The 116,732-nt window shown below is 49.6% G+C and overlaps 3 protein-coding genes across 3 annotated transcripts; all 3 read right to left on the minus strand.

Annotated features, from left to right (window-relative positions):
• Window positions 1–16,320: 16,320 nt before the first annotated feature.
• Window positions 16,321–23,397, minus strand: Gatd3 (glutamine amidotransferase class 1 domain containing 3). The gene is made up of 7 exons (XM_051153349.1): window positions 23,263–23,397; window positions 23,037–23,089; window positions 22,052–22,165; window positions 20,668–20,787; window positions 18,091–18,183; window positions 17,081–17,237; window positions 16,321–16,449 (listed from the first exon to the last, which is right to left on the minus strand). Exons 1-7 carry the CDS (start codon window positions 23,395–23,397, stop codon window positions 16,321–16,323), a joined length of 801 nt encoding a protein of 266 aa, XP_051009306.1.
• A 2,065-nt stretch (window positions 23,398–25,462) lies between these two features.
• On the minus strand, window positions 25,463–38,948 carry Pwp2 (PWP2 small subunit processome component). The gene is made up of 21 exons (XM_051153351.1): window positions 38,886–38,948; window positions 37,918–38,030; window positions 36,820–36,914; window positions 36,502–36,601; window positions 36,243–36,386; window positions 35,400–35,535; window positions 34,935–35,164; window positions 34,073–34,216; window positions 33,659–33,729; window positions 33,000–33,136; window positions 32,467–32,615; window positions 32,084–32,231; window positions 31,671–31,821; window positions 30,796–30,976; window positions 30,097–30,244; window positions 29,259–29,367; window positions 28,633–28,698; window positions 27,557–27,775; window positions 27,292–27,442; window positions 27,102–27,176; window positions 25,463–25,642 (listed from the first exon to the last, which is right to left on the minus strand). Exons 1-21 carry the CDS (start codon window positions 38,901–38,903, stop codon window positions 25,468–25,470), a joined length of 2,760 nt encoding a protein of 919 aa, XP_051009308.1. The 5' UTR covers window positions 38,904–38,948; the 3' UTR covers window positions 25,463–25,467.
• A 2,961-nt stretch (window positions 38,949–41,909) lies between these two features.
• On the minus strand, window positions 41,910–97,526 carry Trappc10 (trafficking protein particle complex subunit 10). The gene is made up of 23 exons (XM_051153352.1): window positions 97,388–97,526; window positions 83,306–83,387; window positions 79,808–79,943; window positions 72,025–72,221; window positions 70,770–70,965; window positions 68,155–68,266; window positions 65,144–65,391; window positions 61,569–61,715; window positions 60,896–61,010; window positions 60,455–60,531; window positions 59,431–59,522; window positions 57,501–57,641; window positions 57,073–57,185; window positions 55,377–55,891; window positions 54,433–54,574; window positions 53,155–53,313; window positions 52,330–52,559; window positions 50,880–50,980; window positions 49,553–49,679; window positions 48,556–48,726; window positions 47,545–47,722; window positions 43,103–43,297; window positions 41,910–42,449 (listed from the first exon to the last, which is right to left on the minus strand). Exons 1-23 carry the CDS (start codon window positions 97,452–97,454, stop codon window positions 42,211–42,213), a joined length of 3,780 nt encoding a protein of 1,259 aa, XP_051009309.1. The 5' UTR covers window positions 97,455–97,526; the 3' UTR covers window positions 41,910–42,210.
• Window positions 97,527–116,732: the final 19,206 nt, after the last annotated feature.

Consider the following 116,732-nt stretch of genomic DNA (forward strand, 5'->3'; position numbering starts at 1 on the left):
TCAGAGACAGAGGAGGGTATGTACCAAATGACAAGGAACCTGCAGGATGTGCTTGTCGGCTGGTATCTGAGTCTCACAAAGCAGTGAGGGAGGGAGGGAATGTGACTTGAGGATATTGGGGGAAGAGGGGTGAGGGGGCCCATTTAGTTAATGTATGTCTATGTTATGGAGTGTGCCACCAGTAGGCCCCAAGAGCTTGGAGTCTGGTAGCCTAGGACCTGCATATGGAGTCAGCTATATCCAGAGAGAGGAGAGGACGTGGCTGCAGATGGGTGTGACCTGAGCAGTCTCTCATCTGGGTTCTTCTTTGGTGTTTTTCGAGACAGGGTTTCCCTGTGTAGCCTTGGCTGTCCTGGACTCATTTTTGTAGACCAGGCTGGTCTCGAACTCACAGCGATCCACCTGTCTCTGGCTCCCTGAATGCTGGGATTAGAGGCATGTACCACCACGCCTGGCTTTTCATCTGGGTTCTAATTGCCTCAGATGCCTAGGGAAGGTCCTGGGAGTTTGGGAGCTGGCATTTCTGGCCTTGCCTTCAGTTTGGTGGTGTTTGATCTTGGCAGGTCATGGAAGCCTTAAGAGGAACCAATCTGTCCTGGGGCTAAGGCCAGGCCTGGGATAGGAGGCTCAGACTCCTTCCTTTCTGAGTCAGGTTCCCACCTGGGCAGATGATCTCGGAGTCGCTGACCAGGGAGGATGCCTAAGCTGCAGCTCCAGCACAGAAGTGCACTGTGGGCCCTGCTCACAGCCACTACATGATGAACGAACGGCTCAGTGGCTTTCAGGCTCCTTCCCTGGGAGAGCCAATGTGACTGCAACTGCAAAGGCCGGATGGCTGTATTTCGCTGGACACAAGAGACACCGCCTGCTTAGCACCATGCACCAGGCAGAAGTAATATGGTACCACTGAGGTTGGTGAGACGGCTCAGACGGTAAGATGCTTGCTGTGTAAATGCAAGGATCCGAGTGGGGCGTGGTGGCACACGCCTTTAATCCCAGCACTCCGGAGCAGAGGCAGAGGCAGGCAGATCACTGTGAGTTCGAGACCGGCCTGGTCTACAAAGTGAGTCCAAGATGGCCAAGGCTAACACAGAGAGACCTTGTCTCGAAAACAAAAAAACGAAACACAAACAAACAAAACCCCAGCAAATGCAAGGATCCAAGTTTGAATCCCCAGCACCTATGTAAAGGTTGGATGTGGTGTTGTGCCCCTGTAATCTCAGTACCAGGGAGGTGGAGAAAGTGGGGAGAGCCATAGACTCGGGGCTGGCTGGTTAACCAGTCTAGCCTAGTGGGTGAGTACCTAGTTCAGAGACCCTGTCTCAAAAAATAAGGTGGATGGGTTGGGGAGATGGCTCAGCGGTTAAGAGTACTAACTGTTCTTTTAGAGGACCCAGGTTCAGTTTGCAGCATGCATTTGGCAGCTCAGCTCACAACTGTCTGTAACTCCAGTTCTTGGGTATCAACACCCTCATACATACATACTTGCAGGCAAAATACCAATGCATAGCACTTTTTATTTTTTTTTATTTTTTGGGAGACAGGGTTTCTCTATGTTATCTTGGCCGTTCCTGGACTTGCTTTGTAGACCAGGCTGGCCTTGAACTCACAGCAGTCTGCCTGCCTCTGCTTCCCGGGTGCTTGGATTAAAGGCATGCACCACCACTGCCCAGCTTGGTGTTTTGTTTTGTTTTGTTTTGTTTTGTTTGTTTAAGATTTATTTAGTACAGCTGGGCATGGTGGCACACACCTTTAATCCCAGCATTTGGGAGGCAGAGGCAGGTGGATCTCTGTGAGTTCGAGGCCAGCTTGGTCTACAAAGTGAGTCCAGGACAGCCAAGGCTACACAGAGAAACCCTGTGTGTGTGTGGGGGGGGGGGATTTATTACTATGTATGCAGCGCTCTGCCTGCATGTACACCTGCAGTCCAGAAGAGGGCATCGGATCACATCATAGATGGTTGTGAGCCAAAATGTGGTGGCTGGGAATTGAATTTAGGACCTCTGGAAGAGCAGTCAAGGGCTCTTAACCTCTGAGCCATCTCTCCATTCCCTTGCCCCCACCCCCATTTGTTGTTTTTCGATTAATTCTGACATTGAGCAAAGACGGAGACGTGTCCTTTGATATTTCTGGAATAGCCATTCCCTATGTGGGGATCTGGTCCAGGTGCTCTGTTCACTAGCTGTCAAGTCTCTCTCTCTCTCTCTCTCTCTCTCTCTCTCTCTCTCTCTCTCTCTCTCTCTCTCTCTCTCTCTCTCTCTCTCTCTCTCTCGGGTGACTCATTTGATGAAGAACTAGTCTTTTGCTCTTGTCACCAATTAAAAGAGCCCCTGGCTGGGAATCCCCTGAACAGATCAACTTCCTCTCCAGACAGTGTGGTGACTGTCTCCCTGTCACCTGCTCTGTGGTCAGGTAGCATCTGCCCTGTGCTGGCCCTCCATAGGAACTTCTTGATCAGCTGCTGGGTCTCTGGGAGGCTCTGCTCCGCACAGCTCTCTATTCAAGTGTCCAAGCAAAGCCACCTAATGCTGGTCTTCCCACAGGTGACCACTCTGCTACCCTAGAGCAGAGGCTACTACTGGGGTACTGACTTCCCTTCCCAGGAGCTCTTCGTTTTTCTTGTCCTTGACCCCTAACGCTGTCACCAGCATCCAGCAGGCCACGCTGAGGCCACCAGGAGTTCCTTAGGCAGTGTCACTTTCTGCCGGACTGTGCGTAGGATGAAGATGGGGGTCCTGCCCATCTTGCTAATTTACCTCAGATCCCCTATGGCAGCAGTCTAGCCAAGCTTCCTTGTCCTTTCCTTCCTGTTTCCTGCGCGCTGCCCATATTTCCCGTGATTCTAATCATACATCGGGAATCCCTCCTCTCTCTTGTCTTCTGGAGAGCTGGTGCTGAACAGCGGGCGGTCCCAGCACCTTGCCTGGGGTCAAGGGTCATATGGGAGAATCCTCATAGCTACCTGTGGACGTCACAGAGGTGGCTTATGCTCAAGGGACAGGGATGCCCTTACGAAGAACCAAGCCTTTCCTGAACATGCCCATATCCCTGGTTTCTTAACTGTCCTATATAGAAGAGTCAGCTGGAGCAGGCCAAGCTGTACAGCTGTGTGTAGAGCTGGACGCGAGGCCTGGGCACCCTGACTGTAAGGGGGGGGTAGGGTGGGCAATGAGTGCAATGGCTGAATCTTTATTGTGGTAGCATAGAAAATTAATTCAGAGCCCTAATCGAGACAAATCAACAGTTTTTCATGTCCTTTTTTTTTTTTTTGTTCAAACAGATCCAGTAGCATCTCCCAGACACTGTCTGGAGTCCTGGGGGCACCCATGGGGGCCAGAACACAGACTTTTCTGAGACAGATTTTTGGAACTTCCTTTTTGGGGCCATGTCAGAAACACCAAAAGATGCTTAATATAAAAGATTTGAGAACTTCTGCTATTTGGCTCAAACCAGGAAGTTCAGGGATGCATGACACAAGACAGAAAGCATTAGCAGAACATTTAAAAAGCGCTGAAAAGATACTGTGGTGTGAAGGCAGTTCCATGAATTCCCTTCCTTGGCTGGGATGCTAATGCCTTTCTCTTTCAGAGCCAGGAGCTACGGGCATACGTGGGTGCACAGGTCTCTAAGGAAGCTGCAAGCAGAGTTAATGAGTGAGGGGGCCAATGGCCCCCCGCTGTGTGGTGGTTTCCTTCAGGAAGTGCTGGCCTTGTCACAGAGCTGGGGCTTGGCCCAAGTCATCTGTGGAGTGTTGTTACGTCATCTGGCAAATCCACAGATAGGCAGGTCCACATGATCCAGGGGCTTCTGAGAAACTAAGACCGAGGACACGACCCAGCACCAAGGGCACACTTTTCAAAGTGTCTGCCCTTTGAAGCATCCGGAAGCATGGGGATGCAAAGCTTGCCTGTGAGGCTCCAGGAACTGACAGTAGGTACAGATGGGAACTCCACCAAGGTCTCTCCCCTGAGCCATTATGCCTTTGACATGCAGCCTACTCGTGCCTCAGTGTCCTCCTGTGAATGGCTCATCTGGTTCCACACAGAATTCTTGTTAGAAGCTTCATGTCAAACCTCTACAGGCAGATGTGACTAAAGTGAGGCTATTTGGCCGCGTGGTGGTGTGGTGGCGGTGCACGCCTGTCATCCCAGCACTCAGGAGGCAGAGGCAGGCGGACGGCTGAGTTCGAGGTCAGCCTGGTCTACAGAGTGAGCTCAGGACAGCCAGGGTTAAACAGAGAAACCCTGTTTCAAAAAAAAAACAAAAAAAAAAAAAACCCAAAATATAAAGTAGTAGTGGTGGTGGTGGTGCTATTAGTAGTCAAAATAAAATTAGGTTATTTAGGACTAGGGTCTTCTGAGAGGAAAAGTGTAGATAAGGAGCAGGCTATGAGGAAGCAGAGATGATGAGGAGATAGAGATGATGATGAAACACAGACGGTGAGAGAGACACCATGGAGCAGAGGCCACGCAGACATAGAGTTCATAATGAGAGAGATCATGAGACAGAAGGCACGAGGAGACAGAGCATGAGGTGATGGAGACCATCAGACGATAGGGACCAGAGCTCACAGACAACGCGAGATGATAGATCTCGTGAGCTAAGGATCCTGCGGAGATGGAGGCCACAGTCAAGACAGTGCTGCTCCACACTAGCGGATACCCAAGATGCCCTGCAGTCACTGGGAAGACCACCTGGGATGGGTTCTCCATGGAGCCGTTGCGAGCAGCCAACCCTCTGACATTTCATTTAGGAGACTCAGTCCAAAATATTTTACTACCTTATCGTGCCAACATGCTCACTTCTTGCAGTGACTCATCTCTGAGTGACTAAACGAACTAAAATACATCTGCTGCCTGTGAGCAACGTGGGATGGGGTAGATTCCAGAGAGGATGAGAGAACGTGAGCTAAGTCTTAAGAGTAACCAAGAAGCCAAGAATGGGAGAAGCTAGGAGCTGGCCCCAGAGGGTCCCAAATGGGGACCCTGTATTCCCCACTCAGTCCTCCATAACTTCATGTGACACGCCCACATCACTTGCAGTAGGGGCCAACGTTGGGCTTCGAAGCTGGCAACTTGAAGACAGACGGGGTGCATCATTTCTACAGTACTGCTTCTGTGAGATTTCACTTGACCCTCAGAAATCGAGAAGTGGGTTCTGTGGCTGACACACAGTCCCCAGGCTCCACTTTCCCCAAGCAACCCCTACATACGTCCAGATGACAGTTCACGTGAGTCAGACCTAGCCCCTTCCACATGAAAACAAGTCTGAGGAGAGCCACTGCTGTGTGGTGGCTTCTCCGTGGACATACGCCACCTGAGGCAGACAACAGCACTCAGGATGGTGCTGAGATTTGCCATCGCCTGCAAAGGGCTGCTCACACTGGCTTCACCTCATGCCAGGAGGGGCCTGAGGAGCAGAAGCCCCACCCCCACCTCCCATAGACCCAGGGCACAGGACAGGAGGTCTTCAACTCAACACAAACAACAGCTGTTAACTCCCTGCCAACCTCAGGCTCTCTTGCCTGGTGGCAGTGAGAGGTTTGTTACAGCCGTCTACTTGTTACCAGGACAGCATCAAATACATGCTAAGCTCAGAGGTGACGCTCTCTTCACTCTTGTCTCCACTCTGCTGTCCTCGTAGGAGCCACACAGCCTCTTCAAGGTTTCAGCCTTGTAGCCCTGGCTTTCTTTCCTTCTTTCTTTCTTTTTTTTTTTTTTTTTTTTTTTTTTTTTTGGTTTTTTGAGACAGGGTTTCTCTGTGTAGCCTTGTCTGTCCTGGACTCACTTTGTAGACCAGGCTGGCTTCGAACTCACAGGGATCCACCTGCCTCTGCCTCCCAAGTGCTGGGATTAAAGGTGTGCGCCACCACCGCCCGGCGCCCTGGCTTTCTTATAGCTGCACTTTATTCTAAGCACATGATGCTTCATAGCACTGAGCAACAGACAAATGGCTCCTGGGATAGGAGACAGCCTCACCATCACCTGCCACACCCCATCCTGGGCCCACCTAAGATCACCCAAACATTCTCCTTGCATCCTGAAAGCCAGTCACCCATGTTTCCATGACTCTAGTACCTGTGATATGGTACCAGGTACCATGCCTACTGGCCTTGGATAGTAAGATGTCTTTCTTCTTCTTCTTCTTCTTCTTCTTCTTCTTCTTCTTCTTCTTCTTCTTCTTCTTCTTCTTCTTCTTGTTCTTGTTCTTCTTGTTCTTGTTCTTGTTCTTGTTCTTCTTCTTCTTCTTCTTCTTCTTCTTCTCCTCCTCCTCCTCCTCCTCCTCCTCCTCCTCCTTCTCCTTCTCCTTCTCCTCCTTCCAAGACAGGGTTTCTCTGCGTAGGCCTGGCTGTACTAGAAATCACTCTATAGACCAGGTTGGGTTTAAACTCATGAAGATCTGACTGCCTCTGCCTCCCTAGTCCTGGGACTAAAGGTGTGTGTCACCACTGCCCCGGCTCCAGTGTGTCTTAATATGTTTTCTATTGCTGTGATAAACGTCATGACCCAAACCCAGTCATGACCCTAGTAAGGTAGGGTTATATTTTCAAACACAGCTCATCACTGAGGGAAGAAGCTGGGGCAGGAACTGAAGTGGAGACCACAGAGGAATGCTGCTTACTGAACTGCTCCCGGGCTCCTGCTCAGCTACCTCCTACATAGGCCAGAACCACCTGCTTGGTACTACCCACAAGGGCTGGGTCTTCCTATATCAATTAGCAACCAAGAAAACACCCCACAGACAGGCCTAGAGGTCAAGCTGATGGAAAATTCCTCACCTGAGCCTTGTGTGTCCTGTTGACAACCAAGATTAGCCACCCCACCTTGGTTCGCCCAAAGACAGTGCTCAAATGGTGCGTACTTTCAGGCGCTCATCCAATACTCATGGCCGGGTCATCTCCTGTCCCCTTCAATATCACAGGTCACAGTGGCAATCACCAAGGACACGACCTTCCTTGGCTGCTGTGTTCTGGGAAGCTAATTCTGCTTGCAGAGCCGGAGACCTTTCCGATCATAGCCGAAGCCCCCTACCACAGCTCCCAGGGCACTAGGAGGGCTGGTCTGCTCTGACTGGGAAAGTGTTCCTGGGAGGCAAGGCCTTCAGAGGGCCTTCCCCAGCAGCTGTGACCCTCTTCTGTCTTGCTTTCCCCCACGCACACAGCAGGACACAGAGGGTCCCCCCCGGCCCTCCCCAACACCCCCCCCCCCCGCCTGCTTCGCTAACCAAGAGACTGTGGTCTGGGTCCTGGGTCTTGCAATGAACATGCCACCCAGCAGCTCTCTCAAACATCTCCCAACCTCATGCTGCAGCCCACCCGGACTCCCTTCCCTGCTCACATACCGTGGGGTCCTGTGGTTCCTCAGGCCAGCTCAAGGTCCTGCACAGGGCACCAGTCAATGAAGTGTCCCCTACCCTATAACCCATCTCTAACCAGGAGCCCCCTTGGTGGCTCCTGTGGAATTCTCTCCCCTTCCCCACCCCCCATCTCCCGGCCCCTCCTCTGACCCTCCCTCCTCCAAATTCTCAGCACCTGTGGCTGAGAGGGATGCAGTCAGTGGCAGCTGCCGGAAGTATGCCCAGGCTCACCTGGGTACCTTAAGTTCCCAGAGCTCTGCCCAGCCCGAAGCCTCTGTTCAGAATCTCACCCTCCCATTCTTTTTCCTCCCGCCACCATTTTGGCTGGGCAAGTGTCTGGGGACTGGCATGGGGCACCTGACATGGGGCAGCTGGAACAAGCACAGAGCTGTCTGGTCAGCCGCAGCAGCTGCTCACTCATTGCACAGATGAAGCTCTGGTCCAGGCTGAGTGTCACGTGCTCTGCTGGGACCCAAGGCACAGAGCTGGGATCAGTGAAGGAAACCCGTGGGTTTCCTGTCCAGGTCGCCTCCTAGTGTATAATGTACTCCTCCTACACTTGATGGCTTCAAGCAGCTACGCTCCCTTCGCTCCCGATTTTACATGTCAGCATGGTGCCAACTTTCCCCAGCTACCAAGGCTCTGCAGTCAATAGTACACACCAGCCTATGGTCATAGTGCCTTGTCTCTATAGCAACCAGCAGCTCACAGAGGGCAGAAAGAGAATGAAGGGGATTTAAGACAGGGCTGGGACTGCCTAGGGGGATTCAGGCTCTGCATCACCTTACAGACCCTCCCTTGATCCCCTTCTTCTCTTCCTCCCCAGGCCTAGTGACCCCAGAAGAGCAGCATAGGCCCAGGAGGGATCCTTGGGAGACAGCAGAGCCCAAAAGGGGGCCTTCCACTCCGTAGCCCAGAGGCAGCTCCAGGCGGCAGCTCCAGGCGGCAAAGACCAGGGCCATCTGGGAACTGCCAGAGCTGGCCAGGGCTGAGTTCAGTTAAGAGCGGTCTCAGTCTCAGGAAAGAAGGCCCACAGTGAGACTCTCGGTGCGCCAGGAGCCGAAGCCACAACACAGCTCTCAGAATCAGACCACGCACCAGATGATAATCAGCTGGGGTCCTCAACATCCTGCCAGGGACGCAATGGCAGGGAACACATCAAGTGTGGGGTTGGAAGCACAGGCCTAGACTCCTGCAGGCAGCAGAGTCAACCCTCCTCAACACCAGGAATAAGTACAACTGGACGAACAACAACTGAGCGCTTCATACGCTCACTGTAGCCCACATGCCCCCTCCTCCTGTAGCTATGTTAGGTACTTCAGAGAGAGCTAACACCACAGCAAGAACGTATCAAGGATAAAATGCCCTCCTTAACAATGAAGGGTTAGGGTTAAGTCAGTTCCGCAAAGGCACAGCAATCCTTAGCATGCTAGAAGGATGGACATGTGTGTGACAGTGCCAAGACACAAAGCGAAGCTGACAGAGCTACGTTGGAGAAGCAGATACACCCACGATCACAGTCAAGACTTCAGCACCTCTCCAGCGGAAAGGAAGTCAGTAACGGCCGTGCTGAAGTCAGCGATCCCATCGGCCATAAGGGACAGCTCTGGGGACTGTGCCCAGTGGCAGCAGAACACGCGCTTTTCTCCAGCTCTCAAGGAACATCCATCAGTACAGACCACACTCTGGGCCACAAACATCCCCAGCTTAAAGGAATAGAAAACACACATGATACATCCTCAGTTGACCACAATGGAACCAAATCCCAGAGCTGGAAAATCCCCCAAACACTTACAGATTAAACAACACACTTATAAATAACGCATAGGTCAAAGAATCTGGAGAATTTTTAAAACATTTTGAACTAAATGAAAATGAAAATAGAACTTAATGACAATTGTGGGATGCAGGGCAAACTGTGGCTGGGGGAAAATGTCTGCCTTGGAGTGTGCAGATCAGAGAAGACAGAACCTAAGCCGATGCCTCATAACACCAGATAAAGAAGAGTACATTAATGGCAGGTGCGGTGGCACACGCCTCTAATCCCAGCACTTGGGAGGCAGAAGCAGGTGGATCTCTGTGAGTTCGAGGCCAGCATGTTCTACAAAGCGAGTCCGGGATAGCCAGGGCTCTGTGTAACATAGAAACCCTGTCTCGAAAAACAAAACAAAGCAAAATTAAATCTAAAGTAAGAAAGAAAGAAAGGAAGGAAGGATGGAAGGAAGGAAGAAAACTAAAAATGGAATCAATAAAGCCTAAAGCTGGCTCTCTGAAAAGATCAGTGCACTAGTTTAGTTTCTAGACAAGCTAACAGCAATGTGGACTAGGAGAGGGGTCACAATGGGTTGTGAATACCATACCCACAAATTGCATAAATTAAGTAATATGGACCATCCTCTTGAAAAACACAACCTGCCAAAAACTCACACAGAAGAGACAGTCTACAAAGTTTCCATGCATCTATCTGTGTCGTCTGTCTATCTGTCTGTCTGTCTATCTATCTATCTATCTATCTTCCTACCAACCAACCATTCATCCTTCTATCCGTTTGTGTATATCTATTTACCTAGGTATCTATGTATCTGTCTATGAAATTGAAGTTAGTATCAACCTTCCGAACTGAAAGGCCCAGGCCCACAGGCCCAGAGTCTCACTAGACAGTTCAGCACATATAGAGGACATTATGCAATCTTCCACTATCTCTTTTGGAAGGCAAAAGCAGAAGGAATGTGCCCTAGCTCATTTGTGAGGCCCGCATTTCCCTAATACCAAAACCAGATGGACATTTGAGAAAAAGAAACTGCAGATCATCATCTCTCACGAAGCAGATGCCAAGATCCTCAGCAGTGTTGGCGAGCACAAGTCAACAGTGTACGAAAGGGTTCATACATCATGACCAAGTGAGACTGCCCAGCTGTAAAAAGCTGCTCCGAAGCCAGGAACCTGGGGTGTAGTATCCACATCAGAGGTTAAAGAAGAAAATTGCTGGACAGTGATGGTGCACGCTTTTAATCCCAGGTCTTTAATCAGCAGGCAGGTCTCTGTGGGTTCAAGGCCAGCTTGGTCTACAAAGTGATTCCAGGACAGCTTGGGTTACACACAGAAACCCTGTTTCACAAAAAAAAAAAAAAAAAAAAAAAAAAAAAAAAGAAAGAAATAGAAACTTTTATCTATGTGAGTACTAGAAAGGACTTTCCTCAGCTCAATAAAGACATCCAAAGAAGAACATAGACAATAATATCACTTATCACTTAACGATGAGAAACCAGGCAGAGATAGATACCCGTCTCCTCTTTTTCCTTCATTATCACACTGGAAACCCTAGCCAGTGCAATAAGACAAGAAAAGGAAAAGCAGACACAGTTTGGGAACTCTCTTTGCAGATGAAATGATTGTCTATGTAGAAAACCAACACACACACACACACACACTGCAATTATCTGGCTGGCTGGCCTAGGAAGCCAATAACATACAATGAGACTGTAGTGTATTTTAAAACTGCAAGCACTATACTGGGCAAAATCTAAACTACTACTAATTTACTAGTAAACTAAACTACTCTACTCTAATCCTATGGCCATATAGCCTATATAGCCTACATATATCCCAGTCACTTGCCAATCTGATCCTCCTTGGGTGGCTTCTCTCCCCAACAGTCCACTGTCCAGCAACCAGCTCTTCCAACCTGGGTTCGAAGCCCCGCCTCCCACTTCCTGTCCTTCTGCCCAGCTGATTGGCTAAACAACTCTTTATTGACAAGTACTACATCCACTTAAGGCATTCCTTCTCTCTGTCTCTCTCTCTCTCTCTCTCTCTCTCTCTCTCTCTCTCTCTCCTACCTTCCTCCCTCTCCTGGAACTAATTAGCCATATAGGAAAGTTGCAGAATACAAAGTGAATTGCTTTCCTACAGGCCAACAACAGCTGGAAGTTGAAAATTAAAATACAGTACACCGACTCTAGTACCTACAGTATGAAACAGGTATAAACATAACAAAATGTGTACAAGATCTGTGACAACAAAAACAAACAAACAAAAACCCGCCACCGCTGCCACCACCACCACCACAGACCTCTAGTGAAACTGATCAAGTTCTAAGGAAACTGAGTCATTCCATGCTCACGGACAGACTCGAAGGCTGCATTGACAAGGTGCAGCTTCTGCTGACTCATCTGTGGAATACCAACAGGTTATTCTACACTGAACCGGCTCTGTTCTGAAGTGTGGGCTGAAACCTCTGCGTGTTGCTGAAGAGTGAACCAGAAGTAGCCCCGGGACCTGCGAGGTCTAGTTGAACCGATGGTGTGCTGATTGCCATGGATGGAGGGCCTCCCCCCCTTTCCCCTCCCCTCGAGACAGGGTTTCTCTGTGTAGCCTTGGCTGTCCTGGACTTGCTTTGTAGACCAGGCTGGCCTCGAACTCACAGTGATCCACCTGTCTCTGCCTCCCGAGTGCTGGGATTAAAGGCATGCGCCACCACCACCTGGCTAGCACCAGGAGTACTTAAGAGACCCTGGGAAATATGGCCAGCTGACCTTAACCACTAGGCAGAGGCAATACAAGGAGGCAGAGAAAGACTTTCCCAGGGTAGTGTTTGTGGATATCTACGTTTTTTATCACTTTGTTTTGTTTGTTTCTGGAGAGAACACCATGACCAGAAGGTTCTTATGAGTTGATTTGGGCCCATCAGTCCGGAAGGGAACGCACGGCAGTTGGCAGCCGGAGCAGGACACTGGCTGGTCACTTTGCATCCACGCTCATGAGGCAGAGAAAACAGGAAGTGGGGTGAGGTTATAAGCCCTCAAAGCCCACCCCTAGGATGGACTTCCTCTGCAAGGTGGCATCTCCTAAATGTTCTATAACCTCCCCAAACAACAACAACTAGGGACCAAGTGTTCAAACACCCGAGGCTACGAGGAATGCATCTCATTCAAACACTACCTACGGGGCTGGAGAGGCTGCTCTTCCAGAGGGCAGGAGTTCAATTCCCAGCACCCACATGGCAGCTCACAACTGTCTGTAACTCCAGTTCCAGGGGATCTGACACCCTCACACAGACACACATGCAGGTAAAACACCACAAGCGAGCGTGAAATAGAAATAAACCACGACAAAATCCACCACATACATGCGAAACAAAACAAACAAAAAATAAGACTATAACACAGACCTTTCACACTTCATGACATTAGTTCAAATTGAACCACAAACCTAAAAGTAAAATGCAAAACTTGGAAAGCCCCTGTCCATCACCAAAGAGGAAAGCTAGATATATTTTTTGATTTTTTTTTTTTTTTTTTTTTTTTTTTTTTGAGACAGAGTCTTAAGGAGTCCAGACTGGCTTCAAATTCACTATCTTGCTAAGGACCTGAAATACCTGATCCTCCTGACTTCTGAGTGCTGGGATTTCAGGCATGCACTGGCACACCTGGTGTATACGATGCTCCAAATGTGACGTCAGGTGGGTGTGAGTGACGGACCCATAGTCAAGACAGGATGGTAATTGGTCCTGTACAGAGTACTCAGGAAGTCCTGAGAGAATGTGTATTGTCCCGGGCATGCCAAGCCTCAGCCCCACAGGAGTGGCAAAGCCTTTCTCAGGCGAAGCTCAACTCCCTCCTGTGAGTGTTAATGAATGATTGATTAGAAGGCACAAAAACTAGCAAAGGCCAGCTTCCTCCTCTCAGGTGGCTACAACTACCACAGGAGACTGACTGCCTCCCCCCACCCCCAAGAGCCTTCCTGGTGCTGTACGCAACAAACAAGGCTCCAGGCTGCTGGCTGCAGTAGATGCCCTCTATCAAAGTGTGTATACCCACACCAGACCCCAACTTTCCTGTCTGCCCTTTCTTCCTTCCTTTGCCACCCCTAGTCAGGGTTCCAGGGCCCAAGCTGCAAGGGTCCTGAAAGTGGCAGAGGGAGTGAGGAAGAGGTACAGCAGGTCGAGGCAGAGGGAGCCCCTGGGAATTCAGCACAGCACACCCTCTTTTTGAGACTCCGCTGGCTTGGATGGAGCCGGCTGTGAAGTAGATCTGGGAGGCAGGGCCTATGGGAGTTCGTGTGCGTGCGTGTGTGCGTGTGTCTGTGTGTGCGCGTGCTCCCGGATGGGTAAGTTGTTTCTGAAGATGGAAACGTGTAGGGCGTAGGCAGTGGCAGCTCAGCAGACCCTTCGCTTTGGTCAGTTCTGGGAACCCGCAGAAGGTTCCAAGGCTGGTCTGCTCTGCCCCCTGGTGGTGATACTTAAAACCACAGCCTAGCTGTCGGTGCTGTGTGGACTTGGGTTGGCATGTCTCTAGGGACAGGACTTGTTCCAAGAATCTGGCCCTCAGGGGCACATTCTCTCACTCACCCTGGCTTGCTTCCTTTCTTAGGTGGCCTCTGACCCATGCCCTGACCTATGTCCACTCACACCCTCGAGGCTATCTGTCAGCAAGCCCATACTAGCTCCATGAGGGCAGGGATCACGGTCTCTTTGTCACATGCAGAGTGACTGGCATACAGTGGGGATACAATCTAGGAGTCAACAGCTAACTTGCTGCAGGCCGCAGGCTTTCTAACCACTCGAAAATACAGGCCACCATGGTTCCACTGGCATCAGCTAAGCACACCTGTGAAGTTTGGATGGTCTAGGCCAGCACTCCAAGGATCTGGTTTCTACTGGAGAAGCAGTGCATGCTGGTCACATCTGTGGGAAGTCAGGAAGATGTGCATGCTGCGACTCTGAACTCGACAGCGCACCATGAACAGAAACTGTCCACAGGGACCCGGCCCATGTTGCTAATAGCACTGACCTTTTCCTTGGGGTGGGGGAGGGGGTGGATCTCACATGAGTCCACTTCCCTCTCTGTCACCTGTGGTGTGTGGCAGACACAGAAAGGACCAGATCCAGGCAGCAGGTCATTCCTAACCTTGGGTTCCACTTGTGGGCACTGTACATTCCTGCAGCATCCTAAGACCACCCAGGCCATATGGGAGGGCCGAAGTGGGTGCAGGTTCTGGGGGTACCATCACGCTGTGGGGTGCTCAGAGGCCATTGACACTTTTCTGCTCGGGTGGCACAGTGCAGCAAGCAGCTGCCGGAGTGAATGTGATGGGGGTGGACGCTTCCTCCTCAGAGGCAAACTGGAGCGCTGCCTGCCACCAGACCCCCAAGCAAAGCAAGGGCGGAGAACCCATGGGGGTTGCTTACCAAAGGATTTGTACGTACACAGTAAGCAGACTGTGTATCTCTAGTCAGAGAAAAGGCACAAGTGGGGCAGCAACATCAACAGGGACTCTGCCCAGAAGGCCATTGGGGAGAGGTGACTAGTGTCAGCAAACACATCAGGACCCACCACCCCACCAGCTGAGATTCCCAACCGTCCCAGTGTTGCCGAGCACGTTGTGGGGCGTGTACACGAATTGCTGGTGGGAGAATTACTGAGTGCACTCTGGGCACTGCTGGAGGTTACAGCCTACAGCTGGGTGTGGAGACCCATGAGGATGGCCGGCAGGTCTCACACCAGCAGCAGACACAGTACAGCCAGGTGGCCTGACTGGCTGATGATGGGAGGCTGTAGATGGAGAAGGCTGAGCTGTCAGAGCCAGCAGGGTAACACACATCACAGGGCAGGAGCTGTCTCGCTCTGGATGGCGCTGGGTGGATGGGACCAATGCGTGGGGGGGAGGAGGGGGAGTGGCAGAGGGGAAAGGGAGGGGGAGGAGGGGAGGAGGTGGGCAGGCTGTGCTGGCTCTCTAGTTTCACTGTGGAACTACAGTGAGGTTGCATACCTACACGAAGCTTTAATAGACCCACTTTCTGAGTACTGGGGGGGAGGCAGACCTAGACTTGGCCTCCCCACTTTAGTTAGGGGTAGGCTGTTCAGGTGCCCCAGAAAGGAACTATCTGACCAGGAGTCTGGGTACCATGGGTGCAGCCATAGGTCCTAGTAAGAGGCTTAGAGACCCAGACCAGCAAGACTCAGGGCCCTGAGGAATCAGTCTGAGAAGCAGCAAGAGCCATTCTCTCCATGGACTGTAAAATGGTTTCTCTGTTTTGTTGTGTGTGTGTGTGTGTGTGTGTGTGTGTGTGTGTACGTACACACACGCATATACTAGATGGCAGACATCCAGGTACGGAGGCTCCCCGCCTGGCCTAACCCTGTTTCTGCTCAGTATCTGATATAGTTGGAATAAAGGAGCAGCTGCTACCAAGGCCAAGAAGAGAAGGTTCTGGAAAAGATGAGGTGTACAGACCTCTGTCGGACCGGCCTGACAACTTTCCACAAGGGAACACCAGGGTACTGAGGTCACACAATCTCACAGCCTGGGACACCTTCCAAGTCCCCTGACAGCAGCTGGTACAGAGGCCACTACTGGTGATTTCCCCTCTTCCTAAAAACTCAGAGAACTGAGAATCCTTGCAACCCCAAGTTACAGGGCTCCATTCGCTAGTTTCAGAAGGCCCGAGACATGGCTGAAAGTAGTTTCCAGTGTGGAAAGCAGTTTATTCTGTGGCTACAGGTGCTGCCGGCTACAGAATCTCCCTGGCTTTAGTTAGCTAGCTGAGTTTACTCTGGATCAGAAAAAAGATCAGAGGATTTTTTTCTTTATCTCTGACCATCACACAGCTTATAACCTAAAACGTCTTCTTTTAAAGCGTAAGGACCCCCAAACCATCAGACCCAGGACTATAGAATGTAAATGCTTCAACCAAGCTTCTCAGACCTTCCAGTGGGACATACAGTCAGGCAAGCTGCCCCCATGAAGCTCCTGCTGTTACTTGAGGCCCATGGAGGGGCTCTGAGCTTCCTGCTGGTAGAAGGAGCTGGGGCACACTCAGGATGGACGGACGGAGGCAAAGCTCCTCGAGGCAGAAAGCATCGATGCTTCGAACAGAAAGGCAACTTCTGTGTCCTGGCTGGGTGGAGCCCATACAGGCTGAGCGCTCCACAGCAATGGAGGCCAAGTCTGGCCCAGGTGGCGTTATTTTCCTGTGAGTTCCAGCACTTTCTTCACCATGGCCCCAATCCCGTCATGGATGTGGTGGAGAGCGGTCTCACACATGAAGGCCGGGGTCGTGACCACCTTGTTTTTCTGGTCTACGTGAGCTTCGTGCGTAGACGTTAGGGAAAACTTAGCACCGGGCAGGACAGGTATCATATGGGAAAAGCCACACCCACCCTCAGTCTTGTAGGTCCTTGGCTGCTCTGTGACGTCACACTAATAAGATCGCACCTGCTGTACGGCTGCCACCCAATTAAGCAAGAGGAACTAGCTTCTGACTCACAGGAGGAAACAACTATGACCCGGGGTTGGAGCATACTGGTCCCACATGGGGGTGTAAGACTCACCCCAGCCAGCTCCAGCTGTGGAAACTGAGGGGGTCCCAAGCTAAGAGTCTTGTTCCCCTCTCTGGAGACCAGCAAGCAGGTCTTGCTGGCCCCAGAATCCTCCCTAGCCTTCACTCCTCATAGGCCACCTATCCTTGTGAGGACCAAGCATCCCAGCTATGTGGTCTGGGCCAAGCATCTCAATATGTATAGAAACACAGACCTTTCCACTAGCCTACCTGTGGCCTACCAAGCCAGCTGCACCACATGACATGGGCTGGCCCCGTCCTCTTGCCCAGGGGTCCCCTTGAAGTAAGACCAGCAGTTATAACTCCTACAGAGAGAGCTCTAGATGGTCGTATGAGTGGTAAACCCAGTGTGATACCACACTGACTGGCTGCCAGAAAGGATATGGTCACCCCCTTCACACAGTGCTTGGCACCCAGGGCTTTGATGGCTTCTGCAGTTCCAGCATAAGGCCACTTGCCGCCCTCCTCTTGCTCATGGCCCACGGTGACCTCGACACCTTTGATCACTTTGGCTGCGAGGACAGGAGCGATGCAGCATAAACTGAAAAGTCAAGAGAGCTGTGTTAGGGCAGGGTGCACACTGAGAGGGAGGATGAGGACAGTCGAGTCCCCAGACAGTGGGGCTTGGGATATGGGCCCCAGTTGTATGGCCCTGGGCAGTCAGTCAGGCCTTAGAACTTGAGCAGCCCTGGGTAAAGAGATGGCTAGGAAGGAAACCAAACTCTACACTGCCACCTGGCTGGCCACTGTCTAGGGCAGCGGCTCTCAAACCGTGGGTTGTGAGCCCTCTAGTGGTCAAATGATCCTTTCACAGGGTCACATATCAAATATTTATACCACGGCTCATTAACAGCAGCAAAATGACAGTTCATGTAGTAGTAACAAAATAACTTTATTTGTGGTCACAACATGATGAACTGTATTAAAGGTCACAGGATCAAAAGGTTGAGAACCACTGTTCCAGAGTGTCCAGTATGAGTCACCTCAGAGCGTAGAGAACAGCCCTGCATGACCCCTGACCTGGACCATCTCACCCTGAAAAGTGAGCTGCTCTGGCTGGGCATGGTGCCACAAGTAATAACCCCAGAAGTCAGGACACAGACGGATCTCTGTGAGTTCAAGGCCAGCCTAGTCTGTATAGCAAGTTCCAGGCCATAGTAAGAGTTAAAAACTATAACAGCAAGAGCTACCCTGACACACAGGAGGCAGGCAGCTGTGCCCAATGCTTCAGCTGAGCCGTGAGCTAGACTCACACGGCTGCCAATCCCACCTCCACGCATCCACCACACATGTTCCAGCAGCACTGGTGAAGCTGCCACACTACGAGCTGGCCGAGCCTGCCAGGAACTCCCACAAATCCCTGCCATCCTCTTGGACCCCAGAGCATCACCTACCCAATGGGCTTCCTGGCCCCATGGAATTCCTTCAGGACGCGTTCTACTTCCTTGTTAACCTTGCAGTCCTTCCCATCCACGGCGAACGTGCTCCTGCCATGAGAGGAGAGGCTTCCCTCAGTACTGTCCCCCACAACCCAAGTGGCCCACTGGACACCAGAGGAGTTGCCCACAGTGTGGCCACAGGCCAGGTGGACAGCCCGCTGTCACGCTGGATGTGTAATCTAGTTTGCTATTCAGGGTGGAAGGCAAGAGGTGGGTGGCCAGTCTGTGACTGCACTCTGCCATCAGAATCCAAGGGCAGCAAAACAGAAACAAAACCTTCGCACCCCAAAAATAGAGTTCTAGACAAAGAAACATATTAGCCTAAGAGTAGCAGCCCTTAGTCCATGGAAGGTGAATGAGATACCATGGACCGGTGTCTGCCTTTTCTTCCCAGGGGAGTGTGAAGGCCAAGGGCGGCGGAGCAGGTAGGAAGCTGCCTATCCTTAGAGACTGTACCCTGCCAGAGCCCAGCACTCTACACGTGTGTGAGTCCTTCCTGTCACAATGCAGCTTCTGGGTCTCCTGTGCTGTGGCCTGGGAGGTCTGGCACTGAGGGGTTCAGGTTTACCATCCGGTGTTAACGTTTGTCAGCCAATCTCACCAAATCCTTCCTTCCTTTAATATCTCTCTCTCTCTCTGTCTCACTGTTAAAAACAAGCAACAAGCAAACCTACAAGAAAGTTATCTGAGCCACCAGCACGACATGTAACAAGACTAACAGTGCCTTGGCCACCGCCACCATATGGAGTTTACACCACTGTTGAATGGTTCTCAACCCAGCTGCAAACCATAGACAAGTACATCAGGCAAAGCAAGAACACAGTGTTGGCAGCGATGAACTGCCCACACACTTGGGGCTTCTTTAGAAGACACACAAAGATGGCCACAGTGCCTGGTTGCACCTGGATTCCCGCTGTAAGCCTGACACTTTTCACACATCCCGACACGTGTGCACACATGAAGCCCATCACCTGTCATGCCACAGGCTAGTAAGCCAGCCACCCGCTACTTCATACATGCTAGGCCTCAGCCACCTACTGCCACACGTGCATGCTACATTCAGCAACAACCAACTAGCATGGCCATCTCATAGGTTCAACAGCAGCCTGTCAATGAGGGCCCACCATTCTTCTGTAAGGGGCAGAAAGAGTGAAGATGGTAGTTTCCCCAAAGGGCTAGTAGGCTTGGACGCAGGTACAGAGGCTCACAGACCCCTTAGGTGCCAAGGAGCCTCAACACCAAAAGCTTTACACGCTCCTGAGCCCACACCACTAAGTGACCAAGACAGCTGTGCTGGCAGACACGGCTTCTAGACAATCTTCCATTAGGCAGGGGCTGACAGGGAGAAGTGACAAGCATGCTGAGGGGTGGTGGCGCACGCCTTTAATCCCAGCACTTGGGAGGCAGAGGCAGGTGGATCGCTGTGAGTTCGAGGCCAGCCTGGTCTACAAAGTGAGTCTAGGACAGCCAAGGCTACACAGAGAAACCCTGTCTCAAAAAAAAAAAAAAAAAAAAAAAAAAGAAAAAAGAAAAAAGAAAGAAAGAAAAATGACAAGCATAACTCAGCCTTCCAAGAAACAGTGGCCTCAAGGAACAGGAAAATCCAGTGATACCATGCCCTGCTATGCTGTTGTAGGGATGGGCTGCATGGACCTCGGTGAGGGCTGCACTGCCAGACTCACTGGTTTCCGGACAGGGAGTGGGTAGGTTTTACCAAAGGGGCTGGCAGTGTGCAGAATCTGAGACTTGTAGGTCCCTAGAATCCTCTCACCAGCTGCAGGTGTTGCCTGGATATGCTACCTGGGCAGAATGTGGTCTCCACGTGTGTGCATGCTCAGAGGCTTCCCTGAATACTCGAGAAAGAAGCAACAGGAGGCATGAAAAGGACTCCAGCAGCTAAGAGATTGTGTCGCCTTGAGTTTATCTGCTACTTCCCACAGCAACGGCTCAAACAACAAAGAGCGAAGGGCCTTCCTCTGTCCTGTTGGCACGCGGTGTGAGAGGGTGTCTACTTACTGCTCTGTTGCTGGGAAGAGACACTATGAGCAAAGCAACTTGGATAAGGCGGCATTTTTATGGTTTCAGAGAGTTAGGCCATGGCACGAAGCATGGCAGCAGGCAGGCATGGCATTGGAACAGTAGCTGAAAGCTTGCAGCGGATCGGCAAGTTGAACGGAGGGAGGGAGAAGGGAGACAGACAGACAGACAGACAGATATACTGAGACTGATTGGACCTAGTGTAGACTTTTGAAACCTCAAGGTGACATATCTCCTCCAGCCAACACCATACCTCCAAATCCTTCCAAAACTGTTCCACCAAATAGGGACCAAGCATTCAAACAATTGAGCCGATGGGGCCATTCTCACTCATACCACCACAGAGGGGGAACAGCTCTGGGTGAGAACTGACACTTGCAAGGACAGGCAGAGTTTGCTGGGACCTGACTCTCATCACGGTAAGGTGCCCCCAGCCCACCCCTTATAAAAAAGCACGCATATGTGTGGTCTGGACCCCTACACTCAGACACGCACAGGTTTTTGGCAGCTCCAAAGCCTCCTGGGAAAATGGCGGCATCATGGTTGGCAGCACTGAGCTGGGCCAGGCTGGTGATCTTGCCTCGAGCAATCCTGGCTGACTCGGTCAAAACATTCCTGGAAAGAGCAGGAGACAAAGGATGAGTGTGCGAGCAGGGCCAGGCCCCAGGCGGCACTGGGGACTCATCCTGACCGTGGCTCACAGCCTGAAGTGAGCATGCGCACATGTGGAGACCGCATATTTCCCAGGCAGCACATCTGGGCAACACCTGGAGACAGTGAGAGGATTCTAGGCACCTACAAATACAATGAGCCTCGCAGACTGGCCTCAGGATCAACACCAGGCTACCAGGAATCATGGGCTAGCAGGAATTCGAGGCCCACTAAGTGGCCACAGCAGCAGAATCCAGTGCTCCACACCAGGGAGGGGAAGTCACTTTTCAAGATGCCCGAAGCCACCTGAACATCAGCCATAGATGCAATCTCATATAGACTTGTACAAGAGAGGGGAGGGGCAGATTCAAGGGCCAGCCCCCTCTTCCCCGCCCCCACCCCCCCAGACAGAGAAAGAAATGGTAGAGACCCCAACAGACAGTCCTTGACAGATGCAACTATAGTTCCTCTCCTTAACCCTTTCAGTCTCAGCTCCCAGGATGCAGCCTTTAGGGCCACCCTGCAACCGGGCCTCAGATAAAAGATGCAGTTGTGCTGGGCATGGGGTCATACGCCTTTGATCCCAGTACTTTGAAGGAAGAGGCAAGTGAATCTCTATGAGTTCAAGGCCAGCCTGCTCTACACAGTGAGTTCCAGGCCTGGTAGGACCCCAAAGATTCTGTCTCAAAAAACCAAAAACCTCAGGAAGTGGTGGTACACACCTTTTATCCCAGCCCTCAGGAGGCAGAGGCTGGTGGATCTCTGAGTTTGAGGTCAGCCTGGTCTACACAGTGAGTTCCAGGACAGCTAGGAACTCTGTTTGGAAAAAACAACAAAAAACAAACAAGGCCGCGCAGTGGTGGCATGCCTTTAATCCCAGCACTCAGGAGGCAGAGGCAGTTGGATTGCTGCGAGTATGAGGCCAGCCTGGTCTACAAAGCGAGTCCAGGACAGCCAAGGCTACACAGAGAGACCCTGTCTCAAAAAACCAAACAAACAAACAAACAGAAATGTAGCTTCAAGTAAACAAAGGGAGCATAGTATCACAGAAGTAACTAGCGAGAGCAGACCATGTCCAAAGAAAGGACAACAGTGCTACTGCCATTCCTTGGCAGTACAGTTCCAGAACAGCTGGATGGCAGCTGCTTGATTGCATAATCAGGAAGGGCTACACTACAGGAGCCGCCCATGGGAACAGGGACCCTGCAGGGTCCCTTCCCACCCCTACCTGCTCTCGCTCTCAGAAGGCTGCCCCTTGGTGTGGTCAATCACATGCATCTGAGTGACATCAGGAGCAAAGATCTGGACCTCAGCCCCGCCTCGGCTCAGGTGCACCAGGATCCTGTATGGAGAGAACCCACAAGGATGTCACTTCCAAATGCGTCCTCCAGACTCATGTCAAGGCAGCTGGACTTTCAGTAAGTGCTATGGGGGGAGGGGGAGATATTCCTAGTTTACAGGACGCCTTGCTGCTTTTAGGAAGCCACAGCTGGCTCCAACCTACCACTTACAGACCTCTGAGAGGTGATAGTGGAACCAGAGCTCATAGGCAAGTGTGTCAAGTGGTCCCTGCAATTCCTTTTATTGATGGGTGAGCAGCGGTGGCTGACTCTGCAGGCGATGCATTTTGGGTCTATTGATGGACCCAGGCTGCTCCCAGGAGCACTGCTTTCACCAAGGATGCAGATGGCATCTTTTTTTTTTTTTTTTTTTTTTTTTTTAAAGTAGATATTTATTTATTTATTATACAGTGTTCTGCCTGCATGTACGCTTGCGTGACAGAAGAGGGAACCAGATCTCATTATAGATGGTTGTGAGCCACTATGTGGTTGCTGGGAATTGAGCTCAGCACCTTTGGAAGAGCAGTCAGTGCTCTTACCCTCTGAGCCATCCCTCCAGCCTCCAGATGGTATCTTTTATGTCTTGGCTGTGCTGATTTTGGCTTTGAACTTCTCATAATGTGAACCCATTTTATTTGGTTACACTTATGCCATTTCTGCCTCTTGGGGGTGGGGGTGGGGTGGGGGAATCGAGACAGGGTTTCTTCTCTGTGTAGCCTTGGCTGGCCTAGCCTCGCTTTGTAGACAAGGCTAGCCTAGGATTCACAGAGCTCTGTCTCTGCTGGGACTACAGGTGTTCTCCAACGCGCCAGGCTGACCACTTTTGCCTTTTAAACCAACAGAGTGCTTACATTACAGACGTTGAGGACTTACGCTGAGGCCTCGTGGATCTCGGTCCCGTCATAGACTCCGCAGCCCGACAGCACCTGCAGGAAGAGAGGCGCTGACGAAGGCGAGAAGTACAATACGAAATTACCAAGGGGAAAAGGGAGTCTGAACCCCCGCAGGGGCCGACCTTGGGCGAACAGCTTGGTCGAGCCTAGAAGCGAGGAACGAGCTATGAGAGGGACTCGGCTTGGGAATCCGGCCCTGCACTCACCAATGCCACCCTGGCCCCGGGCCGCGGTGCGGAGCCGTGAAGGGCTGAGCGCTGGGAGGGAAGCCGGTGGCTTCCCGAAATCGGTAAGAGCGCAGAAGCCAGTCTCGGCGCCACCAGAGCCCTGACCGCGGCCATAGCGAAGGGCAGAGGTCGGTATCAGGAAAGCGGCGGCGTACAGAACCCCGTTGCTGTGTGTGCGCAGGCGATGTCCCTACTGGCCAATGGAAGAGCGCGCAGCCCGCCCGCTAGTGCGTGGGACCGCGCCTGCGCAGTGATCGGCGGAGTTTGGGAACCACGGCGGAACCAGCGGATAGGTGGGGCCCCAGTTCAGGACACGCCCCTCTGGCCCGCACCTGCCCAATGACTGGCCGAATGCGGGACACACCCCTTCCCAGTTTGAGAGGACCAGGGCAAGCATGCGCAGTAGTAGTTGCCAGGTTAGCGCTGCCCTACAGGCTTTCCATGGCTGGGCCTAACCTGCCTAGTTAGTGCTTGAAAGGGCTCTTCTAGGCGAAGGCCATCCCGACTGCCTACTGAAGCTCCAGCCTATGCAGTCACTAAAAATGCCAGTAAACTACGTGTAGTTCTCCCAAATACTGGGGTCCCAGCAAGCAACTCGCTCTCACAGGACAATTATAGCTGCACCTGCTCTGGGTTCCCCTGTAGCCTAACTGGCCAAGGTTTTGCCCCGCTTAACTTTTCACTTTTTAACACGATGTGGTGGCTGTCGTTACATTTGCTTACTGGGACAATAACCAGAAAGCTCACAAGGTTTTACTGCCTCTCCCTTGCCACTGTGAAAGCTGTCAAAGGTGTCCTGGCTTCTCTGAGCTCCTGATGCTGACCATGGCATTCCAGAAATCAGCTGCTGGGTGTTTCCATCTTAAGATGGCATTTAGGAGACACATGATGGGGAGAGGCCTGAGGTGCACCGTGTCGTCGTAGAAGGCAGGGAGCATAGGAGCGGGTATTGGGAGCCAGGGCACGATCCAGTTTCAGCTGACACCAGGAGTCAGTGCATACCTACTCACTGGAGTGTCCGGCAATTTGTGACTGGCTATCCACAGAGGTGGAAATGGGCATGGTGACTGTGAGCCCTGTTCCTGGTATAACTAAACATGTGAGAGATGGGTGATGGCTTAAGTGTGGCTCAGTACTACTTGCCTGCAATTCCCCCAGGCTGTCAGGTCTGCATTAAGCACCACATACAGACAAAATGGTAAGGCTTCGTAAAATTGTATTCGCCACTGCAGATTTGAACCACAATATGGCACCACAACAAGCGAGGGCCTGTCTGGGAGGCCAGGGTCCTGGTGACACCAGGCTAAGCTCTGTGTCTCTCCATATCTGTATTCAAGCCTGAGTGGATTCCAGGTGACAAGGACAATATCAGGTCATGGTGTTCCCTGAGTGTGATGATGCTGTGACAGCAATGGCTCTCAGTATGCCAGGTGTCACACAGATCCACTCCTGTAGCCTGGATGGACAGAAGCTGATGGGCAGTTATCAGCATGAAGAGTTGGTGCCTGTGGCCCACTTCACTGGTGAGTGACACCCTGGGCCTGGCCAACCACATGCACAGGAAGTATAGGTAAAGCACCATCTGGCATGGCGGGACTGTCCCCTCTCCACATAACTTGTACATATTGGCAAAGATCTGTACAAGCTTCCCTGGCCAGCCTTTCCGGATCAGCCCAGCACACGCTGCCTCTTGTCTACATGTGGATGACCGGGTCACAGGTCATCTGCTCTCATCTACTGGAAGACAATGTCTCACCCAGGACACATTACTAACATTAGAAACTCAAAGTTGAGAAGCAAAGTCCTCACATTAAAAAAAAAAAAAAAAGTTCATCTTTCAACTCCAAGTTCAGTCTTAGAAGTCCGTATTAAAAATATAAATAGCTGATAAGAAGTCTGCAAGTCCACACTTGTGAAACTGCCCATTTCTCAGAAAGTCTATGTGCAGGATCACCCACAGTGCCAGCAATCTGGGCCTATGGCACACATGTGCCCATTGTATCCATCCTGGTCCTGGACCCGGAAGGCTGGCTTGCTGCCTCATGGTGGCATATGCAGTCTCACAGGAAGAGTCCCCGCTGCAGGGTCTTGGGGCCTCTAGCATCTCCTCCTTCCTGGGCCCAGGGTCCCAGTGGTTCCTTCTTCAATCAGCCAGTCAGGCTGTGAGGTGCTGGGTCCTAAGTCCTACACCAGCATCTCCTCCTCTTCTCCGTCTGCAGCTCCCCCGAGTAGGTGCAGACTGTCCTCATCAGACGCGTCTGTGTCCTCCTCCTTGTCTGAAGGCTCCAGGGTGCGCTTCACGCCCCGCTGTTTGGAAACTGCCAGGACATACTGGATGTTGTAGCGGTTCCAGTCACAGCTGGGGACAGAGGACATTAGGTCAGCACAAGCATCCCCCCCCCCCCCCCCCCGGCCGCAATCAGCAAGACTGGATGCAACTGCTCCCAAAAATTATCTCCTTCTCTCTCAGGCTGACTCAGTTCCTGTTCCACCCAGTGTAGTGCAGCATCTGGACTGTTCTCCTCGCTGGCCCTTCCATACAGCCATCTACAGAGCCAGGGGGCTGAGTCTCCATATTCACAGGACAAAGGGGAAACCTCAGACCTTATCTCCCACAGCCGCGGGTGAAGGCACAACCCAGTAGACAGGAACAGATGCATCCTGTACCTCTACCATGGCTATCTATACATGGTTGCCTCACAGACCTACACAAAGCCAGTCATGCAGCGCCTTGGCCACCAAACCAGACCATAAGCAAGTCTCAGAGAAGGAGATGGAGAGCCAAAGCCAAAAGTTCTCTCTCTCTCAGTTTGTTTTTTGAGACAGGGTTTCTCTGAGTAGCCTTGGCTGTCCTGGACTTTGTAGACCAGGCTGGCCTTGAACTCAGTGATCTGCCTGCCTCTGCCTCCCTGACTGCTGGGATTACAGGCGCGCCTCCACACCCAGCAAGAGTGCTCTCTCGTGGAGATGCGGAGTGATGGATGCACCAGCCAGGGAAAAGCTAGGCAACATGCACCACCTAAGCAGCCCCACGCCTTAGCACAGCCATCTTCAACACCAGTCTGTCTTCCTGCAGCAGGGCAGGACTCTAGGGAAGAAAGGGCACGAGAAGGAAGGGCTTGCTCTAGACACGGAGAAGCTTTATAAAGATCATCAGGAGGACTATGGGGACCCCAGTGCCCAGGTGTCAGCCTCTCTCAGGGACCCTTTATGGAGAGACTAGCAGGAAAGGATGTTCTAAACCTGGCCAGGGCACGTGGTAACTGCTTTGTGATAGATCAGCTGGGAACATGTGATACACAGGCCACCAAAAACTACCTGGACGAGGAGGCTTAAGGATGCACATTGGGTCATTCCAGCTAGCGCTGTCCCAGGCACTGTAGTTATACTCTGCCATTGCTGCCACACCAGGGGAAGCCCTGAACACAGTGGCCAGATCCCAGAAATCTAGCCTACCTGACCCCAAGACCTGTGGCCACCTCTTACTGCCCACGGGAGCGACGTAGGAGTCCAAGCCACGCTGCCTGGTCCTATAACTGCCAAGTGTCCATGCGCAGGGCGAAGGGCTCTTACTATGCCCCAGGCATGTGCCACCTCCCCCTGTCCAACTGTGGCAAGAGTTCATGGTGTCCTCATTAGAGTCAGTCACACCCAGAGGTGACGATAACACCCAGATGAACTCGGTTCACCCAGCAGATGGCAGAACCTGCACCTCTGAGACTGGAATATTCTGTCCCCAAACCAGCCACCACGGCGAGCAACCATGACCAGAACCAGCCACATGAGCCCTACCCTGCCCACCAGCCCAAGGCACATACAGCTTGGAAATGTCATCCAGATGCCGCTGGAGGCCCTTCTGAAGAAACTGGACCACAGGCAGCAACTGTCCCGCCCTGGAAAAGGAGCCACCATGAGTGTGTGCACATATAGAGAAAGCTCTGTGGCTATGACCATGTGGCTGGGTTACTCAGCCCACAGGTTACGAGCAAGGGGGAACCCACTCTATACCTGGACTTCAGCCGCTGTCCATGTGACATAAGTAACTTCTGTGTCCACAGAAGATAGAATTCAAGGTGTCTAGATACTTCAAAGGAGGCAGCCAAGAACTCAAGCACTTTCTCCACATACAGCTCAGGAAGGGAAGCGCTGACAACGTCAACTGCAAGAAGAAAAAGAGGCACGCTCAGTTTGTACGGAAGCTACCAGGAAGAGCGGAGTGGAGACACCTGCAGCTCTCTGCATTAACAGACCGGGGCTGGTGCTCCTGGCTTACTTTCATTCTGTGGCACAGCCTCCAGGACCTCCTGTGCCAGTTTTCTCTCATTGAGCCGGAAGGCCATGAGGATGGCCCGGGTAAAGTCCCTCTGCCGTAGCGCCTCACGGATCCGCCCGGGGGTCACACTGGTGTCCAGCTCAAACGGGTCAAAGAGCATCTGGGCATCCAGGGAGAAGATGAGAAGCCCCTCTGTGCTGGTGGCCGCCCAACAGCGCCCTGTGGAGCAAGCAGCAAAACGGCTTCCTCAAAACTCGAAAGCCCATTTATCCCTCACTTCAGAGCAAGTATCAACAGGCTGCTGACAGATACTTTTCAGGGCTACGGCTGCCCCAACAGAACACAGACACTCATTTTCTCTGGCTATTTCAGGAGTCAGTGGGCTTTCCAGAACAGGGGAGGAGGGGCGGCATACATATAGCCTTGATGGCTGGCCATACAGTTTGTGCCACAGATGCTCAAGGTACCCACATCCAGGGTGCAGCCACACACTGGGCATAATAAACGGTACCTCTATCTCAGAAAAACCAAAGCTACAAAACTCTGTGACAGGACAGATGAGCTAGACCTGTGCCTCAGGCTGTGTTTTTTGGACAGCTGGTCTACCTCTCACAGTGGGAAGTGGGATGTAGGGGTGATCATCTCCAAATGTGTCTGGTACAGGATGACGACACAGCATACCTCACCCTGTCCTCTCCACTAGTGCTGCAGAGCGCTGGTTCAGGTCTAGGCAGACTCTTGAACACACTGAGGGATAGACGCAGGACAGGAAAGGCACTAGCAACAGCTGAGGTACTGAGAGTCGGCGTCCTAGGAAGGGCACCTCAACTCCCCCCCACCTCCCCACCCCCTAAGAGCAGGGCCCAGAGGCTGCAACTAAAGCTCAACATGGTGGATATGGAATGTCACAGCCTTACACCTCAAGAGCCAGGGCAAACATGTGGCCAGTCATTTCCTACTCACAGGCCAGCAATGCCCAGAGTCGCCAGCAGCTCTGCACTGCCCTTACCCCTGGGAACAAAGGCCCTGATGCCTATCAGCATCAGCACCGGCTAATGAGGGCTACCCAGGCTCACCAGTGGGAGAGAAGCGCAGAGAAGTCACCCTGATTTCAGGCTTGAAGTGTCTAGAACTCATATCACCTGGTGAGGAAAAACAATTGTACTTAGCTGACTGAGCACCCTGAGGCCAGCCCTCAGGTACACTGTGCTGCCCCAGGGTGGGCACAGGGACCCACAAAGAACAGTGTTCCCAGAGTTCAGGAGGAGAGCAGCCCTTCCAACCCCCTGCCAGGAGCTCGAGAACTCAGTCACAAGCACTGTGGCCTCATAGAGCTGGGCATCAGTGCAAAGGCCTGAAGTGTGAGCTCCGGGGCTCATCCGCTGCCTAGCTGACGGCTCTTCTGGCTCAGAGGTCTCTGCCCAGCCCAGGTAGGTCTGGCTGGTCCAGGCAAAAAACCTTCATAAATTTAGGCATGCCAGCCTTTGGAGTCATGTTTACTGGGGCGGTCCACCTGAGTCCTGGGCCGTCCCTAGCACTGAGCCTCTGGAGCAAACACATGTTCCTCCCATCTGAAGCAGCCCAGGCACTCCAGGTTCCAGCAAAATGTCATGATGCAGGAACAGCCAGACACCTCATTGCGAGGGAGCAGCAGTGCTGCCAACCAAAGTGGGTGGTGGGCAGAGCAGGGCCCTCTGCTCACCTTTCCTTACACCTGGCAAGGGAATCGCGACCCCATTCTCTTCCCCGGCGTCTTGATCAATGAGTGCCAAGTTGCCAAACTCTGTCATCTTTCTTCGGTTCAGGAATTCCTAGAACAGTAGAAGCTGCCATCACCTCGCTGTTGCCCACATCACCAACCGTGCCTTAACAAGGACCTGACATGTGGACCCTACCCGGAGAACCTTCCCTCAGAGCCTGCCACTCCTGTGGGGAAGAGGGCACTGTAAGGACCTACGTGTATTGGCAATGTAGAGCATGGAGCTGTCTCCCACAAAGAGTCCCCCCACACACAACACACACACACGCACGTGCGCGCACACACACACACACACACACACACACACACACACACACACACACACACGGCGCAGCTACAGGCATGCTCAGAGGTCGCACTCATTCCTGAGGCAAACTGAGCTTGAGGAGGGCTTAGGCCACAGACTGAAGACAAACACCTTAGGGGTAGTGAGGACACACAGCCTTGTAATACTGGGGCTCAACAGAGGGACAGGGAGAGGCAGAAAGTTGTGCCTGGCCAAAACCTGCCTTGTTCTCTTTGTTCCTTCCAGAGCTCTGAAGGAGCCATATATAAACCTGCCAATTATACCAAAAGCTCCTTCCTCCAAGCAACCTAAGCAGGGAATTATCAGTCCCAAAGGTGGGGAAGACGGTGGGCCCTGGGGGCGGGGCCTCTTCTGGATAGTCAAGCTAGTATGGTCTGCCTGCTTTGCCATAGCCACAGTCTATGGGCTGACATCTTGGCCCAGTCAAGGCCCGTGGAGCCAAAGCACCTTCTAAAGGCCCGCGCCACCGCTTACCTCCATGGCGTCCAGGGAGAGGTTGCAGGAAAGCTCAAACCTCTTCACCAGGATCTGCTCCCGGACGTGGTAAAGGCACACGAACTTGGACAAGCCCCCCGCCAGGATGTTCTGTCCGTCCGCAGAGTAACACAGGGTGGTGAAGGCCCTGGGTGGAAGACACGGACTCTGAAGCACCAAGGACTTTGACACGTGGGCTCAAAAGCCCCCGGGAGCAGGTAGGGACCACGGTGACACCCAGGGCCTGGCAGACACTTCTCATACTAGGGTTGCTCAAGGTTCTCAGCCAACCTCAGCAAAGCAGGCAGATGTGTGACCCCCAAAACTACACCTACCCATGCCTTTCCTCTCTTAGAGGGCACTACCTGAAAGGCCCACCCCTGCCAGCCCAGAATCAGTCCAGAACTACATAGTTCCAGTTGGGAAGCCCATGTGCTGTCAGCCTTAGCTTTTCTGTGGGGCCCGCCACACACCAGGTTGCTGGCACATGTTAAACTCAGCAAATTCACAGCACCTCCTCGTTGGGTACCATGCAGGCTTGTATGGACCTTAGAAAACCCTCTTTCCAATAGAGGCTCGGGTCCCATCTACCTCCCACTAGGGACCAGGCAGTCTCAGACACATTTAACAAACAGGCTGGCAGAGGGCTTTGAGCCCATGCTGTCTGCGCCCCACTCCTGCCGGGGAGCTGACACTCACTTGCCCTTCGCCGAATGTTTGGCTGTGATCTTGTCCAGTTCCCTCCTGCCTGTCTTGAGGTCGTGCCTGCCCTCAATGGAGCCCATCTGTACAGCATTCTCAGGGTCCCAGAAGGTGATCTGGCAATTCAACGTGGCCACAGCCAGCTCTGCACCATCAGGCCGAAAAGCTACAGCCAGGGCTAGAGAGAGACCATCATCAGGCCCAGGAGACTGGAGAACACCAAGGTGTACAGGGAGCAGCACCAACCCCGGAAGCAAGAGTGCTGTACAGCCCAGGCAGGAATAAACCAGCACCACTGGTGACGCACAGGGGCTTGGGGCTACCTAGACACAAAGGCCAGGTCGCAGGTGAGTCACAACAAAGATTATCCAGAGGCAGCACAAGGTGACAGCCTCAGGGCTGCAGTGTGCTTATCCTGCAGGTGACAGGAGCTAAGGCCAGATTTGGAGCAAGAGGGGCACACAGGTCTCCCTGCAGAACAGCCTGTTCCTGGCACTCTCATGGACTCAGCAGCTTAGCTCAAAGGCAGCTCTGGAAGGCAACAGGGAGCAATGACAGAAGCCTCAGGGCTCCCAGCCTGATGTGGCTGGACAGTGGACTAAATGACCAGTTCTCTCTGCTCAGGCCATGAACTTTGGGGGCTGCTGAGTTGCTGGGTCTTGGGGGTGGTGGTGGGGTGCGGTGGGGTGGGGTAGGAGTGGGGTGGGCGTGGGGTGTCTAGCACCATTCTCACCTCCAACTGAGCTCACTGTCTAACACACAAGGATCAAGGATCAAGGAGACACAGACACACAAGAGAAGACCAAGGCTGGACGGTGACAGAACAGCAGCTCTTGCCGTGGTTCCTGTCTGCACACCCCAGCACAGCTCACCATCAGAGGTCATAGCCAAGGTCTCTTTGGTTCTCCAACTGTCGAACATGTCCCACAAGCGCACGGTCTTATCCCAAGAGGCACTGGCCAGGATGGACTTCATTGGGTTAAAGCAAAGGCCACTGATGGGCCCCTCGTGGCCAGAGAGAACCTGGAGAGGCAGAGGGTCAGAGGCTCATGTGGGGAAGGCAGGAGCACCAACGCAGGCTGTAACCAGGGAGTGCGGGAAGCACCAGAGGCCAGGCTGAACCCTCCGTTAACTGCTGTTACACGGAGTTCTCAGTCTGCTCTGCACCGCGGGCCCACACTCCCAGCCACTGCACTGGGTTTCCAAGGTAGAAGGCAGGGATAGCCTTGCCCACCTACCACCTAGCACCTTACGGACGGGGCCTAGGGGGCCAGATTGCTCTTACATCAAGAAGTCTGCCTGTCTGCATGGACCACACAAAGATCTCAAAGGAGTCCTGCGCTCCTGCAGAGACGATTTCTCCACTTGAGTCAACAGCCACACAGGAGAACTGTGTGGGGCGTGGAGAAGTGAAGGTGCGGAAATTCCGGTACCTGAACAAGAGTAAGGTCAAGGTGGACTCAGCACACACCTGAACCTCTTTCTTCCCCCCTAAGACTGAGTTTCTCTGTGTAGCCCTGGCTAACCTCAAACTCAGAAGTCTGCCTGCCTCTGTTTCCCCGAGTACTGGCATTATAGGCCCACTATGATTGGCTCAAACACCGGCACCTCTTGGATGTTCTGTCTACACAGGAACTGGAGCCTTAGGACTTGGAGGTGGGAACTCACCTGTGAAGGTCAAATGCTCTCACAGTGCCATCCAAGGAGGAAGTGACAATAACATGGCCAGTGGTGGTGAACGTTACACCAGTGACCCCGCTGGAATGCTCCGTAAAAGTGACAAAGCAGAAGCCACTAAGGGTGTTCCACACCTTGACCTATAGTGGGAACACATGGAAGCCGTGAATACAGCCACCCCAGACCCTGTCCATGACGCCTTGCACACGTGTGTAGTGGCTAAACCAGGTAATGCCTGGAGAGACCACCTGCCCCCCACAGCTCCTGTCACCTCTGGGTGGAGATGGGGAGCGTGGGAGAGTGACAGTGGGAGTTTTAACCAAGGGTGAATGTGGCCTGAGGTAGACCCAGAGAGCGCTATAACTCTTGCAGAAACAGGAACACCTGGACCCTTTCCATTCAAAGTTCACTAAATGGCTGAAGTCCTTTAGGGGCCCATTGGGGCTGTTAACCTGAGAAATTGAGGCCAAACCTCCATCCACCTGGCCTACCCACAGCTCAGCCCAGGGACGCCAAGTGCCCACCTTGCCATCATCCCCACCGGTGACGATATACTGGCCATCGGGGGAGTAGGCCAGTGACACCATGCTGTTGAAATGCCCCTGTTGCTTGAGCACGTAGGATTCACTCTGCCATTCCCACACCAGCAGCTGGCCCAGGCCTGTGGGTACAGGAAATCATGGGACAGGGTGCCCCCAACATCTCCCGCAATGAGTCAGCCACGGCTAGACTCATCTTGAGCACTCACTAAAGCACAGGCCTAAGGCAGCCCAGGGCACGGGCAATGGCCCCAGCACCTGGAGCCCTGAAGGAGGCTGGACTGGGGCAGAGGCCATGTTCAGGGTTAGAGACAGGGATGTGGGGACCTGCTGCAGGCCAATCCCAAAGGGCCACTGGAGGCTGAAATGTATGGGGAGCTGAGCCTCAAAAGATCAGCTATCTGTGACCTCCAGTGAATCTCCTGCCACACACACCATCTAGAGGCCTGTGCTTCTGCTCAGAACGGGCTATGGGAAGCCCCTTTCCCCAGGGAAGCTGGCTTCTACTACAGAAGGCACAGTGTGGCCCTCTGGGGCTTCACGAGGTCACTGTGAGGGCTTCAGCAGGCTCTTTGTCCCAAGGCTAGACTTCAGGTCAGCTTTTGGATGGAAGCTCCCCTTCTAGGCTGGGCAGGGAGACCAACCTGAACAGCCAAAGGCGATCCAGTCCCCAGAGCTGTTGATGGCAACCGTCGCAACCCTCTGATCGGAGATGCTGAACAGACAAGAGCACAGGGAGGGCAGGGTGAACAGGGGCGGCCATCCCGCCCACCGCTGCACCCCTCTTCCCTCCTGTGAGAGCCCAGGTCCCTATACGCTGGCACCCGCCTGCAGTCCCTGGAGGGATCAAGCACTTTAACACTCCCTGTGTTCCTAAGATGAAGAATGGAATGAAAAGACCAAGGATAGAAAGAGGAGCCCCGTCCCTCCTACCGGGATGGACACCTATGGCTGACGTGTAGGGCACAGAGGTTGGCGGGAAGCTGGCCTACAGACACATTCGCCCTGGATGGACGTCACTGCACACACACAGAAGCACCCCAGTCAGCTAGACTCACCTCAGGGAGTGGATGAGGTTGAACTCCGGGAGCTCATGCAGATGGAAGATTCCAGAAGCAAAACCCGTGACCAAGAGATGGATCTTTTTATGATAAGCAGCGGCCGTCAGGTTGTTAAAGTCTCCTTCTTTATTCAGGAAGTACCTGGATTAACAGAGCACAGGGGAGAACACGGGGTGGGGTCTCCACTCTCACCCAGCTTGGGCCAGGGGCACACAGGGAGCAAGGTGCAGCTGCCAGGCCTACTGCTCCCTCCTAGCTTGCCTGCCTTCTGCAGTGGGTCCTATCTGCACATGAAGGTGGCCAAGCACACTCTATCCTGGCCTGTGTCCTGACTCTGTCTGCGACACCCTGAGGCTTCCCAGGGACTTTAAGTCCACCCAGATCTTCTCTTTCACCTCTGCCCGACAAAGTAGAGTTCTTTCCCATCCCTCACACTGTCCTCCTCCAGTCTAGCTGCCATAGTGGCCTCCCTCCTAGCTCCTGTCCTCTTCTACCCAGGACAGTGGCTCCCATCCAAAGCCGGGCATCTTCAAAACAGAGCTGACTGTGGGCACTATTCCTTTGCCCAGAGCCCCACCACACTGCCAGGGCCGCCCAACATGTCCCTCCACACCTCTCAAATGGAAACCTGGTGATATGCTCCCAGGGCCAAGGCGAGAGCCCAGCACACAGTGAGTGCCAAATAAGTGAAGACTGAAACAGTCCCAACAGGGCAGGCTGTGGTGAGGCATGGCTACTCACAGCTATTGCTTCTGCTCTCAGGGGTCCATGGCCAGCCTCTGTATACAAAAAAAGAGTCCCCAAGAGTCCCTAGTTCAGGAGGAGAATACACTCAGGACACTGAGCCTTGGGGACCTACTTGGCCAGTCGCGAGTACTTCACTTTCCCGACCCTCTCCTGCTCGGCTGGCATGGCCTTCCCGCGGATGGTGGTGTCTTGGCTCCCCTCTTCTTCATCCTCCTCTTCTTCTTCCTTGTCCCTCTGAAGGATGTCTGCTTTCCAGCCTCTAGGTGCCTTTAGCCTCAAGCCCTCAGGGGGTGTGTCACACTGCCACACACACAGGGCTCCATCTTGACTGAGCGAGTACAGCTGCAAGAGAAGCAAGCACCTGGGCTAGAAACGGGCCACTCACCTGATGCCCGGGCCCTTGTATCAGGTGCCCCTTCCAGTTTGGCATTTGGAGTCCAGCTCCACCAAGCCAGCCCCTCCCCCCCTACTCCCTGTGCAGTGGCCAGGGCTAGTCCTAAGAGACCTTCAAGCAGCCCAGAGGCGGCCTCACAGAGGCACAGACTGACAGGCTAAGAACTGTAGGCAAAGGACGTACATCCAGGCTGTTGGACTCAAAGAAGCAGGCCACAATGGCGTCCTTGTGTCCGCTGAGGGCATAGTAGATGAGGTTGTCCCAGCGCTCAGCTCCGAACACCCAGGTAGACATGTCTTTGCTTCCAACCACAAAGCACCTGGAACAGAGACACTTGCTTGGGGCTCATGACAGTGCTGCTACTGCTGTGGCCATCACAGCCTCCCTCTGAATGAACTGAGAGACCACTGAGGTCCTCGGGGGGTGGGGGTGGGGTGGGGGTGGAGCTTAGAGGACAAGTCAGCCTATGACTGTGGGTCTTTCTGGGTATGGGAGCTGACTCCTTCCATCCTCGCTGCGGCCTGAGACTCCAATGCAAGTCACTCTAGTAAAAATACACAGTCAGATGCATGGGACGGGCTCGCTGCTGAGTGAAGGCAGCATGCTATGGCAGGGCACTGACAATGCAGTTTCAGCTCTGTGCTTGCTGGACCGTGGCCAGGGTGCAGGAACAAGAGAGGTCCTATGACCGCCACCAACCTCTCCCCTAAGGACAGTTAGATAGTGCATGAAGTGGGACCCAGGCCTCAGCAGCAGCTCCCACATAGCATAGCTGGCTTGGATGTTCTTGACAAACTCAACGGGAACTCTTATTTCTTACAAAGATTCTATTAGGAGGTTTCGAGTAGTGGGCAGGAGAAGGAAGGACATTATAGAGCTCGCTTAGAGCCAGAGTGCAGGCTTGCTGTTGGAGGCTGCACCAAACCACAAGAAGAGCTCATGGTACATTTTAAAATGTAGCCACAGCTATGGGAAGGAGACCGCATTCTCCGGGGGGAGATGACCCAGGGTGTCCCCCAGCCTCACTTGGAGTCATCTGTCCAGTCGATGCACGTGGTCTCATCATAGGGCCCAAAGTAGGTTTTGTCCAGAACAAATGCGTTGAATTCCCGCTTCTTTCCAGGGGCATGGTACATTTGAGCAATGTTGCCCTTCGTAACAACAAATTTTCTGCAGAAGGAACAGGGTCACAGGTGAAACAGGGGGACCAACAACAGCTGGCCCGAGACCGGTGCCCTGTATCCTTCACGGGGTGGCATCCGTGGCAGCACCCAGATGCTCTTACCTGCCATCAGGGGAGAAGGAGACGCTGTGCACCGAACCCTTGAAGTGAAAGTGGTGTAGCACCGACCTGCAGACCAAGCTGACTAGCAGAGCATCACCCCCTGCAAGAGGCCCGAGTGAGACTGTGGCTGCCTGACCCCACACACGGCACACTTGTCTCATGTGCACCATGGAAATGCAGGAAGGTGCATGTCTACACTGGGACATGGACTGCCTGCCCCTACGCTGTCAAGTTAAGCTGGACCCTAGGCATGTCCTTGTCACACAGCACACAGGATGCAGGGCCACCCCAGCACCTGCCCACAGGGAGTTCAAATACCTTCATCAACGACGATTGCAAGGCGACCATCTGGAGACAGGCCCACACACTTGATGTTGTACTTAGTGGCCAGAGGTAATGTATCGGATCTGTTGCTGAGAACACACACACACACACACAAAGACCCAGGGCACAGTTGGTCTCGTGCACCCAGACAAGGAAACAGGGCTGGACTTAGGCTAGCAGCTAGCTCTCCTGCTGTCGGGCCCCTTCTACTAGACTTCATTCCCTACCCTTGCAGGTTGGCTTGGCATTGACCCTTTGGAGTCTAGCAAGAGAACAGAAGCACGCTTGCAAAAGCTGTACGTTCTTAAAGAAATGGGAAAGTGGACAGAAAGGAAGAAGAAGAAGAAGGAGGAGGAGGAGGAGGAGGAGGAGGAGGAGGAGGAGGAGAAGCAGCAGCAGCAGCAGCAGCAGCAGCAGCAAGGTTTGACCGGGCTGGGGCTTATAAAGCTCCTGAGATATTGTTTACCCGACTGGACCCTGTAATGCCCCTCCCCCTAGCATCACCAGCGGGCAGAGGAGGCTTCAGTGCTGCCCCACCCTACAGAATCTGAAATAGAGGCCCAGGGCTAGCCAACTGACTGAAGCAACAGGAGAGAGGGTACAGTGACCAGAGAGATGGAGGGTCTTATTGCTGAGCCAGCGGGTCGGCCCACAGCTGCTCATAGTCCAGGCAGGGCTTGAGTCATCCTCAGACAAGAAAGGAGTAGTCCATTTGCTGGGACTCACCCACCGGACACCCAGATGCCAAGCTGCCCGTTCTGGGTGTGACCTCTGCAGGGAAGCCAGGAACCTTCCGGGCTATTGAGGGAGGGTCTAGGGCAGCCTGAGATAACCCTCCCACCTGCCACTCCTCCACAGAAGAGGTAGGGTCCCTTGCCAGGCAATAGCCAAAATGCACATGACTTTTCCTTTCCCTTTAAGAATAATGCTGGTATCCTAGATACCAGAATGAAAAACGGGGATCCTAGCAGGCAACTCTACCATGACCAGTGACACTCTAAACCCAATAGTCCCACAAGCCACAAAACTGGACGGCTAGCCTTCATGTGCAGGCTATATTTGTCGCTGTCAACATTGCTCCTCCATACTTACTTCTTAAGGTCAAACACTGTGATTCTATTTCCCACAGGGCTGATAACAGAATTCCCATCGCATGTGAAATTTAAGTTTCCGCACCGATACACGGTACCCAACAAATTCGAGAACTGCCAAGAAAATGCATCAGTCTTAACACAAAGAAGACAGTGTAAACTCCTTAAAATGGTGACAGGAGTCATCTGCCCAGAGCTGGGTAAGTACTTGACCTATAGAAAGATACAACTTAATTTTCAGGAGCCCATGGTTCCCACAAAGGGTAAGAAACTCCCAAGACAGGAGGCATTTGCCACATTCTAAGAGACGCTGCCTTGGTGACTAGGGCACTCCAAGAGGTGCTCACCACACCACACAGTGCTATCTACCTATCAGTGCCCCCGTTTATACATCCAATGATTAAATCAAGCATCACCATCTAGCAGGCAACAGCTCAGTGCAGACGCCTGTACCTTGCGTTCTATGTCCACACAGAAATGACACATAGGCAATAAAACCAATGTCTAAACACAGCAAAGCCCAGCAGTGAAGTCAGGCAGCTGCTTAACAGGGATTTCCTGAGCTGAAACCTAAGGCAGGAGTCAGCCTGGGCTGTAGGCGGACAGCCATGCGACGAGATAACACCAGGCAGAGCTTGGCTCTAACCAGCCCGAGGCATGCTGCCGAGATTACTCCAAGGACTGGCGGCCCTGTTAGGGGGAGCTGTATGTGGCTAGAGATTTGTGTTAAGGGCCTTTCAGCAGCCACTGCTGTATTTTCTGACAAGATGAGTGAGGACAGGGCTAGGTAGAGACCTAGTCTGGAGGGAGCCAGGGCTTCAGTGTGACCGGGAAAGGAGCAATAGATTGCGAAGGGCCGATCCACTAATGCTTCCCACAGGCTGCCGAAGTGCCAAAGACCTAGGTCTCTCCCTCGTCCTCGGAACCTTTCCTCGCCATCCCACTGCCTCTGCCCGGCCCGCCGCTCACCCGGTAAGCGAATTTCATCCTGCTGCCACACGTGCGGCGTCTTGCCCGCACCACTTCCGGAATCCGAACTACCTCCGGCGCGCAAACGCGCACTTCCGGGGCGGGGCAGCGAGCACAGCATCTGGTAAAGCCCCGCCCTCTCTGCGCCACCATCAAGGCACTACGCAGGCGCTGTGCGGCTGTGAACTGGCTAGTGGCGACCGCGGGACTGTGGAGAGCAGAGGTGCGGTCTGGGTCACGCTGTGCAGCTGCTGCTGGCTCCTGAGCAAGAGCTGTGAAAGCGAGCAAATCAACGCACACGCGACTGTAACCGTGCCATCGCAAAAGAACCAAGTTCAAACGGCGTTTCTTCTTAAAATGTGTAGTTTTAGAATTTTAATGCTTACACTTTAAACAATCTTAGTACAGCGACTTTACTCTGACATTACAGAATACTGTGAAAATGGAACCAAGGTCTGCAGTGTCAAAGTCAGCAGTCACCTTTCCTAGACCCAGTCCCAGAGAACAGCTGCCAGCTGTCTTACAGAGAAAGGGCGTCTTCATGAGAAATAAAAATTTAATGTAATGTAGGGCTTATTTTAGGTTTAAGGGAAACACATTGTTCAGCCCCGTTCATAATAAGTGGCACGGGCTGGAGCGATGGCTCAGAGGTTAAGAGCACTGACTGCTCTCCCAGAGGTCCTGAGTTCAATTCCCAGCAACCACATGGTGGCTGACAACCATCTACAATGTGATCGGATGCCCTCTTCTGGCTTGTAGATGTACATGCAGACTGAGCACTGTATACATAAAAATAAATAAATCTTTAAAAAAAAAAAAAAGTGGCACAACTTTGCATTTTTAGATAAAACCTGGCATGTTTAATTTCAGTTTAAAATTAAACTTTCTTTTAAATGCTAAAGAAAAAGCCAAGAGAAGCCTTGTTATCTCCTCTTCATGGGATTTCTACTCTTGTGTGAAACTAAGAGGCACCCACTCCTGGCTGCACAATGAGGCTGTAGGCTGGAGTCATTACATACAATTCTCACATTACAGTCAGAAGTTACAATTCTTCCAATCACAGGAGAGCCTATGAAATTCTCAACAATTAAAACTGCCTTTCTTTTCCTGCTGCTGGGTCCACGTGTGCTACCAGCTGTCTGCCAACACTGGTGCACTTCACAATGTCTCACACCTGCGGCATCTTCACCAAACTACACATACCCTGACAACAAAACCCAGCGACAGTCTCCTAGCTCCTCTACAAATAGAAGAAACAAGGATGACTCTTCATGACGCCTCTATCTTGAAAACAAACACATGTACTTTCTGGGTGGCTAGAGAAGGGGGGGGGGTGGAATTCCTTGACAGATTTGTTTTCATCCTATTTCCAGATGACAGAACTACCATAAACGGTTTAGATTTCCCCTTTGGTTTATTCTAAATATATGTAATTAGAAAACCTCAGAGAACTCAGAAATATGAAAATCTAAGGAGTAGCTAACTCCGAATTAGACTCCACTCTCTAAAGGGAGCAGTACAGCACAGTGGAGGGAGGCTAGCAGTGCCAGGTGGAAGCTTGTCTGGCAGGATCAAGTCTCAAAGACTTCCTACGTGAACATCTGCAGGGCAACTGTTAAGTTGGACAGCAAACAGATTTCTGAGGGCTGTAAACATTCAGTAAGTATGAAGTTCTAATTTGCATAGCTAGCTTGCCCAAGTTTATTAGTTTTAAATTGCACATAAAATAAGTTTCCTAAATGTTTCAATTAGTGTATATTATTAATTTATTTGTTTTTAGACAGGGTTTCTCTGTGTAGCCTTGGCTGTCCTGGCCTTGCTTTGTAGACCAGGCTGACCTTGGGCTCACAGATCCGCCTGCCTCTGCCTCCCGAGTGCTGGGATCAAAGGTGTACCTGCCCGGTCCATGTTTCTTTATGGATTACTCCAGCTCCTGCCAATGAAAAGGATTTAAGGGGGAAATCACACCATCCTTTCTGAGTTAAAAGCAGATAAGACTGAATACTGAAATGCTGGCTTGGCTCTCCTGGCTGCTGCCTGTGCCCCTCATGTCTGCCCGAGCGCAGCCCCTGGGCATCAGCACGACTGAAGGGGCTCCTTCCTCTTCCAGCTCTCTCTCTCGGGCTCCACTCACGTAAGCCACACCAATGAAGCCAGAGCACTCTTATGTGTACAAAAATACATCACTTCGGAGGACTGAGAATGTTTAATACATACAGCATGTATTTACAAGCTATGACTTCCACACTAGTAAAAACAAACACACATTTATTTTGTCCTTGATTTTTGGTGCAACTTATACACAAACATTACATCAGTTAGTCTGTACTCTTAAAAATAATAAATCAACAATATGTACAATCAAATTTACAACCAAAAGTAAATGAACCCGTTGGTGCGGCATGACTGCAACCCAGTGGCCCAGCGGGGGCTTCTCCTGGCCCTGAGTCCTTTACGACTGACCAGAGCACAAGAGAGGCCCCTCTCATCTTCACTCCAGATGGAGCATCTTCAGTTCCAAGACTTAAGGTGCAAAAGATGTCGATTATACAGCTACAATACATGAGCAGACTTTAGAGTGAGAGAAAACATTTCACTCCCACATCCGACAATTATAATAAATATAGATTTAATTCCAAGTGCATATGATATTCAATCAATATTAGGGAGAATCAGGGGTCCAGAACTTTTACCTAAGCCTTCTCCACACCATACTTCCCTGTGTTCTGGTCATCCCCAGTACCTCTCATGTGGCTTCTACAGATGGACCTTGTGATCTGCCGGGCATCCCAAGGCACAGAAGGAGTAACGTTTCTTCCCACCCCACCCCCTGCCCCCAAAAGGTGTTACTATAAAACCATAACTAGGGAGTCTGGAGTGTAGGACACTGTTCCATCCCTCAGGAGGCCCACAAGTCACCCAGGGACCGGGCTGTGTGAGCAGAAGGGCACACAGTGCCATAAGACTGTAGAGTCTGCTGACGGTCCACCTGAAAGAAAGAGAATGGCGCCTGGTACGGGGAGCCACCAGGAGAAAGGCTGTGGGAGGAGACCAGTCTCGTGGGGAGGGTATGATGAGTTAGGGAAACCAGCACGGGGACAGGGTCAGGGATGAAAAAAAGAAAACAAATTCTGTGTCATAGACAACATGAGGTGACGCTCTACTCCGCCGAGCAGCTGAAGGACACTGTTCTCTGCTGTGTCTGTAGCTAGGCAGGACTGCCAGAGTCTGGTTAGAGCTAGTGTGTTACCACAGACCACAATCCAGCCACAATCCCTAAAGTGCACTCATGGCCACTCTGTGGCTCCACTGGCCCATGGCTGGGTCAGGTAACACTGACTTCCAGGACATGGTCGTCTTGACTGGGAATGACCAGGATCTGCATGCCAGTGCTGGAGTTGAAGACCTGGCCTGTGGGCAGTGCCTGGAGCCGGGGCATGGGCAAGCCTTTGTGTTCGCTGCTGGAGGCTGAGTGTGTGCTGCCTCTGCTCCGCACGCTGCTGCAGTCCAGCTGGTCGTCCAGGTGCTTGTCCACGGACAGGCTGTCGTTTTCTATCCAGCTGTCTGTGGAACACAGGAAGTCAGATCAAGGCACCACACAGTGAGCCTGGCGAGGGGGAAGCCAATCTGGGCTGTCGTGTGGATGCAGAAAGAGTCGCCCAAGTGTCAGACTATTACAGAATGACTGTGGGCTTTAAAACTAGAAGAACAAACTAGGTTTGGGGTGTTATTTTCTACTGGCCACGAAAATATGTCTTAACTTTTCAATGTGTACTGAAGCTAAAGTCTATTCAAATACAGAATTTACCACGGATCCTAAGTGGGCTCTGCCTACAGCTTTCACATTACGTTCAGTAGAAACCACACTTGGGAATTAACACTGTGGTTTGGTCCCAGAAAGATGCCAGGTAGTGCAGAAACTGCGGTGCCCCAGTCAGTTCTCCCCTGAGGCCTGGGGAAACAGCAGGCCAGCACTAAGTACACTGTGCAGCCCACAGTTTGGGGAGTTTGTGCTGTGTTTTAAACCCCTCACATCTACATCTGTACTTTTAAGCTAATGGTTCCGCACAAGTGAGGGGGTGAGGCTATGCTCGGATGCTCAGGGGGTCTGGACAGTGAGTGGCTAACTTGCAGAACTTCCAACATGGGATGGGTTGTCAGGACGTGACCCACTTTATACTTATGTAAGGTGGGTCTGCCCTTTGTAAACTCCTTACCAGCATCCAATTGAGAGGCATGAGCAGAGTGATGGGGGAGGTACTTAAACAGTCGGACATCAGGCAAGGGGAGGTAACCAGCAAACAGAGGCATCACTTCCATGTGGACTCTGTGAGTGGCCTGGGCAGCTACAGGCATGGAGATGACACCACAGCTCTTCCCACATACAGCCCAGTTGCTGCTGTTGTCCACAACTGAAATGAGAAGGACACAGCATTCATACAGATAGCAAAGCGAGACCCTCAGTCACAGTAGACCCTACTACAGTACACACGTATCACTAAGCCCACCTTACAGTGGACACGTGCGTTAACCATCAAGGCACACCACTGTTTTAGTGCAGCACTTAGTCACATTAGATGCAGACAGAAAACCACCTTTCCTATCAGATAAATGAACTGTTAAGCTAGGCTATTTGGAGGCTGGAGGCAGATCTGTGTGTGTGTAGTTGCATCAGGACCACTGATCTTTGCTGTACCTTGTCTCCCGTGTTGAAGGCTTGGCCTTCAGCTGGTGGCAACACTGCAGGATCACATCACAAGGGTGCCAACTTCATCAGTGAGTTTTAGAGACAGGTTCATGCAAATGGCTGTTAGGAGTTGAGCCTGGTTGGAGCTCTTTCTCTCTGGAGATGTGTCATTGAAGGGCTGTCTCATGAACAGGTCCTTTTTCTTTTCTGCTTCCTGGATGTCATGAAGTGAGCAGATTCCTTCACCTTATTGCCCAACTACCATGTTTCAGATTTGTCTCAGTCCCACAGCCACAAACAGGGCCAATTGCTGGTGAGTAGCCATTAACCAAAGGACTGTTCTTTGGTAATCACAGCCTCTGTCACAGCGATAGGCAGCTGACTAGCACTGCCTGGATCCTGCCCCGACCACTCATGGAGAATGATGCTGTCAACCTTCAGGCACTTCCCCAGGATGTAGAAAGATGGTATATACTGCAGCACTGAGACCCATCTTGGGCACAGCAGGGCCTTAGCATGTGGAAGCTGTCATCAATATTATTTTGTTGTTGTTTTGAGACAGGCTCTGGCTGCTCTTGAGCTTACTATGGAGACCAGGCTGGCCTTGAACTCACAGAGATATGCCTTCTTCTGCCTCTGGCGTGCTGGGATTAAGGGCATGTACCACCCCCAGCTGACCAACATGCTTCTTAAAACCACCTCCATTGATCTAGGGCGATCCTAACACCAAGCCTGAGGTCAGGACAGTGAGCGAAGCCAGCCCAGGGTCAGAGTGGTGAGCAGGAAAAGACTCTTCCCACAAGAAGCAGACCAGCAGCAATGTGGTCACAGTTGCCTAAGCCACAGCAGCATCAGCAGCCTACATATGTGTGACTGGAAGGCCAGGAGCAACAGGAGCAGGTGGGATGGCCGTGAGGTCAGGCAGTGCTGCAGAACAGGCAGGGAGGCAGGTCTCAGGCACAGCTGCAGGACACCCTAATCTCTGAGTGAGCTCTAGGCATCTGTCTCCATGTCACGCTCACACTGGTCTTGAAGGCACAGGCCGTACTCACCATCACATCCCTTATAGTCTTCACTGCATGGACTTGCTGGGAAACACAACTGGACTTTAGGATGCCCCAAAAGCAGTCAGTCATCTACTGTTCAGTTCATCACCCAGAGAAGCTTTTTTCTTTTCTATTTTCTTTTTTGTGGGTGTGTGTGATGTGTGTGCCATGGAGTACATGTGGACATCAGAGAACACTTTGCAAGAATCAGTTCTCCCCTTCCATCATGTGGGCCTCAGGGATGAAACTCAGGTGGTCAGACTTGGTGACAAGCACTTTGACTCATTCAGGCATCTTGCAAGTCCAAAAGCATTTCTTATTTGTTTGTCTGTTTTTTGTTTTTCGAGACAGAGTTTTTTTATGCAACCCTGGCTGTCCTAGACTCATTTTGTAGGCCAAGCTAGCCTTGATCTCAGCGATTCGCCTGCCTCTGCCTCCCTTAGTACTGCAATTAAAAGCATGTGCCACCAGCCTGGCTCATAAGCATCTTTTAAACTGTGAAGTGTGCCTGGACAGTTAGAAGGGGCACACACCCAGCCTTCCCTACTGTGCAGTCTCAAATGACGACAGGAACCTGTGCTGGCCCGACATGGCCACCATGCAGCAGCTCTCAGAAGCCCAGCACATTCAAAGGCACTTGGTCAGGCACTTCTTTTGGTATAAATCCACAGAACCACAGACTCTGAGCTGTCTGTCCTTACCCTGATTCTTGCCAACCTCTCAACCATTCCCCTCCATTAATGCTGCCTCCAACCCTCTCAGAAGAGGGGTGAAGATGCCCAGCCAAGACACCATGTGTACCCAGAGTCCACTCTTTTACTGCACCAGCCAGCAGCTGAGAACATCAGAGCCACTTCACTGTGATGCTTCATGCTGTTCCCAGGCTCAGCTGCACTAAGGCAGCTTGCGGGCAAAAGTGTGTAGAGCTCACGCATTGTGTGCTGAACCGGGCCATCTCCACAACAGCTCAGTTCTTGAGACAACGACTGGCAAGCTACAGCAATCAGTGCTAGTATCGAGCAGATGTTTTCTTGAAAATGGACCGCATAAGGCTGCCATGTCATGTCACGAAACAGCCTTGAACCAGGCATGTCAACCCACACCTGTCACTCCAGAATTTCAAGGCTGGGGCAGGAGAACATCTATGAGTCCCAGGCCAGCCTGGGCTACACAGCAAGACCCTGTCTCAGCCCCTGTTACCATCTCCCCCAGCCTCCCATCCCTAGCCAAGAGTCTTTGTCTTGAGTGATAAAGTGTGCATTTGCCTCAGTGCTGGCTGTGCAGGTGAGGCGCTCAGACAGGGGTTTGATGCTGTGAGATGAGACATGGCTACAGCTGGAAGGTGTGCAGACTTGGGAACCATGCTCTCTGAATGACCAACTCAGGGTGCTGCCAAGTGACACCTGGCCAAAGATCCACTCTAGCCAGCCAGGACAGCTGGGAAGGGTGCATGAAACGAGCGACTTCAGACTCCGGCAGTGGGGCGTCTCTACAGGCTTCCTCATGCACTTAACTAGTACACAGCTTCTCCACAGAGTAGACCCAGATGAGTACAAAAATGTGGTTATCTCTGATTAAGCTGGACAACAAAATGGAATGGCTCCAGAATGTCACATGTACTGTATTTTTCCTACTAGGGAACAGTTATTTTTCATGAAAAAGTCATGTTATATATTTACTGTACTTTTTTTTACTTATTTTAGTATATGTGCACGATGATGTGCTGTGTGAGTCAGGCACACACGTGTCGGTCAGCTCTCTCCTTCCGCACGGGCTTCTGTGCAGCAAGCACACCTTTACTTGCTAGGCCATTCTGCCAGCCCTGTTTTATTTCATGTGTATGTGTTCATTCATACATATTCACATGTGGAGGCCAGAGGTCAACTTTGGCCGTCATTGCTCAGGCACCATTCATCTTGTTTTGAGACATGGTCTCTCCCCAGCCTGGATCTTGCTAAATAGACTAGCCTGGCTGGCAAGCAAGCACTGGGATTACAAGGGTATGTTACCACACTCAGCTTTTCTTTTCTTTCTTTTAATTTTAAAGACAGGATTTCTGTGTAGTCTTGGCTGTCCTGGAACTCATTATGTAGACCAGGCTGGTCTCAAACTCACAGAGATCCGCCTGCCTCTGCCTCCCAAGTGCTGGGATTAAAGGCGTGCACCAGCACTGCCCGGTTATACTCAGCTTTTTATATAGGTTCTGGAGATTGAGTTCAGGTTCTTCAGCTTACACTTAATGACTGAGCCAGTTCTCCACCCCTGTTTTTGAAATGGAATCTCAAGTAGCCCAGGCTGGCCTAGAATTACTTTGTAACCTGATTCTTCTGAATCTACTTCCCAAGTCCTAGTGTTACAGGCATGTGCCACCATACCTGGCCCACTGTGTTTCTTTACATTAGTATTAATGGATGTGCATGTGTATGCAGGCACACGCATGTTGTGTCATACATGTGGACATCAGAGGATGCTTGAGAATTGATTTTCCTTCCACTGTGGGCTCCAGGGGTCTCGCTCAGGCCATCAAGCCGGTGCTTCATGGTCGGTGCTTTCCCCCACTGAGCCATTCTGCTGGCCCCACGGTTGTTTTAAACATAATAAATACTCAGTTCATCAGTTATGTTAAGGGTGATTTTGAGAACTGCAGGGCCTGGGCAGAGTAAGAGAATAGTGTGTGGTCAGGGGCTTCAGCTGTTGGGAGCAGGATGATGCAGCTCGAGGGAAGACACACCTGTGGTCCTGAGTCCCCAGGCTGCTGCTTGTTAGAATGCACTGTAGTAACAGAGCTGGGCTTCCTGAGCCCAGGACTGTGCAGTACCCTGACTCTATCAGCAAGTGCTGTGAGTCTAGAACACTCTCTTCTAGGATGCCACATTTAATGGAAGGCCATGGAGCATCACACCACCAGGAAGATCTGGAGACCTACCTTCATACATAAGCTTTGTGGAAAAATATTCCTCAGATTCCACGAGTGCTTCATCCTTGTCCACATCCAGGAGGTCGGCAAGTCTCGTGATAGACACCTCCAAGGAGCAGAGCGAGCCTGTCCTACAGTACTCAGCTCCGGAAGCAGGAAGGATCTCCGCCCTCACACTGTACAGAGTCTGTAAAGGAAGGACAGAGAAGATAAAAGACAGCTCACCCGAATGGCCAGAAGAAAGGCTGCTGAGGCCAGAGTAGAGCTGCACAGCCACAGAGCCACGCTGGCAGCTTATTCTCAGATGCAACCCCAACTCTACGGCTTTAGACTCTTTCTTTTCTTTTTACATTTACTCTTGTTGTTGAGAGGAAAGGCTAAGTGTGCAGTGCGTGTGTGTGTGTAAATCAGAAGCCACATGTGGAGTTGGTTCTCTCCTACCTTTATTCAAGCCACACACTGGCTACATTTAACTCTATGGCTAATGTATAGAGTTGAAAACAAAGGCTTCAACCCAATGAGTGTGATTTGGTTGGCAGGAGATGGAAAAAGAACTGGTTAGCGGCAAGAACAGCGCCGCCTTCCCTGAGACACAGCGCGGCTTCCCAGCTACACCTTCACATAAGGTCAAGGGAATGCACTAACTGAACCAGACCCCACCAGGCTTGTGTGCCCAGCTCACAGCCACTCAGAGCAGCACACTCAAACAAGAGGTGGATTATAGACAAGCAGTTAACTTTCTCCTATAGCACTTCCTGTTTTGTGTTTGAAGCACTCACTGCCTGGGAGCAGGAGCTCAGGGTAGAGATGAAATGGCTCTAACTTATACCCCATATTGTTATGGTGACAAGAGGAGGAGGCCAGGGGTCTAAGTCATAGGTCATCAGCACTGTCAGGAGAGGTGCACCCTAGGAGGTGCTATGGCTCCAGTACACTGAAAGAATCCACCGAATCCCGAGAGGACGTCAAGTGCCCCACGCTTCCATCCCATACCCCATCTTCCAATAACATACTACATACAAAAAAGTTCTCCATGTGAAATTCGTAAGTGTAGGGCTTCAAGGAGACAGTCAGCCGCTCTTCAGAAGCTGGGGAAAATCCCACAGAGAACTGGCAGTGCAGAGGAGGGGGAGGCTCCTGCGTCCACATCAGCTCCCAGACAAAGAACACAGACTGCTTGCTGTGGATAAGCTGTAATGAGAGGCACGACTTTGGTCACAGTGCTAGGAGCCCCGGGGAGGACACAGGCCTTCCACTTTATGCAAAGGGGCATGTGTGAGGCCCGGGTTCCTGCGGCTCAGCAACACCTAGCACTGCCTCAGTCCTGCCTGTGCAGCCTGGCACAGAGCCTGGCCCCGCTGGGAAAAGGAGGAGTCTACTTTACGACTGCATAAGCTTCGCAGCGTCAGAGATCATGAAAAGCAGCTTCCACAATCATTATTAGTACACAGCAAGCTCCTTACATAGCTCCATCATGGGGAATGCCTCTGTCACAGCTGGACAATGGTACTGCCTAGATGTGGCAGAAACTTCAGAAGATGGGCTAGCAATTGAGGAAGGAGGTCACGTGGCATGAGAAGAGTACTGGGCCCCGCCCCCTCCCTCCCAGGCTCCCATAAGGTAATGGCAATAGCAGCTCTGCTCTACCATGCACTCCCTCCATGATGAGCTCCCTCCATGTGGACAAAGTGAGCATGGAGTAAAGCCATGGGCTAGAACCAGGAGCCAAAGAAACTTTTCTTCCTTTCAGGCACTTTCTCTTAGTGGGAAAATTGGCAAATACTGACACGGCAGTCCCACCAGGGGCAGGGCAAGCTCAAGGATTAATTCTAAAATGGCAAAGGCATTCCTGCGCCATCTGCTGCCCCCTCAGCCTTCTAAGCCACCTGTTCCTCAGGTGAACTATGCAGGCACAGGCAAGGTGCAGCACTGACCCAGGCCCTCAGCTTCAGCCAGACACTCTGCTCGCCTTCCCTGACCTGCTGAGCATCTGGTGCTCAAACCAGAGGACAGTTACCTGCTGGGACTGTGTGTTCAGGGGCACCAGCCTCAGGTCAGTAGCATGGCTCATGTCTTCCAGATTATTATCTGACAGCTCAAAGTCCAGTTCTGACAGGTTCTGGACACAGACTTGCACATATTTCCTAAAGCACAGAAACAAAGTGGGTCACTCCAACCATCAGGACCGCCTGTGTCTCAACTATTTGCATGTCCAAAATGATTATCGAGATGAGGGTAACAGAGGTGGGAGACCACCTAGAGTGGTCTCACTCCACGGCTGGCACCCCAGCCTGAATGAACAGGACAAAGCAGTGGAGCACTAATACTCATCACCTCTGCTTCCTGACTGTGGATACAGGGTGACCAGCTGCCCACTGCTCTGCGCCATCTTCCCCGCTATATAGGACTGTATCCCCCACAACTCTTGGCCCAAATAAACCCTTCCCTATGTTGCTTTTGTCATGGCGACAAGTAATTAATACAGATGTTTCCTAGCTGCTTTTGTAAAGCAGCTCAGGTTCTTTTAGAGATTTGAAGGTTTTCAACCTTTATATGCACTATTTCCCTGCTGTTAGTGACAGGCAGAGAAAAAATACTGTTAGTGTGACACTCCTTTCTTATAATGCACCCATATCCTATCAGTCCATGAGAAAGAAGGGCTGCTCCAGTGAGAGCTAAGAGTCGGGCTGCCAGTGTTGTCATTTAAAGCAGGAAGAGCAGACACTGTGTGGCCCTGACGCTGTGAAGTCACCTCTAAACTCCCCCAGTAGGTTTGATAACACCGCTAGAGCAGGAGTGCTCAACCAGGCAACCAGGCTCTGCCCAGAAGACATTGCCATACGCGGGGGCATCTGGGGCCGTGACACTGGTGTAGTGAGAGCACCCAGAGGTGCTGCTGCTGAGCACTCTGAGGAGTACACAACAGCCCATCTAGCTGAGAAGCACCAGGCCTCGAATATTAGTACCCTGGAAGTAGCTAGCAGGTAGCAACGGTGCAGTGACAGAACCAGCTACAATAACCTATGAGGATGCACTGGGCAGCCCAGAACCTAACACCTTGTAGAAGTTGAACAACTAGTCTGCCAGGAAGTCAGGAGCATAAAACAGAGATACGGGGTAGAAACAGTGTGGTCATCAGTTGAAGATCTGGTTTGGATTCACTGAAAACTTTACACTGACGTGTCAGCTGTGAGGCAGAGGGGAAGCTGGGAACATGGCCTGGGTATCCAGGATACAGGGAGCTACTCTGGTAATGTGTAAAAATCCCAGTGACACACAGGGACAAGCTGTACACCCTGTCTGTTCCCAGGAAGAAGCAAAGTTGGCCCCTATCCCATCCTCACCGGGTTCCAGCAGAGAGCAGAGAGTGTGTGGTCCTGAAGGGCACACTGAATGTCAGTGCAATGACAGTGGAGTAGATAGACCACGGGCAATCGATGGACACCTGCAAAGACACAGAGGACACCTTTAGGCCATTGTGCAACAGCACAATCCTGTCACCTTTCATCCAGCTGACAGAGGCTTTATTGTGGTTCAGCATCACTGTCCCGAGAGGAAATTGTATTAAACATATTCTCACATTAACAAGTGAAAAACAAGGAGCCACAGAATCAGCAAGAAATGGAGACAGAATTGGAACGGATCCCAGAACACGAGCTCAGCCCACAGCACAGGCATTCTGGCAAGAAAGAGCAGACCACCTGTGCCTCACACCCCGAGGGCCAAGAGGCCAAGTGCACCCATCCAGTTACCTCACCTGACAGAACTTAGCTAAAGGCCAACCAGAGTGGGGTTACGGTGGGAACAAAGAGACACTCCCTAGGGGCAGGAAAAGAGCAGGTGTGAGGTTGGCTGCCTTTATCCTCACACAGAACGGACAGATCTCCCACTGAAGGAGACCTCATCTTTACCCACGTGTTCTCCGCATAGAGTGCAGGGAGCCATTTCCTAACTACTCTTGTGAGCCTGTGAGGTAGTGTGGGTGAGAATGGCCGGCCCCCTTAGGCTCATGTCTGAATACTTGGTCTCCAGCTGATGGAGCTGCTGGGAAGGATTAGGTGTCTGGAGGAGGCAGGCTCTGAGGATTCAAAAGCCTACCATTCCCAGTTAGCTCTCTGTCTCCTGCTTGTGGATCAAGATGTCAGCTCTTAGCTACTGCTCTAGTGCCTGCCTACCTGTCACCCTGCTCCCCACCACGATGGTCATGGACTGTAGTCCTCTGAAACCATAGACCACAAATTAAACGCTTTCTTCTATGAGCTGTCTGGGTCATAACATTTTTATCATAGCACCAGACTGGAAGACTGGAAAGGATAATCTCTTCCACAGAGATCGACTATCTTATACCTTAGGCCACAGTGCATTTAAAGTGACTGCTGTCTGGGTCTGCCCTCTGTTCCTGTATCAGCACTGCACAATAAGGGAGGCTCAAAGGGGGCCTCAGAACTGAAACCATGTCATAGGAGGTGGACACACCTGGCAATACTCCATGAGCTGACTTCACATGCACCTGAGACCTGAGCAACCGTCTCTCTGAGCAGCTGTCAACAAATGCCAGCCCCAGAGCTGTTCCTGGCTGAGATGACCCAGGGCTTGGTCAGAGGGCCATGGATCCACCCTCCCTCCCAGTGTCACAATGATGCCACTATAGGTGCAGTGATGTCAGAGCCCGTGAGTCTCCTATGGTGGCTGCAGCCCAGATGAGTGCACAGGAGAGTACAGGCAGACTCCACGCTCCTCCTACCCAGACAGGCAGAGGCTGCTGCCTGGCTGCACAACCCAAGACCCTCTTACCTTGTGATCTGTGGTAATCATGCAATGGCCAGCTCTCTGCGTGTCTTTCTGTTTCCTATGGGGCTCTGGTGTCCCCAGAACACTCGTCTCCCCCTCAGCTACTGGAGCTGAAGGTAAAGACAGAACCTCTAGCTCAAACTCAATCACATGGTATGCAGGTGCAGTGGGAAGACCGATGCTTGTGACCTTGTCAGAGGACTGGATCCGGAGCAAGGCAGTGGAGCATTCCTCTGTGGGAGACAGAAAGTCACCTCAGACATGGCTCTTTGCCTTGCTCCCGTGAGCAAGGAGTAGGTGTAATGGGAGGTGCTCCTGAGCTCTTGCCTATGTACCTGAATGAGGACAGTGCTAGGGGAGACAGGGCTCCAGAGGAGGCTGGTGGGCCAGGCAGTGCCTACAGTGCAGACAGATGGGGCAGTGCCACATGCCTGCATGTTCTGTCTTACTACAGACCAACACCTGCCCCAAGGAAAAGGAAGATGAGGGCTAGAGACTAGAGCCTAAGAGCGTGACCTGCTTGTGCTCTTTAGTGGTGAGTGGAGTGGCCGGGCCTGGAGAAGCACCCCTGTGGAACATGGTGCAGCTAAGACAGTGCACTGAGAGTGCCTAGCAAGGCTGGCAGCACATGGCACCTAATGAGCAAACCATGCTCAGTACACAATTCTAAATGTATGGCCCACTCAGATGCTAGCTGAGGCCACCTACAAGTGCTGATGGCAGAGGACAAGACAAAGTACCACAAAAGCGGCAAGGTAGCGATGCCTGGTTACTCTTCCATCCCGGAAGTGTGTGACTACAAGTGCAGCAGCTGCCGGCCTGCCTCACCTCTTGAGTTAGAGTAGACCACAGCTCTGTTCTCCGCCTGACACAAGATGAGCATGGCTTCAACGTTGCTGAGCTGGAGGCTGTCTCCGTTTTTTACTGTGTAATGGCCAGTAGTGACAGTAAACTTGACTTTCTGAGGAATGCCAGCCAAAAGGCTATCTAAATGAAACAAGACCGCAATTAATATCACTGTCCCCTTAAGTGCAGTCACAGGAGCCCAGGGAAGGTGACTTTGTTTCTTTTACTGCAGAGTTCGTTAGCCCTGGGTGCCATTCCCTCCTGCCTCACTTTTACTCACTGAGAACAAAGGACACATGAGGGAGGAGAGCGGCACCTGGGCTGGCAGTGAGAGACTGCTGTTCATCAGTTACCAAGGCAGACCCGGCTCCAGAACAGAGCAAGGAATGGGCACTGGAGCTGCTCAGGAGAATGGAGCAGGGGATGGGGTGAGAGGCCAGAGGCAAGGAGGCAAGACAAGAAGGGGAGGGGGGCTAGGCTTCTAGGAACAGAGAGCAGGCCATGCATAGCATACCCCCATGTAAGAGCCCCAGAACAAGGTGCTGGGCCTGACACCCAAGGGCATCTGCTGGTGGCCCTGCAGAAGCTGGAAAATAAAGAAGTAGGCAAAACCAAGGACATTTAACTAGGAAGAAAATGTATTGTTCATTTGTTTCAAATAAAAGGTTTATCATGGCTCAGAGCTAGGGGCTAGAATAAAAGACCTGCATGTGGTGATGGCAGCCAGGGCCTTGCATGGGAAGACAGGGAGTGTGTGTGGTTCATGTGTGCACTTGTGTGCCTCTATATGCACCAGAAAACTGCACTCCTTGATATTATTTCTGAATGGAAGAAAACAGTAAGTGAAGGTGTCCCTAGTCAAAGAGCTTGCTCTCTAATATTCTAGAACATGCTGCAGTCATTTGTGAATGCCAGTTTCTTCTAATCTGAAAGCTTACCAGCAGGACATAGTCACTAGGTTTCTTAAGCATGATCAGAGCATGAATTACACTCTGCGTGCTGCCACCAAAAGGGAGCACAAGTTCCCTGCAGAACACCTTTGTGTCTTTCAGATACACCATGCATGGTTACTAAGCATGGTGGCTAGCGATCACAGGACCGTGGGCATCCCCATGGACAGATCTGCAGCCAGTGGCTTCCACTTCCCTTTCTGGCTGCCCTGCAGATAGACAGCAGAGGAGCCAGGAGCTGTGGAAGGTGGTATATAAGAGCCTCCCTCGAGCCCTCTCGACTTCCTGTGTGGCTGCAGGCTCCACTCACCAGCCAGCGGTTCCACATGCAGCTGAGGCTCCTGAGAGTACACATCATACTGTACAATGGGGTGGATGTGTGCAAGGACAAACCACACAGGGCCCACCGAGGCCCGTAGCTGCCGCAGCGTGTATGTTCCAGGTTCTTTGGCCTAGGGGTAAAACAAGGCACTTGGAAAGATGACACTTTCTGCATTACGAGTTCCTAAGGTAAAGGTGAGCTGTCCTCTCACTGGAATGCTATTGTCTTCCCTGCAGCCGTTTATCCTGAGCCCCGCACCTGCACCTAGGCTGCTCTAACAATCTGTTGGCTCTGCAGGCCTTTCTGAGCACCTGACGCTTCTGACTCAGCTCTAGCCCCCATGAGGTAGACCCAGGGTGAGGACAGGTGCAAGTCCCACTAGGACAAGACCACACCCATAGAGGACAAAAGTGTCTTCCTCAGACCCTGTCCTCACATGAAACAAACAGGGTATGCTTCATCAGAGCCAAGTGTACAGTCCTGCCATCCATGCAGCCACCAAAGAAAAACAGCTTATAGGGCGGTCACCTTCAAAATCTCCTTAACAAGTGAGAGGGCATCTTCAGACACACAGGAACCAGCTAGGAAAATCCCCACAGGTCAGCCAGTTAAAAAGCTGACGAAAGCCCAAAGAGCTTCATAAAGACTTTCATAGAGTAGCTGGGGATGGTGGCTCATGCCTGTGGAGAAGCTGAGGCAGGAGGACTGCCATGAGCTTGAGGCCAGCCTGTCTCAAAATAAAATCAAAACAAAACCAAGAACAAACTTCACTTAAAGACTTATCAACAGCCAAGCAGCTGTGTAAATACAGAAGCTGCATCTTCTCTAGGATAGGACAAGAACTGGAAGCAGCAGAGGGGCCTCAGCGCTCTCAGCTCCTCCCAGTCTCCGCCAACTTGAGAGCCATGTCCTGAGCCCAGCCCAGCCCATACCTGGGTCCTGAACACTATCTTGTTGGCTCCTGGCTGCAGAGTCACATTGTCGCACCTCAGCACATGGGCCCCATCCTCCAGGGCCAACCCTGAGGGCGCCTCTAGAGAGGAGGTGCTCTCCTGCCTCCTTAGGAGCATGTGGACATTCCTACAGATAATGCCGGTGGTGTTCAGGGAGCTGTCCGAGGGGCTTCTCTCCAACATCTCCGACAACTCCAGGGCAGGCAGGTTGTTCTGAGATGCAGGGGACAGAGAGGCCTCGGCAGGGAAGGTGATGATTCCATTGGAAGTCTTGTGCTTGGTCAGCCACTCAGCTGTCTTCCGGTAGTTATTTTTCTCAATGCTGAAGTGGACGTTGACAGCAATCTGGTCCACATGGACAGGGACAGGCATCTGGCTGCATACTGTTATCTCCACAGTCAGGATGCCACCCGCATGGACCACAGCGTTGGGAGGGTCAAAATGGAGATCCTTTAGTCGTGCGAAGGAGTGCATGGGTAACACCACCTTGTGACCTGCGAACACACACACCACATGTCCCACCCTGGAGCCACGGCTCCTGCTGGCATGGGGAGGCAGTGTACTACCAGCTCAGGAACATGGGCACTTGGAACAAAGACTGCAAGCTTTGCAACCTCCTTTGCATTCCTTACATCACAAAAGCAGACTGCACAAATATTTCTAAAACTCTGGAAATGAGCAAATTAACAGCAGATTTATAGAAGATTTCCACAGCAAATCTGTGGCAAATTTAGGAGGAACAAACAACTGCTCCCGCAATCAAAAAGAAACTGGCCAGCAGTCCAATTCCAATCACCTATAAGGGACTCAAATATCCTCGCAAGCAAGCTTTAGGAATTCTACAGTAAAGAAGCCAAGTGCTCCACTGTGCCCCTGAAAGTTAGTCCTGGCATTTGCCAGTCTATGGAGATAGTAGAAAGACAGTTGCCCAGGGAGTGCGGGGTGCTCGGCAGACAGTGTAAGATGGGCTAGAACCCACAGTGTTCTCAGCTCCTTCCTCTGCCTTCCTTCTCACAAGTGCCTGACTGCGTTTAGGTACAGTGCTGCAGAACCACTGAACAGCACTGAGAAAGTAAAGAGGAGGCTGGGGCTGGGTTCAGAGGAAGCATGCTTAGCAGGGGCAAAGCTGAGGCTGCTGCTATGGCTATGGCTGTGGGTTGGTCCATTTAAATCAAAAGAGAACCGAGACATATAACCAAACTGACTATATGTGCCAAGAATTAAGTGACATATGGATCTTCTCTGGATTCCATTAAAAATGATTTGTGTGGGTCTGGAGAAACGGCTAATGGGCTAAGTGCTTGGAATGTGTGCATGCATATCTCAGGTTAGGACCTCAGCATCCACCCAAAGGCCGAGCATGGAGGCCTGCATCTACTGCTGCAGGACTGGGGAGCAGGGAGACGCACATTCCACAGTTCTCTGGCCAGCCAGTCTAGAAACAAGTTCAGTGGGAGACCTTGTCTCCAAAAGTAAGTGGAGGAGTGATTAAGAAAGACATCCTAAAATTACACTCTTCTTTTTCACAGTGGCATGCTAACTGTTTGGGTGAAGTCCAGAGATAAAACCCACCAAAGTCCCATGGCTATTTCACAGGCCAGTAGTATGGCTTCACTCCTCCTCCTTTCATACCGTACTGAAAATCCTGTGACACAGGACCAGCCACCAGCCTCACCTGGGTTGTCTTCTTGCTGGCTGGCAAAGCTGAGGATCTCTTGGCAGAAGTACTTCCGCTCCTCCTCCGTCAGGTGATGGTCACTGGCCAGAAGGCTGCTGGTCTGCAAGTAGCTGAAGTGTGAGTTAAGGGCCAGGGAGGAGCTCCTGAGGATGCTGGGGCAAAAGGGCTTCAAATGTCCCCACTTGCCTTCAAAGTATGGCTCAAAGGAGAGCGGTCTTGTTTTAAAACACTATTAGAAACTCAAAGTTAGAGTTTAAAAAGAGTGGATACTTGGTCTACGCTCTACAGCATCTCCCACCCCCGTGAGGCAGAGCCTCTCTTTCTCCTATGACCAGGAGCGGCCAGCACACTTGGTTGTGAGCAACGCCACCATATAATCAGACAGTGACTTCCTGTTTTATGACAACATTGGACTCAAAGGATACTTTTCCATTTGCCCGAGGTGTTTTTGGCACTCAGCTAGCTGTTTCCTTGTGTGTGTGACAGGCAGGGCCCAGCCCTCAGCCAGGTAATTTTTCAAAGCTCCCTGAAGATACATTTCCGCCTTCTGTGGCGACCTTTTCTTCCTTGCAAAGTTAGCAAACAGACGCTTGTTAGGCCTCACAAGGGCCAGCTTGCAGACCCCCAAATGACACTTGCATGTCTTTACAGTCCTCCGACAGTCCTTCCCACCGTCCCTCCTGTGAGGAAGCCACAGAGGGCGGCTAGGGCACCATCTGAGCAGTGGTTCACGCTGACACCATGCTGATGCTCTGGCGTCTGACACCAGCACGGCTCACCTTTCCTAGCTAGACTTCAGGTCAGGAGGTAGGAACGCTCTCTTATTGACAGGTGGGACAGCCAGGGCTGGGAGAAGGGGCTTACCTAAAGCCCTGGTGACGAGCCACAGCTGAGATGTGCTGCCATACCACACTGGACCCATGCCAACAGACTATATGGCCCAGGCATAGAGCTAGGGTCAGCTATGACTGGGCAGATACAAGCTGGTTTCCGAGACCGAGGGCACCAAAGATTAGAAAGGGAATACCAGGAGAAAGCCTTCCTAGGTCCAGGAAACCACAAAGACTCAGAATAAAACTAAGTTAAATTTCCAGCACAAAATCACCAGGGCCTGTTATACCTCAGGGAGACTGGGACTCCATGGCTTCCCTAGAGGACAGGATGCTGGGCTAACCAGACAGCAATCCTGGATGCTCTCCAGGGCATCCTTGGCACAGAGTCCCCATTTCCATTACTCTAGACACAATCAGAGTTCATAAGTCTTGAATTAAAAGTTCCTCAAATCAAGTAAAATTTAAATTTACCAAAATACATTGGCTTTTCTGGATTACTTTGGTTCTCCTGCAAATCCCTGTTTTTAAAGGGTCCAGAACTTTCCATGCCTCTTCATTTACTATCTCTAGTGCTAGAAAGCACTCTAAGAATTCAGTGAGCCTATACAGTCTGGACAATCTTAAGAAAAGGGAGGTCACCTGTCATTCAGCTACAATGTGGCTAAGCTGAATTGGGTCTTCAGGCCCTAACTAGCAGGCCAGTGCCTAGCCCTGGGATCCCGTGCCTCTTGGATTCTGCAGCGGTTAAGTCCATTAAACTCACAGCACCACAGGACCCAGCTTCCCCTGACTGCAGGAGTGGAACATGACTCCTTGAACTTGCTCACAGCCCCAGCCCCACCATGAACAGGCTAAGTGAGGGGTGGCCACTCCAGAAAACTTGTGTGTAAAAGGCCTAACCTGCAATCCACACCAGTTTTGTTTCATCTACTAAAATTACCTTACGTACATATTTTAAAACTTTGTTTTAAATACACAAATTCCCCCCTCCTTTACAAATGGCATCTCTTTACAGAGCTTTGAAATTGAATCCCACTGTGGCAGGCCTAGCAAGCTTTTCTTTAGCAGACCAGTTTTATCACATGCGAACTCCAATGCTAGAGCAGGTGTCCGCGCTCACCCAGCTCATCCCTCCCATTGCATCCAAAGACTACAGGACCAAACGCTTTTACCTACCCTGGAAGGCAGGCTCTGAAATACTTTCTTACTATACACTGAAGGTAATTAATTAACTTAAGAGTGAACATAAAAATAAATATATATGCCTTCTGCTTGTGTATCTGGATATGTATCACTAAAGTTAATTTTAGATATTGCCAGTCAAAGATCAGTAACAACCATTAAGGTAATAAGCCCAAAACTTCCCCTGTGGTTTTGGAAGAAACTCAAAGATAAAACAATGACTGGCTAATGGATTCTACTTGTCTTCATCTACCAAGCTAAGCAAACTTTACATTCACTCTATGTATAATCTTCTCATATGCATGTGAAATGCTTAAAATCAGAGTTCACCATCAATTACATGTAAAATTCTGCCAGATCTTTTCCAACAAGCTTGGCAGATCGAATCCTCCCAATACTCGTATACATCTCAATGGTGGCATGGGACAAGTCCTGTGAAAAGCAAGAAAAGCGCAATTATGTACTTGACTTTATTTTAAGATTTATTTTATTTTTAATTATGTGTATGTGGAAGTAAGGGTATGTGCACATGAGTGCAGGTGCCCCCTGGAGCTAGAGTTACAAGCCGCTTACATGGGTCCTGGGAACAGAACTCAGGCCCTCTGCACAAGCCGTACATGTCCTTAACCAATGGAGACCTCCCTCTAGACCTGTACTTGAATTTTTAGGGCACACCTTACATTTACCCAAAACTGCATCAGACACCGTGATTGATGGTTTTCACCTGGTATCTATGTTTAAACTGCCCCATGACACGCCATAGTTTCCATACAAAGTCAGTATCGTGTGCCTGGGCGACAAAGCACACGATGTGAGATAGCCATGAACTCGCACAGCGCAGCTGCTTAACTCCTTCGCTGCTTGTGCCTGAGCACACACTTCCTGGCGTTCTTCCTCACAGCTTATGAAATGGGAACACAATAGATTTTCAGATGCTTCCCAGTCATGGTCTGGGACCTGAGCTGATACTCACCTTCCATTGCTTCCTGGAGTCTCTCTAATTTAACCTTTCAAATTAAGCACGATAGTTCTGCCCAAAGCACAAAAGGGCACTTTTGACAAAGGAAAGAATTCATTATTTGCTCTTACAGTTTCTAGATCCTAAAGGGGAAAACCTATTTTGAGCAAAATTTTAAGTACTCAGTGTTGTGTTTGTACCTAATTATGGTCTCAGGGGCACTAATGAACATGTAAACAACTGCCCAGGTTTTACACACGCCTCCCCAGTGTACCAAATAAACTACTAGGGCCATCAATAGGGGTCTGAAGAACCAGCTCATCCAGTTCAAAAGGCCATGTGGAAGAATAAAGGTAGCTAGGACTGAACGGCTCTGTGGTCAGAGAAAGGACTGCTCCATACTTACCAAGTAGTGCTTTTCAAAGGCCTCTACTGATGACAGCGCTTCCTGGAGTTTCTTATAAGGACTCTGAGCTGTGTTGGCTGAAAGACAATGGAAAGAGGCGTCCTCACTCAGCAGCAGCACGGATGGTCATACGTCTTTCACTCACTCTCTGGCCTCACAGAGAGGATCTCACAGGGTGCTTACGAGAATCAGATGAACACAGCCTTACCAGTGTGAGAGCCACAGTATGATGTCTAGTCTTTTTCAGTTCATAAAACAGCTCAAGACTTTCCCCTCAAACCGTTCTCTGAGATTAGATTTCTCAGAAACATGCACTACAAACACTCCCACGGGGAAATGACTTAGGGATGGGGCAGCGCAGATCCACACACTGCCCTGAGCTCCACCTGGGTGGGTGCTCTCGGTCCGGCATCATCCACTACGCTTGAGCAGCAGCCATACCTGTTTCAGGTCTCTCAGCTCCTAATCCCGCCAAAAGATCAACCGTCCTGTTGAGATCTTCTGAGTTGGGTCCTTTTTCTGACACAAGTCCACATAGGTACCCTAAGGACTTCAGCTGTTGAGAGAAACCCATAATTTCATCTGCCATCACTCACTAGGAACGTAGTAAATATATAATCTGGGCTCCCGCTCATTGTGGAGAAATTTAGCTTTCTTATCTCAATGACTCTTGTCTGAATTTTACACCACATTTTATGGGATTGCTGCAAGCTCGCTCCTTTTCCAGATAGTTCCGGGATATAGCTGAGGTTGTGACTCCTCTCTGCCCTTCAGCTAACTGTGCCCCACTCTTGACGACTGCTCTATGTGCACCCCTCACCACCGTGCCCTGTCCTGGCCCACGCTGGCCCACACCTGCATTTCTACACATTGCTGCCCACTGCACCTTCTTGCTTGCCCATCCCTGACACTGACACTGTCTCACTTGCTATCTGCTGAAGAAGCTGGCAAGAACTAAGAAACTATGACCCATGGCTGTGTCCAGACACTGTAAGGGCATGAGAGTATCCACGGTAGTCTAAATAAGCTAGGTTTCTCCAAACAGCCCATGCTATCCTCACCACACAGGGACCCTTAGAGACAATGCAAACACTTCACACACAGTAACAGGTACCTTTTCCATGGCATAGCTCCACAGTCCCACCATGTGGGCAATGTTGGAATCTATCTGTGCCCGATCACAGCAGCCTTCTATCCTCTGCAACACCTCCAGACAGCTCAGAAATACCCAGCAATCCAGAGCACCAGGAGGGACAGAGACCTATGAGGGCACAGGTATGGGCACGTGAGGATGCTGTAAGGACAAGCCTATAGCTTTCAGCTCTCAGACAGTGTAATATGACCATGACCCACAAAGCTACAGAAGGGTAAGCTATCACACGCCGGAGACAGAAGTGACCTGTGTGCAATGTATCTTTGCAGCATGGGTTTGGTGATTATAAAGGACTTGGCTAATATACAATTTTTAGTTACATAACTTTAAAACCTTATTAAGAAAAGCCTATGGGAACTCAAGAGCTGGCTCAGAGGTTAAGAGCACTTGCTACAGAGGATCCAGGTCAACTCCCAGAACTCACATGGCAGCTCATGGCCATCCATAACCCAGTCCCAGGAATCCAATGTTCTTTTCTGGCCTCCAACAGCACCAAACACACATGTGATGCACAGACACAGACATATATGCAGGCAAACACACACACACTCTACACATACACTATATATGTGCATATATATCATATATATACACACACACATGTATATATGTGCACACATCCATATATACATGCCTTTAAAAAGCTAACTATCACCTGCCTTAGCATGAGGCCTAGCTGTATCTGTCTAGAAGTGAGGAGGGGAATCCCAGGACCTCAGGTGACTTTAAGGTCACACTGTCACACTAAGAACAGACTATTCAATACAGCAGAAAGAATATCAATGGCATTCAACAATGACAGCTGAATGTTTTACACCAGATCAAAGTGGTATTAGAATTAAAGCTTTTCTGTAGCTTAGACAGATGCACACTAGAACATGCACAACAGACTCCACACAACATCCTGAGTTTGCTTGGAACATCATCCAGAAAAGTAAGCAAGGAAAAAGCAGTTATTGCCACCGTGCTGATGACAGTCCCAAGAAGGCCTCTGGATCACAAAAGCACACATATTTAACAATCAGCCCCAAGCACACCTTCCCCAAGTCTGCGAAACAGAAACACATCTTCCACTGATGACTGACATGGTTTATCTTGCAGCCAATCTCTTAGTTTTGGTGAAGCAAGCTACTTGGCTCTACATAAAGTGAAACAGAAGTGAATTCTGCACTGGTGACATGTGAAGGGCACCTTGTGACAGAGTCCTGACAGCTTCCTTTCAGACACCCTGAGCCCTGATAGTGAAGAATGTGGAAGAGACTGTAAGAGGCAGGGGTGCCCTCGGTGTGCTTTAGGTGACTGCATGACCAGTTTCTGAAGGGTCAGACCACTCATCCGCATCCTAGTACAGAAAAAAACTCCAGAGGCAGGCTACACACCAAAGGGTGAGCACTAAGACCCCCAAAGAGCATGCCCCTCTGGTGGCGACGGTAGCATCCTCACATACCATGTTGTGGTGAGCTGGGAGGCTCTCCGCTAAGGGCAGCATCACCACAGGCTGTAAGTCTGAGATGAACATGCCATCTCCCCTGGTACTCACGGGGGAAGAAGGACCTCTGGAGGACCAAGAGATTCATCTGGAGCTGGCAGAACAGAGAGCTCCTAAAGCAGAGGCTCTCCACCAAGTCACCACAGGCATCCAGGAGAATCATGTTTCATTGTGGATAATTATTTCTCCTACTTACTTGATTATATATTTTAGGTAAGAAAAAAAATTGGTGAAAAAAATTTGGAAAAAAGAGGAGGCAAGGAGGTGGAAGAGAAAGAAGAAGAGGAAGAGGAGGAGGAGAGAGAGAAGGAGGAGGGAGAGTAGGAAGAAGGAGAGGAGGAAAAGGGGAGGAAGAGGAGGAGGGAGAGCAGGAGGAGGAAGGAGAGGAGAAGGGGAGGAAGAGGAGGGAGAGGAGGAGGAAGGTGAGGAGGAGGAGAAAGAGGAGGAGAAGGGGAAGAAGAGGGGGAGGAGGGAGAGGAGGGAGAGGGGGAGGAGGGAAAGAGGGGAGTGCTATGGAGATGGCTTACTAGGTAAGAGTGCTTCCTACGCAAGCACGAGGACCTGAATTCAAACCCTCCAGTATCCATATAAAAAGCCAGACGTGACTGGTAACCTCGCAATGGGAGGGTGTGGGGTGGAGGCAGGGGGATGCTGAGAGCTCACTAACCAGCCACCCTAAGCATAAGGGTGAGTTTATTAATTTATTTTAAAAATTCTTTTAATTGTATTACGTGAATGAGTGATTTGCTTTGTCTGTCTGTATATATATAAGCCACATGTGTGCCTGGTATACAACAAGGCCATAAGAGGGCATCAGATCTCTTGGGACGAGTGTTATAGATGGTTAAGAGCTGCCATGTGGGCGATGAGACTCAAATCTGCATCTTCTGGGAGAGCAGCTAGTGCTTTTGTTCTTTTATTATATTTATTTATTTATTTGCTTATTTATTATGTATACAGTATTCTTCCAGGGTGTACACCTACATGCCAGAAGAGGGTACCAGACCTCATTAGAGATGTTGTGAGCCACCATGTGGTTGCTGGGAATTAAACTCAGGACCTTTGGAAGAGCAGCCAGCGCTCTTAACCTCTAAGCCATCTCTCCAGGCCTCAGGCAGTGCTTTTAACTCAGCCCTCAGCCACTGCCTCTCCCATCCCAAGAGACAGTCTTAAAGGAATATGGTGGAAAGCAATAGGTACTCAACCACAAGCATGCACCCTCCTCACACATGTTCACAAAATGCATAAATTTTTAAAGATTATTTCAGAAACATGTAGGACCTGTCATTTACTATTATGGGGTACACAAAAATGTTACTGCATTATGAAATAGTGTCTTACCAACATTTCAGCTAATGGGGCAAATTAGACCTATGTCCTGAAGCTGAAGCATCTCCCACAGATTCCAGTTTTGCACTATCCTCCAGCTGGCAGCACTATCTGGGAGACTGTGTTACGTTTGGGAGATGAGGTCTAGCTGCTGGAGCAGGTTGCTACAGACACACTCTTGAAGGCTACAGACTGGCCCCCCCCGGTTCTGGCTTGTTCTCTGTTTCCTGGTCCTGAGATGTGAGGAGCCTCAGCACACACTCTCACTGTCAGGATGGAACTGAGAATCTGTAAAGCTGTGAGTCAAGAGCACTTCCTCTGAGCTGATTAGGTCAGTTGCTTCGGGAAACCCACAGCAGGTCATGGGATGACGTGCCCTGGGTGGGGGGACAGTGACTGTTCTATAACAGTATCCTATGGCTCTAGGTGAAACACTTTGGAGGTCTCAACTGAGAAAGGGTACTGTGGATCTGACATTCTATGTATGCGCATGTGAAGTTCCTGGGTGAAGAGGTCACCGAAACACCATCTTACTAAAGTATGCATGATGCCAGGCAGTGAAGATTATTTTAAGATCCCCTAGGTGAATCATTCTCTACGGGATGAGGTTTTCTATCACTACGGGTAACAATTCAAGCCCTCCCCACCACTCACTGGCTTCCTCACACAGACATAAGTTCCCACACTTCCCAGGTAGTGGGGAGAGCGGCCAACTCACTTCCAGGAGCTTCAGCTCCTGCACACAGCTGTGCAGCAGCTCCAGCGCACGCTGAGCCACCTCCCATGGCCGCTGCAGGAAGAGGAGCAAGGTACACTGGCGGGAGAACAGGTAGCTTCGCAGGTCCAGCAGAGTGGCCTCTTGCTTCTGTATCAACTCCCGCTTCTCCATGTCTATGGGCTTGCGGAGCACCAGTCCATTCCAGCTCTTCACCGGCTGGCAGAAAAAAGTCAGCCAGTTGGCACCATCTAAACAAACACACATCATGAAAGACGCTGACTACAGGCGCCTCACCTAACTAAAGCTCCTGCCCAGGACTTCAAGGTCTCATGTAGGAACAAGCAGCTTTCCAAGCAGCTACCATAGGCCACTGCCCCGGCAATCAGCTAGTGTTTTGAGATGGGGTGGCTCCCATAAGCATACGCATTTGGATCATCCTAGCCCTGGCTGGACACAGTTCACAGCACCTGCCATGCCCAGAGGTCCTGTGCAGGTATACAATGAGTAAGGCAGCCACCTTGATGCTCACAGGCTGTAGAGCTGTGGACACCTCAGCTCCATGTCAGTGAGCATAGTGACTTCCTGACCATCCTGGGAGTTGCTGCCTTGCTCACTTCATAGCTCCCCCATCAGCCCCCTGAGAGGAGGTACTAGAGGACATGATAAAGGAACAGGGAGGAAGGTGCAGCAACCAGAGGAAAGACACTTCTTGTCAGCTTCCCAACAAGGTTTCCAAGTCTACAGTACAGCCTTAATACTAAGTATCATCTTAAAACACAAATCTATAATAACAAGTCATTTCATCTGCATAAAAAAAAAATCACTTAACCTCATGGCCACTCCATGCACAGCCTGGTGACTGACGTCACTCAATAGTTGACATGTCAGCCACAGCTTGCGGCCTCCCTGCCCATAACCACTGTAGTCATCTAGCTGGAGTCGCTGCATCAAGCCTGAGTAATGCCACACAGGAAGTTCCCTTTGTCAGGCTGGGTGTTTAATGGTCACTGCCATCTTCTACTCATGCCTCTGGGAAGGTGACACCTCCCGGGGTGGGGGTGGGGTGTCTCAGCCATCCCTCTTCTCAAATGCCCTTCCATGCCCATGCCCACTCCTGCTGCAAATGAAGCTGAGTTCATTCCCATCCCAAGGGCGGCCCATGAGGGCAAGATTCTGCCTTACTCCTAACTGAGTTCAAAGCTGTGCTGGCCCCAGGTGGCCCAGAAGTCCACACTGAAGCAATCTTTTCATTCAACTACATAACTTGGCCTCGGCTTATTTTTAGATTTTAAATTGTCCCACATTTATTTTTAAACTGAGAAAAAAAAAAAAGCCTCAATATTGTGTGAAGTGTAAGAACAATTTTATATTTCAGAGAGGTGTGCATCTTATATGGATACGTAACATAAAAATCAATGTGAGAGGGGCTGAGGAGGTGGCTCAGCAGTTAAGAGCACTGGCTGCTCTTCCAAAGCACTGGGTTCAGTTCTCAGCACCTGCATGGCAGCTCGCAACTGTCTGTAACTCCAGTTCTAGGGGATCTGGCATCTTCACACAGACATACATGTACGAAAAACACCAATGCACATTTTTAAAAAATCCTAAAAAAAAATAGGTGTGAGGAATAGTTTATCTTCCTAATTCCTATAGTTTAATTAGCAAATGTTTCATTTGGTTCTGGACTGTATCTGGATATTAGCAGAGTAAGCTATCCAAACTATTACATAAGGACTGCTCTGGAGCAGAGTCAATGAGTGAGACCCAGCTCAGAACCAGGCCAGGCCCAGGTGTGCCGACTGTCCCAGCAGGTTCTCAACTGGTACCACAGTTCATGGATAACCCTATTCCCTTCAGACACAGGAACAAGGTTCTTAAAAACATGTCTAGCTTAGCCCAGGGGTTGGGTGGGCAATGACAAAACAACCACAGTCTAGCACCAGGGGACATCTGAAAAGACTCTCAGGAGGCAGCTGAGAAACTGGGCATCTGTTAACAAAAACACCTTGGCACTTGACTAGGCAGCTTGGAGAGATTCCATGACAGTGTTAACGAGAAAGAAAGAAAGAAAAATGTCTCAGTAAGGGGCTGGAGAGATAGCTCAGCAGTGAAGAGCACTTGCTACTTTTGCAGACTGAGTTCAGTTCCCAGCACCCACATCAGGTTAGCTCACAACTGCCTGTAACTCCAGTTCCAGGGGCTCCAATGCTTCCTTCTGGCTTTCTTAGGTACCTGCATGTATATGTGCATATACACAAAAACACAGACACATACACATAAATTTAAATTTTTTTCTAAAAGTCTCAACAATATGACAGTGGGTTATTTTTGTTGTTGTTGTTTGTTTTTCTTTTTCTTTTTTGAGACAGGGTTTCACTGTGTAGTCCAGGCTCTCTTTTGTGTATAGGTGGATACCTGTTTGTATGTATACACATGGGTGCATGTACATGTGGAGGACAGAGATCAGTGTTGGGTTTGTAGGGCAGGGCTGTTCACTGACCCCGAGCTTGCTGGCTGGGCAAGACTCAAATCAGGTCCATGTGCTTAACCAGATGTGCATCCTGCACTAGTGCAGTCACTTTACCCATGACCTACTCTCACCTTTCCACTGTTTGCTCTGTATGTGTTTTCATTGTGCTAATTTTGCAATTTTAAGAGAAGAATGTAAAATACTACATAAGCGCTTGAAAGATCAATGGTGCTATTGCAACAGCGCCATAGTGAACCACAGAAGGAACTCTGCGGACCGCAGACGGGGAAGGACATCTACTCTCCAAATCAGAAGCTATAGAACCTGAAAGTAGCTTTGTAAGCGCTTTAACTACTTGAGAATTCTTCTAAAAGTGACAGTGACTAATTCCTAATTATTTCTCATTTTATTTCCAATAGGAATGAGAATACCCCCTTATAATTGCATAAAACAACAATAAATGATTAACTGCAGACCAGACCAGCTGAAATGAAAAGCGGGGAAACTGTTGAGCAGCAGCTTGGTGGCTGAAACGCCTACTCACCGCCAGCTCCAAAGTTGACCACATACTGAGAGAACAGGGCATCCAGCTCGTCGTACTGTACCAGGGCGTCTTCAAACTGCTGCAGCATCTCAAAGACAAAGGCAAGCTCCTCCTATCACCAAAAAGCACCGGTTAGCTCCTAAAGCACATCGGCCATGCAGGACAGACAGTGCTGTGAAAGAGGCTCAGCCAGCGATCACCAAGTCTCCACAACACCACATCAGAACTCACAAAGAAGGATGGAGAACAGAAAGGAGGAGAAAACCAAACCCAGGTCTAGCCTTCCAGCAGCACTGGGCACAGCTGGTCACAGTGGTCTGTACATCCACAGCCCACTTCAGATCTAGCCTCCAGCCTCACCAGCTCTCCAAGTTGCAGCTGGGCCTCGGGGTCCTCACCTGACTGTATCTGGATGATAACATTCCTTGCACAGGGTTTCTGAGCAAGGATTAACTCCTGCCTGCAAATGCAGCACACACACTCCTGGTATAGAAACTAGGCTGTTACCTGGAACCCAGAGGGAAGCTGCAGAGAAGCAGCTGGCTTAGCCTTAGAAGCTCAGGATCCCCTCCAGTTCTGTGTACCGCTGCCTCTGAAAACAATGCTGGATGGTCAGTGTCTCACACAGATACTGATGCATTCTCCTGACTTCTCCCCTCCCAGCTTTTTAAAATCAAGTGCTTTGCAGGCTGAACACTGCAATAAATTAATCTTTTTTCTTTTTTCTTTCTTTTTTTTTTTTTATCAATCTTTTTTCGATTGTGATATTTGTTATTCTTTTCAAAACAGGTTCTCATTTTGTAGCCCAAGCTGGCTTCAAACTTGATCTTCCTGCTTTCAGTCTCTAATACCAGGACTACATGCCTGGCTGGTCTGCATCAATTTAACTATAGAGCAGGGTAAAGTACATTTATACTTTTGTACAAGCAACAACCATAACCTTTCCATCCCCTGAAGCTACAGATCTGTCACTACTACACAACTTGACCTCTATGGCCTTGGTAACGTCTGTTCCCAGCCCATCTGAGAAGTAGGCTACTCCAGGAAATTTGCCTAGGCAGCAGCACGCAATACTGTCCTAGGCAGGCTCCTTTCACTGAGCACAATGTCCTCAAGCCACGGCTTGGCACAGCATTTGTGGGGCTCTTTCCTTATTCACTCCACATTACTTTCTTACTTTTAGACTTAATGAAATGTTGCCAAGAAAACAGTGATTTGCATGGCACTCCTAGCTTCCTGCCACACTAACACGTCATGTAGCGGTAGTGCCATTCTCAAATTCTGAAATCACGGTTTGTACAATACTAGTAACTAGACAGCCTTCCAAGGATTTTAGAAAATCCGTCCACACACCTAGCTCTGATTTTATATATATGGGTGTTTCACCCAAGGAGGCTAGAGAAAAAGGTGTCAGTTTCTCCTTGGAGGCGGAGTTACAGACAGTGTGAGCTGCCATGTTGATGGTGAAACCAAACCCAGGTCCTCTGCAAGAGCAGCCACTGCTCTTAACTGCTAAGCCGTCTCCCCAGACCCTATCTTAACTCTTCATTCATCCATCAATCCACCCACTCTTCTACCTATCTGCTCATCTATTTATCCACTCACCTATGCATGCGTGCAGCCACCCCCATCCCTCCACCTGCCTACGCAGCCCTGGTAGCCATGCACCTTTCCACCCATCTATCCATCCCCCGCCCCCATGTACCCATCCATCATGTCCAGGTTCAAGATGATCTCCACCCTAATCCAGCATTTGACTTCAGCTGGCCATTCCCTTCCTTGTCTGTAATTCCCAGACTAAGCTTACTAGGCTTCAAAGCAAGGAGATAGGGCCGTTAGAAAGGTGTGCAACCACACAGAGAGTGATGAACACACTCTAATCTCCTCACCTGGACCAAGCCCTCCTGATATCCCTTAGGCAGATGCTTCAGAATAAGAGATAAAATCAAAATTCTAATCAAAATGAGTCTTCCACTTATTCAAAATATGTCAATTCTTCAGTAATGAACACTTGACTGATAGGTAAACATGAAGCTTATGATTTTCCAGTTAAAAGATGGTGTGGGGGGGGGGGACAGGTAACCCTGAAAGCAAGACTCCTGCCCTTGCATTACTACTGTTCTACATCATATGAACCCCACAGCCACACTTCTTCTGTGCACCCAGGAATTTCCTCTTCAAAAACAAAAGGCTGATTGTAAACAACAATTTCAAAAGCTTAAATAATCTGGTGAATTCCAGTAGAGAAGCAGCTTAACATCCTCCATTCTTGGGAGCCATGGCATGTCCCCAGAAAGTCATCCCTCAACCCCAGCGTCTGGACAACGATAAGCCAGCATGGCCACATCAGTCAGTCCCCAGTGCTGGCACCTCTGCCTAACCCACAGCTGACTTCTGAAGTCCCTGTGTCCAAGCAAAACCAAGGTGAGGCCAAGGACCAGACTAGGTGGGGCAGTGCTGGGCTTCAAGGCAGCAAGAGACCCACAGAGACCATGGTCATCTTCCACTTACAGCAGAGGAATGGGACAGCCACTCTGGCAGCTACATGGTTGGCTCTGAAAGTCAGTAGAAACTAGCCTGAGAGCTGCCTCATCCAGTCAGAAAGAGGCCAGTACCTGAACCATGAAGTATTCACAGAAGCTCCAGCCTGGCTCTGTCCTCTTTTCCCTCAAGGTCCGCATGTCGTCCTCAAACTTGCCAAGGTTTTTGGTAAAAGACATAAGCAGCAGAGTCCTGAGTTTGGTCAGGAAGGCATTCCAGGATTCCTGAGTTCGAGAAGAGTCCTTCAAGGGGTCAGAGAGGACAACACACCTGCAAAGACATGAAAGGCAGTCTGGGGAAACCTTGGGGCACAAACCACCTGCCCTGCTGAGCCTTCCTCCCAGATTCCAACTGCCTCTCCTGCTTTCTGTCAGTGAAAACCGTCAGGGAGGGCCCACAGTTCACTGCTGCTTGGGCGGGAAGCATGGCAAAAGTCTCCAGGAAAGTCTGTAGCAGAATGGACAGGAGTCAGAGAGGGACTAAAATGGAGTGAACCTGCAGGGTTGGTTGTGGTACGGGAGCCACACCACCCTCAGCTCCAAACCCTATTCTCACAGGCCGCACAAACTCTACCAGCTCCTTATGCTGACAGAATGGAACTAAGATACTTCTGCTCGGCACGGGAGGACCAGGGCCCAATCGCAACAACTGGCTTCAACTCCTCTCACTCAGTCTGGGTCACCAAGCATGCCATGATCTGCTCTTTCCTCCAGCACACTCTTGCTATCTGACATCTCTCCACACTAACCCACTCCACTGATGACTGCAGTACATCCTGGGAGGCCCCTGCAACGAGCCCTGGCCCTCCCCATATACGCTTCTACCACCGCACTACAACTCTGCAAAGACAACATTAAGAAACAGGACAAATACAGATGACAGGCAGGTGTGACGCAATATAGTTGCAAGGAGACTGTGCCCATGATGCAAATAAATCTAAATTCAGCAATGATTTTAAAATCTTGATGCAATGTCCATCAACAGTTCTCCTTAACAAGTATTTTATTAAGCTGCTAACAAACAGCAAGATGAACCAATTCTATGCTCCAACATGTCCAGGATTAGCAAGTAGACTATAAAGAAAGAAATACGTGTCCCACCAGTAAAAAGCAGTTTAGGGAATTCTAAACTATTCAAGGACTGCTCTCCCCAGGGCTACTTGGCCCAGAAGCCTTTCCACCTAGGCTGCACACTTGGAGATGACCTGCTAGGCCAGAACTGCAGAGGATGGTTTTTGGTGAGGGGGTCCAGCACCGCTCTGTAGCTTTCTAGACTGGCTGAGTCAACTGTCACTGACATCAAAATGGGTAAAACGCAAGACACACTTACCGGTCACTCTGTTTATTACAGAAGTCATTCCTTATTTTGTCCACAATAGAAGTTCGGGGAAGAATGTTGGTTTTGTTTTTTTTCTTGGCATCATTTTCAACTACCACTATTAACCAGTCCACAGAGCTATGAGCTTTCAGAACATTCTGCCACTTGGTGAGGTCATCTTTCACCGTAGCTTTGTACACTTCAGTATCCTAGAAATAAATAAGTCACGGTAAAGGGGAGCCTCCCAGTGCCCTTCGTTTCTAGGCCCAGAGTGTCAATATCACAGAGGCACTAGCCACAGCATGCTAACACACAGGGGCAGCCAGAGAGTGACCAGGAGTGGGGAGAAGCCCAGAGCCTGACTGAGCCTGATTGCCATGCTCAGTTTCATGTCTGTCTCAGCCCCAGCACATTCTGGCACCCCAAACACATAAGCTGCAGCACCAAGGACTAGAGAGCTGAGGCGGTCACCCAGGGTGACACTGCCCATAAGCTGAGGACAAACTTCAGTGACGGTTCTGTGCCCAAGGCCCACAAGGCTGACACTGTCACGAGTCAGCCAGGAGCTTGGCCTCCCAACAGCTGCCCTATAGCCCTCAGCCCTCTGGAAGCCCTAGGGTCCTGGCCAACCTCAATGCCCTTGAATTCTCCACATAAGCCATGAGAGAAGACCACTTCAGCTCCTTCATGCTGTCCCAGCTCACAGGAGCTGGCAGGAAGCTGCTTAACTCAAGCTCAGTTCCACTTCTCTCTCCTAGGGCTGACCCAAGTGGTCAGAGAGCACCCCTCCCCTCCCCACAGAGCCATGGCCAGAGAAAGCTCCACTTCCTAGTGAAGCCAAGAAGCCACAGCACAGATATCCTCTTGCTGGCTGCTCTTCCTCACCAGCACACCTATGTACCACACTTACAATTACATTTATACTTAGAAAAATCTAAAAGCAAGGCACAAGGACTGGGGCTGGCTTTGAAGCGCTTGTCTAGCATATGCCTTGAGTTCAATAACAACAAAAGATACTTTAAAAAAAAAAGATTTTGTTTATTATGTATACAGTGCTCTGCCTGCATGTACATCTGAACACCAGAAGAGGGCACCAGATGTCATTAGAGATGGTTGTGAGCCACCATGTGGTTGCTGGGAATTGAACTCAGGACCTCTGGAAGAACAGCCAGTGCTCTTAACCTCTGAGCCATCTCTCCAGCCCCCAACAAAAAATACTTAACACAATTCAAAATGTTGAGTTAACACTTTTAGATACAGCTATTGTTTAAATATATACACACCTTTTAAGTGAATATAATTTATTTGCTTTTATTTTATATGAATGGATGAATGTTTTGTCTACATGTTTGCCTGTGCACTACAAATATGTCTGGTACCCATGGAGACCAGAAGAGAGAGTCAGATGCCTTGGCACTGAAGTTACAGATGGTCAGAAGCTACCTTGTTGGTGCTGGGATCCAGAAGAGCAGCCAGTGCTTTATGGCTGAGCCTTCTCTACAGGCCCTCCCTCTCCTCTAACAGTTCCTCCTCATTGTCTCACTCCAGTGCTCTTTGGATTTTCAGTCATTCTTAATGCTGATGCAGACACCTGTTGATTTTATTGTTCCACCATAAAGCATCTTCAGGAAGCTCTGAGAAAGGAGCTAGAGAGACAGCCCAGGGAGTAAGAGCACTTACTGTTCTTGTAGAATACCTGGGCTTACTTCCCAGCACCCACATGGCAGCTCACAACCTCCTGAAACTCCAGGGGAACCCGTGCTTCTTCTGACCTGGGCAGGCTCCTGCACACAGGAGCTGCACATACATACACCAACACATACACACAGAATGAAACAAAGTAAAGAAGCAGCAGCTCTGGAAAGAAAAAGACAGGCAGCTGTCAAACTATATCTCCCCACCCTGTAAAAACAGCCTTCAAAATGAAGGTAAGAGAATTACTTTCTCAAGCCAGACACGGTGGCACATGCCTTTAATTCTAGCACTCAGGAGGCAGAGGCAGGTGGATCGCTGTGAGTTTGAGAACAGCTTGGTCTACAAAGTAAGTCCAGGACAGCCAAGGCTACACAGAGAGACCCTATCTCAAAAAAAATAAATAAATAAAATAAAACAAAACAAAACAACAAAAAAAAGATAATTACTTTTTTATACATGAAAGCTGAAAGAACTGACCACACAGGGATCTGCAGTGTGGAAAAACAGTTGAAGTAACCCTCCAGTCAGAGAAAATTAACCAACCAACGCCACAGCTACTAAGAGCACCCATTGGAAACCAGTCTGGGAAAGGTGAAGGGCGACTCCTTGTTTTAAGCACTCTGGACTATGTAAAATGGAACAAAGCACTGTGAGGTCCCCAGGAAGCAGGGGCCAGGACAGGATTAGGAGCCCTGGTCTACCTACAGCTCTCCCTCCAAGACTAGACTAAAGGAAGGCTTTGAAGTCAGTGCTACCATCTGCCAGCTTGCTCCTGACAACCTCTTATAATAAGCAATCAAGATTCAGGTGGAAATGGTACTACTTGCACCAACACTGACAGCCAGAGTTGGATCCCTAGGACCCACATGGTGACATGAGAGAACCAATGCCCAAAAGAGGGAGGGAGGGTGGGAACAGGAAGATGCAAATGGGGGATAACAATAGGGATGTAATTTGAATAAATTATAATATTTTGTAAGTTGAAAAAAAAATCCAGATCTTAACAGAGGAAAGTCCCTGGCACGCAGAAAAGAGCATGTGGGGCAGGGCATACGGAAATAAGCATTTCCAGAAAACACAACTTACACACTTGACATACAGAAGAGAAAAATGTGTATCAGCAAAGGTTTATTTTTAAAAGAACAGACTATACCATATGTAAGAGAAGACTGACTCTGACCCACAGCAGACGGCAGTCAACAGGGCTGAAGCACCCACACTGGTGTACACACAGGACATGGCTTAAATAGAGTGGAGGTTTCTAATAACTGGAGAGAGAGAGACTATTAGGAAAATGGCGCCATGCAATTTGCTGTCATTTAGACATTTGTAAGTCTATTTGTGGTCCATTTAGTCCTACAGCTCCCACCTGCAGAAAGACAACTTGCAGCTTCCAGACCAAACATGTGACAAGATACAGAGTTACCAAAGGAAATTAAAGGAAGATCAATTCTTATTTCAGACACAAACCGTTCCTGAGTAGGATACACTATCTAGAAACCATTTTTGGCAAACTACACGCTTCACCCCATAAAAATGAAGCTAGCTAGAGATACATGTGCCTGACACTGCCAACATACCTATCAAGGAGCATGCCAGGGGATCAGAGACACGCCACCACCAGACCACACAAAGACAGGATACAAGCCACAGTGCAAAGGAGCCTGCATCATACAGAAGAAGACAACTCTAATGGACCCACATTTTAACATCACAATCTGAAAAATGGAGTCACAGAGAAAAATGAAGTGACACAAAGCAGAAATAGTATAAACAATTCTTTGTGAACAAAACACAATTAAACTAGCAAAACTTAACTGTTTGTAGAAATTGAAAAAACACTTTCTAAGTAACCCTAGAAAAAGCTAGGTGTGATGGCCCTCAGCTTTAAACCTAGCACTCAGGAGACAGCAGGAGAGGATCTCTGTGAGTTCAAAGCCAGCTTGATCTATATAGCAACTTTCAGGCCAGCCAGGGTTACACACTTTTAGACTCTGGTTTTTCAAAGGAAGGAAGGAAGGAAGGAAGGAAAGGAAGGTAGGAAGGTAGGTAGGAAGAACAGATGGACAGAAGCGTGAGAATGATTTACCAGGCTGGGAGACAGTTCAATGGTACAGCACTTGCCTATAATGTGTAAGGAGGCCCAATACCCCACACACAAAATAATAATAATAACAATGTCTGAAAAACAAGACACTAAGATATATTTAAAGTAATAACCAGAGGAAAATTCAAAACTTTAAAGATCAGCTGTCAATAAAAATTTAAGAATAAAAGATATACATTCAGAAATGTAAAAAAAAAAAAATGAACAGAACAAATTATATGAAAATGGAAGCAGAAATGAATGTGGTAGAAAACAGATTAATGGTAAATCTGACTAATAAATTGAAATTGTGGATCTCTGACAAACTAATCTAATCAAGGAAAGAACGCAGACACGCAGAATAAGAGCTGAGGACAGGGAGTCCAAGCCAGGACAGACCACTTGATGCAGCTCAGTAGAAACAATGTTAAAACTAACTAAGACTTACTAAGATTTGTGCAAACTATCAAAATTAGCAGATGGCTGAAACAGACCTGTTTCATGGAAGGGAACCAGGAAGTTTCCAAGGAAGCACTCCCAGGAGACCTCACAGTCTCACAGGATACTCAAACCTCACAGCCAGCAGCTCCAATGCAACATAAATGGTTTCAGAAAGAGAAAATAAAAGGAAACTTCCAAATTCCTTTTATGACTCAAAGATTATATTGAGAGGCCAGAGAGGGGGCTCAGAGAAGACCTGGGTTGGTTTCCCAGAACCCACATGGCAACTCACAGCTATCCTTAACTCAAGTTCAAGTCACCCAATGCCCACTCTTCCTGTCCTCAGTGGGCACCAAGCATGCATGTGGTATACATACATACAGGCAAAACACTCAAACACATAAAATAAAAATAATGGTACCAATACTTAAGTCTCATAAAGATATCACAAAAGTTACAGACCAATCTCGTGTGAGCAGAGAGAAGAAAATCCCAAGGACTGCCCAGTATCATGCTGAGAAAACAAGGCTGAGCGAGAGGGCCCCACAGCAGGACTGCAGGTCTGTTTGATGGGAAACCACTACTAGAGCACAACGTGCTCAGAGACACACGCTGGAAATTGTGACGTTACTTCTTCCACGTCTAAAATGCCTTTAGGAAAAATCAACTTGCATTCCTAGTGTAAAATCTTGAGAAAAATGGGATTGGATGCTGTTTCCTTCATGCTAACCATGTGCCCCAACCCTATTAATGGAGAAAGGCTAGGGACAGCCCACAAAGAAGGTCAGGATGAGAGCAAAGGTGGCCATGACCTCTTAACACCAGAGAAAACCATTCTACCAGTTAAGAACTGAAAAAGGAGAAGGTACGCTCCCCCGCCCCACACACACACGAACACACTAATATAAAAACACATGAAATGAAAGCACCACTCACAAAAAAAAAAAAAAAAAAACCCAGTACTGTACTTGGGCTGGGATGCATGCAAAGCCCTGGATCTGATTTCCAGCACTACAAAAAACAAATAAAAATAAGTCTGACATTGCAGATGAAGGGTTATATTGTTTTAAAATTACATGTATTATCAATAGGCCTGGCTAGCAATCAATTAAGACACAGACACTTGTTATATTTTAAAATAGCCCTAGTTAACCTGGGGCAGGAATCACATACCTGCCCCAATCCCATGCCATCTGTTTTTAATAACTATTATCAAGTTATCCCCCATCCATAATCCCTAATACTTGTTAATGTTCTTTATCTGGGCTGTGGATTCTCCATCCACACAGGCCATGTGTTTCTCCTCCATCTAACCCATGGCTGCCTTCTTCTCTTCCCTTTAGGTCTCCTTTCTCCTTTCTCCTCTTTTTTTCTTTCCCTTTGTGGTGGTCTCTCTTCTTCTCAGAATTCCTCTCCCTCCTAGCCCCACCTATCTCTTTTGCCCTGCCCAGGTGGGATGGCTTTTTATTAAGCAAAAGGTAAGTCACAGAGACAGTAAGCAGTAATTGGCATCAAAATACAGACCATCTCCCAACATCTCCCCTTTTCTGTCTAAATAAAAAAGCCCATTTTTTTTATCCAGTAAGTATAATTATGAAAAATTATAAAAACCAATAGGTAAGACTTACACATATAATTTTTAATCAAAATGTATTTGGCAACCTTGTAGAAAATATTATCTATTTTATTTGGTAAATCTAAAGTTTTGAACCTAAATCAACATTTATTAAAGCTTAAATCTATCAAGCTAAAAGTATCTATTTAGACTTAAAAAGTATCTTTTTAACTTTAAAAAAAAACCGAAGCTTAATTTTAAAATTGACTATCTAGTCTTTAACCCCATCAGAGACTTGAGAAGGAATAAATTTAACTACCTGAGTAAAAGGAAGTGTAAGTTAACAGTTTTTAAAATGAAAAAATGACAGAGACAGTTTACTGCCTGAACAGACTCACCCAAAACTCTCTATAACGTTGGAGTATCATCTTTAGCCTTCTGGCCCAGTATATCTGACAGACGTATTCGTGAAGTAGGAACCATTGAGGACTTGTTTACCCTGTCTTGGCAGAGTCTGGCCATCAACTCTGCCTGTATCCAAGCTTGTCCATTTTTAGGCAGAATTTTGTCTTTGAGAGAAATGAGGGCATTTTTGTCCAGTGGCTGTTTTGTCAAATTCAAAGCCATCTCCACAAGGAGGTTTTTTTAATGTTTATCATCTTTTTTTATGGAGGCTGGGTGTTGCCAGGAGTTAACCTGTTTTATTGTCAAAGAATCTTTAAAATAATAAAAATATTTTCAAATGTCGTATTTCGCAGGTCTGAGGTTTTTGAAAACCTTACTTAACTATTTTATCATCTCTATCTATAGGATCAGATCTGTTATACATAGCATGTGTATTTGTATACTTGACATGACTATGAATTAATCAACAATTGACTTGTATTACTTAATTGTCCTAAGCAGCCTACACTAACACCATCAGACTACTGGAAGTAAACTATGTACTAATTGAGTTGTATATGTACAATACTTTATATTAGAGTAGAAATATAATGTGTGAAGATAATATTAAATTTGTATAAAAATTAAACTTATTTTGTAACAATATACAAAATTTTATATCAATGAGTTAAAATTAACCTTTGTGAGTAAATATTAAAGCCTTAAGTTGAGAAGTAGATTCAATAATCTACTTTTTGTCCTATCATCCCTACATATCTCTATACTCCCCCTCCCAACAGGGTTACAGAGAGAAGAGTTTATAGGGTATGCATGGCATGGCCATCCTACTGTTGAGGCGGCTTCCCACTACACCTGGGGTTTGAACTTAGGGAGGGTCCCCAGGGTCCTATCAGGTCTATACTATATATGTAGCTAGTAATATATCTGCTTTCCTTCTCAAACTCTGAAACATGCCAGGTAGAGTCCCTGTGTGACCATCTTCAGTAAGAACCATACATGGCCTGTCTCTAGTGAGCTTGCCTGGTAGACAGCATCTTGTCTCCCATGTCCTGTGACTTCCTGAGAAACAATGCACGGAGCCAAGTGCAGGAGCAACCAGGCACAGGCCTCCAGAGTCCTGTCTCATTCAAGTTGCAAAAACACTGCTGCAGCCTCAAAATCCCAGAGGAAATGACTTCTGTACTTCACACACTGCTAAGTGCTTATTTTATTACTTAGGCCGGAAGAAATAACCCTCAGAACTTCCCTTTTGTTCGTGGCAGGAGAATCCTATGTGGGTTCCTGAATACACAATTACAAAACACAAGTGAAAGCTATAATGCCAAGCAGAGTAAAGAACGGGGCCTACCAAGCGGAGAACGTCCTGAAGTGGGAAAAAAGGGGTCATGACAACACAAGGTGAACAAGTTCAAGCTGACAACACATGGCCACCAGAACCATGCTAGGATTCCCCAGGAAAGCCACACTTAGGTGACTTGGAAACCTGGGCCCCAACACCACCTGCCAGGCAGAGGAACCCAGACAACAAAACACCAAGGAGAGCACAGTCCCACACACTAGATCACGAGGCTGCATTCCCACTGCGACAGGCTTTCTGCCCAGCCAGTACTCACGCAGCACTCCGTCCAGTAGATGTGAAGGAAGGGGAAGGTGAGCAGGGCTTTGTTTCCTTCTTTGGGCAGCAGCTCCTCCTTGAACTGAACAAAGTTGGATTCCAGGTGAATCATCTTTGGAGCCCGGCCATATGACCTAAAACAGTTTTTAAAAGTTACCGAGAAAACAACTGAACAGCACAGAGTGGAAAGGAGGGCTGTGACAATACAGAATTCATTCATTTCTAGGATTTCAAAACCATGTAATCTTGAGTTAAAACTGGCCCGAAACCCTGCATGGGCTATTACAAACAGCTCTCACACTGAGGCTCTCTCCAAAAGGCCTTTCGTTTATTCAAAGGCACAGCAGCTCAAGGGCCAACCTGAGCAAGGCTGCCATGGACTCGTGAGAACAGTCTCCTTGCAGGGAAACCTACCCTGAACTCACTCTAAAAGGTGAAACTTGTGTCCCAGGTGTCAAAAGTACAGAAGTTATTTACACTCTCAGAGCCCTAATGCTTTTGTGACCTTCTGAATTTTTGGTGGAAAAGAACTGATTTTGTTTGCTGAGCTCAAATTAAAGATTGGCACAAGCCTCCCTTCCCACCCAAAGAAGCAGCCACAGACCCCATAAGCCACCTGCAGCTCATCCACACACAGGGAGTCCCTGCTGCTTTCTGTACATATCTCTCCCATGGTGCTCTGTGTTTAACAAACTGAGGCTGTCTACATTAACCCTGATTGGTCACACTCACACTAGGCTTTCTATTGGCAAGCTCTCTACTGCCTGTCTTCTGTGAGTAATCAAATTTCCTTTTTGTATTGTTTTGTTCTGTTGGCTTCAAAGTTTACGATCTCTTTCCATTCTGCTATTGATTTCATTTTTACCTTGAAATCCTCTGAGCTGCATACATCACACCTAGTTAAGTGCAAACCTTTTATTCAAAGACTGAAGCTCTGCTGGGATTCCTCCCTCAGTTACACCCAGAGAGGCTGCCACTGCTTCCGGTCTCTTGGCAGTCTAGAGGCACTTCTGCTTCCTGCAGGCTTCTGACCAAATCCAGCAGGCTTCACACGGCGGCCCAGAGGCCCAGGAGCCCAGAACTCTGACTGTGCTGACTCTTGTTTGCTGCCTGGACTTGGAGCCCTAGAGCTCTGTTCTGAAGGAATCTCCAGGCTTCAACAGAGGTAGCCAGGAGCCCTTGGCACTGTACAGAGGAGGTGGGACCCCTGGGTATGAGTTCCTTGTCTACACCTCTGCCAACCTCCTTACCAAACCTGCTCGCTCCCTCGCCTTCCAAGTTCTACACTTTGTCACTTGTCCTAGACTTGTCTTTCTGATAAAACAGGTAGATTCAGTGTTCTTGGAGTTTCTTTCTCAACCTCCCCGTCCTTCTTTCTTCTCCCCAACTATGTCCACACTCTGCAGCTACTTTCTCCGCTGCTGTTCTCCAAAGCTCCTGTGTGGAGACTTAGTCCAGACTTCACTGGTGTTGAGACAGCCCTCTGTGACACAGCACATGTAATAGTCCCATTTCAGAAATAGAGTAGGCTGCCACTGTGGAACAGGGTCATACTTCTGCAGTCAAGGCCCCATCAGAAGCTATCCTGCAGTCTCAGACTTCCTGGCCTCCAGAAGCACACGTCAAATAAATTTTTGTCGTGTAAATACCTCAGCCTGTAGTGCTCTTTAAAAGCCCCGGTCCTGGGAATGTTTGCTAGTCAGTCCTTCACATTCACTGACTGGGCTGCATGTTGTTTCTCTATTTTGTTTCCCCCATAATCTCCTCCTCTGCTTCATGAGCACATTTCTTGTTGCTGTCTTTAGGGAGGGTTGTAACATGCTTATCTGCCGTCCTTTCCAGGTCTCACTGTTTCCGCGGGGATTAAGGCCCTGCCCCAGGCCATCTGCTCGGCTGCTTTCTTCCTTTAACAGCATTACTTCTCTTCAACTGTTGAATAAATGTCTCAAAGCGCTCTCTCCAGCACTGAGTATTTGTTATATTATTAGTGGCTAAACAAGACACTACACTAGGCACAGAAATACTAGACACGCACTAGAGAGGCCGGAAAGGACACCTCATCATACCAGCCTTTCCTGTCAGTAGGCCAGGAAGGCCACACCAGCCTTTTCCCATCAGTGGGGCAGAGTGGGTAGTTTGACAGCAGAAGACCACAGGAATCAGAATCACACCGATGGGAAACTTCAAGTACTCTGAATCAGGTCACCTGGACCTGCCAGTCACAATCCACACATTTTGCACAAGTTTTATCTAGTTTATCAGCACAACTTCCCAATCGATGATTTTGTTTGGGCAAGTCACTAGACAACTCCTATCTGTCTGTCTGTCTGTCCGCCCCCACCCCCCCCACACACACACAGGTAGGGATGGGTAAAACAGGGCAACTAGAGGAGTAGCTTTGACTGGCCTCCTGATTTCATTTTTCATGCTAATTTCCAAGTAAGATCTTTCTCTGCGGAGACACACCTGTAATCTCAGCACCTGGGCACAAGAACCAGAGGACTATCACAGGCTAAGGCCAACACGGCCTACATAGTGAGCTCCAGACCATCCAAAAGTAAACAATGAGAATGTGTAGAGGGGAAAAAAAGAGGCTATGGGGACATAAAGGGCCCAGATGGAGAGAGGCTCTGGTAACACGGCTGTATCCCACATCTTCTACCTGCAGATGCAAAGAGTACTGCTTCCTCTGTAAGGACCCCATACTTTCAAGTCACTGATTAACAAGGAAAAAAAAATCATCATCATTTCTACAAAATAGAACTCTAACTCAAAAATCTGTAGTCTACTATCTGAAACAGCAGCAGCAAATCCTGTCCAGGGCAAGTCAGGTAGCAGGCCAGGTATCTCCTGTACTCGAGTGTCTCTGACAGGAGAATCACAAGGCCTGTCTAGGCTACAAGTTCAAGGTGACCCTGGGAAACTCAGCGAGATGCTGTTTCAAAATATAAAGTAAAAAGAGGCTCAGATGCAGCTCAGCAGAAGAGGTGAAGTCCTCAGACTGGGTACTTAACCTGGGAGCCCCTGACCCTGAGGAAGTTAGGGGTAAACAGGTGGGGTATGAGGCTGGCCTGGGAAGATACAGGTGTGACCTCACACTGGTGCACGCGCGCGCGCGCGCGCGCGCACACACACACACACACACACACACACACACACACACACACACACCAAGAGACAGTAGAGGTCCAGCCTGTAACTCCATGGTACTACTCATTAAGTGGAGGCAGGAGGCAGGAGCAATGCAAGCTTAAGACCAGCCTGGGCTACAAAGCAAGTTCTAGGCCAGCATGAACTATGTAACAAAATTCTTTCTCAAAAGAAAAAAGTTCACAATGAGGTTAGGAAAGCAAAGGCCTGATCCAATCCCCAGCACCAGGAACACAGAAACTAAGCCAGAGTGGTTCAGGGAGGCCACTCTGTTCACTAGCCTGTGCTTCAGAACAGAGGCGTTCCCTGTGTCTCCAGCACCCGAGCTACAGAAAGAGTCCAGTACCTTCTCCATTCCATCGGTTCTCTTGGAAGCTGCTGGGAAAGTGTCGGATAAATAGAGGTAAATAAGTTCTGATCTCCAGCACCTACAACAGGAACAAAGAGAAACCATGTTGTTTTAAGATAAATACAGGCAAAATATACTTTATAGTTTATGATGCTGATGTTCTTAGGCAGTTTTATACTCGATAGAGTAGACAGAAAAGAAAGGCTGTTTTGAGCCTAAAATAAGTGACTGGTTTCAGGAACCCCAGCACTTAACCTGCACGGTTGAACTGGGGCCTCCACAAGGGCTCTGGCTCCCACAGAGAATGAGGTTTGCTTTGGAGGCAGCTTGGCCCAGTCTCCTACTTTCTCCACACGAGCAAAGGAAGCCTGAGAAGTCCTGCCCCAGCCAGTCACTCAGAGCTAACAGCACTGAAATGCAAACTCTGTGTGATTACACAGGGCACCCATGCCCCCAACTCAAGACTGGCTACTTAACCTGGGAGCCCCCGACTCTGGCAAAGTTAGAGGTAAACAGGAGGGGCATAAGGCTGGCCTGGGAAGATACAGGTGTGACCCCACACTGGTGCTCAGCATGTCATTCATTTGGCTCTCCTGAGATGACAACATGACTATAACATACATAAGCGAAAAGGGAACTATTTACAGCAGACAACTAAACCGTTATGCTCAGGGTCCTCTTTAAGGAAAAGCACTCTCCTAACTGCCTTTATTGATTTTAAAGAGGAGACTGGGAATTGATGGGAGCCATTAGCACAGCTGCTTGTTTTGCCATCCTGAGCCGAAAACAGACCCTGAAGATTACACTGCAGTATCGAGGCTCTGGGGAGAGAAGTGGTGTGTCTGCATACCTGAAGTGGTGGCTCGCCTGGTCCTGACTGACAACACACGCCTGCACATTATCCTTCCTGTGCCTTGTGCACTAGACAGGAAAGGGAAAGGACAGCTCCCCAGCAGGGCCAGTCAACAGGGTATGCTGACAGTAGGGTAAGCCAGCACACCGGCATGCACGCATGCACACTCTCTCCCCTTGTCTTTCTTTTATCATTAAGCTCAGTGAATTAAAATCTAGTTCTTTGACTCTTGACTGTTTTTATTTTAATCAAGTGCAGTCTGGCCTTTCACAAGCCAGAGGTTCCCTTTTCCCTCTGGAAGGGTCGTAGATTTTTATTGTCTCAACCCAGGTGAGCATGGCTGTCCAGCGCTCCCTCCCTGCCCAGAAGGCCTTCTTCATGACCGGTTCTCAGGACGGAGCCTTCATCCACTAGCCTCCAGAAGTCTGAAGAAAACTCTGTGACCAGATTCTCAGCCCAGCCTCCTGAAGAAAGGAACCCACATTTACCTATGTCCTGATTTAGTACTACAGGTCATGTGCAAAGGTATCATCTACACACTGGAGGATTTAACACCTGGCTCCCACTCCTACCAGGAAATGAGTTTTGTCTTCCAAAATCCAAACGTCTTTCAAGTCCTAAGCCAGCACTTCAGAACGGACAGAGCTTAGTGAATGATCAGGCCTTTGAAACTCAGGGTTCAGTTGGAACAAAGTCTGGAGTGCAAACTTTAATCCAATCTAACGGTATCCTGAGGAGAACAGAAAATATAAGCTCAAGAAGCCACCAGGATGTGAGCACAGAGGAAATGGGCCCCTCATAAGGCAGGGAGAGAGGGGCTTAGAGCCCAGCCTGTCACTGTTTTGATCTTGGGCACTTACCCTCCACCTGGGTGGAGGTCTTTTGCTATAGCAGCCCTAGTGCCCTCACTCTGATGAGACAAAAAAGCCTTCTGACCCATTGAGGCTCTGCAATAAATGAGGAAGAGCATAAATACAGGGCTGAGGAGATGACTTAGTCTGTAAAGTGCTTGTCCTACATACATGAGGACCAGAGTTCTGTCCCTAGAACTCATGTAAAAAAGGCTGTCATGGTGGCACATGGCGTCCTGAAAAATGAATGGACCCTGAAGCTCTAGACCATGAGGTGAGTTTACAGGCCAGGTGAGAGACTGTCTCAAAAAGCCAGGTGAATAGATCCTGAGGAATGATACCCAAAGTTGACCTCTGACTTCAGTGCACAGATGCACACAGATGGCAAACATTATATCTGCATGCCCCCCCCCCCACATACCTGTGCATTCACACATGCAAAGAATATAAAGATAAGCCACCATAAGTGTCTCGGAACACACGCCACTACTAACTTCCCTAGTATTGCATATGTCTATCAGTATTGTGGAAAGCTGAAGGAAAGTGTTGAAATTTCCAGAAGAATTAAATCTCTATTCCCAGGAGTGTTTTAAATAAGCACCATTTCTTTCTAGAGTCCTGACACAGCCCAGCAGAGAAGGGAGTGTCTCTGGATCGTGAAGGCCTGGTCAGAGCAGCTTCCTCCGGGCAGCAGGCTGTGACAGGCAGGCCAGCTGCTGCTAATACAGCTGCTGAAGCACAGCTTCCAAGAACCCTGCCAGACACCTCGGCTCTCCTGTCCTGACTCAGGAGGAGGCTGTGACAAGGGCCAACTCAGACCACACACTGCGAGGATTTGCCAAAGCAATGCAAAGGTCATCTTAAACCCTGTCATGAGCTCAGGCCTCCTTCCCTGCAGACCCCAGAGCTCACAGCTGACTAGTGAGCAGAGTCGAGGCTGGTCTGGGAGTACAGTCACTCTAGCTGATGGAGCATGCCTGGCCCACGGGCAGCTTCAGGGATGCAGAGAAGCACGTTGGATGAAGCCTCTCTAAGCACAGTGGGACCAGACTAAAGGGTGGACACAAAAGCCCTCAAATGCTCAGGTAGGATAAGGAGTGGCACGAGATAGATGGCTATGCCCTGTAGAAGAGTGGACATGGCCTCAGTGTGCTGCTCGAACTCCCAAGAGTCCAGGAGCTCCCCCAGGGGAGGCAGAGCAGACATCTACTGATAGAAACTGCACTGGAGGCTGCCTGAGAGCACACATTCCTGCCTTGCCCAGGCCAACTTAAAACTGTACACTCAGAGAAGAGGAGGGTTATGTACACTTGAGTGGGGCCAGAAGGTTCTAGAAGCAGAATGGACAGCATTTCTCATCAAAGTAGATGTCCTGCCTCTCAGGCAACAGAACACTCTGGATGGGTTCACAGCCAGCAACCAGCACATCTCACAGCTCTGAGGCCCAAGAACAGAGGCACTGTGGCAAGGCCTCCCGATCCTCCTTGTTCTGTGTCCTCTCGTCATGGAAGAGGTGAGGAGCTCTTGGGCAATTTGACAAGAACACTAATAACCTTTGTAGGGCTTCTGGCCCAGCATCCCTGAAACTTCAAGCCAGCCTGGGAAGGAGAGCCTCTGTGTAGACAAGAGCTGACGCTGGCTGGGAGGGTGCGTCCCCAAAGGCCAAGGTCAAACAGCTGGTAACAGTCAGAAAGGCCTGTGCCACCCTCTTCAGGAGCAGCACTAAGACCTGGGAGCCTTGTGTTAGGAGAAAGTTCCCCAGGGCTTGCTGACACTGTGCCATCCCTCACAGGGTCTGGAAATTTAACTCAGGTCATGAGACTTACATAGTAAGTGCCTCTACCTGAGGAGCCATCTCAATGGCTGCAGGCTGTAGGATTTTATGTCAGAGCAGGCATGAGCATTGTGATTGCCTGGGTGAATCTCGTGTGTTAAGAAGAGTCCTGCCAGCTTTGGGCTAAGGGGTTCCTTGCCTCTTTTCTCATGTTCTTTCCCATCACCCTAAAGCCTTTGTTCAACAACAACCTTTTCAATGGGTCTCCGGCAGCTTCAAAGCTGCACAATGAATACAGAGAAGAATCTGGCAAGCTCAGCACTTGGCATGACCCTACACTTCTCATGGGATTTATCCCAAATCCCACACAGTGGAGGAGCACGACTGACCATGAGCACAATACAGCTCCTCAGTCTGGGCCCAAACTCCAGGTACAGCACAGTGCAGGACACACTGAGGGAAAGGAGAGGTGTAAAAATCAGTAGAGTCAGCAATCTCTCACCTGAGAGTGGGAAAGACAGAATGTTCACATTCTTTTTTAAAATTTTTTTAAATTAATTTTTGAAAATGTATTGTGGGGGAGAGGCAATGCACATGAGCCGTGGTGTGCATGTGGGGGGCAGAGGAAGAGGACAGCGTGCAGGAGTCAGTAGGTCTGAGGGATCAAGCTCAAGCAAGTGCCTTTACCCACTGAGCCATTTTGTCAAATTAATGTTATTTCAAATAGTGGAATAAATCATTTTTTTAAAATTGCAATGTGGTGCTTAGGTAAAGGAGATGCCAGAGTAGAGGGCAGAATTCAGTTGTCCCTTAGATCTGAGAGACTTGTCCCAGGACCCAGTGGACACCAAATTCTGCCAATGCTCAAGTCCCTAATCTAAATACAGTTCTTGCACAGAACCTACCCACATTGGTCCACTCACTGTATATACTGCTAACTGACTGCAGGCCTGATCTAGCACTAATGCTGTATATGCCTCAGTGTATTTGACTAGAGACAGTGTCACAAGATGAGTTACAGATGCGGGGCTTTTTCCCAGAAGGAAAGAATGCATAGAAGGTAGAATAGTTGAGTAAATAAAGACCATCTTTAAAATACAAAAAGACACCACTGAGCAAGCCTGGTGACAAGCATCCAAGTCAAAGTAAGCTTGCAGAATCCATTCCTACTTAAAAGGAAGCAATGCTCCCGGGATGATGGTGACTACAGATCAGAGGCAGGGAACAGTAAGCAGAACAGTCAAGAACCTAGCCGAGCTCCCTGCCTCAGAACCCAAGGCTCTGACTGGCCAAAGATAAAAGTGCACACACCATGCAGCAGCAGCAACAGCAGCAGCAGCAAGCACACCGAGGATGCTCATGACACTAGGAGAGCTAACTGTCACTAAAGAGAACAGTGAGCGGGCTCTGAAGACAGTTCTTTGAAGGGGACAACCGAGGCGTGCAAGCACTATAAATATGCATGTATAAATGCTTTTAACTTAAATACTCCTACTAATAAATAAGAAAATGTTCAAATTAGAATCTCGCCATTTTGCAACCTTTAGGAGTGAGTAGAAAGACCATTAAATACCTGCTGAAGAAGGAATGCAGCACCAGTAATTAGACAGTCTTGCAAAAGCCAAAAAAAGGAATAAAATGTCGAGCTCCTAGCTAAGGCTGATCAGGCAGTGAGATCTCTGAAGGACAGCTGAGATAGGACTGCAAAATCTGAAAGGCGAAAGGAATAGGAGAAGCAGAGGTTCTAAGAGAATTAGTTTACTTTAAAACTTCATTTGAAGGCCGGGTGCAGTGGCGCATGCCTGTAATACCAGCACTTGGGAGGCAGAGGCAGGCAGATCTCTGTGAGTTCAAGGCCAGCCTGGTCTACAAGCAAGTCCAGGACAGGCAAGGCTACACCAAGAAACCCTGTCTCAAAAAGCCAAACCAAACCAAGATAAACTGAAACGAAAAAACAAAAACTTTATTTGAGGGGCTGGAGAGATGGATTAGCAGTTAAGAGCACTGGCTGATCTTCCAGAGGCCCTGAGTTCAATTCCCATAAGCCACATGGTGACTCACAACCATCTATAATATGATCTAATGCCCTCTTCTGGCCTGAAGGTGTACATGCAGAGTACTCATATACATAAAATAAATAAATACATCTTTAAAAAACAAAACCAAACTTCATTTGGGAGGCTGGAAGATGTCTTACAGTTAAAAGCAGTTTGTTCTTCCATAGGACCTGGGTTCAAATCTCAGCACTTATGAAGGCTAACAAACTCTGTAGCTCCAGTTCTGGGACATCTTATGTATGCTTCTGGCTTCTGCTGCACTGCACACATACAGTGCACAGACACAGACCAGGCAAAATACTCATACACATAAAACAAAACTTAAAAAAAAAAAACCTTTTATCTGAATACTAATTCAAACAAAACTTTTTTAAAACTTAGGACACATAAGCTGGCAGGTATGGTAGTAATACACGGTAATAATACACTATTATTAGGCCCGTGGTCAGGGACAGAAGCTGGAAGATCATGAATTTGAAGCCACATAGCAAAAATCTCTCACAAAAAGACACAGTGAATTAAAATTCACTATCTCATATTTTTAAAAAATGTTTTAAGTACAAATTTTGTAGTTATGTTCTTAAAAACCTCATGTCTTCTAAGATTTACTTTTATTATTTTAAAATGTATGTGTGAGCTATCCCTGCAGAATCCAGACGAGGGTGTTGGGCCGCAGAGATGGAGTTACAGATAGTCGTTGAACTACCCAACACAGGTCCTGGGTTGTCTCTGAAACACTGAGCAGTCTTCATAGGCCCTCTAAACGGGTCTGTAGCTCTGACACGTCACTGTCTTCTTGATCAGAGAGGACTAGCGACCCAGAGGCCTGGCTCAGACCAATGCACCTTCTCCACGAGGGTCACTCTAGAGGGAAGGTCCTCACTGATTCCAGGAAAGCCACGTGATCAGTAAGACCCTGACCCATCTCAGATGTCATGACCGATTAGAAAGAGCCAAGAAACTCCTCTTAAGTCCCGGAGTAAGCCCTAAGGAGTCCTGACTGACCGTAATAAGGAGGTTAATTTTGGCCCACCAACATGGTCTTAAACACCGAACCAGAGACCATAACAAAGAGTAAAATAATTAACAATATCCCAAAGCAGATTTCTACTAGCACTGCCCAGATTCTCATCCTGACCTGGGTCAGCTAGGGCCCAGAGCTTCTAGAGGCTCGGGAAGCATCACTCAGCAGCCACTTCAGCCAATGTACAGGGCTCCACAGAATTGTTAGGACTCTGCTCATCTGCCCAGAGTAAAATCCCACTTCCCATCTCCACAGAAGATACAAGAGTGTTTTATCCAAGTGGCAATCAACCAAAGACCTGCACAGCTCAGTATTTCCGGTACTGCATTTTTAAATCCTGAGGACCATATCCACCTTTGTGGAACCCAAGCTTCTCTCTACTTCTCAATCAACCAGACAGAAACATACAGCTTGGTCTCCATCCTTCCCTGGTCATACTTGCTCAGGACTCCTATGTTTAACCTGCCGCCAATTTCTGTCTTCCAGGCTCAACAGTTCTAGCCCATGTGGCACTTTGACAATGTTCACTCCCTTGCACTGGAAGCCCCACTTCCCATAAGCCTCCTGGACTAGACAAAGCAGACCTTCTACCAAAATTGCTCCAAGTATGGGTCTCTTTTCATGGCCTGCCAGGAACTCCTGCCAGAGCAGTCAGCTACCGACAGGGCCAAGCATGCATCACCCTTGCTCGGCTCAAAGAAGCTGCTAAAGAAGGGATTTCCAACCAGCCCCCAAGGAACCGGTTCACGGCTCTGCTGAGGCAAAGGGTGGCAATGTGAAAGCAGCCATGATTGAGAGATCAAAAGGGGGAAAGTGTTCCCAATGTAAGCCTGGGCAACAGCTCCATTCCACCCAAATTGAGGACGAGAGAACAGTTCACCAAACACATCAGAAGCAACCCCATACCACAGAGCTGCTCCATCTGCACGGGGGAAACTGCACAGCAGTGGTTCACCCTAACCAAACACCAACCAATCAGGATTGTCCTCCTTTACATGCAGGAACTATATGCCAGGAAATTGCAGTCTAATCAAAATGTAGTCCACCCTCGATGAACAAGGACTCCTCAACAGCCCATCGTCTCACAATGGTTTTCCTTCTATTCCCACCACTGCTCTCTTTGTCATGTGCTAAATCAGCTGTTTTCACCCTGTGGGTCACGACTCTTTGGGGGTCACATGTCAGATCTCCTGCATATCAGATATTTACATTGCAACTCATAACAGCAGCAAGATTACGGTTATGAAGTAGCAATGGAATATTCCATAACATGGGGAACTGTGTTAAGGGTTGCAGCATTAGGAAGATTGAGAGCCACTGTACTAAATACACTTGGTTTGTTCTAATAAAAGAAGAGTTAGGGAGACGGTTCAGTGGGTAAAGTGCCTGCCTTGTAGTAAGGCTGGGCAGGGTCAAAGGGGGATGTGGTTGGTTGTGGTGTGTCTGTAACTCCAGCACTGCAGGATGAAGGGTGGCATGGAATAGACAGATCCTCTGACCACATCTGTCAGTCAGTCTATTCTAGCTAATCAGTGACTACCAAAGATAAGGTATAGAAGACATCCAACAGAGACACCAGTCTCTTTCCTTCATACACATGTGCACAGATGCACAGACGATCTCCCCCTCTCTCTCTGACACACACACACAGAAAGAAACAAGACACTTAAGAGAAAATGCCTTCAAATAACGTAACTGATAAGGTGTATATATCTGAAAAATAGAATTGAGTTTTGCAACTCAATAATACAATTTAAGATTAATAAAACACTTTAATAAACCTTTCTCTAAGGACTGTATGTGTGGGGCACTTGTCACCTGGAAACTGAGGCAGGAAGATCTCCAGTTACAGGCCAAGCTGGGCAGTAAGACAGTGAGGCCACCTCAAGACAAACAAACAAGACCGAGGAGTCTTCCAGCACAGTGAAAAAGGCAGACAGCAGGCTGCACCAAGGCTGTGGGAAGCTGTACACTGCCAGGGACGTTAACAGTATAACCACTTTGGGAAGAGTTGGCACTTTCTTAAAAAGCTAAACATAAGTGCACCATGTGACACAGCCATTCTCCTAGAATCCTCAGGCGGCGGGGGGAACCCACACATGTCCAAACAAAGACACGCCACAGATTTACAAGAGACAAAATACAGAAACAATCTAAACTAGTGACCAGGTAAACAAGATACAGACTGGTCACAGAGTGGCACTCTGCCCAGCTATCGGGAGGAGGAATTGCCAACAACAGGATGAACTAACGGGCAAGTCTATATGATGCGACCATGTACGTTACTGGAGTTACGACACCATCTCCTGAGGCCTTGTCCAAATGCCAGGTGGGTCTCCCCACACAAGGCCCAGCCCACAGCCAACAGGCCTCAGTTCGGTTGTGCCCTGACTTGCAGTAAAGAAAGCTTACCTAAACGCAGCTGCCAAGATCTTTCAAATATGCCCCCTAGCATACCGGTTAGCTTTGCTTTACTGGATTAACGTGTATTCCCCAGACAGAATGCACAAGTTCAGTTTACCTAAGAACAAGTCGAGTGGTTCCAAGCATTTCTACACAGCGCTCAGTGTACGGAAGGAAAAGAACACTAAGGCATTAGAAGCTTCTACCTCATGGAAGCGCTAAGAGACACCAGCAGAATGTTCCCTGAGAGAATGCGTACTCACTTACTTCATCTACTCCACAAACAGACTCAGCACCCAGTATTTGCCAAGTGCTATTCAAGGTGCCAAGAACACAGCAGTGAAGCACAGTTCAAGCCCCCTCGTCACAAAGCGCTCTAGCCTGGATTTCGTGTAAAAAGAAACAATAAGCAAAGACACAAACAAATATTTATGTTAAGAGCTCTGAGCCAAGAAAAATGGGTGAAGTCAGCGGGATACCAAACACAAGTGGGGTGTGGGCGGCAGAGCAGGCCTGGGGTTCAGTGACATTTGAGCAGATAAAGGCAGTGGGAGAACCATTATGTCCCCAGAAGCTGGGAGCAGAGGGAGGCAGAGGACCAGAGAGCACCACAGAGAGCACCAGGCAGGTGCAGGCCCTCAGCTCCAGGCAGTCAGAGGCTGCTGTGGGGTGGGGAAGGCTGTTGAAGGTTAGTCTGTGTGTTTTGGTTTGGGTGGTGCTAGGGTAGAGCTCAGGGCTTTGTACACACTAAGCAAGCATGCACCACTGAACCATCCCGCAGCCCTGGGAAAGTTATTCTGAGAAGGTGGTTAGACAGTGGAGGCGCCTGAGCTGGAAACCTGTGGATTATGCCTTCCCTGGGGGGTTAGGTGGATACAGGAAGGCCACTGCAGGAACCCACAGACAGAAAGAAGGGCCTGTAATGTGGGGCCACCATAAGCGTGGAAAAAGTGACAGGATCCTAGACATATCTCAACCACGATAAAACAATATTTGCTGATACAGAATCAGACATGAGAAGGGGGATGTCAAAGTCATCAATCTGTAACTTAAAACAAATATTCTCTTAGACCAAGCACAGTGACTAGATTGACAGCTTGTGTGTGAGCAGATAGACAGGGGGTGGCTAGAGAGCAGGCAAGAAAAGGTGGGACACAGGAGAACACTCAGAGACGGCTAGGAGGAAAGAGACACAGGAAGATGCCAGGGAGACCTTGGCCTCAAGCCTCTCACCTCCTCATCTGCAGGTGGAGCTCAGAGCTCAGCAGGTGAAAGAAACGTGGTTGGACATCAGCCTGTGGTGCCTCATGGGACAACACTCACACTAAATCATGTCATTCACGTGACAACACTGTATGCCAGCAAAGAACTTTCCTAGTACAACAAGCCTGCTGTGACTGCTAGGACACCATAGATAGGGTTTACTAAATGCAATAACCAGGTGGCTTGAAAAACTCTGACAATCACGGCGCTGACAGCAGAAAAGGGTCAGGTGTGTCTTCTTAGCTAGCTGCTTTTGTGCACGTTCATTCCTCTAGCCTCACGTCAGCCTACCTGCCCATTTCACAGCTGAGGGCCCTCAAGAATAAAAATGGCTGGGGCTGGAGAGATGGATCAGAGGTTAAGAGCACTGGCTACTCCTCCAAACGTCCAGAGTTCAATTCCCAGCAACCACATGGTGGCTCACAACCATCTACAATGAGATCTGGTGCCCTCTTCTGGTGAGCAGGCACACATGCAAGCAGAATACTGTATAAATAATAAACAAAATTAAAAAAAAAAAAAAAAGAATAAAAATGGCTAAATGGCCCCAAGCCAGGCTTGCTGTATCAGCCCTGCCATCTCAGTTACTTGAAAGGCTGATGGGGGTGAAAAAGCCAAATTCAGGACTAGCCTGGGCATCTTAATGAGAAAAAGTAAAGAAGGACTGAATATACAGCCCCACAGCTGAGCACCTGCTGGCCATGTGTGCAGCCCTGGCTTCCATTCCCACCATTGAAGGTGGGAGGCAGGTGAGTACATGGTGCCCTCTTCTTGCCTGCCTTGCCTGCAGATCCCTTTAGGCTGCTACCTGCTCCCAGCTGCACCTGTGTTGACTAATTTTAAGGAAAACACACCTCGTAGTTACTTTACTTTTGTACTTTCAGACTGGGCAAGAAATCCAAATCTACAGACTTCTCATCTACAGGGGAAAGCCCAACTCCAACCAAGTACAAACACTGCATATGACCTGCTTGGCCATGCTGTCTCCTTTCTCCTTTCAAAATTTATAGCACTAGATCCGTCCCTAGTGAAAGGTTGATCATCCGAAGAGGACCATTATCTGCTGGATGTTTCATCATTCCAAGGTGCTGTGTCACAGAGGAATGTGACTAGTGGGACAACACCAACCATCTCCAATGAATGGCACGCAGGAGAAGGAAGGTGTCTCTCCTAACATGTCTTGGGTCAGGAGCCTGTCTCTTTTTCTGAAACAAAGAAATCTGGTTTTGAAGGGAGGAAACTAAGCTAAAACTTAAAATGCAAACAAATGGATCGGCTGGTTTTTCAGTGTCACTGAGCATTTTTCACAATTAGTAAAAGGTAAGCATCAAATCACTGTGACTAGGCGATTCATCATCCATGCCGCTGCAGCAGCCCTCCCCACTGCCCAGCCAGCACCCGGACATCTCGCACAGGGGCTTCAGCACTGACAGGGCCTCTGCACAGGCAGTCCCTCCACCACAGCCCACAAGCAGGGGTGTTAAGACTCTTCCAATTATGCTTAAAGCCTACTAAAACTTTTATACAGCCTCAAAACATTATTAAGATAACTCAAGAGCATTTTCAAACAACAATCTATTCTATTTCCCCAACCTTTGAGAATTTTCCATTCTTCCCATGCCTGCAGTCTAGCACTACTAATGGTCTGAAGAAAAAAATGAGGCCAGGAAGAAAACCAGGTTCACAAAATGCTTGCCAGGGAAGCACGAGGATCCACATGTCGGCCTAGAACCCACGCGGAAAGCAAGCCATGGTCACGTGCTTGTCACCCAGCTCTGGGGTGCCCACCAGCCAGCCAGACTAGCCTAACTGGTGAACCCCAGGCTCCAGTGAGAGACCCTGTATGAAAACACAAATGAACAAAACAACAACAGAAGCCACGGGAGGCAGCTGTGGTGGTCGCACCAGAGCTCTCTGTTCTCCATGGGTGCATGACCTGCTCATACACGAAGACACGCACAGTGATAAACATGAACTCTGCTTTTATCTTAAAATGAACACAGACTGGCTCGGTAAGTGGTCAAGGAGACCTGAAGGAAGCATTTGGGAGGTGGGGCGGGGGGGGGGGGGGGGAATAAGATGAAACAGACTGTTTGGAGAGCAAACAGTAAGAGAAGATAATACATAGTATTGAAGTGTTGTTAGGCCTGACCGGCCTTTGGGTAGATTTCTGAACTGCTTTCACTACTTCTCCTTGAAAACACAACAACAAGAAGAAAGAATGAGGTGGCACCGGCATGAGTGCTCGCCAAAGCTGCAGCCCCAGAAACAGCAAAGCGCCATCACCTCTACACCAAGTTAGATTTTTTTTTTCCAAGTTAAAAACCAAAACAGCAGTACACTTTCTTATAATGCTACCTCAAAGCCATGGGAATCCCCCACAATACCCAAACTCCTGCAAGGACTGCTGGAAAGCACCCTGCAGCTGTCCTGCACTCAGGACGGCAAGAAACTAAACAGCACACATCCCTAAGCACTAACTACCGGAGTAATAAACTTTTCCCTTTAATCAGAGAGCACGCCTCGGAGCTTGGAGCTTTACCCTCAGAAGGGTATGGATAAAACACCTCTGTTCAAAGCTAAGGGTCAGGCAATACCGCCAGGTAGGTGGGTGCCCCTACAAGTAGTAAGTACTTGTCCAGAATTGCTATTGCGAATAGTGCTGGGGGGGAAAGTTCTCAGTACCCGGAACACATTGAATCCAAACATGAGTTGGGTGCAACTTCCCTGAGGGGATCAAGGAGCACCTGGGCAGGGTGAGGCAGCCTCCAGACCAGCTCTACCACATCTGGCCACCTGCCTGCAGGTGAAATCCGGCAAGGCTTTCAGTTGCCAAGCATTCTGGGAGGAAAAATTAAAAAAAACAAACTACTGCTGAACTATGCAAGCCTCCCACTTTGAAGGGAGACACCTGAGAAAGTTCATCTAAGGAAACGTCTAGGAGGCTAAAAGGGGGGGGGGGTGGTGGGGAGATTGGGAGAAGTGTGCTCATTCATCCAAGGGCCCAAAGGAGAGAGCGGAGCAAGGTGTGCTGGGGACCTTGGGAATCTCGGGGCTAGTACCAGGTTTTGCAAACAGTGCTTTCTGTTTAGAAAAGGTAAATTCATAAGGCCACGCATGTGCCGAACTACCAGCAGCCAATTATCACATCTGTCAAAGACAAAACTACAACTGTGCTTTGAGGGACAGCACCGCAAACCGTCAAAACGCCATACTTCCCAAGAGTCCAGAGTTTGCAAAACTACTCCATCCTGAAATTATGCCTTAAAGATGAGAATTTTCTTTTTCTGTAGCAGAGAAATTGTGTGTGTGTGTGTGTGTGTGTGTGTGTGTGTGTGTGTGTGTGTGTGTATGTGTGTGTGTGCGCGCCCGTGCTTTAAGTAAGAAAAAGAAAAAGTGCACAAGGGGCTGTCCGAGCGGGAAAGCGCAGTAGAAGCAGCTCAGACGTCTCTGGAAAGTGCCTTTGGGCACAGGAAGATTCAACCTGACAGAGCTGGGTTCCTGAGCGGCTTAGCCTGCCACCTGCCACCCTGGCTGGTCTGTTACGACAGCAAAAGCACCTGCGCCCTGCGGAGAGGCCAGGGCCTGCCCACCCGCCTGCGGTCAGCACGCAGCTCAGCGCGCACGAGAGCCGAGCCGACCCACGGAGAAGGCCGGCCCGATCCCTGCCCAGCAGCTCTGACAGCACACCCACCACAGAGCTGGTCCGGATCACCCCGGGGCAGGAGCCAAAACTCGGCGTCGGCTGCCCAGCGGGTCGGAGGTCACCCGCCGAAAGGTCGGAGGTCGGCTGTGCCCGCGGAGGTAGGAGCTGACAGCCCAGCCGCGCCCCCCGCCCGGCCCGCCGCACTTACAGGTTACGATGGGCTTGTTCTCCATGGTGTAGACCACCGGCGGCTGTGGCTCCTCAGGGGCGTCCATGGGCGTCCGGCGTCACCGGCCCGGCCCCCCGCCCTCCATGGGCACCCGAGGCCGCGCGGGGCCTGCTGAGCCCGCGCCTCCTCGCTGCCGGCACCCCCCGGCAGCTCCTAGCCGGCCGCCCGCCCGCCGCCGCCGGCCGCGTCCACTTCCGGCCCCGGCGCCGTCGCGTGACCACTTCCGGGGCGCGCGACTTAAAGGGGCGGGCCTCACCGCCGCCTGCCGGCCTATGGAAAAAGCCGCTGGCGGGGAGGACGGCAGGCGGCGAGAAACAAGGCCACTGTAGCGCCGGTGTGGAGCAGGAGATCCCGCTGCTACGGTTCTCGGGCAGCCCCGGTGGCCGTGGGGGACAACGGGTGGCGCACGTGCCTACGCTCCGTGACCCAAGCTTCTCACCTGCCCAAGCTCGGTTGACCTTTGGTCTCGTCTTACTTGCCTAAACGGGATGATCGGCAGCCTCGCCATCTGCTGGTGCTCCCTGACCCTCTCACCCTCGCTCCTATCCGAGCGCCCCTACCGCCACACCTTGCGGTAATTCCTCCTATCCACGAGGGAGCTTCCTTCTTTCATGCCTCTTCAGAATGCCTTGGATCGGTTTTTACATCTGGGCGAGCTCAGCTACGCCGTGCCAAATTGAATCCCTGGTTGCTTGTTAAAACTCACTTGCCAAGTGTACTGACTCAAAGCCATGCAAGACTGAAAATGCTCCCACCCACCCCGTACAACTCAGACTCCTCTGTGTGCACCTGCTGGCACGCCAACTTCCCACTGTCCTTTCTAGATTTCTTCACTTGTATGAACCACATACATTTCCACCTGCAGTCAGCACTCAACACTCTTTCCCTTGGCTTCTGGAATGTCCCACCTTCACCAGGACTGGCTAACTATAGCTGGTATTCTTCGACACCGCTGGGGATTGGAAATGCCACAAAATCAAATCTTACTTTAAACGGCATAAAAGTTTCTTGTGCGAGTAAAGCAGCTCTATGGAAGCTTTTGCAAATAGGGTTCAGTGTGTACGTGCAATGTCTGAGCATGACTTGGCTGTTGGGTGCACGTTGGTGTGGGCTTTGGGGCCGCTGACGCAGGTGGATGGAGACTGCCAGGCACAGCCTAGACAGCAATTTTCAACCTGTGAGATCCGAGCATTTTGGCAAACCTCCGTCACCAAAGCAAAACCCTTGCATTATGATCCGTAACAGTGGCAGAAATAGTTATGAAATAGCAACAAAAATCATTTTAATGGTTGGGGTCACCACAACATGAAGAGCTGTATTAAAGTGTCACAACATTAGGAAGGTTGAAAACCACTGACCTAGAGAGAGCAGAGCAAAGCAAGAGGGGGCCTCCAGAGGCTCCTCCGGTGCTCCAAAGGGGTTTGGACCCTATCTGGCTAAGCGTTTGTGAAATGTCAGCGCAGAAACATACCTCTCCTCTCTACTGGAATAAGAGATGGTTTGTTTGGGAACCAAATTTGAGTGACTACTGTCCAGGATACAAAAGTTTTGAGGAACCCTCTGAGGCACCCTGAGTGGCTCACCCCAGGTTTCACGTTCCCACATGGAAGCAGTTTGAAGAAGTTTTGCAGTAGCAGAGCATAGAGAGTCATAAATTAAGACAATTGAGAAGAAAAAAAAAAAAAACGTGGGCTGGGGCAGTGGTGGCACACGCCTTTAATCCCAGCACTTGGGAAGCAGAGGCAAGTGGTTCGCTGTGAGTTTGAGGCCAGCCTGGTCTACAAAGCAAGTCCAGGATAGTCAAGGCTACACAGAGAAACCACATCCAGAAAAACAAACAAACAAACAAACAAACAAACAGAAAAACATGGTGAGTACATCATAGGGCTGGTTCCAGCGAAATGGAAGATCTCTCCTGTTGGCCTTAAACGATGTTAGCTTTGCAGCTGGTGGAAGCTAGTGCCCTGCTAAGTTAATAGAATCCAAATGGTGTCTTTATCAATTGGTGACAGGGTGTTAGTTCTGACGGTGGGGTGGGCAGCGAATGGCTGCTTAGGGGGTAAAGCTAGACTATGATTAAAAAAAAACCTGAGCCTCTAACCCTACAGCATTACAACCCCCTCGCACTGGTGTAGTTATAATTAATAATCAGTCTCTGTAGATATAGCTTCTTATCCAGGGATTCTGGCTCACAGAGAAGTGACAGCCAATGGGACTTGTAAGGTGCAACAGGGACACTCAAAGCCAAGCAGTAGGATATTCACCTGAGACACTAATGCAAGGACCCTGTCACCATGCCACAAGCGCTCTCTCTCTCTCTCTCTCTCTCTCTGCAAAATGGCATAGGACTTCTAACTTTACATTCCACTATAGTTTTTGTCTCTTACCCTGCCTTTTTTTTTTTTTTTTTTTAGCAGCCCCTTAACAACTTAAACTCAATTCTTTTTTTTTTTTTTTAAGACAGGGTTTCTCTGTGTAGCCTTGGCTGTCCTGGACTCACTTTGTAGACCAGGCTGGCCTCAAACTCACAGCAATCCGCCTGCCTCTGCCTCCCGAGTGCTGGGATTAAAAGCATGCGCCACCACGCCCGGCTCTTCAATTCTTTTTTTTTTTTTTTTTTTTTTTATTTAATTTTTAAATTTATGTGCATTGGTGAGGGTGTCAGATCATGAAGCTACAGACAGTTGTGAGCTGCCATGTGGGTGCTGGGAATTGAACCTGGGTCCTTTGGAAGAGCAGACTATGCTCTTAACCACTGAGCCAACTCTGCAGCCCTTAAACTCAATTCTTAGCCCAAGGACTCTATATATTAAAGGCTGTGGCCAGACCTGGCCTCAAAGCCAGAATTTGTCAGTCCCTGTCCCCTAGTAAAGCCTACAGCAAGGACTTGACATGATCTGACCAAGTTTGGAGATGGAGTCCTGCCAGTTAGAGGGACTGGCAAGGGGCACCTTGAACAGTCTTTAACTCACACAAACTGACAGGAGCTCACAAGGAGAAAGGCTAATGGAACTGTGAGCTAGAATGGAAGGCAAGACTCAAGGCCTAGGTAATCTGGAGACTTTGCCGCCTATTACTTATCAAAGTCCAATGTGCACCAAGAAATGACTGGATGGAAAAAGGAAGTGGGAGGCCCCTCCGAGACAACATCAACACAACAGAAAGCAGCCCGCAAGACCTGGAGACTCTGTTTATAAAGGTCAAAGCAACTATAAAGTGTATATTCAAGGGACTAAATTAACATGCTTGAGGAAAGGCTGACAGCAGAGTACCAAAATATTATATTATTGAGTTGATTTATGTGTGTGGGTGTTTTGCCTGTGCAGTATGTACATGCCTGGTGCCTGAGGAGGCCAGAAGAGGACACTGGATCCCCTGAGACTAGAGTTACAGATGGATGTGAGCCACCATTTGGGTGCTGGAAATCAAAGTCTCTGCTCTGGCAGTGAGAGATGAGAAAAGGCCTCATCTCTCCATTCCTGCTGAAACCACCCCTTGGTGTCTGTCTTGAAAGGTCCCTGGAGGATGTGAGGGGAGGCTAGCCTGGTATTTCACACTTAGTGTTTGCAGGTTGTTTTGGCTTGGTTTGTTTAGTCATTTGGTTTTTTTGAGACAGGGTTTTTCTGTAATAGCCCCAGCTGTCCTGAAACTCACTCTGTAGACCAGGCTGGCCTCGAACTCACAGGGATCCACTTGCCTCGGCCTCCCGAGTGCTGGGATTAAAGGCCTGAGCCACCACCGCCTAGTTCGTTGGTCGTTTTTTGGTGTCTTCCTTCCCGGCATCAGTGTCTTCATCTGATATCATTTTTTCCCCATCTGAGGAGGTCTTCTGTGTCTTGCACAATCTGCCCTCAAGCTACATTACCTGGGACACTTTTATTATTTCCTGGATTTTTGGAGCATACTTGTGTTGGTACTGTGTGAGGTTGACACATTTTTTCAATTTAATATTAAAATCTTCAGAGAGCTGGTGAGATGGCTCAGTGGGTAAAGGCATGTGCTGCTGATCCTGAGGGGAAGGAGAGAACTGGTTCCTAAAGATTTTCTCTGACCTGCATATGCACACCATGACCATCATGTGCATGTGCCACGCGTACATACACACTAAATAATTAAGTAAATATAACAAAATAAATTTCACCTTGTTTCAGATCTCCAGCTTCTGATAAGAAGCCACACCTACCTCACCATCATGCCTGCAAAGGCAATGTCTATATTTTCTTATATTTTCTGTCTTTCTTCCTCTTCTTCTTCTTCTTCTTCTTTTTCTTCTTCTCCTGTTATTATTTATTTATTTATTGACTTTTCGAGACATGTTTTATTTTCTCGAGACAGGGTTTCTCTGTGTAGCCCTGGCTGTCCTGGACTCACTTTGAAGACCAGGCTGTCCTTGAACTCACAGCAGTCTGCCTGCCTCTGCCTCCCAAGTGCTGGGATCCCCAACTCTGCCTTTCTTCTGCATCACTGCTTTCCAGTAGCTCACCTGCGTGCGATCTTTGTATGGATCCCACTCAGATTTTTGTCAAGCTTTCGTTTTTTACTCTCTTCTCCATTGGTAACTTCTGTTCCACGAGAGCCAGCCCAGTCTGCCTGTCCCTCTTAGTTTCGAGGCTCTTACTTTTTGGGGTCCTTTCTTCAGATTGGATGATCTCTAGCCACCTGTGGCCGTGTCCCTGTTCCTCCTCCTGTCCTCTCTAGTTGGCTCCCATCCAATCCAGTCACATTTTCATTTCAGTTACTGCATCTTCCAGCTCTAGAACTTTCTCCTCACCCGTGTGTGTGTGTGTGTGTGTGTGTGTGTATGTGTGTGTGTGTGTGTGTGTGTGTGTTTCCTGAGAGTCCAGAAGAGATGTCAAAATCCCTGGAACTGGAGTTACAGGTAGTTGTGAGCTACCCAGTGTGAGTGTTGGGAACTGAACTTGGGTCCTCTGCAATAGCAGCAAGATTTAAACCACTGAGCTACCTTCAAAGCTCAGTATCTTTTAAGTATACTTTCTCTTACAGGGCTGGAGAGAGGGTTCAGTAGTTAAGAGTTCTGACTGCTCTTCCAGAGGACATACGTGCCAGCTCACGAGGTTTCCAAGAGGGCAATTCTGAGTGTCAAAAGGGAAACTCAGAGGGTTCTGTGCGGAGAGAAGAGGGAGAGGCGATGAGATGTCCCCTAAAAAGCATTTAATATGATTGCCACCCCCATAGCTGAACCACCAGAAAAAGGAGTCAAGATAAAACAGGAGGGCCTGGGAAATGGCTCAGCAGATAAGAGCACTGGCTGTTCCTCTGGATGCCTGGGCTTGTTCTCAGCACCAACATGGCAGCAAATAACTGCACTGTAATTCCAGTCCCAGGAAATCCTGCATCCTTTTCTGGCCTCTGTGGGCTCCAGGGAGACATATGGTGCCCAGACACACATGCAGGTAAAACACTGATGCACATTAAAAGAGAAAAAGAAAGAACAAAAGAATGAAAACAGGAAGGGGTTTGAAGGTAGCTGCACGGAGCATGCAGCAGGCCCTGGATCGATGGCCAGGACCACAGAAGACAGACAAATAAGGGACTGGAGAGATAGCTCAGTGGTTAAGAGCACTAGGTCTTAGGATGGAGAGATGGCTCAGAGGTTAAGAGCACTGTCTGCTCTTCCAAAAGTTCTGAGTTCAATTCCCCACATGGTAGCTGACAACCATCTATAATGAGATCTAGTGCCCTCTTCTGGTGGCCAGACACACATGCAAGCAGAACGTTGTATAATAAATAAATAGCCGTAGGTCTCTTCCAGAAGACTCAGGTTCAATTCCCACATGCAGGCAGAACATTGTATAAATAAATAAATAAATAAGTAAATAAGTAAATAAATAGCCATAAGTATGTTCCAGAAGACTCAGGTTCATTTCCCAGCACCCACATGGCAGCTCACAACTGTCTAGAACTCCAGTTCCAAGGAATCCGACACCCTCACACAGACATACATGCAGGCAAAACACCAATGCACAATAAATAAATAAATAAGAGAGAAAGGAAAGCAAGAAAGTGCTTGTGGTGGCTTAATTAAGAATGTTCTCCATGCCAGATGTGGTGGTGCACTCCTTTAATCCCAGCACTCGGGAGGCAGAGGCAGGTGGATTGCTGTGAGTTTGAGGCCAGCCTGGTCTACAAAGCAAGTCCAGGACAGGCAAGGCTAACACAGAGAGACCCTGTCTTGAAAAAAAAAAAAAAAAAGAATGTTCTCCATAGGTTCATATGTTTGAATGCTTAGTCCAAAGCTATTGGGACTGTTTGGAAAGGGTTAGGAGGTGCTGCCTTTTTAGAGTAGGCATAGCCCCGCCCCTCCCCCACTCCCCGCTCCTCTCTCGCTCTCCCTGCATAATGTCTGGCTGTGGGTCTCTACATCCACACTCATCTGCATCCACTGGGGAAGGCAGCCTCTCTTATGACAACCAGACAAGGCACGGATCTGGTGTTCTGGCAGGCATGCCTGTGCTTGAGAGCATTGGAGTGTCTGCCCGAGCCTGGGACTGGGACACAGTGCTGAGTGAGGGGAGGGAGGTCAGGAGGGGATGGTCTGCGGGAAGAGGAGGGAGGGGAGGCTTCAGCTGGGGTTCTGTGTAGGACAAGCCCGAGGGATTGAGTCTGCTGGGGGGAACAGAGAATCCCTCGATATTTCTTAATCTGTCAAGGTAGTGATCAAAACTAACCCTCATAACTTCCATTACACATCAGGAAAAATGAAAACCAATGTGATTGTGGGGGCCCACATAGTAGCTGGGCAGGAGAACACCTGTCCATCGTACATAAGGCCCTGGATTCAATTCCCAGCCTCTCGATTTCCCTCTCTCCCATCCCCACCTCACCTCTCATGCTATGTCACATTCATTTAAATAGATAAAATCAAGATAAAATTAAAAGTTCCTGGGAATGAAGGTCCAGACTCCTCAGCATTCTCTCCTTGTCTTTTTTTTTTTGGTTTTGGTTTTTCAAGACAGGGTTTCTCTGTGTAGTCTTGGCTGTCCTAGACTCACTTTGTAGACCAGGCTGGTCTCAAACTCACAGTGATTTGCCTGCCACTGCCTCCTGAGTGCTGGGATTAAAGGTGTGTGTCACCACACCTGGCCCTCCTTGTCTTTTATCTGTCAGTACAGACACTAGAGTCCAGCTACCCTGAGGAAACACCCCCATTTGCTCCTTGTGAAGATACAAGCACTGGCTTGGTGCCAGGGCAGCACCACATGGAGGTTTTCCTCCTTAAGAGAGGGGTGGCTAGGATGAGCCCACTGTCCCTGCTGGTGTCACTCTGGCTCCACAGGACCAGAAGTGGACTGGGCCATTCTCCCCTGATGACATCTTTGGGGCTCTTCCTGTTCCCATGGGAACTTAGAAAATACTTGGGCTTGGCACAGAACCTAGCCCAGTGATTCCTTTCACTCCTGGAAATTCTCCTCCCGCTAATCAATACCTGTGGGTTTTTTCCCAGATCCTTTTCTCATGAGACAGCACTTAGTTTCGATTGGTTGGTTTGGAAAGCTGCTAAGCTCAAAACACAAATGGTGATTCCCGGTAGCCCATGATGAGCTACGTTCTATGTCTGGATATGTATCCTGTGGGAGGGAAGGCTTTGCTTGCTCCTCACAGAGGGCGGGGTGGAAAAGTTTAATAGCAAGTTTAGTCATAGGGGCTCAAAATTGGGTACAAAATAGATGTCCCTCACTGGGTGGGCAAAGTGTGGCCCAGCTGCACCTCAGAACACTACAGCAAAGAAAAGGGATGAACTCTGATGCCTACAACAACCTAGGTGAGTCCTCAGAGAGATCGCTAAGAAACTCCAAGCCTGAAGGTGTACGCGCAGTTTCAACTTTTTTTTTGAGAGAGAGGATTTCTCTGTGTAACAAGAGCCCTAGCTGTCCTGGTCTCACTTTGCAGACCAGGCTGGCCTCGAACCCACAGAGATCTGCCTGCCTCTGCTTGCCGAGCACTGGGGTTACAGGCGAGCGCCACCGCACCTGGGCCTATGAGCAGTTTCACTCATGAAACTTTGGTGGAAAAATAAAACCAGAGAGATGGAGGGATCAGTAGCTGCCAGGGAAGGTGGGGGTACAATGAAAGTGGGGAGGCTATGAAAGATGGTGTGTGGGGTTCCCATTGGAGAAGAATGGTCTGCATCAGGGCTGTATTAATGTCAATACCTGGTATTATGGTTTGGATGTGAAGTGATCCCCCAAAAGCCTCATGGGTTGAAGGCTTTGCATCCAGTTGGCTCCAGAGGTGATTGAATTGCGGCAGCTCTGATCTTGTTGATGAATAACCCAATGACGGCTTCCTAAGTGAAGAGACTGTTGGGAGGTGGGGCCTAAGTGGAGTAATTAGGGCATGCCCTGTGACCTATGCCCTATGCCCTGTGACCTATGCCCTATGCCCTAGTTTCATTTCTGTTCTAGGAATAAAAAGCAACTGAGGGGATAACGGTTTGCTTTAGCTCACAGTCATAGGCTGCGGGCCGTCAGGCAGGTGGGTCAAGGCGACAGGAACGTGAGCATGTAGTGAAGGTCGCATCAACAGTCGGGAGCAGAAAGCGTGGCGCACACGTCACTGCTCGGCTCACTGTGTCTACACTCATGCAGTACAGGATCCTGAGCCGGAGAAGCGGCTGCCCACTTTAGGGCTGGGTGTTCCCTACATCGACAAAGGCCTTCAAGACAATACACCCCCCCCCCGACCCCCACTCCCGCCATAAGTCCTGGATAGCTGCTGAGTATACCTGGTTGGAACATTGTGAGCATTGTGCATGCACGAGTGCACACACACACACACACACACACACACACACACACACACACACACACACCATGGTCAGAGATCCCATGCCTTACTGTAACTACATGCCAATCTGTATTATCTCAAAATTCAGCTTAGTGTTCTATCTATCTATCTATCTATCTATCTATCTATCTATCTATCTATCTACTTTTTGAGACAGGATCTCTCTATGTAGCCCTATCTATAGAACTTACTATGTGGACCAGGCTAGCTTTGAACTCACAGGGATCTGCCTTCCTGTGTCTCCTGAGTGCTGGGACTAAAGGTATGGTCCACTACACCCAGATTAGTATTTTAAGAAGCCACCCAACTTGAAACTGGTATTATGTAAATCTCAGGTCATCCATGATGTGACCCGGGATTGGCTTCCTGGTCCCATGTCTCCCCTACTGCCCCTCATGAACTCTGAAGGCATCTGGGGAGCATCTGCACGTGCAGACCAGACATCTGGCTCTGACATCCCCTGGGGTGCATTTTTACTGCTGGCATTTAATTAATGCTCCCCTAAGTAGTATTCCTCAGGAGATCAGATAGTCTGGTGGGGGAGGAAAATCAGTGACAATCATATGGAGATAAGTAAATGCCATGCAAACATTATTTTCCTGCTAAAGTAAACTAAGTCCAGAGCAGGAGCACGGTCAAGTGATAAGCATGTGAGAACACGCATCCCAGACTGCATGCAGGGCAGATGCCTGAAAGGCTGTGACAGCCACTCCCTGATGCAGCAGTCTCACTGAGGGGCTCCCCTAGACATTGGTGGGTATTTCTACCCCATAACTCCCATTCTCAGACCTCTTCTTTGGGGTCTCATCTCTGCTGTCGCTGGCTTGTGTGCTCTTGTTAGAAGTGGCTCTCTGCGTTGGCTTATGCAGGCATAGCATGCCTTCCTACACCATTTAAATAAGTATCAATAAAGAAATCAAACCTGGCCCCAGAGACAGCACTTCCCAACACTGTTCAATGCTCCTATTTTTAGCTCAGCTGCCTCTTTTTTTTCTTGGCTCCTCACTGTGTCTCTCTGTGCCAAGCTTATTCCCAAGAAATCGGTCCTTGCCTGTGCCCATGAAGCTCAGACCAGGAGCCAACACTGTGCTGAAGTCCTCACCTGAGCATCACCTTTTCCAGGGCTTCAGGGGTCACCCGATGCCCTGGAGGCCAAAGCAAACTTACCCTGGGAGCAAGGCCAACGCCTCTCCAACCAGCCCCTGGCATATCTCCAATTGGGATGACACAGCAGAGGGTGGTGATAGGAAAGGCCAGGGAGTACTAAACCACATAGGACGTCCACCTCTGAGAGAACACACAAACTTCACAGAAGAGGCAGGACCAGGGCTGTCAGTTGATCTGGGTATTCCTACATAGGTTGGTGCAGCGCTTTGTCCAGCCTTGGTGGCTAAATGGTAAAAGAAGAGCAGCCTTCCTGAGGATACGGAGTGTCAGCTGTCCAGGTCGCTCTTTCTCTGCTTACTGCAAAAGGATGTCCCGCTAGAATCCTGCCTCCAAGACGGCCATGGGCTCCAGTCCCCTGCCCCAAGCTGAGAAACTTCTCTAAAGAACTCCCAAGCACTGGCACCTCCGGGAAGGTGCTAGAACCTCCTGGAAGGTGCCTGTAGGGGTAGGAGGATCACTGTATAAACCTTTTGCTCACAGAGGCCATATTCAGCTTCCAGGAGATGCCATCAGTGTCCCTAGATGGCTGCTGGTCCTCTTCTGCCCTCCCTCACATCCTCCCCCTGGGACATCCTAGACACACCATCTGGATCCAGGGCCCTGCAAACTAGCTGCTATCCAGCCCAGCATGAGCACCAGGGAGTCACAGGCTCACCCTCCTGCCCAAATGTTCAGGGGATCTAATGACTGTTCCAGGGCTGGGCTGGCTCAGAGAGCTGCCACCATGAGCTCTGCTTTGAACCTGAGCAGCCCTTACTCCTCGCCCCCAGAAGGCCCAGTGTCTCTGATGCTCTTTCCTTAACCATGGAAGTTTGAAGAGAAGAGGCCCATAGGGGCCTGGTGATTGTCCTAGGTAGTCCCCTGGCCTCAGGCTTGCCCCAGTGCTATGCCAGGAGGCAGGGAGAAAAGACTTTCCTCTCTCTGCAGCGGCTAACTGACCCCACCCCCCAGGACAGGATAGGAACTCCAGACCAAGGTGACATCATCGCTGGCCTGTGTCTTCTGAGGCTTGCCCTCTGAGGCTTGCCAATGTTCACCTGCCCTATTCCCACCCCGACCCAGGATGTCTCAACAACAAGCAAGTAGGCAAACTTTTTACATACGTACATCTGCACGTACGTAGCTCTCGATTTCGTCTGGTGTTCCACACTGATTCTGCACCGCTCCTTCTCCCCTGCTTTGTGGAAATCCTATAGAGAAATCTGAAACCGAAGGCAAACCCATCCATAGCCCAAGAACATTGTCCACAGAGCAGACGTAAGGGACGTTATTGCAACGTGGCAGCAGGGGTGCAGTTCCTCTTCTCATGGCCAAGAAACACTCAGAAACTTCTGCACACTCAAATGTCCATGAACTCCCAAAATGGAGAATGGCACATTAAACAACAACAACAACAAAAAAATTAACAAGATCAGGAAACTAAACCAAACCAAACCAAACAAGTAAACAAGCAAACAAGCCACTCTCCTTAGAAATCTACGAATGTTCTCTTAACTCTTCACAAAAGGCCAGCCTGAGAGCACAGATTAAAGCCAATTGTGCAATTTGTGAAATCCAGATGCTGGGCTCATTGATGGAGCAGACTTGACCTAGATGTCACTCTATTAAAGGAGGAATGGGAAGAAATGGACCCAGCACTGACCTGAAGGCTTAGAAAATATCGTTTAAGTGCAACAGGAATCAATAGGGATAAAAAGCAGAAGCACATGATGAGACCAGAAAGCAGAGAGCGAGCTTGACACTCTGAGAAACATCTAAATGGGCAAAGGGCAAGCGAGGCTTTAAAAGAAAAAGGGAGGGATCCAAATGGAAACCAGGAAACTCTCGGAACTGAAGTGACTGTTGAATTTTTTTTCTTTTTCTTTTTTTTTTTTTTTTTGTTTTTTTTTTTTTGAGACAGGGTTTGTCTGTGTAACCTTGGCTGTCCTGGACTCACTTTGTAGTCCAGGCTGGCCTGGGACTCACAGTGATCCACTTGCCTCTTCCTCCTGAGTACTGGGATTAAAGGCGTGCGCCACCACCATGCCCGGCTTGACCATTAAATTTTAAGTTGGGATGAAATGTGATTTTCTAGGGATAACTGACTTCAGAGCACTGTAAACAAACAAAAAACAACAGCAACAAACCTAAACGGGAGCCGGGCATGGTGGCGCACGCCTTTAATCCCAGCACTCAAGCGGATCGAGGCCAGCCTGGTCTACAAAGCGAGTCCAGGACAGCCAAGGCTAACACAGAGAGATCCTGTCTCAAAAAACCAAAAAAGAAAAAAAGGAAAAAAGAAAAACTAAACGGGTCCTCTACAGATAATAAATCAGGCTAGTCATTAAAGAACCTTTCCCTTCAAATCTACCAGCCCCCACCCCCAATATCGCCTGACAAGACAGGATCCCAAGGGAGGCTAGCAGCCGTGAACCCTCAGAGCCCAGGAAGGGTATGAAGACAGACACCTGCCTCTTATTGCAGAACTGGGACGTTGATGCCGAAACCCAACAGAGACTGCACAGGAACAAAGCCCAACTTCCAGTCTCAAATGAAATGTCAACAGACACAGTCCATCAGCAGCTAAGTAAGGAGTGATTCCGGGTCATGAGGTGAGGTGTGTTGCAAAAACATCAGAAAGGCTGCTCCTGTTACTCCTCCTATCAACAGATTTGAGAAGAAAACCCTCATGACTGTCACTGGGCTTTGTGTCCCCAGTGCCCATGTGTTGGAATTTAATCCCTAGAGCAATGTCAGGGGCCCTGAGTGGCCACATTATGACCCAAGGGGTCCGCTTACAGATGGGTTGATGTTGATTACAAAAAGCCTGGGGTCTCATGCCAGATCTTCCTTGTTCTCTCTCTGGTCCTCTCTTGCTCTCCCACCTTCCACACTTTTTGGCATCAGAATTTCCATCCCCCAGACCCGCAAGAAATAAACTATAGCTGCTTGTAATTCACCTGGCCTGTGGAACTCTATCTTAAGGCAACTCTCTTTCTCTCCAGTAAAAGTGTTTACACGACTTCAGCGTTCCTTCCTGATAGGTAACAGCAAGGCCTTCTGGGTACGCTTCCTTGCATTTGGAGCCTGCCACTTTCTAGCCACCACCCGGTCAGAGCAGCTGAGGGTTGCCTGGATCCCAGAGAACTCTTGGGGGATCCTGAACCACACAGGGATGTTAGGGAGATCCTAAACCAGGATGATGCTCTGGCAGACTTCTGGGGTGAAGGAGAAATCGTCAGGCTTAGGCCAGACCTCCCTCCCTGAGCTTCTGTTGGAGACCATTTTGGGATTGATCTTCCTCAAAGCCTAGGAGCCAGCAGGAACTGTGTCATGCATTTTTTAAATGGCCATTAGTCGAGGGCACTCTCTAAATGGGTTCTGTGGGCCACAGGGGCTCTGGCAGGATGGCGGGGAGGCGCTGGAGTGGCCATAGGACCCAGTTACATTGCAGCCTCTCAGCAGGGCTGTGCTGTGCTGCCAAGAACCCTCCTATTTACCCTGGCCCAATATAGAATGTCCCTAGTTGGCATCTCAGGCCAGGACAACGGAAGCAGCATCGGTGGCAAGTGTGAGGAAGGGCCCCCGGGGGCCTGGGATGGAGTTGTGAGCCTAAGGGTTCTGTATTAGAACCCAAAGTCACTGGGGCTGCTGGTGGTGGTGGTATTTAGCCTGTACTCCCCCATAGTTTTGTCATAGAGGGAAGTTGGCAGGAACTCAAGTCAGAAAGCTGGAGGCAGGAACTGAAGCAGAGCTGGAGGTGTGCTGCCTACTCGCTCACTCCCCAGGGCTTTCTCAGCTTGCATTTTAAGCAAACAACAAAACCTCAGGACCAGCTGCCCAGGCATGACACTGCCCACATTGGGGTGGGCTGGGCCCTCCCTCCCACATCAATTATTATTATTTTTCTTTGTTTGTTTGTTTTGGGTTTTCGAGACAGGGTTTCTCTGTATAGCCTTGGCTGTCCTGGACTCCCTTTGTAGACGAGGCTGGCCTCGAACTCACAGTGATCCGCCAGCCCCAGCTTCCCGAGTACTGGAATTAAAGGCATGCCCCACCACACCCTGCACCCACATCAATTATTAATCAATGAAGTGTCCCATAGGCTTGTCCCAGAGGACTCGAGCTTGTGTCAAGTTGACAAAGCATGAACCAGCACAGGTTTCAGCCTTAATTCCTGGTTGGATGAATCCCATTGCTTGTCGCTCAGAGTGTTGTACTTCCGAAAGTAGATGGGAAGGCTGTGGGGGAGATAGCTCAGTGGATAAAGTACTTGCCGTGCAAGCATGAAGAACTGAGTTCAATCCTCAGAGCCCATGTAAAAGATGGGCAATGGTGGTATACTCCTGTAACCCCAGTGCTGGGGTTGGGGCAGGAGCTGTGGAGACAATAAAATAAAATAAAATAAAATGTGGATGATGAGGAATGACAATGTTGACTTCTGCTCCCCCTCCAAATGGGACTTCTTGTGACTACTCATAGGGTCTCCAGGTTCTCCAAAGCCAAACTTGGTTCTCATAACAAGATGCTGCTTATTTTTCTAACAGTGGTCCTAGGCAGTCACAGTCCGGATGGGAGTTGGGGGAGGATATCTGGAGCTTGCATCAGGACCACCTGGGTGGGGCAGGCAGCCCCAGGAGCTTGACCCCAAGCCTAAGCCACAGCCACGACAGCATGCATTTGGCCCCTCTGGAAACACCACTCCCTAGTCCAGTTCAGCGGTGGCCCTGGAGGTCAGCATCACTGGGGATCCTCCCTGGATGGAGCCCCCTGGCGTTCACATCGGGAATGGTCCTTGCTCAGTTTGCTGGTCTTGGACCAGGAAGCAGAGACATAGGAAGGAAGGTGAGAATTGACGTCTGTGGAATAGTGAGGAAAACCCACTGTCTGAGGAGTCTTCTGCCCTCTCAGCATCCGCTGGGGATTGAACCACTGCCTGGGCGGAACCACCAGAAGGTAGGGGGCTGCACTGGCTTGATGGCTGGGAAGAAGTGAGCCGCCATGAATGTCCTGCTTGCTGCCTCACCTGGGGCCGACTGCTTTTCTGTTGCCGCGATGAGACGCTCTGACCAAATGTGGGAGGAAGGGGTCTGCTTAGCTTACACTTGCTGGTCACGGGTCTATCCCGAAAGGAATTCAGGGAAGGAGCTTGAGCAGAAAACCACAGGAGAACACTTTTTCTAATCTCCCTAACTGGCTCATGCTCAACTAGATTTCTTATTAACCCCAGTCTCACGCTACCAGGGTTGGTACCACACACACCAGTCACCAATCAGAACACTCAGGGCCGACCTGATCGAAATGGTCCTTCAGTTGGGGTGCCCTCTTCCCTCATCCCCGTGGGGACTCAGTCCTCCACTAGAGGCACACTGATCCCATGAGACCCCGTGAACACCAGCATGGCAGTGACTCCTGATACCAGAGTGCACATAGACTCAGGCTATGAGCCTGGTCTACATATTCACACAGCCTCTAGCAGCATCACTGTGTGTGTGTGTGTGTGTGTGTGTGTGTGTGTGTGTGTGTGTGTGTGTGTAGTCAGTGATAATAGGTTGTTTCCTTCCATCATGTGGGTGCCAGGGATTGAGCTCAAGTCATTAGTTTTAGTTGCAGGCCCCTTTACCCACCGAGCCCTCCTGTTGGCTGTAGCGCTACAATGTAAGGGCCTCTTGGCGCGAGGCTTCCCAACACAGGATCCCTCGTTTACATTAGGCGAAAGAGTCATAACCACAGAAACCACGGGCCTGTCTCTGACTTCCACATCAACTCAAATAGATGGCCCAGAAGAGGGCCAGCCAAGGCCCCAAGCCTCCACCCCAGGGTACAGCAAACAGCTGTGTTTAGCCACCAGCTGGGTGTCCTGTCTCAGTCACCAGAACAGAGTGTGGCCTTTTCCTCTCAGCCCCAGAAACCCACTTGCAGAATCTGTTTTCATCCCTAGGAGAAAATCAGACAGCAATTCAGGCCAGATGACCAACTGAGAAATGATATACTTTCTTTGGCTTTCTTAGTCAGAAGGGCAGAAAGCAGAGAATTCCCTAAAGATCAAGAAAGGGGCTGGAGGGGCTGGAGAGATGGCTCAGAGGTTAAGAGCCCTGGCTGCTCTTCCAGAGGTCCTGAGTTCAATTCCCAGCAACCACAAGGTGGCTCACACCCATCTATAATGTGATCTGATGCCCTCTTCTGGCCTGCAGGGGTACATGCAGGCACAATACTGTGTACATAATAATAAATAAATATATATTAAAAAAATAAAAAAAAAAGAAAGAAAGAAAGGGGCTGGAGAGGAGGCCCTGCACTGAAGAGCCCTGGCTACTCTTGCAGAGGGCCTGGGTTTCATCAACAACCGCATGGTAGACAACACCATTTGGAATCCCAGTTTCAGGGGATCTGATGCCCTTTCCAGTGGGCACATAGTGCACACACGTACACAGTGCACACACATGCATACAGGCAAGGCACTCATAAATGTATAATACTTCTCTAGAATTCAAAAACAAGAACAGGATATGGTTATTCACACAGCTACATTTTCATTTTAAAAAACCTCAGTGAAATAGAGGTATTTTCAGAAATCCTAAAATTGAGTTTTCACCATAGGAACTTCAGAGCTGGTTTGTTCGCACTGAAAGAACCTTGGATAGAAGCATTCAGATCAAAGCCAAACACAGAGTGCTCTGGGGAGATGGCTCCACCCAGGAAGTGCTACTTCGCAAACACAGGGACCTGAGTTAGATCTTCAAAACTTACATTTTTAAAACTCCAGGGTACTGGGGTGTCAGAGACAGGCAGATCCTGGCTCTTGCTGGCCTCCTACTTGCCGAACTCTGAGCCACTGAGAGACCCTGTCTTACAAAAGTAAGGTGGAGAGTAAAAGCCTCCATGTTTGAGGCTCTAGGGGAACACTGAAGCAGACTGCCGTTTGGGGTAAGAGATTTGCTAGAAGAGTCATTAATGCCACAGACAGCAGCGGGGCAGGGGCTCTGAGAAGGGTTTGGGCTCACATGGTAGCCCCTTAGCAGTTTTGGAGGGGAGGAAGTTTCTATGTCACAGAACCAATGAGTAGCCCCACAGTACAGCCCGCAATCAGGCTATCTCTGAATCAGCTATGAGCACGGGGTGGGGGCAAAGGTTATAGTAGTTCTAGAAATTAGTTGGAGGGATTGCCCCTGTCCAACTAAAAAGGGGGAGCTAACAGTCTATGGTGTCGACCCCTGGCATTGACACACGTATGCCCACAAACCTGCACACACATGTAAACCCAGAGAGGAAAAAAAAGAAAATGAAAAAGAATAATTTTATGATCTTAGCAAGTTCTAATTGATCCTGAAGCAGTACAAAAACATAAAGGAAGAGGGCTGGAAGTATGGCTCAGTGGTAGAACACAGGCCTGGGTTTATCAGTGAGGGACTAGGGGCGTGGCTTAGTGCTAAAGCACCATCTTAGCATATACAAGGCTTTGGGCTCCACCCTAAGCAATGTGAGTATCGGGGTTGGGGGTGGTGTTGCAGGATATTTGATCCCATTGTGAACCCTGAGATTGTGAACTGTAAAGAAATATCTTTTGTTTGGTGTGGTTCAGCCAGCCCTAGCACATACCTTTAATCCAAGAGCTATCTGTACACACTCTAGGTCAACAGGCAGAGCAAGAAACTAGCTGACAGGGATTAAAGAGTAGGAGGGACTTTGAGTTGAGGGGTATTTAAGACAGCGTGGATAAGAAGAGCTGGCTTTTGAGCTATGAGCTAGCAAACTCTTAAGCTTTTAGTTTTTGCCTTTTCGTCCTGGGCTATCAGCTGAGCTACTGAGCTTTTTTAATTTTTCCTCTGGGACATGAGCTGAGTAGGAAGGTCAGCTGGGTGCATTCTCTGCCTCCCTGAGCTAGCAAGGTTCCTCACCTGGCTCCTGAGTCTTCATTGGTAAAAATCGAATGGTTGGGATTTTGTATTTTTTTAAATAACAGAGTGGGGGTGGGGTGGGTCAGTTTAGCAAGGCTAACATCTGAGTCAAAAACAAAAACAAAAACCGATATGCAGTGGCCTATAACTGTCGTCCTGGCACTGTGGAAGCTCACAGCAAGTCTGAAGTAGGCAGAGTGGCAGAAGCAATAGGAGAGACCCAGAATCAACACCATGGAAAGAGAGACCAACTCCCAAAAGTTGCCCTCTGTCCTCCACATGTGCCATGACACACACACATGCAACTGCACACTCACACACAGCACAGACAGGAAATGATAAGAAATAAAACCAAATAATCCCTGAAAAGCAAAGAAAAAGGAATAGATTAATAAAATCAATTTCATTAAAATGAAAAGCATAGGAGGGCATGGTGGTGCATGCCTTTAATCCCAGCACTTGGCAGGTAGATTGCTGTGAGTTCGAGGCCAGCCTGGTCTACAAAGCAAGTCCAGGACAGCCAAGGCTACACAGAGAAAAAAAGAAAGAAAGAAAGAAAGAAAGAAAGAAAGAAAGAAAGAAAGAGAAAAAAGAAAAGAAAAGCATGTCTAAAAGACAACATAAAGAGGAAAACCAAGCTATTACACTCACCCATTGGACCAAAATTGGTGCATCCAAGTTATAGAGTGTGTGTGAGCCATCAGAAACAGCAGACAACATGTGAAGAAGGAACTCAGGATTACTCAGAAAAGCGACTCCAGGAGTGAACTCACCCCTGGGCCTAGACAATGACAAGGGAAGTAAGTGTAAGCCAAAGCCACTAATAGCCCCTTGGCCCCAGCATAGTGCACTTGAGCCATTCCTATTTCACCACTAATCTTTGTGCCAATTATGGTAACTGCTGCATCTTTAAAAAAGACAACATTTGACTGGGTGTGGTGGCACACACATGTAATCCCAGCACTTGGGAGGCAGAGGCAGGCGGATCGCTGTGAGTTTGAGGCCAGCCTGGGCCACAAAGTGAGTCTAGGACAGTCAAGGGTACACAGAAAAAAAACCCTGCCTCAAAAAAAAAAAAAAAAAAAAAAAAAAAAAGATAACATTTGGCTGGGTGTGCTGGTGGTGCATGCCTTTAATAACAGCACTCAGGAGTTAGAGGCAGGAGGATAGCCGTGAGTTCGAGGCCAGCCTGGTCTACAAAGTGAGTCCAGGACAGCCAAGGCAGCACAGAGAAACCCTGTCTCAGAAAAAAAAAATTTTTGACTTGGGGCTGAAGAGATGGCTCAGCAGTTAAGAGCACTGACTGCTCTTCCAGAGGTCCTGACATCAATTCCCAGCAACCACATGGTGGCTCACAATCATCTATAATGTGATCTGATGCCCTCTTCTGGCCTGCAGGGGTACAAGCAGGCAGAGCACTGTATACATAATAAATAAATAAATATTTTTTTAAAAAAAGATAACATTTATTT

Source organism: Acomys russatus, chromosome 11 (assembly GCF_903995435.1).
Source record: "Acomys russatus chromosome 11, mAcoRus1.1, whole genome shotgun sequence".
Classification (NCBI taxonomy): domain Eukaryota; kingdom Metazoa; phylum Chordata; class Mammalia; order Rodentia; family Muridae; genus Acomys; species Acomys russatus.

Bases quoted from the DNA above. Each gene is read 5' to 3' on its own strand.
- Gatd3 (XM_051153349.1), bottom strand. From the start codon at position 23,397: ATGGCCGCGGTCAGGGCTCTGGTGGCGCCGAGACTGGCTTCTGCGCTC. The intron at 17,238-18,090 runs GTAGGTGATGCT...TTGACTTTTCAG, and splicing joins GGGGCCAGGAAGCCCATTGG to TTTATGCTGCATCGCTCCTG. The intron at 16,450-17,080 runs ATATCCTTTCTG...ACGTCTACGCAC, and splicing joins ACTGTGTGAAGGGGGTGACC to GAAGCTCACGTAGACCAGAA.
- Pwp2 (XM_051153351.1), bottom strand. The intron at 31,822-32,083 runs GTAAGAGCAATC...CTGCCTCTCCAG, and splicing joins AGACAGGCAGACTTCTTGAT to GTTCTCTCTGGCCACGAGGG. The intron at 30,977-31,670 runs GTGAGCTGTGCT...GTCTCTCTCTAG, and splicing joins CTTGGCTATGACCTCTGATG to CCCTGGCTGTAGCTTTTCGG.
- Trappc10 (XM_051153352.1), bottom strand. From the start codon at position 97,454: ATGGACGCCCCTGAGGAGCCACAGCCGCCGGTGGTCTACACCATGGAG. The intron at 72,222-79,807 runs GTGAGTACTGGC...ATTTATTTCTAG, and splicing joins TCTACTGGACGGAGTGCTGC to GATACTGAAGTGTACAAAGC. The intron at 53,314-54,432 runs GTGAGTGGAGCC...TGTTTCATTTAG, and splicing joins GCATGTGGAACCGCTGGCTG to ATAGCCTTTTGGCTGGCATT.